General features: G+C 48.2%; 4 protein-coding genes across 14 annotated transcripts; 2 read left to right on the top strand and 2 right to left on the bottom strand.

The window, feature by feature from the left end:
* The first annotated feature begins 6,436 nt into the window (after positions 1–6,436).
* On the top strand, positions 6,437–11,147 carry ANKRD40CL (ANKRD40 C-terminal like). The gene is given in 3 exon segments (XM_030294597.1): positions 6,437–6,470; positions 9,797–9,966; positions 11,010–11,147. Coding segments are annotated over 3 exon segments (342 nt in total).
* A 2,935-nt stretch (positions 11,148–14,082) lies between these two features.
* LUC7L3 (LUC7 like 3 pre-mRNA splicing factor) lies at positions 14,083–44,597 on the bottom strand. Of its 11 annotated transcripts, none has more exons than XM_030296933.1 (13): positions 44,338–44,571; positions 33,125–33,191; positions 30,052–30,091; positions 28,944–29,088; positions 28,499–28,573; positions 27,418–27,522; positions 25,446–25,607; positions 24,771–25,054; positions 23,562–23,722; positions 20,010–20,150; positions 19,799–19,904; positions 18,384–18,452; positions 14,083–14,544 (listed from the first exon to the last, which is right to left on the bottom strand). In XM_030296933.1, exons 1-12 carry the CDS (start codon positions 44,434–44,436, stop codon positions 18,419–18,421), a joined length of 1,419 nt encoding a protein of 472 aa, XP_030152793.1. In that variant the 5' UTR covers positions 44,437–44,571; the 3' UTR covers positions 14,083–14,544; positions 18,384–18,418. The 11 variants fall into 11 exon arrangements, 8 of the variants coding, with proteins under 8 accessions (XP_030152793.1, XP_030152791.1, XP_030152790.1 ...); XM_030296931.1 differs by lacking the exon at positions 14,083–14,544 and adding an exon at positions 14,550–14,624; XR_003964901.1 differs by having other exon boundaries at positions 18,384–19,904.
* A 9,664-nt stretch (positions 44,598–54,261) lies between these two features.
* ANKRD40 (ankyrin repeat domain 40) lies at positions 54,262–67,188 on the top strand. Its single transcript, XM_030296938.1, has 5 exons — positions 54,262–54,434; positions 59,180–59,328; positions 60,483–60,968; positions 63,734–63,915; positions 64,694–67,188. Exons 1-5 carry the CDS (start codon positions 54,301–54,303, stop codon positions 64,838–64,840), a joined length of 1,098 nt encoding a protein of 365 aa, XP_030152798.1. The 5' UTR covers positions 54,262–54,300; the 3' UTR covers positions 64,841–67,188.
* A 1,733-nt stretch (positions 67,189–68,921) lies between these two features.
* On the bottom strand, positions 68,922–101,897 carry ABCC3 (ATP binding cassette subfamily C member 3). The gene is given in 29 exon segments (XM_032595706.1): positions 68,922–69,540; positions 72,285–72,479; positions 74,982–75,148; positions 75,746–75,904; positions 76,043–76,189; positions 78,919–79,020; positions 80,585–80,711; positions 80,870–81,069; positions 82,395–82,705; positions 82,995–83,069; positions 83,072–83,199; positions 83,285–83,428; positions 83,605–83,719; positions 84,771–84,963; positions 85,257–85,424; positions 90,080–90,256; positions 90,337–90,530; positions 90,907–90,994; positions 91,370–91,517; positions 91,626–91,828; positions 93,283–93,449; positions 93,625–93,875; positions 96,971–97,162; positions 98,387–98,518; positions 99,228–99,289; positions 99,489–99,613; positions 100,430–100,574; positions 100,793–100,918; positions 101,532–101,897. Coding segments are annotated over 29 exon segments (4,716 nt in total). The 3' UTR covers positions 68,922–69,431.
* Positions 101,898–113,842: the final 11,945 nt, after the last annotated feature.

Below are 113,842 nucleotides of genomic sequence, written 5' to 3' on the forward strand. Positions count from 1 at the left end.
TAAAGAAACCTGCCCTTGGCTCTGGAGAGAGACACTATCTCTAACTTCCGAGATTGTTCACTCCAGAAATGTCCTTGAAAAAGTCCAGACAAAGACAGCCAATGCCTATGCTGTGCTAACTTCAGGCCAGAGGCGCGTGAAGAATTCTCTCTAAACAATGAAAAAGGCCATTTGGCTAAATGATAAAGCCAAAACAACAGAAGAATGCAAATGTGGCAGGGTATAAAGCTCCCACGCTCTGGGCCATTCTCCACTTGCCCTAACAACCCAGGGCTGGGTACCAGACGACTAGGCTGCCTCTATACCCCAGAGCCCAGTGAAACGTTCATTCAGACCAGCCAGTCCTAAACCTGCTTAGCCATTCTTCCCATTGAAATAAAGGCTCTTGTCTACACTTCCGTCTCACTGCCTCTGCCTCCTGACCGACCTGTATGGCCCCAGGTGGCACACCATGTCCCCTTCCTCTTGGGAACTGTGAGTAACACTACCTTCCCAGTGCTAGTGGTCTCCTGATCTCTTGGCCTCATCATCCCTCAGTAATAGTAAAATCTACATTCCAACATGGCATCTCTTCTATCTGATAGGCAAACGCTTGACAACAGTCTGTTCGTGAGGCCATGGGGAGCCAAGCACTCTTGTATGTGGCTGGAGGGAACAGGAAATGGTTAAGCATTAATGGAGAGAAGTTTGGTCATGTCTAACAAAACCATGTATGCATTTACTTTGTGACCCACCAATGCTACTTCTAGGAATCTACCCAGAATATAAACCTTCAACAATAAAAAAAATACATAGGCAGATTACTAATTATGGCATTATCTGTAATTACAAAATATTGGAAATATGCTGAATACCTGTATGTAGGCAATTAATTGAATCGACTACAGAATGCCCATACAGGTAGTGGGGAGGCGATCTCTAGGAACTGATATAAAACGATTTCCAGGGGCATCTGGCTGCCTCAGTCAGTAGAGCATGAGACTCTCGATCTCAGAGTTATAAGTTCAAGACTCATGTTGGGTGTAGAGATTAGTTGAGAATAAAATCTTTAAAAATAAATTAAATACATACGTACATACAATAAAATAACTTCCAGATGGATTGTTAGTGAATAAAAAGCAAGGTAGAAAAGAATATATGTACTACTCTTTCTGTAAGAAAAGAAGAAATAACAAGAAAATAAACATCCACCTGGTTAATTCTGCAAAAAGAAATCTAGAAATGATGGCTCAAAAACTACAGAGATAGGGAGCACCTGGTGGGTTAGCCAGTTGAGCGTCAGCTTCCTGATTTCAGCTCAGGTCATGATCTCACAGTTTGTGGGATCGAGCCCCACGTTAGGCTCGGCGCTGACAGCGTGGAGCCTGCTTGAGATTCTCTTCTCTCTCCGCCTCTCCCCCCTCACGCATGCGCGTTCTCTCTAAATAAACAAATAAACTTAAAAAAGAAAAAACTACGGGGATTCGTTTCCCACAGGAAATAGATGAGAACCCAATGGAAGGGGCAGAAATGCCGAATGATATTTCTCTAAATATACATTTTTGTACAGTTTTGATTCTTAGAACCACGCCATGTTTCATATGCTTAAAAAAGTATCGACAAGGTTCGGGAAGAACTCTAAAGCACAATCACAAACAACGAACCTGTGGTTTCTTTTTTTTTTAATTTTTTTATTTTTTTTAACGTTTATTTTTGAGACAGAGAGAGACAGAGCATGAACGGGGGAGGGTCAGAGAGAGAGGGAGACACAGAATCTGAAACAGGCTCCAGGCTCCAAGCCATCAGCACAGAGCCCGACCTGGGGCTGGAACTCACAGACCGTGAGATCATGACCTGAGCCGAAGTCGGACGCTCAACCGACTGAGCCACCCACCCAGGCGCCCCGGAACCTGTCGTTTCAAACGAGCAGCACTGGAACTATTTTCTGTGGATCGTAGGATTAGTAGATGAGTAAATATATTAAAGGGGTTAGGAGCCTGATTTCCCACTGTTGAGGGAGAGAGTTGTAATATGGGACTGAAGAAAGCCAGGGAGAGCCCGATGTTGGGGGATGGAGGTGGAAGTCTCAGTAATGAACTTGGGGTCTTCCATACATAAACACAGAAATCGATATGGAAGCCCGTGCATATGTGTGTACGTGCAAGTGTATATGTGTGGTTCCAGTTCTGTCCACTGAAAGGGTCCCGATGCATTCTTCTTGGCATCTCTGTAGGAATGAGTACACCTCTTCCCCCCCCCACTAGAAGGAATCTGGCTTCTTGGAGCAGCGACGGATTCCAGGGCTGAGGTGGGGAGGCACAAGTTGAGCCCAGAACATCTTGATGTGCCAGAAATTAAGAAAGTGCTCATAAAATGATGGAGATATGTCACAGAATATGGGAAGTACATACTGTATAAATTTGGGATCATTTGAACATCAAAATAGGGACCCCTGGCCAGCTGGGTCGGTAGAGTGTGTGACTCTTGATCTCAGGGTCATGAGTTTGAGCCCCACATTGGTTGTCAAGATTAAATACATAAAATCTTTGGGGCGCCTGGGTGACTCAGTTGGTTAAGCCACCAACTCCGGCTCAGGTCATGATCTCTCGGTCTGCGAATTCGAGCCCCACGTCGGGCTCTGCGCTGACAGCTCAGAGCCTGGAGCCTGCTTCGGACTGTCTCCTCTCTCTCTGCCCCTCCCCCACTCATGTTCTGTCTCTCACACTCCCAAAAATAAATAAACATAAAAAAACTTTTTTAAATAAATAAATACATAAAATGTTTTAAAGCAGAAACCATAAAAATTTTTAAAAATTTTTAAATGATGATAGTAATGGATCATAACCCACCATATAAAATAAGAACACATGAGTCCATATTGCTGACGGATGAAGGAATGAGAAGGAAATCTCTTCCTTACAGTAGAATACCAAATATTTATATAATATCTGGTATATTATTTTTTTTTAATGTTTATTTATTTTTGAGACAGAGAGAGACAGAGCATGAACAGGGGAGGGGCAGAGAGAGAGGGAGACACAGAATCTGAAACAGGCTCCAGGCTCTGAGCTGTCAGCACAGAGCCCGACGCGGGGCTCGAACTCACGGACCGTGAGATCATGACCTGAGCCGAAGTCGGACGCTTAACCGACTGAGCCACCCAGGCGCCCCTGGTATATTATTATTTAAAGAATAATGGAATTCAAGAATCACCATTTTGCAATTATTATGTGTCACAATTGCTTCAAGCCAAAGTCTTCAATGAATTCTAAATACCAAGGGGTGAAGATCTGAAAACTCGGGTCTCACAATATCTCCCCATAAAATACACACTAATTACAAAGGGAGGAAAACAAAGCCTGCAGAGGAAAACCTGGCAGACGCCTCCTCTCCCAAGTAATTGAAGTCACCGTCCCCTCAAATGGGGCGAACCAACACGTGCCCCCTGGTGTGGACGCACTAAGAGAGACAGGACAGAACTTCTCCGGCATTGCTGCCAAAGGGCTTAATTTGAATCGAATCATGAGGAAATGTCAGACAAAGCCAACTGAGGGAAGAATGACAAAACTGTTGGCTTGGATCCTTCAAAAATGTCAATGTCATGAAAAACAAAGGCTGAAGAACTAGTCCAGATTAAAGAAATTTATGAGACTTGACTGTTAAATGCGGTGCATGATCCTGAATTGAATCCTGCACCAGGAAGAAAAAAAAAAAAAAAAAAAGCAAAAAAAGATATTGTGGGTTAATTGATAAAATTTGAGTATGGACCAAGGTTTAGGTAATGACATTATATCGATGTTAGATTTCCTGAGTTTGATCCTTGTATCCTGCCATGGAAGAGAATAGCCTTCATATTAGGAAAGACACCCTGATGTCTTTGGGCAGAAAGGAACATGAGGTCTACAACTTACTCTCACATGGTTGGGGGGGGGGGAAATGTGTATATATACACACATACATATATATACATATTTAGAAAAAATTTAAAGCAAATGTGGCAAAATGTGAACCATGGGTAAAGGGTATAAATTCTTGCAACTTTTACGTAAGTTTGAAACTGTAAAAATAAAAAGCTACGCCCCACACACACACAAAATACATAAATACATTTAAAAATGTTTTTAATATGAAATTTATTGCCCAATTGGTTTCCATACAACACCCAGTGCACATCCCAAAAGGTGCCCTCCTCTATACCCATCACCCACCCTCCCTTCCCTCCCACCCCCCATCAACCCTGTTTGTTCTCAGTTTTTAAGAGTCTCTTATGCTTTGGCTCTCTCCCTCTGTAACCTCTTTTTTTTTTTCTTCCCCTCCCCCATGGACTTCTGTTAAGTTTCTGAGGATCCACATAAGAGTGAAAACATATGGTATCTGTCTTTCTCTGTATGACTTAACTTCACTTAGCATCACACTCTCCAGTTCCATCCACGTTGCTACAAAAGGCCATATTTCATTCTCATTGCCACATAATATTTTATTGTGTATATAAACCACAATTTCTTTATCCATTCGTCAGTTGATGGACATTTAGGCTCTTTCCATAATTGGGCTATTGTTGAAAGTGCTGCTATAAACATTGGGGTACAAGTGCCCCTTAAATACATTTTTTTAACGTTTTATTTATTTTTGAGAGAGACCGAGGGCAAGAGGGGGAGGGGCAGAAAGAGGGAGACACAGAATCCCAGGCAGGGTCCAGGCTCTGAGCTATTAGCACAGAGCCCGACGCGGGGCTCGAACTCACGAACCGTGAGATCATGACCTGAGCCGAAGGTTGGACGCCTAACCGACTGAACCACCCAGGCACCCCTAAAGCTAAGACATAAATAAAAGGGGCCACGGAGTGCCCAGCATGATGAATGAAAAAGACCCACACCAAGGCCTGTGCGACTCCCTCCCCACCAGGCACTTTGCCTTCTTCCTAGCTAATGGCCCTGATTTTGAGCAACATTAGACGGTTGAAACCAGAGCATGTAATATTCTGATTGAAAACAAGTTAAATACATTAAAAGGGACCCAAAAAGAGAGCTCCGAAAATGAGAAGAAAAAGCGAGCCTTGTTGCGTGAATATGTGAATGAAGGGATCCGTGAATGGGTAGCTCGTGAGTGAATGGACAGAGCTGTGAATGGAAATGGATGGAGGTTCCCCCTCAGTCCAAGCCTTTTTATCTCCAGCCCCTCCTCATCTCTAGGCCCCCCGCCCACTCAGGTGACCGAGGCGAAGAAGGGTTCTTTTTATGGTTGACCACACCCTGGTGGCCAGACTGGCCAAAGTGCATTCTCTTCCCCATTCTCAGGCTGCTTCCTTCTCTGCTGGAGCCCCACCTTCCTCCAGTCCTGGCAGAAAGGGCACCACCGCATGCCGAGGGGAGGCAGCGTCGGGCTGGCGACCCTGCAGCCCGGAGCTGGCCCCAGGCCTGTGCCTGGCAGCCCAGGCGACCATCAGTGAGCACTTCCTCGGGTCTCCGTTACCCTCATCTGCCCCTTAAGCAGTTTGACCAAATCGGCAGTTCTCAACTGGGGCCACACATTAAAATCAGCTGGGGACCTCTTAAATATTCCAGGGCCCAGACGGCACCCCAGACCAACGATGTAGGACCCTTCAGAGGGTGGGACCCAGGCACCCACTGTTTTTAAGGCTTCCTGAGTGATGAGAACCTGTGAGCTATGATCTCCTTGGCTTCCTCCGGCCTTCTGATGCCCTGTCCCTGGAGAGTTAAATGAAATGTGAGAGTCGTTCCCGGACCTGTGGGCTCCTATCCTCAGCAGCCCTTTGAGGCAGCAGCCCTCTCTGGGACTTGGCCTAGCCCCACCCACCCTTCATCGAACGTCCTGCTCCGGTCCTTGCCTCCTCCAGTTTAATGTTTGAAATCAAGAGATCTGGGATCATGGTCGACGGCAGAGTCTCCCAGCTGTGGGCTGGGGTCTTCCCGCTTTCTTGAGTGTCCCATTGGGGTTTGGGCCGTGATTGGTCTCCCTCCCTCACAGGATGGGAGGCGAAATGGGGGAGGGAACAGGGGAGGACGAGAAGCCTGTTCGATCCAAGAACCTAAGTGTTTGGCTTTTCTTACCCCTGATGTAGTAGCTGCTAACCTTTTCCAGAGAGGAAAGGCTAACGCTGCCTGGGTCTGGCTGGGGGCTGGGGGCCGAGCCTTCCAGGGGCGCATTCCCTTGGGCGAGCACTATTAGCCTACGGGTGTTACCCGATGGACACAGCCTGAGGGAGGAGGGAGCCTCGAACTTCACTCACATCATTCCGTGCAAGTCTTACGACACCGCTGAGTCTTACTTGGCCCATCTATAACATGGCAACCCCCTGCCCCATCTCACCAGGCCAGCGACACAACACACTTGTTGCCCTGCAGACGGACGCACTGGGGCTTTTGGAGGTGCTTATGTGGTTGCGAGCTCGTGCACACATGCCAGAGGGGACACTGATCTGATGAATCGTGGCCAAATGTCCCAATCGTGGGACACGAAGAAGCTGGCAGGTGAGTCTAGAAGACCTGTTTCCCATGGAGTCCTCAGGGATCTGGGAGGGGCCGGTGGCCCTCGCCAGCTCTGCCACTGGTGAAGCCGGGAGCGAAGGAAGCAGACCAAGGGTCCTTGCAGGGGGAGGCAAGCTTCCATAGCTGTGACGAAGGGTAATAGCAGCCAGCAATCGCTGACGCTCACTTCTTCCTTGGTCCTTGCAACTTCTCAAAGGCAGAGATTACGAATCCCATCAGAAAACTAAAGTTCGGAGAGGTGAAGTAACTTGTCTCATGAGCCACTGCTGCTGCGTCAGAGGAAAACTTCAGACCCAAATCTGTGTGCCTTCGAAGGGCATGCTTTCTGACCTCCTCGAGAGACCCGGTCCAGGGTCTCTTAATCGGACAGGCTCGCCAGCGCTGAGGGGCTTCCCGAGAGAGGGGCTGGCTCCGCGGCTCAGAGTGCAGGGCAAAGACAAGACTACAGATCCCGCTGTCCTGGGAGAGGTTGGGAGGCCCTGGGCCGTGTGGAAAGAATACTTTTTGAGTCCAAAGCAAGTCTGGCTTCTTGGGCCTGTGATCCCAGCAGCCGTGCAGGGCCCCACGCTTGGGATGCAATGCTCTGTGGTCACTGGCTTGACATTTGAAATAATTTTATCTTGCAGTCCGTCTGGTAAGTGAAGTCAGCTGAGACAGTGGAGCATGTGCTGGGGGGTTGGGAGCTCGGAGCCTTGGCTCCCGGGGGTGTGAGGTCCCACTCCTTCCCCCCCACCCTCCCACCGCATAACCTCCACCAGAGTCCTGGTTCTGTTGTCATCTTCGGCCCCTGGCAGGGATTCCAGCAAGAGTTGGGAGTTGAGGCAGACAAGGCAGGGGCATGTTCTGAGGGCCACAGGCAGGCAAGAGACGGGAACCTCTCGCCCACCCCCATCCAGGTACAGATGCGTGCAGGCGGGGGGGGGGGGGGGCGGCATCGCAATTGCTTGGGGGTCGCCCATCTGGTAGGGGGTGCCGCTTTGGGGAAGCCGTTTTGCGGATCTTCCATTCGCTCTGGGCTCTGCCGATGGGGCTGGCCCTGTTCACGTCCGGGTCCTGCCATTTCCTCATGGAGCAAACTGAAGCAAGTTACTTCACCCGTTGGCCTCAAATGTCTCGTCTGAAAATGGGAATGATGTCAACACCCCACAGGATTCTTTTGAGGACAGTGAGTCTTGTTTCCTACCCCCCCCCCAACAAAATGCAAATCTGATTAGGACAACCTTGGGCTGAGAACTATCTAATGGCTGGGTGTTGTTCTAGAACAAAAACCAAAATCTTTCACCTAGACCAGTGCTGTCCAGTAAAAATATGATGTAAACCATGCATGTAATTAGAAATTTCCTAGCAGCCACATTTAAAAAAGTAAAGACAGGTGAAATTAATTTTAATATATTTACTTCACTCAGCATATCAAAATTATCATTTCAACGTAGAACCAATATTGAAAAGTAAATATTTCACTTTTCCTGTCTTTGAAGTTGTATTTTAGTTTTTTAATGTTTATGTATTTATTTTTGAGAGAGAGAGAGAGAGAGAGAACAGGGGAGGGGCAGAGAGAGGAGACAGAGAATCCCAAGCAGGCTCCAAAGCTGTCAGTGCAGAGCCCAATGCGGGGCTCGAACTCACCAACTGTGATGAGATTGTGACCTGAGCGGAAGCCAAGAGTCAGATGCTTAACTGACTGAGCCACCCAGGCGCCCCTATTTTATGTATTTTTATGAAATAAGCGTATCTCATTTCACAGGACTCACGGCTCCCGAGTTGGACGGCACAGGCTCCCCCAACCCGGCCACTGTCCCCCACGAGCTCTGCCCGGTGGCCATGTTGGATTGCCTGTCTTTCCTCAAAAACGCCACTCCATCCACACAGGTTCCTTCTGCTGTTCCCAGCCCTGGAAGGCCCTTCTTCCCTCTGGATCTGGTTAAGCCTACTCATCCCTCAGATGTCAGCTCGAAGGCCTTGCCTTCAGGGAGACCTTCCTTGACCCCTTTCCGTGCTTCCGTGCTGTGTACCTGGCCCTCACAACTGACATTTCACCTTTACCTGAGGTCACCTGATTTACCTCTCCCTCTCTCTCTCTCCTGCTCGTCTGTAAACTCTAGGGCAGAGACCACTCCGGGGTTCTGTGGCGGTGGTTCTAATCATCTCCCCAGGGTGGGGCACCGTGCATGGTGCAGACTCTCCACGTGCAGGACGGACACCGTTAAGAATGGGAAAGGCCTTGGCACCTGGAAAGGAACATTCATTCCTTTCCCTTCCCTCTGGTTGAGAAAATGCTCGAGAAAGGGACTCTTCTAGCTGTCGAGCTCTGCTGGAGAACCGGGGACACGAAGCACTCAGTGCCGAAAATATTTAAGTAGGAGCTCGAGTTGAGCACCCAGATTGTCTTTCTTCCCCAGATTACATACCACTTAAAAATAGCGTCTCGGCGCCTCTTCATGATTTGGGCCGTGATTAAGGAAAATTGCTCTTCAACTCTCAACATAATTACTGCCCTTCTCATGACTTGGCTTCTCGGTCAAGGAGGAGGCGGAACTGCGGAGCAGGAGTGGAGAGGGGGCATCATTGTCCCTGTTCAACTGGCAGATCTGGCAGAGCACCAAACACGGAGGTGCTGCTGTTCAACGCTTTCTAGTTCTTTCCCAGGTGAATAGGAACAAGGCTCCAGTCCAGATGCCAACTGACCCAGGTGATGCCACACCTGAGGACCCCTGTCTAGGTGAGGACTCAGCTCCTAGACCATGATGCAAAGCCAAACTCCATTTGGGTCCTTCCACCTTCGGTCAACTACTCCTTCTTAAGGACAGCGAAGTTTGGAGACTCCAAACCACAGTCTCCAAAAAAGATGGCGGTAGAACTACCTCAAGGCCTGTCACCCTGAAGTCCTGGGGAGGGGGGTACAGTAGGAGTCACACAGGATGATTTGCACCTCGGCACAACGGCTTCTGAAGGATACAGAACCCCAGGGCTAAACATTTCCTTCAAGCTTTCCAAATAACCAGCAAGTTCAAACACCCACCGTGGATTGCTCAAGGGTGACACATTTAAATATTCATTGCATATTTTAAATCCTAGCCAGGCTTCAAACTGCAAGCTTGTTGGGGGGTATAATGGGGCATACACCCCAGAGCTTGCCCAGCATCCCAAGAAAAGCCTCAGATAACTTCAAGTTTATATACACCAATAAAAGCTCCGTGTCTATTCATTATTTTCTTGGGATTACCTATGCTATAATCACCAACGATGTCAACTGAAAGGCTTTAAATTAGGTATTGTTTCTTTTACAAATGAATTTGGGGGTGATCTAGAGCTGGTGCTTAAAGTCAGAATTCAGAGGCCCAAAGAAAATGACTTCACTGAAGTTGAACTGAACAGAGGAGAGCTGAGTTCTCAAAATCTACTAAAAGTGAGTTGCTGTGAATGAGGGGTTAAGCCAGAGCAAGTGAAGATCAGGCCACCAAACACGCTGCTCAGAAAGGTGGGGTTTCCAAGGTTCTAAGTGGGCAAAATTAATGTTCTGTGAATCTAATCATTTACCTTCTGCATTCCTAATGTGAAAACAAGACACTGGAAATTCTGGCTACAGGATAGCCAAACACAGGAGCTAGGTCATTTTCAATCTGGTCCTTTTTACAGACTTACACCCCTAAATTCATAAACCCTTTAAAAAAAAATTTAACATTTATTTATTTTTTTGAGACAGAGAGAGACAGAGCATGAACAGGGGAGGGGCAGAGAGAGAGGGAGACACAGAATCTGAAACAGGCTCCAGGCTCTGTCAGCACAGAGCCTGACGTGGGGCTCAAACTCACGGACCGTGAGATCATGACCTGAGCCGAAGTCGGACGCTTAACCGACCGAGCCACCCAGGCGCCCCCCTAAATTCATAAACCCTTTAAAACGGCCTGAATGATAACTTAGTGCCCATATTTAAGACTCAGTTCAAAGCATATGGCCCCTTCTACCTCTGCAAACCTGGCCGGTTAACAGTAAGTAACATGATCCCTGGCAAGGAAAATACTAACTCACCCTTACCTGCTTAGCAACAGTCGGCCTTTGTAATCTCACGACACAAAATAGTTTTGCACTTTTATAGATTTATCAGATTCAAAACACAGGTCTCAATTCTTTATTTCAGAAGAAAAATCTCACTTCTCTGGGCATTATTTTTTTTAAAGCTTTAAAAATACCTTTAACAGTACTCACTGGTGTCTCGGCTAACGGTATAAAGAATTGGCAGGAAGATCATATTTTCTGGATTTTTTTTTAATGCCCTGGCCTGAAGTTTTCTCTTCAGCAATATCAATTTGAGACTATAGTCCTATTAGAAACCTACAACAGAGACCAAAGAAAGGAAAAAAAACCTTCTGAACTGCTGAGTTTACCATGAATAGACTGAGAAACCAAACAGAAACAGCCTGAGTTTAGACAAGAACCCAAGACGCTGGCCATCAAGACTTTTTCATCTTAATAATTTGACATGCTATTTATAAACTGTAAAAATCTCTTTTGCATATTAAGGACAAAGACATTTTAAGACTACAGGACTTCCAGGAAATAAAACTCGTTTCAATGAAAAATGGAAGCTCTGAATTGGTAGCACATGCACCATCCCTGACAGAGAAGCCCTGCTTAACAACAGCCACGCTGCAAACCTGAAAATCCCAGAAAATCCCAGAAATGAACGACTCGAGTCAATGTTTTATAAACAATGCAGTCTGGGGTGCATGTACTGGTTTGCTAACTTCATGTGGGTACTTTGGAAAATCGTTCCCTTGTCTTGAACTTCTCTGGACCGGGATAAAATTTCAAAGTGCTCTGACAAATAGAGCTATTAAAAAATTGTGCAGTATGGTACCTATAAACACAAGTTTATTTTGTAGAGTTGTAGGTCAATCCTGATCAGGCATAGGTATGTACTACTGAGGTTCAGTCAGGACAAACGGCCAGGGTCATGTTCATGTTCATGTTCACTACAAAAGGGTTGGGGGGAGGGTAAGCTGATAGACCTGGAAAAGCCAAGACCCCCTTGGCACACTGGTCCAACCAGTGTTGTTGCTGTTGTTGTTTAATCTTTAAATAATCTCTACACCCAACATGGAGGTTGAACTCCTAACCCCAAAATGAAGAGTCACATGCTCCAGAGCGAGCCTGTCCGGCGCCACCACCCCCCTTGATGCTCCATCTTTAAAAGCATGTCATACCATCATTTCCTACTTACACTTTTAAACTTGCCTATAAAATGGCAGGACTTGAGTAACTACCTTTGGGGCCACTTTTAACATACAACTTGTAGAACAGCCAAGGCACAGCCCACGGCCATGAACTCTTACTAAACAGATGGAAAGAACAAAGTTGGCAGGCACCCTTACCGACAACTAGCTCCAAGATAGGCTGTCATCCCATCCCACGCTGAGCTCCTTCCACCACACTATCTAGAATCCTTCTGGGTCAACCCTCCCAAACTCCTAGTTGAGAACCACCAGTACTTTGGAAGCACTCGGGTGCTGTTTGACCCCATTTACCCACGTTAACACACTGTACATGGTCACTTCTTTTCTCAGCGGTTACTCCTGGGCTACAAAGTCGCCACTAATCCCCATGGAACTGAGCTATACAATACCATAGCTCCTTCTGGGCAAGCACCAGGTCTTGTCTTCCCCAGCACATGAAATTGGCCTCATCTCCCAAATTCTCAATACTTCAGGGCTGATGGAGGGTGGGGGGCACACACTAGACACCCAACTGTCCAAAGAGCAGTCTTATTAAACCACGTGGGTACAGATGTACCATTCCATTCAGAGAAATGAGACGAGTATACGAGGCCTGAATCTGCAATTTGCTTAGTACCCATGGATCTCTTTGGTGGGAGCATCTCAGCTGGGAAGAAGTCACAGGTCTTTTTGAAAGACCACACAGCCCCTAATGTGGGCCAATTTCACGTAGCACTGTTCTAGTGCCACAGGATTCTGGAGGATGACAAGGGGTCCATCCCCAAGTGCCACCTCCCTCAGGTATTCTCAATTTATTTTGAATAATAAGGAAAATCTGTGGGGTGCCTGGGTGGCTCAGTGAGTTAAGTGTCTTTTGATCTCGGCTCAAGGCAATCACCTCCCGTCCGAGCCCTGTGTGTCAGACTCCCCACTGACAGTGCAGAACCTGCTTGGGATTCTCTCCCTCTCTCTGCCCCTTCCCAGCTTGCTCGTGCACGCATGCAAGCTCTCACAAAATAAACTTTAAAAAAATACGGAAAATTTGGGCAGGAGCTCCAGATTAGGCTGTTAATGGTCCCAAATCACCCTTTGTGGGAAACTGAGACTTTCATTTGTTTTTAGGTGAATATGGTAGAATTCGATTACAAAATGCCAGTCAGGAGGAAAGCTTACACTACGTTAACAGCAGAACCTACAGGATGCCTCATGGTTACAGTAATTCAACAAGGGCAGCAACTGAATTATCACCAGGTTGTTGAGCAAATTCAATATCCATTCCAATCAACAGTTTGCACCAAACATTATAAAAACTGACTTCCTGTAACAAACACGAATAGCCTTAAGGATGAAGATTGAGAATAAACATTTGAAGCTTCAAGAGCAATTTTCATTATAATTTATATTCGTGCAGAGATTGCAAAAACGAATTTCTGAGGAAGCTACAATTCCACCAACTTTTACGCCAACTTGATGTCATTTGAAGATTTTTAAGTTGTTGAAATGAATCCGATACTAGGATGCTATCTTAAAAAGTTCCAGAACACATTTAGGTTAAAACAAGGCAGAATGATCTAGAATTCTTAGTCGTTCACAACCTACATTCATTTACAATGAGGTGACTGGTAAATCAGCTGTACCTCCCTTCTACCCCTCAGCGCAGAAATCCTTCCTGCACAGCTCACAGGGCCTGACAGCCTCCACCCAGAGAAGGTGGTGTTCCTATTTTGCTCACAGACCTTTCCACGGTGTCAAAACAGCACCCGATGCACTAGGACTCAGGGATGCACAGAAGAAACTCAGGGCTAAGCCCTAAGCTCCCACTAGGGGATTAAAGGCTCACCTGGGGACCATGGTTGGGGGTAAGAAGTCCACTGCTGGCACAGGTGAATTTCATGTACCTGCAGGTACATTCCTACTTTCAACTACTTCCCTTTTGAAGAGCGAACATCTAACATTTCATGGGACTCCTACCAAGAGTAGAACAAGGCCGAAATGGAGTAGCCCCTCTGATTCGACAATCTAGCTTGAAGAGGGGAAGGATGTGCTGACCACAAGCCAGGAGTATGGCTCTTTTCACCCAACAAGTTCCCTTTCTGGAAGGGCATGAATGTGTAAGAAATGCACAGCTACAAAAGTAGCAGCTCCCTGGCTGACACCCAAAAGAAAATTATGGAAAGATAAAAATAAGTGATCGCAGAGAAAACATACACTTAGGCTCTGCTTCTAGCTTTTTAAAGGACTACAATTAAGACCCTAAATTTGGTGCTCAAGAAACTGTACCTTTTACATCTGCCAGTCATTAAACGAGGGTAAACTTCATTACATACAGTGTGCTTTTATTATGTTTTATTAGTCGCTACCTACACCAAGACCTTTTCCCATTCTTTCTTTAAATTTAAATTTTATTAAGAAATATCATACATACAAAAAGCACATAAACATACAGTTTAAAAAAGAAACCACCCACCCAGCTCTCGCAACAGAGCACTGTCAGCAGTTCCTCTGAAGGCTGCTCCTTGCCCTCCGTGGTCTCGTCTCCCTCCATCGTCGCAATAGGTAACAATGAATTTCATGTTAATCATTTCCTTGCTTTTCTTTCATTTACCACAGATTTAATTTAACCGCTCGGTTTTGACCTTCACAGAAGTGGAACTGTGGCGGATGTAGTCTTCTGTAACTTGTTTTCCGACCACTGAGATTCATCTGTGTTCACACGTGTAGCTGTAGTTCAGCTGGACTTCTGTGTAATCCCACAGAATTGGTAGGAATACGCCACGGTATTTATCCAGTGGACGGAAGGACATATGGGGTCTTCCCAGTTTGTTTTGGTTTTCCTTTTCTTCCTATTACAAACAATGCTGTTATGACATTTTCACATCCATGTCCTGACACACATGTGTAAGAGTTTCTCTAGGGTATGTATCTAGGAGTGGAATAGCCACAAGAGAAGTTAGGGCACGGACCCTTATGCCAAACTATTTCCCAAAGCTGTTAAAACATTCTTAAATCTGTTGACAACTGAGCTACTTGGGATGGCTGAGGGGAAGAAATAGATCAAGGACTCTCAAACTGCATTTTTAAAGTAGGAAATTAAAAAATCTGATACAACAATGAAAAGCACATTTACGTCTCTGCTTTGGTTTACTTGAAATGTACTTTGAAAAACTACATGTTTAAAACGTAAAAGGGTGGTCTCCTAGATCTCCAATGTTTCTAAATATACGAGTGAAAACAGCAAGATTCAAAACATATGGTGTACTTTCATATATAAAAAAAGGTCTATACATATATGCTTACATCCCCCACCTCCCTCCAGCAAGAGTAACTGTTTAACAGTTCCTGAAAAGGAACAGGAGGACAGGAGAAGGGGAGAGAGATCACCTAACACTTCTAATGTTGTTTTTTGAACCATGTACAAGCATTACAATTGTGATACAAAATTTTTAAAAAGTAGTCACCTGGGGTTCTTTCATAAACAACTAAAAAATCAGTCTGAACTCAAACCCGAAAATCGGCCCTAAACAAAGTTCCATCCTACAGAAAATACACAATTCTCAAGTGTTTTTCTTTTGTTTCATGCACTTTAGAATAATGTTTAAAAATATTCACACAGCCCATCTAAAATGCATTTTTAGAAGCATGGAACCGACACAAGCTCAAAAAACTCCCACCCTAAGTTGTTCCATTGCAACATCTCTAGAAACTTTAATCAGAAGGTGGCTGACAACCTGTATGTATGAGGTGTCCTCTGTGACACTAACTATATATGGAAAAAGTAGACAGACTGCCTGCAGGTGTGACGGTATAAGGAGAGGAGATAAACACTGAAGCCGAAATAGGACTAGTTTATTACAACCTCAAGAAGGCAAGAAATAGGTTTTAATCCAAAATGAAAAATACAGCTGACCCTTGAACAACACGAATTTGAACTGCATGGGTCCACTTATACAGGGATTTTTTTTACAGCATGGTAAATGCATGGTCTCCTATGATTTTCTCAACACTGTTCCTTGAGCTTACTTTATTGTAAGCACACAATATATAATACGCATACAAAATGTGTGTTCATCAACTATGTTGGAGGTAAGGCTCTGGTCAACAGGCTTTTGGCAGTTCTGGGGGAGTCAAGTATGTATGTGGATTTGACCACACAGGAGGTGGGGGTGGGGGTGGTTGGCATGCCTGATCTCCCCACATTGTTCCAGGGTCAACTGTAAACATCTTGTGATCTGAAGAAAAAATGTAACAAAAAGGGAGGTGACGCACAGTCTTTCTACATCGAACAGCAGACTCATTACATGGTCCCTTCGAGACACACAGCGGAAAGTAAGCTACCAGACCAGTTCTACAGTTGAGGACTCCGGCCAATTAAAAGTTCATCCAGTTTATTTTCATTAATGAACTTGTTTCTTAACTTTTAGAAATACATGCTGAACTATTTACAGATTAAATGGTGTGTCTGACACTTGCCTGAAAGTAATAGGAGGCAGGGGATACATACACACATGCACGAACATATAAAATTAAGACTGGCCACTGAGTCTTACTAGTGGTGAGTTTTAATAAAGGCTGATTGTACTGTTCTACTTTTATGTAGGTCTTAAGTTTTCCAAAATGAAAAGTTAAAAAACCCTGATTGCTCTCATCCAAGTCCAATCTTATCAAGTAATCTTCTGAGTAGTAAAATCTGGCTCCCCTTAAAGGCTCTTCACAGAGAAGATACACACTGACCAACTGACAACTGTTTAGCCCTAAAGGCAGAAACGTGTATTTCTTACAGTAAATTCAATTAGCACACAGCCTCTATATTTGATTATGAATTTAAGCAAGAATAGTTTCCTCTTGAGCCTGATAAATTTGGGTGTTGAGGGCAACCCAACTTCTAAATCTCCAACTAAAACCAGACCTTAGTCATGGACACCTTAAGGGGCCAGGCCTCTCCCTCAAATCCTACGTAACTCCCATCGTGATCAACACATCTAAGTGTCCATGGAATCATGAAGATGATGAAGACTTTTCATGAACTCATTTACTGTATGTACCTCATTAAAGTAATTTAGCTATGGATTCTAAAAGAGGCAAGAACAAGTCTGGCATTTTAAATCCCTTAATAATTTTAGCAGCTTAATACTTTAGTAAACTGTTTTCGGTTTTTCGGGATGGTTTTTCCAGAGACGGAGCAACAGAATATGATGAACTAGCACTCCAAAGTCCTTCGCTCTCACGATCGCAACCTTGTCCAACTCCACCAACAGTGCCTGGGAGGGGCTGACTTTGTATCAGACGGCTTCACATCTTATCTTAATCCTGACAAAGTCAGAGATATCCAACCCATTCGCCTGCTGCTGTACCTCCAAAATCAGCTAGTGAGCCAGGAGTGCTCTGTGCCCCTGGCATGATCTCACACAAAGCACCTCTGAAGTGGTAGCTTCATCATTTCCCAAAGCTTGGTGGAGGGTATTTTAGGAAACTCTGTGATACTTCACTAAGCCTATCAGAACGAATACAGTGGCAGAACAGTGAGGCACCAGACCAAAAGGCGGAGGCTAGGTTCCATGAGCTAGCTCTCCGCCAACATGGAGCCACGTGACTTTGCGTACGTCATCTAACCCAGTTACCCGGTTTCTCTACCTTATAAACTGACAACAATATTTGAAAATTATAAATCACAAAAAAACTGCTATGATATACGTAGCCGGTAATACTTTTACACAGTTGACAAAGCTGGCTATAGATAGAAACATGCTGCCGAATCAGCTGGGGTGGGGGGACCACCTGCTTAAGCCTCGGTTTTTAAGAATAAATCCTTATTATGTGTACTACACACCCCATACACAGAACTGAATACATCTGTAATCTGACAAGACCAGGTTAAAAGAAATCTTGACACAGGATTTAAAACAAAGACCAAAGCTAGTTAAAAGTTCTTGAATAGTCTTCTACATCATTATTTCATAGCTAGAAGAAGATAGTGTTCATCAGAAGGCTATTTTGAATTTTCTACTACTAAAGGAATCTCTCAGGGATGTAAAAATATATTCTAGTTCACTGTACATCTTTGCTATTAAAAGCAAAATTCAAATTTATTCATAACCACCCAAAATTGAAGCACCATTATTTAAAACATTTAAACTGCAGAAATTCTATAAAAATTAGTCTTTAACAGAACAATCAGATAAAACTGTACACCAACACTTCTAGTAACAGTGCACCTCATATTTAAAACAGGGGACTAGTTCAGAGTCAATAGCTTTATTAGAAAAGATTAATACTAAAACTTTTCAATGACAGAGACAATCAAATTTGTAACAGAAAGTCAGAGATACTTTATTTTCACTTCTAAATCCAAAGGCTAGATAGAGCAGAGTTGTAAAAATGGAATCCCACTTAATCTGATTCACACAAATACTAACGTTTAATCCTGTTTTCAAAGTCCAAGAATGAAAACTTGCAATTAAACACTGAGCAAGCCACATGTTTAGGTAATATTTCTTAAAAAGTCTTAAAGAAAACAATATGATACAGGACCTAAGTTTTCAGTGGCATATATATGCTATTAACACGTGTTCTGAAATCTGGTAGGTCACGTCAGTCCTGAATTAATTTTTAATAAAAAAACAAAACAAAACAGAACAACTAACTGAGCTTTCTACTTTTCTATGCCACTATAGTTTTCTTTCACCTCATTTTAATGTCGATCTTCATGTTATGCCGTTTTCAGGTTTCTTCCAGAAATCTTCGAACAGTTGTCCTACAATGCAAAAGTTGGGGAAAAAGGATAATTAGACAACATGTAAAAGGCAAATTTTTATGACTAAGTGTTGGCCCAGTCACTAACTGCTACTTAACATATGGACACGGAACGTCTGTATTCTTTGTAAGTTATCAAGGCATCAGCGTGGTCTTAAAGCCCTGTGCCCGCGTGTGCTGGCCTATGCGTGAATGGCTCACACACGTAACACTACACTGCTGTCCTAGAAGAAGAAAGCCATTGACAAACCAACTACTTGGTACTCCCTTTCCGTAGAAATCTTTTATCCCAAGCCACTAGCCCAAAGAATGAATAGTTTATAGGTTTTCAGAACTCATAAAACCTAACTTTTAATAGTTCTTTAAAAACCCAAATTCATTCTACATGATTCATCAACTCTTTGTATTTCACAGATTGAAGGTGTCTGCCTCTGCCATCCACTGCTGCTTGAAACGTCTCAGCCAGTGACTATTCCTAGGGATCTATGGCTGCCTGCAGATTCTCCTACACCGTAGGAAATATTAAACACATACCTCTTAAAGACTTGAGAATTGCATTGAGTGTAACAAGGCGAATAATGTGAAGTGTTTATTGTATTTAAAATTCTTTAAAGATATCTAATTCTGGGCACCACTGCATCCCTACATACAGTTGAAAAAAAATTCCATTCTGTTAACATTTGATTTATAAGTTTTCACGCAATACACAAAAAACCCCTCTGTGCGTCTTGTAAAGAACAAAAAAGATACACAACAGTTAAGCGTAAAGATCACAGGCAATAGCATTCAAACATGGATGTGGGTAGAGAAAGGAGTACCTGGCATGAGTACCTGCTTAGTTTGACTGAATCCTTGATTTTTAATTTGGCTTTTCATGGGCCGCTCACAACACCAACGCTGTGTGAGGTATGGTAGTCAGCTGCAATAATTCATAAACCCTACACTTCCATCAATCCAATGCTACTGGCTCTCGAGTTACAGAACAAACTGCATTAGAATGCAAGGCAATAAAGCAAAAAACTAGAAACATCCTTGACAAAGAAATACTAGCAGTTTAATTAAAACAAAGTAGTCCAACATGTGCCTCAGAAATATTTAAGTTGTTAAAGCATATGTCTCTGCCAATGTACCAACACAAGATGGACTTAATACCAAAAAGAAAAAAAAACAGTTCAACCTTTTTATTAAAAAAAAGAAAAAAAAAAGAAATGACAGCAAAATCCCTAAAAAAAAGGATAATTAACTTTTCAATGGCGACTACATTACAAACGTGGGCAGTAATTTCCAAAGAGGCACACTAATGGGGGCACGAGTCTGCTACAAAATAGCTGAGACAAAACAATGTACCTCAAAATGTTTTGCAGGACTACACTGTCTTTTCCTTCAGAAGATGCTTTTGTATGTCTTCTTACTCGGCTTAGCTCCGTCTTCGTCTGTGCATACTTACGCTGCACTGCCAAACAGTAACAAAAAGCCCTAATCAAAGTGAGAAACAATACACTTACCTCTGTCTGATCTGAGGTCTTATCAGATCAGTTTTAATTGGACTGAGTGTCACCTTCAGATTTAATGTCTTCACTGGTCCCATTGACCTCATTCTTAGTATCACTTTCCTTTGATTCAGTGTTTGTGTCTTCACTCTGTTTTTCTCGACTACTGGACTTCACACTACTTTTTTTATCATCAGATCCCCTCTTTTCTGCCATAAAAGAAGACATTGATCGTGGATTTTAAAGTAAAATACAATACACATATGACATTTTGAAAAGCGAAACAATTGAGAGATGAAAAGACAATTATTTCCCACAGACTGCAAGTAACAGTTTGGCGAATCTATCAAAGGGATAAAAATCGGGGAGCACCATACGGGGAATTAGAGAGCAAAAGGTAAAAGAGTATGCAAATTCTCTCAAACTGGTGAGAATCTACTAAGTACGGGCAACTCCAAATCACTGCAGGATCAAAGATGTAAGTAAATTTCATCTGGGGCGAGGAACATCAAAAAGCAATGGGAAGGGTATGAACGGTAGCACACAAGAACTGTGTTCACACAGAGTGAGTTACTAAGGTAAAAAGTAAAAACAGTTAATTTAATAGGCCTGTTTCTCCAACTGTAGATTTGGTAATGCAACAGACTACTTACATATGTATCAATCTGAACACCTAAGAGGAACAAGCCCAATGAAAGAAAGTGGACCTTAGATCTCAATCCAAGCACTGAACTTTGCTAAGAAAGTGCTTTGCTAAGAAAAGTAATATAGATGCCACCTCAGAGTTGTTTTTCCAAAAGGAGAAATTAAAATTCAACTCAGCTGCGAATGAAGAACAAAAAAAGTAAATCTCAACTTTTTCTCCTGTTTTCCTCGTAATGGTGAAACCTCAGACTAGGGGTAGAAAGTGGGATGTGGAGCAAGAATATTCCAGCTTTTTTAGTTCCAAGTATTGCCTAACAAAAGATTTCTACAGAAAATGCTAACACAAACTACAAGCCTCCTGGAAAAACTGTTTTTCCCCTTAAAACTAAGTTAAGAACAACTGGTCTAGCAGAGTAGTCCATAAGACAGAAAGATGTTTTAAGAGAAGCACAACCCTTTACAGATTCTGGACAAAGTTGTTAAGACACAACAGCAAGTAACTAGGAGAGGGATGGTAATGCAAACAAAATATGGTGGTGGCAGGGGGCGCTCATTCAAAGAATGGAAGAACTGAAGATCTTATGTGAAGGAGCGGATTCAGTCCATAAGACTTGCAAAATGCACACGAAGCAATGTCCAAGTAGCTGACGGCAGGACTTGCTCCATGTCTGTCCGTCGACTCAGGAGAACTGAGCCAGTACAGTGTGCTCTAACTGACCTTGTGGGCAAGTCCTCCCTTTGTGCCTTATGGGCTTCTCCGGTGCACGGGTAGCTTCAATGAGGAAGAGTCGTCTTGTTGCCCCGTAGAGGACTAGTCAGTCCAATAATCTTATCTTCTGCCCTATGTAGATATGGTAGATCTTAATAGTCCTAAGGACATCCACAAAGTGTGGTGGATTTCAGGGCTATGGATTAAAGAAGGAAACTCTCTGACAAAGAGAGAACCTTAAATTGGTTGGTGTTAAGAAATATAGGTCTGTGTAAGAAACCACTTTTCACTGTGGCGTTCAAGTACTTCCAATCACAGCACCTGGAGTAGTGGCCTCCCGCTTACTCATGTGCCATTATCAAGTGCTGTTCCTGCTCAGAGTTCAGGCCTTCGGTCATCTGTATACCTAGGCGTGCCTCAATGGCTACATGGCATTTTCAAAAGCCAGTAAATCATATCACTTTTAAAAGAGATCCCCAAGTTCAAGACAAATCTATAATGCATTCCCAATCTTTCAAGGTGGACCTGATGCAGAACTTTCTCCAAATCAAGTCTTCCCTCCTTCCTCTGTGAAAATCTGTCCATAATCCAAACAATGTAGCTTATTCTACTTAAGCAAAGGTTTTTATTAAATTCTATGATGTCACCATTATAATTAAGATTCTATTACAGCTATGCAATTCAGGACATCTTTTTGCTCCATCCAGAAATTATACAAACACGTCTGTTTGAAGGCAAGCCAGTTGCATCTATTGCTCATTTCTGATCCCGGACAGTTCTGAAGGCTAGCTATTGTCCCTGGGCATCAATCCAACTATTTTAAGCGACACAAAGGGAATATAGCAAAGAGCTTTAGTTCTCAAAGAGAAGTGATTAATTTGATCTCTAACGCCCATTATCTGGCTCTGGAGACTGGACCCCTCACCCAAAAAACACATTTACAAAGTCTTGCAAAAAAGGCTGGGTGAAACTTTCTAAACTAATGTAAAATCAGTTGATAACCCTTTGTAGCAACTGCCTATTGAATCACAGAAGTAATTTCTGGACTTAAATGACAAATAATAAAGCTCGTGACAGCAAGTTTAAAAAACTGTCGTTTCCTATTTAACATTTGCTCCAGGTGGTAGAAAAAATAACATATGTAAATATTTTTAAAAGAAAAGGGATACTTATTTCAGGAAAAATGAAAGCGTAAGACCGAAAATATATGTCCACTGTTTGTGTGCTGGCATTTCTCTAACTCAGTTTAACAAAAACCTGAGTCTGGCCCAAAAAACAAAAAAAACCCAACACAACAAAAAAAACCACACACAAAACAAAAACCATAGAATAGTTCCATAAAAGAAAGTAAGAAACGAGTATCACACAAAAGTCCAGTTTAACAAACTCAAACACAGCAGCACGTATGTCGGGTGATCTAACACGGACACCAACAGGCAGGACAGGATGGAACAAGCAGAGCCAAGAAAATTAGAAACAGGCCCTTGCTCTCATTCCTAAAAACCATGCAAAGCGGAACAGCCCATTCAAGACAAAATGAAAGATGCTCAAAAGATCTAAAGAAAGTACAGAAGGGAGACCCTGATTTTCAAAGAATGATCTTTCAGTTAAGACTAAGCTAAACAATGAGAATATCCATGTAAAAACATGCCAAAGACAAAATGAGAAAGTCCATTAACAGAGCAGTGACAGTGCATTCCAGCCACCAGAATGCCACAGAAAACCAAAGGGAAAGGTAGAAAGGAAAGAGCGTGTTGTTTCAATAGAAAACACAGTGAAGACGTACGTAAGATACTCAACTTCTGCAAACTTAGAAGTTAATTACGGAGGTAAATGAAGGCTGCACATGAGGACCAATGCAAAATAGCACACTTACTCTGCAAGACATATTATGGAACACGCAGCAAAGAAAAAAAATGTTGCCAATAACCAAGCTAATAAATTCTACAGCCTTATAATCCTGAAGAGTAACGCGATACTTGGAAGAATTGAGACGATAAACCTCAGGTTAACAACTGAAGGATGTGGTTTTGGCATGTTCTAAGAAAACACCAGGTCAACTGTCACTGTCACAAGTCAGAGCAGGAGGGGAAAATAATGCCTGCCTCCTACTGAATGGTGTTGGTTCTAAGTAAAAAAGAAGATAGCTTGAAATGGAACTCTGCCTATCTCCAAAGAAATGTGAGTGCAGAGAAAGGAGTGTTAAAATAATCTAATTAATGAATTAAATCTTTAATTAATGAATTAAATTCTCACATAAACTAACCTTTCTCCTTGGATTTTCTATCTTGTTCTCTGTCCCGACTTTTGCTCCTGTGCTTATAGGACTTTCGATCCCGGCTTTTTGATCTTCTTCGATCCCGACTACGAGATCTATGTTTTCTTTCTGATCGATCATGGCTTCTGCTTCTTCGTCGATCTCTGCTTCTTCACAATTTGAAATAAAAGGAAAGCAACTTCAGCTGACATGACAATGAGAAAAACCTTGCAAAAATTATGTACTATTTAATAATTAACAAGATTAAGCAAAACTTAGCTTTAAAAGGCAAATGAATAGAATCCACTACTAAAACATATGTACAGTAGAAATCTTAAGAAGTTACTGAAAATCTAACTTCAACTTTTCAAATAGTGCTAAGATAGTTATCATGGTCTTTAAGACTCCTCTTCAATCGTTAACTCCAAAACAATAAAACCGATTTCATTTTTTGTGTTTTTAAAGAATCAGTTACATAACACTTTATTTCTTTTTAACTTTTTATGTTATTTTATTTTATTTTTGAGAGAGAAAGACAGAGTGTGAGTGGTTGAGGGGCAGAGAAAGAGGGAGACACAGAATCTGAAGTAGGCTCCAGGCTGAGCTGTCAGCACAGAGCCCAATACAGGGCTCAAACTCATGAGCCGTGCCATCATGACCTGAGCCAAAGTCAGATGCTTAACCAACTGAGCCACCCACTGGCCCCTAATTTTTGTTTTAGAGGGAGAGAGAATCCCAAACAGGCTCCACAATGTCAGTGCAAAGCCCGACGTGGAGCATAAACTTACAAACTGTAAGATCATGCTGTAAACTGAAATCAAGAGTTGGGCACTTAACTGACTAAACCACCCAGGCACCCCAGTTAGGTAACACTTTAGTTCTTGTATTAAGCGTGGTGTCCTCCAAAGTAAATGTACATAATTTTACCCAAAATAACTTATAATTTAAATGTCTTCTTAGAATCAATGAGAAGAGAAACAAAGAGACCATCCAGCTGCACGGACTTCCTAGTAAGAGCACATCAAACCTCCTTTGACAGGTGAAATAGCAAAGAAGTTGCCTTGAAGATGGAGTGGCTAACTGACTCCACTCTCATAATCTATTCTAGTCTTTGACAATACTTGAGAGCTTCCCAAGGACCAAGGAAATAACATTAGTAATCACTACTGTTTATTGCACACTCGCTCTATGCTGGGCAGTCTCGTGTGCTCTATGTACCTGCTTCGCCTTCTTTCTCTACTTCGTGATCTTTTGTGGTCCCGAGACCTGCTGCATCTTCGGTCTGAGGTTCGGCTTGAATGCCGACTTCTTGAACGACTTCGTTTTCTTCTTTCTCTGTCTCTAGCCCTTTCTTTCTCTCTTTCTTCCTCTTCTCTCCGTCTTTTCCTTTCTCTTTCCTCTCTTTCTCTTTCCCGTTCTTTTTCTCTTTCTTCCCGTTCTTGCTTCTCCTTTTTTAAACGCTCATCACGATCAGGTTCTTCAGTTCTTTTTCTTAACTTTTCCTAAAAGAAATCAAGTTCAATTTTTATAAACACCCTTAAAGACTCTGTCAAACAAGGGCTGACGTGTAAAGCATGTGTAAATCAACTTATGGAATCTGATATCCTAAAAGAAAATGTAGAAATTCTGACACCATGTTTGTATGCAAGATAATGTTACTTGACAAAGTCCTCAGGGATAGGCTTTCTCCCAAATTCCTGGCACGAAAGAGTGAAGGAATTAAAATGCTTTGATAGTATTCATTAATAGCAAAATTTTATAGGGATTATTATGGTTTCAAATAATACACATCAACAAAATATCCACAAGAGGCTTATGTCTCTATGTGATCAATTTTTAGCCACACTGAAGTACAGTACTAGCTGTGGTTAAAGTGCATGCTTGAAAGCTTACTTTTAATTCTTCAACAGTAGCTTTAATTTTGGCATATCCCATGTGCTGCTTTCCCATCAAATGGTCATCTACCCGGGACTGGGCATCTCCGACTATCAAAAAGGCTCCACACACTTCACAAACTTCCATTTGTTTTTCTTGGGCAGCAAAACTTTCAATCGTCTGAAATGACAAATCAGTTATTATAAAGAGTATCTGAGTGAGAACAAACAAATCCAAAATATATACTTAAAATTTAGAACAGAGTTCTAATTTTGTGCATTTCTCCAAAGCCATTAATACTGAGTACCAACTGGCCAACTTTTAGAGCAGGGAACAAGGCAACAGCAACCAACTTTCCATTATCATTAAGGAAGTGTGGAGACCCCGTCCCTCAACAGTAACTAGTCAATTACCCACACCACCTTGAAAATGGTTAACTACCTCTCAGAAAGCTACCTATTTTAGTCTGAATTCCTTTCTTAGGTTCAACAGGCTAAAGGTGTGGCCTCCATATTAAAAGTATTTTTAAAGGGGGCTCCTGGGTAGCTCAGTCAGTTAAGCATCTGACTTTGGCTCAGGTTATGATCTCATGGTTCCTAAGTTTGAGCTCCGTCATCAGGTGAGCAGGAGCCCCACTTCTCTCTCTCTGCCCCTCCCTCACTTGCACCCTCTCTAAATAAATAAACTAAAAAAAGTATTTTGGTGGGGGGGGGGGTTTCCTGAGCTCAGCAGGTTAAGCATCCAACCCTTGATTTCGGCTCAGGTCATGATCTTACGGTTCCATGGGATCAAGCCCCACATCAATGGGGCTTGGGATTCCCTCCCTCCCTCCCCCGCTCCCAATCTCTCTCTCAAAATGAACAAACATTTAAAAAATACAAATAGGGGCGCCTGGGTGGCTCAGTCGGTTAAGATTCTGAATTAGCTCAGGTCCTTATCTCACGGCCCTGTGCTAACAGCTCGGAGCCTGGAGCCTACTTCAGATTCTGTGTCTCCCTCTCTCTCTGCCCCTCCCCCACTCATGCTGGCTTTCTCAAAAATGAATGATGTTAAAAAAAATTTTAATGAAATATATATGTGTATTTTTTCAAGAGGCGCCTAATCGGCTCAGCAGCAGAGCATGCGACCCTTGACCTTGGGGCCATGAGTTCAAGCCCATGCTAGGCACAGAGCTATGTAAAAAAAAATTTTCCAAAATGCTTAGGGAACTGAACTCACTGAGCATAATCTGTACATATCCTATTCGATATATGGGAACCAATGACCAATTATTTTCTACCATCGACACCCAAAACAGGTATATCACATTCTCTAATATAAAAAAGTAGAAGATACTTTGAGTACACTAATTTTGAGCTAAGGTAAATATATATGGAGTAATTAGGGATGCCTGGGTGGCTTAGTCAGTTAAGTGTCCAACTTCAGCTCAGGTCATGATCTTGCAGTTCGTGGGTTCGTGCCCCAGGTCGGGCTCCGTGCTGACAGCTCAGAGCTTGGAGCCTGCTTCAGACTCTGTGCCTCCCTCTCTCTCTCTGCCCCTCCCCAACTCCTGCTCTCTCTCAAAATTAAATAAGAACACACACACACACACACACACACACACACACACACACACACACACACACACAGTAATTTATCGGAACAAGAAAGCAAAACCCAGGCCCAAATGAGTAGTCCTAAGGCATGGGCTGGCATGCCAGTACCTAGAGGCTTGTTTTTGTAAATAAAAGTTTTATTGGAACACAGCCACGTCAATTTGTTTATACACTGTCCAAAGTCGCTTTCATAAAATAAAAGCCGAGCTTGGTAGCTGCCAGGGATCATCTGGCCTGCAAACCTGAAGTATTTACTGTGTGGCCTTTTAAGATACAGTTTGCAAACTCCTGATTTAGGACATTAGAAAATTGTCTACAAAGATTCTCAAGTAGCAACAGGTCGTAGTAATTCACAGTGAAGAGCCTGGATAAATCAAAATGAGGTTGCTACTCACCGAGGTCGTGGATCTAAGCAACTCTCTCTCTTCTTTTAACTGTTCAACTAATTTCATCATTCCCTGGGCTTCTTCTACTTTTCCTTCAGATCCTAATTCTTCAATCTAAGAGGGATTTAAAAAAAAAAATGCAGTCAAGACTCCTTTCTAACCAAACTACCTAAGTATTTTTCTGTTCTTTCCCAAGTTTCATTAGCATTTAGTGGTTGTTTTGGGTCTTTTGTCTAATTTTGTTTATTGAAGCCTCTTTGGGTTAAATTTACCCTTTTGATTTTTTACAGCATTAGTAAAGTGTATTTGACATGCAATAAACTGCATATTTTTAAGGTGTACAATCTGTTAAGTTTTGACAACCATGAAACTAACACCATCATCTACATAATGAACACATCCATCACCCTAAATTTGCTTTGTAGCACCTCCTCCCCAGGCAGCCACTGATCTGTTTTCTGTCACTACAGACTAGTTTGCATTTTTTAGGATTTTATGTAAATGGAATTATGTACTTCTTATTCCTTTTTTTGGCCTGGCTTCTTTCACTCAGCCTAATTATCTTAAGATTCACCCACTGTTACATTCATTTTTATTACCGAGCCATATTCCACTGCATGGATGCATCACAGCATTTATCCATTTGTCTACTGATAGACATTTGAGCAGTTTCCAGTTTAAGGGTTTTTGCCAATTACAAACAAAGCTGCTATTATACAACCCTGTGTAAACATATGCTTTCATTTCTCTTGGGTCAATATCTAGGACTGGAATGACTCATGACGCGTCTTAACTTTTTAAGAAACCTCCTCTTTCCAAAGTGGCTATACCATTTTTAGCTCCAACCAGCAGTGTATGATAGTTCCAGTTTGCCCACATCTTCATTAACACTTGGTATGGCCAGTTGTCTTAGCTTTAGCCATTCTAACAGAAGAATGAACAGTAAGTGTCTCATTGTGGTTTTAATTTGTATTTATCTAATGACTAATGACTTCGAGCATCTTTACATGTATGTATTTGCCATCCCTTTATCTTCTTTGGTTAAGGACTATTCCAAGGATTTTCTGTTATTCACATATACAATTCTTACCTGCTGCAGGAGTACATCAATTTTATCTGTTAGAACCTGAATTTTTTCTTCATTTTTGCCTGTTGGACCAGCTGCCTATTGAAAAGAAAATAAATGTATTATCAGTAAGTAAAACACAGGAATATTCAAGCTCTCACATACCATACATAACACTTGCATTCATCCGTTAAAATACTGAATCACAAGGATAACTCAATTACTATTTGAAGAAATAGTCAATTACATATTTTATCAGTTACTAATAATTAAAAGAAAAATCTTAATGATTAGCAAAATCAGTACTACTAATAAAGAATGAAAAAAAATGAATGCCTTTTAAGTTTATGTCATTCTAAAAGAACACAAATTAATGAACCTGAACACAAGTTTCAATACTACAGAGGCCTCTGGGTCTCCAGAGAAAAGGGACATGTTACAAAGACTAACAAATTAATTTCATACTCACCCCAGAAGACTGCTGGTTTTGAGATAATGCCAAACGAGCATGGCCTCGTCTAATTCTACGTTCTACTTCTGCAAGTAAGCTCTGCAGGTATCGCAAAAAATCTCTCTCATAGCCAACTTTCATAAAACGAGAACTCTTCTCATACCTGATAAGAATAAACAAGCGTTACTTTCTTTCCACATCTTTATCCATTAAAACTCACATATTCTCTTAACTATTTTTGTTAATGTTTATTTTTGAAGAGACAGAGCATGAGTGGGGAGGGGCAGAGACAGAGAGAGAGAGAGAGAGAGAGAGAGACAGACACACACACACACACACACACACACACACACACACAGACTCTGAAGCAGACTCCAGGCTCTGAGCTGCCAGCACAGAGCCCGCAGCAGGGGTCGAACTCACGAGCCATGAGATCATGACACCCAACCGAGCCACCCAAGCACCCCTTAACTAATCTTATACACTGCTGTATTTACTCTGAAGGGTAAATCAAGTGTTTAAGAAAATTTCTAGTCCCTCAGCTTGGTAAAAGGAAAGTAGTACTTAGCATTTTGTCTGGTTAAGAGCACAGATAAGGCAAATCTAGGTGCTTCGCCAGCTCTACCACAATACTGGACCTGTGACCCTCGCCCCAGGATAAGTCTCATTTATAAAATCAGGGATTTTAAGGGGCGCCTGGGTGGCTCAGTAGTTTAAGCGTCCCACTCTTGATTTCAGCTCAGGTCATGATTCCAGGATCATGAGACAGAACCCTGCCCTGGGCTCTGTGCTGAGCATGGAGCCTGCTTGGGATTCTCTCCCTCTTTCTCTGCCCCTCCCCACCTCATGTGCACACACAACTTCTCTCTCTCTCTCTCTCTCAGAATAAATATTAAAAAAAAAATCAGGGCTCTTAAAAAAAAAGATCAGGGTTTATTAGTATTTAAGCATATAGTATGCACTCATGTGGTATCATTTTTGAAGCTATGACTTTCTACCATCCCACCTATTGAATAGAACCCCAACAAGACATTCATTTTATACTAATTGCAATTATTTCTTTAATCCTTGTCCCCTTTAAACCAAATAACTGACCAAGGGGAAAGGACCTCAAAAGACAACTTACTGTTTCCGAAGATTTTCATCATGAATTTTCTCACATGGACCTGAAAAAAAAATGAGAAATGTAATGTATAAATTATTGGGGATGTTAACCTTTCCTCTTGCCAAAACAAAAGAAATTTCTTTAAAAAAAGATCCATTTGATCACTGAGTAGTCTGTACACACCTAAATTGGGCCTAATGAATCACAAAGCAATGTGCCCAAAGTAAACACATAAAAATTGTTCCCATTAATCTTCAAGATCAGTATAACAGAGAGCAACTATACAGTAAGAAGAAAGAAGAGGGAATGCATGGAAAGAGAAATCATTCCTACTGCCACCCAAGAAAAAAACTGTAATGAGGGCCAACCTGCTGATCTTTTACTAATTTGGGGCATCTGCAAACAAAGCCAAAGAGTACAAGAATACTGACCTAGTCCCACCCCCACCTACCTCCAGAAGGCAACAGATTTTAACCACGTCACCTATGCCTTCCGGAATTTATTTCCATATTTCTAAACAATTTTGCCTTTTCCTGGTTAATCTTAGACATCAAAATTTTAGGTTCAATAAACACTTTATATTTTGACTATACAAGTACTATTACTTGCTGAGTCCAACAAAAGGAGCATTATGAGGACTTATGATATACTTCGTACTTTCGCTGGAATTCTTTTCATTTGCTTAATTTTCTGTATCTCCAAATTCTTCTCACTTTAATTCAGCTACAGAAATTCCCTCAATACTAATCTCTCTCAAGATTCCAAATCTATCAGATAATCAGCTTCAATTTCATCCCTGAGCTTTCTGTTCTGTTTCAATCCAGCTGCGTATTTTCTAAACTCACTGATAAGAGTTGTCATCCTGAGTGGTTCCTTTTCTGGTCTGCATTGGATGCAGTTTACTGGATCTCTTGTTTTTCTCCTTGGTCTTACACTCATGTGTCGGTGGAATTTCCAGAGAAAAGAATCATGGGAGATAAATTTGCTGAGATCTTGCATATCTGAAAATGTCTTTTTTTCACCTGCAGGCTTTGATGTTTGGCTATATAGCTAACCCAGTAAAAAATATATTTTCACTCAGAATCCTGAGGGTGTTTCTCCAAAGTCTTCAAGCGTCCAGTGCTGTTACTGACAAATCTGAGGCCATTCGGATTCATAATCTTGTGTGCTCCTGGCCCACCCCACCATTCTGAAATTTCAGTGGTGTGCCTTGGGATGGATCTTTTTTCATCCAGTGTGCTGAGCATTTAAAGGACACGCTCAATCAAGAGACTAACGTCCTTCAGTATTGTAGAATTTTTAATTTGCTCTCTTCTGCTTTCTCTAGAATTTCTAATTAGTGTTGGACTGATACAATTTTGTCAAATTTTAGTATTTTCTGTGCGATCACCCAACATTCCAGCAAATTTCCTTGACTTTATTCTCAAACCTTTATAGTGATTTTATTCAGATTTCTCCAGTCCTAATTTCCAAGAGTTCTTTTGGTTTTTCAAAAGGTCTTTTTATATAGCATCCTATTTCTGATGTCCTCTCTTATTTCTCTGAAGATACTAAATTTAATTATGACTTTTAATATTTTAGAGTGCCTGGCTGGCTCAGTTGGTAGAGCATACAACTCAGGGTCATGAGTTCAAGCCCCACGTTGGCCACAGAGCTTACTTAAAAAAAAAAAAAAAAAAAGACTTTTAATACCTTTTCTTCTCCTTCCCCCCTTATCTCTAATTTCACTAAACTTTTTTTCCCCCTCTTATTGGTTTTGGTTAATCTTTTGTTTTGAAAGTTTTCTTCAAAGGCCTAACTTGGATTCCTTGGCTGGAGAAACACTTCCAAAATCTAACTGGAAGTTGGTATGCACAGGCAGGGTTTATCAACAAATGGGCTTTACCACAGGAAAATAAGGCAGCAAAATTCTTTTAGGAGATTCCCCAAGGGTCAGTACCTGTAGATCACTTCTCTGGAACTGTTCACTTTCTCTAAAGACTCCTCTTCTCTTCTGCCTGAGGAAAAACATCTGGCTGTATCCTTCTAGGAACAGGGCAGAGGAAGGGAATGGGAAAACCCCACTAGTAAGAATATAGACTTAACTCTCTTATAAGTCTCATTTTTACTCACGACTGCCCTGTGCTATGTCCGGAATCCCAATATCTAGATTTGTCCAGTCCTAATGTGCTTTTGATGAGCTGGGCAAGCATCGTGCTTAATGAATTAACTTCTCTTTTACATTTCTAAAATGATACTAATTATGTACCATTGTTGGGAGAAGAAGTCACTCAACTGGGTTTTTTTTTTTGTTTTTTTTTTTGCAATCTGTGGTTCAGGTGAACTACAGTCTCAGTGGTCCAATTTCTCCAGAAAATAACCCCTAGTATCTCCAGGTTGTGGGGGTAGAAGTCGAATCACCAGATGCACAGGTCTTACGAGTCTCTCCAGGGACATTTGGCAATGCCTTTTTAGTTGGAGATGTTTTTGGTTGTCACACTCAAGGGCTACCTGCATCTAGTGGGTAGAGGCCAGGAATGCTACTGAACGTCTTACAATACACAAGACAGTCCCCCCTAAAACAAAATCATCCAGCTCAAAATGTCAAATGTCAAGGTTGAGAGACCATGAGCTAGACTAATTTTTAATTTTCAGCCCCATGACTATGTTCTAGGGTACGTGGTACCTCCAAATCCTGAGCCTGTCCAAGGTTCTGCTGATCACTCACTCACTCACTTCCTTTTAATATTCCCTTCGGCAGACTTTTAGGGTACAGGGTTTCTCTGTTGAGTTTGCTGCTACTATTCCATCCACTTGTCATCTTCCAAAAATTTGTTGACATCTCTAATGTTATCTCTTCTTCTGTTTATACCTTTCTTGTTTTTAAATTTTCATTTTAGTGGAGGGATTTGGGAAGGAGTGGAAATAGACATGTATGTTCATGTAAGCTACCGTGTTTAACTAGACTGGCATTTATTAGTATAAAAGTCTAAGCCAAGAAAGAAATTATTTTATCAACAAACCTTATTTAAGAGAAAAGTTTTCAGAATTTATAAAGTACAAGTTTTTATTTTAAATCGTAATTTGATATAAGTTACATAGAAAATTCACTTACCAAGATCAGAACGAGTGTTTGTGAACAATTCCGCAGGACAAAAACCACAGAGATAATATTTACAAACCTAGTGAAGAAAAACAAAGGTACTTAAATTTTTTAAGTTGTTCAGTTTTAAAACTATATTGGAAAAGGGTACGAAATAACTATTTTCTCATTTTTTAACCTTCATCTTTCAACCAAATAAGTATAAGAACAGGTTCGTTTGTTAAACCCTGTTAGTTTTTAAATTCGTGACTTTCCAACTCCCAGATTTCACTAAAAAATGTCAGGATGGACGAAGAGTCACCAGAATTTCCTACTATCTACCTTTTTTTGTTTAATGTTTATTTATTTTTGAGAGAGAGAGAGAGAGAGAGAGAAAGAGAAAAGGGAGGAGGGGCCGAAAGAGAGGGAGACACAGAATCCGAAGCTGGCTCCAGGCTCTGAGCTGTCAGCAAGAGCCCGAAACGGAGCTCGAACCCCTGAACCAGGAGATCATGACCTGAGCCAAAGTCGGATGCTTAACGGACTCAGCCACCCAGAAGCCCCTCCTACTATCTATCTACTTTTAATCACCGCTCTCCTCACAAAGCAACAACAAATATGGGAAAGATACCCACAAGGGAAAATTTTTAACTTTACTGAAAACAAAAAAAAACCCCTACACTGTTATCATCGTTCTAACTCTGTTAAAGACCAGAACCAATTTACAGATTATAATTTGGAAATCACTGTCTAAATTACAAATAACATTCATATAAAGTAATCTGGGTGGGTATTTTCCTTTAAGAGATCCTGTAACAAGCCCTGAAACGCCCTGGGTATTTTCACACACGAGCACTTCACTAAGCGACTCCTCATGGGCTCCTACAGTATAAGCAAAGACTATTAACACGAAACTGACTTTTAATTCTCTCCATTAGTACTTACTCTTAACTCCTTCAGATATATTCCAAGACTGCCCTAGCTGATTATTTAATTCTATACACTGCAAACCCAAAACTAAAAACTGTTAAGCAAAATTCCAAAATATCTCCTTCTTTCTTATACTACTTCATTGTTATTAGGTAATTAATGTGCAACACTGAAAGGTATGAAAAGAAAAGGTATGTTAAATTTAAGAGAATTCTTTGTAAATACATAGGACTGGATGTTAAATTTGAAATCGAGGGGTGCCTGGCTGGCTCAGTCAGAACAGCATCTGACTTAGTCTCGGCTGTGAGTTGAAGCCCCACGTTGAGTATACAGATTATTTAAATAAAACTTTAAAAATCAATCAATTGGGGCACCTAGGTCGCTCAAATCAGTTAAGTGTCCAACTTCAGCTCAGGTCACCATCTCACGGTTTGTGCGCATCGGGGTCTGTGCTGATAGAGCGGAGCCAGCTTCTGTCTCCCCCTCTCTCTGCCCTTGTCCCCACTGCTCGCCCTCACTCTCAAAATAAATAAAAATAAACCTAAGCACACACACACACACACACACAAAAGGAATAAACAGCTCTATGGTCCCTCTCCTGACTCTAAAATACAAGTAAACATAAACTTTTTTCTAGACAGGAAATCATACAATTCTTTTTGGTAATGAAATATCAATATAGTACTTACTGAATCTTAGTTTTAATATTTTTCACTGAAATCAAACGGACCCAGATCTGACTTTGGGCTTTACCTGTGGCTTACCTTTTCTGTAAAACTGGTGATTACTACTAAGCTTCAATGTTTGTCATAAACTGATATATGTTGTTTTTTAAAACTAAAATATTTCTAGTTTACCATAAACCCTAAGTTTCATTTATACAAATAAGACTTTCTCAAAAATAGTAGATTCTTGGGTGCCTGGTCAGTGGAGCATGTGACTCCTGATCTTGAGACCATGAGTTCAGGCCCCTCATTAAAAAGAAATTAAAAATAATAAATAAATGTAGATTCGAAGTGGCCAAAACTCTAAGTCTAAATGTTCTATGTCAGTTTTTACATAAAACTTCAATAAAGTATTTTCAATTAAATAAACACATTCTCAAATCTAATTAAGTACTGCATGGGATTTTAATTTAAAGTGGCAGTTAGAGGGCCCTAAAGAAATTGGATCCCAAAGATTACAGGTGGGCATTTTTGAAATATGTCCACATTCAAGTGGAGATCAAAGAAGCCCAACAGAAGGAACTCCGGACAGTGAATTCGGATTGAACAAAAAAGTTCTTTTTCTAAGAGTTTTTTTTGAAGATAATGATTCTGACTTTGGAGGAACTATGGTGATCGGCAGTGGAAGGAATCACATGTAAAATTCATTAAATAAAAACTTATTGAGGGGTGCCTGGATGGCTCAGTCGGTTAAGCGTCCAACTTTAGCTCAGGTCATGATCTCATGGTTCGTGAGTTCAAGCCCCATGTGGGCTCTGTGTTGACAGCTCAGAACCTGGAGCCTGCTTCAGATTCTGTCTCCTTCTCTCTCTACCCCTTCCCCACTCGTACTCTTAAAAATAAATGAATATTAAAAAACAAAACAAAAAAACTAGGGCGCCTGGGTGGCTCAGTCAATTAAGCGCCTGACTTCAGCTCAGGTCATGATCTCACAGTCTATGAGTTCCAGCCCCGCGTCGGGCTCTGTGCTGACAGCTCAGAGCCTGGAGCCTGCTTCAGATTCTGTGTCTCCCTCTCTCCCTGCCTCTCTCCTTCTCATGCTCTGGCTCTGTCTCTCTCAAAAATAAACAAACATGGGGCGCCTGGGTGGCGCAGTCGGTTAAGCGTCCGACTTCAGCCAGGTCACGATCTCGCGGTCCGTGAGTTCAAGCCCCGCGTCAGGCTCCGGGCTGATGGCTCGGAGCCTGGAGCCTGTTTCCGATTCTGTGTCTCCCTCTCTCTCTGCCCCTCCCCCGTTCATGCTCTGTCTCTCTCTGTCCCAAAAATAAAATAAACATTGAAAAAAAAAATATTTAAAAAAAAAAAATAAACAAACATAAAAAACAAAAACAACTTACTGACTTTAAAGTTAAGTTAAATAAATAAGCAAGTAAGCAAACAAATAAAGTGCCATTTAGGGGCACTTGGCTGGCTCAGTCAATCTGTGGAACATGTGACTCTTAATCTCAGGGTTTTGAGTTTGAGCCCCACATTGAGTGTGAAGATTACCTAAAGGAATTTTTTTTAAAAACCCTTAAAAACTAAAGTCAAAGGGGCATCTCAGTGGGTTAAGCAACCGCCTTCGGTTCAGGTCATGATCTCATGGTTTGAGTTTAAGCCCCACATTGGGCTCTCTGCTCTCAGCATGGAGTCCACTTCAGATCCTCTGTCCCTCTCTCTGTCTGTCTCTCAAAAAATAAACAAAGTGGCATTTAATTTTAGATGACATTTTAATTTTAAAAAGTAGAAAGTGACACTTCAATAATAATTTAAGACTATGTGCTAAAAACAATGCTAGAAATCCAAGAATGAATTAAGACCTACTCTTCAGGAAGATCAGTCTCATAGAAGACAGTCAAAAACAAAATATAGAGTGTACTAGAATATACATGCAACACCAGACACAGAAGTGAATTTAGTCAGGACTGTCAGGTCATCACAGGTGGTGAAGCTTGAACTGGTTCTTAAGTTCAGAAGGAGAAAGACTGTAAGGCATTCTAGGCATAAGGAAAACAATATGTGAAAAAAGATTATGATAGTATGAAATGGGGAAGTGTAAACAGGTATGCTTGGAGAGACAACACAGTGCGGAGCTTGAATCTTGGGTCACACTTATCCATTGTGAACTTATAGACTAACTCTTGGTTTCCTCATCTAAAAAAAAGTAGACAACACTATTTCACAGCAAGATTATAATATTTAAATTATATGTTTGTTACATGAGGAGAGGGGACAAATTAGTCTGATTTTTACCATACTGTTTTTTTTTTAATGGTTTTAGACACTATGGACGCCAAGTAAGACATGCCTACCAGTGGGCTAACCAGGTGCTACCTAGAATTTAGTCCAATCACCCCATTTAAGAGATCAACCACATGACCTGCCCTAAAAGCACCTCGCTATTTACAAAATCCAGATTAGAAGCCACTTTCCTGGGGCACCTGGGTGGCTCAGTCGGTTGAGTGGCCGACTTCGGCTCAGGTCATGATCTCACAGTCCGTGAGTTCAAGCCCCGCGTCGGGCTCGGGGCTGACAGCTCGGAGCCTGGAGCCTGTTTCAGATTCTGTGTCTCCCTCTCTCTGACCCTCCCCCCTTCATGCTCTGTCTCTGTCTCAAAAATAAATAAACGTTAAAAAAAAAAAATTAAAAAAAAAAAAAGAAGCCACTTTCCTAATCCAGTTCTATGTGCTCTTTTCCACTCTTCAATTCTCAAGATACCACTGTAACATGACTGGTACATCAAAATATGTTACTCTAGGGGAACCTGGGTGGCTCAGTTGGTTAAGCATCGACTCTTGATTTCAGCTCTGGTCATGACTTCATGACAGCATGGAGCCTGCTTGGGATTTTCTCTCTACTCCTCCCTCCTCACTCACGGGCTTGCACGCGCTCTTGCTCTCTCAAAATAAATACACTTAAAAAATGTTATTCTACCCATTAAACTCTAGCTACTTAGACTGCTTCTTTTCTTTTCCAGGAAGAGAGTGAGAGAGAGCACACACAAGTGGGGGAGAGGGGTACAGAGGGAGAAAGAATCTCAAGCAGGCTCCAAGCACAGCACAGAGACTGCTTGGGATTCTCTCTCCCTCTCTGCCCCTCCACTGCTCTCTCTCTCTAATAAAGAAAGAAAAAAAAGTTGGACCCTCAACTGACTGAGCCACTCAGATGCCTCCAGACTGGTTCTTTTAAACTCTCCCCAGGGACTAAGGATCTTTAACTAAAAATACTAAGTCTTTTATTCAGCAAATGTTTACTAAATGTGCATCATGGAGCTAACAATCTGATAACCAAAGGTGGGACAGGGAGGCACCAAGGGAGTGGGGTGACCAGGATTCTTGTGATTTATCTTCTTGATAAATCTAAGGCAACACCACTGACCAGAAGAGTTCAATCTCAATAGCATCCTTTAGTGAATTCATCAGCAGTCAAGAGAAAGCAGAAATAATAATCAATCTTGGAAATCTGACTAGAAAATCTGAAACGCAAATTCCCATATTAAACAAAGTCAAATTGTCAAAAATTAAAACAATATCTGGCATTAGATACAGTGCTGTGACAAGGATACTCCAAACATACTAGAGGGCTGTGGGACAATTTGGCAGCGTCCATCAAAATGTAAAACGTGCATTTACTTTAGCCATCACCTTTCTAGGAACCCATCCTACAAGTGACTCAGCTATACGTACTAGAATGTTCTCTGCAGCTTAGTAATGGGAAAAGAATTAGACATAATCTACATACCCACCAGAGAACAAAAAGTTAAAAATTAAGGTAGATTTTTTTCTTAAAGATTTTTATTTTTAAGTAATCTCTACACCCAATGTGGGGCTTGAACTCACAACCCTGAGATCAAGAGTCACATGCTCTACCAACTGAGCCAGCCAGGTGCCCCAATTAAGGTAGATTTTTATGTACAAACAAAGAAAGATGCCACAATGGAAATTAAAACTGTTAAAAATATAATTAATTATATATTACATAATATTATGTTAAGCTATCTGTAACTTTCACTTACGTATGTATACACGTCTATAAACATAATTACATGTTATGTAATTTACATTAAGCTATCTGTAACTTTCACTTACATATGTGTATACATCTGTAAATTATCAGGAAAGGCACAGAAACACACACACCAATTTTTCAAGTTTTTCAGAGGGATTTGGCAATGGGGAGGGGAGGCAAGGACAGGCTTTCACTATTTCCAAGTTAAATTTTAATTTTTTATAGCAAGCATGTTTACTTTGGTAAAAAATACTTTTAATGGTGCTAAGTTCAGAGGGAAAACTTGAAATAATAAAATCAACTCCCAATTATTAATGGAATCAGTATTTAAATGAGATTCTTTAGTATCAAGAACACTTACACATGTTAGGAAACTGAAGTATAAATATCTAACTCAAACTATGCTAAGACTTACACCTTAACAAAAACAGTCCTATTTTTTTTAAGCATTCACTTCTTCAAGGCACAATCAATTCTGGTCATTTATTTAGACCACTTCTAATCACAAAAGTATGTTAAGAATACCTTATTTTTTGTCCTTCTATACCCACTTGAATCAAACAATATTAATTCTCCCTTGAGCTAATCAAATATTTTCAATGCTGTCTGCATTATTTTTGTTAAACTGCTTTCCCCAAGTCAGTTGAATCCCTAGTTGTTTCTCACCCCAACAGGCCATCTAGTTATAATTTTACAGACACTGAAGCCTTCAAATCATTAAAGCACATGTAAATGTCTTTACAGGGGCGTGTGGGTGGCTCAGTTGGTTAAGTGGCCGGTCTCTTGGTTTCCCCTCAGGTCATGATCTCACCATTCTTGGGATCCAGCAAGGACAGCATGGAGCCTGCTTAGGATTCTCTTTCTCCCTCTCTTTCTGACCCTCCCTCATTTGTGTGTGTGTTTCCTCTCAAAATAATAAAAATAAACTTTAAATGTCTTTACAGACACCTACAAACATAGGTCTCCAGCTAAAATCCTATGAATGTCTTAAAAGAGTTTCTTTGGTATTGTAAGTTATTAACAGCCTTGGACACATCTTTGGTTCCACGAGATAACAAGTTCCATTTTATAAGCAAATTCTAAAGAGAATGAATTTATTCAATTTCTATTTCTGGTCATCTAAATACTGGCATTTAAAATTCATCATGTTGGCAACAGTCAATCTGATAGTCCATCTACTGCTTAAAGCCTTTGTTCCCCAATGTAATTCAGTCCCAACTTTTAACAAGGCTTACAAAAATCATTCAAAACCAGATTTCTGCCCATCTATCCACATCCCCTTCTCCAACAAAAGCAACAAGGCCTCCAGCACTATTCACAATTTCTCAAGCCTAAGATCTTCTCCAGCTCCTAGTAACATGTCTTCTCTCCCACTCCCTGAGGCTAATTCCCAGTATTTAAGAGCCACTTTTAGATGCCTTTCCCAACCACCCCAGTCTAGGTTATTAGATGCCCCTCTGATGTGTGCTTTTCAAGACGCTATATGTGTTCTATTGTGGCACTTACCACATGTTACAAAAGCACATTTACTCTTCTATATCTGTCACCAGACTGATGGTTCTCTCAGGCCAAGTGCCCTATCTATACTATTACAGTTCTGTTCTATATTTTTGTTGAATAAATGAAAACAGAAAATATGCCCAGCTTACACCTAAGAAATGAGAAAATTAAACATATTTCATAAAACAACGAAGCACTATTATTACTAACTTAAGCTGTCTCCCCCTGTGAAGAAATCAATTCTAATGATACATACGCACATTTTCCCTGAAGCAATCAAATATTAAAGAAATACCTAACATTTTCAGTGTGATAACAGTATTGTGGTTATGTTCTCTTGAAGTCCTTACATTGCAGAGATATATAATGATGTCTTTAAAGCTTAAATGAGAGAACTGCTTCAAAATAAAAGGCAGAGAATATAGTGACCATAATACTGCCAATAATAAACGCATTAATGTGGCATTGGGCATAGGCACACAATTTATTATAGTATTTACTTCTGTATATGTTTTGGGAAACTGCAAACAACAGTTATGTACATACACAACACATAGACTGCTGCCAATTTGGAGAAGCCCAACACTTATGTACAGTAAGACAGGAAATGCCTGCATTTCTGACAAAACGAACACTTTGTAACTGAACGAAAACTATCCAGTAAAATGCTTACATTAGATGTCATGAGCTGTAATGACTAATTTTTGTTGTCAAAGTTCACAGGTAAACATGTGGACAGGATTGTTTTTCTTTTTCAAACAGCTTTCAGTGTCAATGACAATATCTGTTAACATTCTGAAGATTTTAGAAAAGAACATTTAGTTCAACTCCCTCCATAAATTATTAAACCCCCACTGAGCAGGAGGCATACTTGAATTTGATAAATGATGAAAGAAATCTCACTTTTTTTTTTGAGAGTATGCGTGTGCACAAGTGGGGGGGGAGGGGGAGAGGGAGGGAGAAGGGGAGAAAGACACTCTCAAGCAGGCTCCTCGCAGGCCTCAATGCGGGGCTCCAACTCACAAACTGAGATCATGACCTGAGTCAAAGTCAGACACTTAACTGAGTGAGCCACCCAGGCGCCCCAAGAAATCTCATTTTAGAGTTAAGCCAACAGTTAAATATTTCACTTCCGTATTGAGATCTACAATGTAAAAACCTCAATTTGAACTACAAAGTTCCTGTTATATCATATAGAAGATACTGAAAACTCTAGACCAAACCTTAACACATCCCCTACAATCTGAGCTATTCAGATAATTAGAAAGCTATTAATGCCTTCTCTGACAAACACTGAAATCTTCCCATGTGGACACCCACTGAAAGATGCTCACACTAGTTAGTTAAAATCGTATGCTTTCCTCATTACTGCAGTTGTTTAGAATTAACAGAACTGCTTAATGCAAAAATACTAATAACCTCAAGGAAATGTAAAATATTAATAAGCGAGGTAGCAGGATTATGAATGAATCCTTGGAATGGCATTAAAGCTGATTTGACTTTAGCTGAAAACTACTTTCAGACCCAGAGGTAGCAATCAACAAAGAAGGTGGAAATGCCTGTAAAACTCCAGTAAAGCACTTTCCAAGATTCAATCAGGATAGTGGTTACATAGACACCATAACAAAGGAAAGGTCGATAATTTGCATCACAGATGCATCCTTCACTTAAAAAGGAGCTTCAAGTGCTACTAAGTCACAATTAAAAACCCAGGACTAATCAAGTGGGTCAGGAAGCTGTAGTTCACAAGCTTCAGAATGCATAAAGCCATTTAAAGAAAATCCAGATTTCCAAGGTTTTCCCTCAGGGCTACAAAATCAGTATCTCTCCAGGGTGAGGTACAGAAATCTGCATTTAAAACAAATTCCACAGGTCAGTCAGATACAGACATCCAAGAACTATTTTTTTAACCACTAAGGTAAAGTTTCCATTTCAGTTGTTAAACAAAAGGACCCCACCCAGATGAAACAGCTTTTCCCATCTAGTGCAAATGTAGCAAAGAAAAATTTCCAGATAGAATGGGAATGTAAAAATATTTTGAAATATCAGGCTGCAGTATCCTGAAACCCTTACAGTATATGCTGGGGTTGTCCATTTTCACAGGATTTTACCACTAACAACCAACAGCATAAGAATATGCAAATGACCCGGAAGTGATGCCACGAGCTTCCAGAGCTTTATTATACCCCAGAGTAATTGAGTCTTATTTAGAAGAGGCCATGTGCTTTGTCCCAGGTCAACACCAACATTCTCCCTGCAGACATAAATCTGAAATACCAGTAATTGGCTTTTCAAATCCCTTGATCGAGAATAAAGTGCAACCTGTCATTAAAGGCATAAATACCTTGGTGACAAGCACTAAGAGTTTAAATCAACAAGAAGCACTAAAAGTGAAAGATCATAGCTGAGATGACAAAACCTAAGTCGCTATTCTGAGAGCCTCATTGCTAACTAAAAGCAATGCTCAATAAAATACAACAGGAAAACAAAGTTTCTTCACAACACGTGTTCAAAACCAAGGAGGCGTAGACATTAGACTGCTCTAGTTGTTGAGCAGGCAATGCAGGCAATCAAAAGCAATTTTCTCTTTAATCCAAAATAATGTCCAAAATGTCCTATTTGCACATCAGCTAAATTGTAATTTTGTTTTGTTTTGCAAAGCAAAAGATTCCCAAGTAGTAAAGAAAAAATGACTTCACTGTGACAAACAGATGCCTAGAAAGAGGGTCAAAACAATCCACAAAGTTACTCGGCTTCCTATTTTAACATGCAGAGAAAAAACCCAAATGTAAGAAAGAAAGAAGGAAAAAAAGAAAGAAAAGCTTTTAAAAAGCTTCACCTCTGCTAAGTTCAATGACAGATGCATGAATTTGACCCCACACAATAAATTCCACTGTAACACTTCCTACTACTTTGGAATCAGGCAACACCTCAATACATCTTTAGCCACTTATTTTTTAAGATCCTGAAAGGATTCATCTAGCACCAACTTGTTTTCCTGCATCACAAAAAAGAAATTTTACTAAAGCCTACATTAAAAAAAAAAAAAAAGAGTAAGCAACTTTTTAAAACAGCTTAATTGTTCAACTACACTTCATATTTTGACTAGCAACCGCCTTTAAATTACCACGTTGTTTGGTTATAACCGCGAGCTAAGTAAAGTTAAAATCTACACCTGCTCTTCAGGTTAAGACCCAACATAAAACGTTACACTGCATGTTCAAAACACTTGAAATAGACTGGTTATCTGCAGAGAGTCAGTTTCACAGAATCGTGGAAAGTGAACACAACTACAAAGATTAGGTTCAGTTTCGCCACTTAACTTGCCAAGAGACTTTGGGTAACCTCTCAAGACTCACCTGTGAAAATGGGATTATAATATTTACCCTTACTCATAAGGTTAAAATGACCAAATGAATTTTTATTCAAGTATAATTAACAGTGTTTTATTAGGTTCAGGTGTACAATATAATGATTCAACAATTCTGTTTCTCAGGGCTCATCAAGATACGTGTACTCGTATCAAACGAGTTTTACGTGAAAGAAAAAATCTTGACAACCATCTACATGAAGGGCTTACTAAAACGTACTGCTATCAAACAGTATCTGTTTATCATCATGGTAAGCCCTACCAAGTTACGACCTCTTAAAATTTTATTTCCTCATATAAGCGTCGAAATTGAACTATTACTAAAGTAATAGAGTGCCACGGTTTTTACCACTAATCCTGGCCAGAAATTTCAGTCTAAATACGACGCTCAACCCAAATAACGGAAGAATGTGCCCTTTTCCCTATCTTGTAATGAGGTGAAAACTCCGGAGCCTCTAGATGTAATAAAATCCTTTCCCGCGTTTCCCTGCCTCACTAAGGTGCTCTTCAATTCTGCCAAGGGCCCTCTTCGACTTCCTAGGTACTAAAACAACAACAAAAACAAATCATCCTTCATCCCCAGACCCGGGCGGGCTCCTCCCTCCCGCCACAGACTCACTCGTCCCTGGCGCGGCCCGCGCCCCAAATCGCGCCGCGGGCCGGACCGGCCCCGGCCCGCGCCGCTCCCCTCCCCCACGGCACCCGGGCACAGACCCAAGGCCCGCGGGACTTACGCTCTCGTGGTCCCACCGCACGTTGCTGCGCTTCTCGTCCGGGGCGAGGTTTCGGTCCCGGCCCATTAACTCATCCAACAACTGCGCGGCCGAAATCATGGTGCTTTTCTCGGGCGGCTGCTCCCACCAGCCCTGGCACCCGCTAAAGAAAACGCCGGCGACACAGTCGCCAATCCCTTCGGCCTGCTCGCAGGCCGAAAAGCCTCCTCTGAAGAGGAGCCGATAAGACAAAATGGCCGCCGTGCGGCCGCCCTCCCAGCATGCCGTGCGCACGCGTGCGCCCGCGCGGACACGCCCAGGCCTAGGGGGTGTGGACGGGCCCGCTTCCGCCTGCCGGGGGGCGGAGCCTGCCAAGGCCTGGTCCGGACTCCGCCCCTGCCCCGTGGCACCGCCCCACTTCGCGCCTGGCGGAACTGAGGGTCACGCAGCTCCACAGCGCTTCACGCCTCCTTCCCTAGGCGGTCGTCTTCGCTGAGCTCTTTCGCAAGAAGCAATGGGAGGCTACGTGTTGAAACCTGGCCTCCGCTCTGAAATGGAGAAAGGGGCAATGTCTCCCTTCGCACCACGCGGTGCGGTCTGTACCATCTTCCAGTGGAGGAAACTGAAGATCTGCACTCCGATTCCGTGTTCCGACTGCGGTGCTCCTAGTCACTGCGCTCGCTTCCTCTTCCACCTGGTGATCCTCCCACCCCGATTCCCCTGATCAGGCAGAGTGTGGAGATTCAGTCATGCACCTGATGACCTCCCAGTCGAATTTTTTAAAATTATTCATCTCTTCAACAACAGTATTTACCGTGTGCCAGGTAAGCTCTTGAAGCTTGAAGCTAAGCTCTGAACCTTTCAGACACAGTCCTTGCTCCCCCAGACCTTGAGGATTATTGAGGGAGACAGTCACTAAAGAAATAAAATGAAATCTGTCAATATAAATTGCGGTAAGTTAAGGGTATGGACTCTGAAGCCAGATCAACCTGATTTGGTAATCCCAGCTCTGCCACTCTGTGCCACCTTTTCCCCATCTGAAAAATGGGATGAATGATAGTGGTCCTGTTAAAAAAAAAAAAAAAAAAAAAAACAGGCCCCAAAATGGAGTCACTGTTGATAAACCCCACTAGGAATGTGTAACCTTTAGCCTCTTCCAGGAGTAGAATTTAAAAGAACAAATCTGGAATTTCCTGATCTGCACTCCCCACCTTACTCTACTCTAGAGGAAGGTAACCTTGCCTGAAACAATCCACTCTTGACTTCCTTTTCATATCCTCCTTCTATTTATAAAATCCTTCCATTTTGTACAGCTCAGAGCTCCTCCTGTCTGCTTGCTGGATGGGATGCTGCCCCATTCATGAATCTTTATCAAAAAAGCCAATTAGATCTTTACATTCACTTAGTTGAATATTGTTTTTTTTAAGTTACCTACCCACAGGTTGTTCTCCTGAAAATTAAATTAATTGATACAATGCAAGACATGTAGAACAGGCCCAACACATTTTAAGTTTAATTAATCATTAGTTGATATGATGAGGGAGAAAAAGCAGGGTTCTTGTAAAGAGTAAGAGAGAGGCTTCTCTGTGGAAATGACTTAAAACCTGAAAGATAAGGATCCAGCCAAGCAAAGTGAACGAAAAAGAATTCAAGGCAGTGAGAGTAGCATTATGAAGGCATGTCATGAAACAATGTTCACATTACTTCAAATATACATAAAACTGAGTCTAGGTATGCAGGGTGCCCATTAGGTGGCCTGAGGATGCCAAATATTTGAGACACTCTGCTTTTTGAAGTTTTTTTTTAAATTTTATTTTCGAGAGAGAGGGAGAGAGTGCGAGCAGGGGAGGAGCAGAGAGAGGGAGAGAGAATCTCAAGCAGGCTCAGAGCCTCCAGCAGGTAGCCCCCCCCCCACCTTGGGGCTAGAACCTGGGAGGTCATGGCCTGAGGTGAAATCAAGAGCCAGATGCTTAACTGACTGAGGCACCCAGGGGCCCTGAGCCTACTTCTAAGAAAGAAAGAAAGAGAGAGAGAGAGAGAGAGGAAGGAAGGAGGGAGGGAGGGAGGAAGGAAGGAAAGAAAAGAGGGAGGAAGAAAGAGAGGAAGAAAGAGAAAGAAGGAAGGGAGAAAGAAAAAGAAAGAAGGAAGGGAGAAAGAGAGGAAGGGAGGAAGGAAGGAAGAAAAGAAAGAGGGAAAGGAAGGAAGGAAAAGAAGAAAGAAAAAAAGGAAAGGAAAAAGAAGAGGCTCAGCCTGCTTGGGATTCTCTCGCCTCTCTCCTGCCCCACTGGAACTCTCTCCCTCTCTCTCAAAAAATTTTAAGAAAGGGGCGCCTGGGTGGCGCAGTCGGTTAAGCGTCCGACTTCAGCCAGGTCACGATCTCGCGGTCCGTGAGTTCGAGCCCCGCGTCAGGCTCTGGGCTGATGGCTCAGAGCCTGGAGCCTGCTTCCGATTCTGTGTCTCCCTCTCTCTCTGCCCCTCCCCCGTTCATGCTCTGTCTCTCTCTGTCCCAAAAATAAATAAACGTTGAAAAAAAAAATTTAAAAAAAAAAAAAATTTTAAGAAAAAGAAAAAAAAAGTACCCATTGGATCTTACAGTTGGGAGCCAGATTGGAATGGATTGAAGAATGAAAGGGAAATTAGGAAGATAAATGATTGGACAACTCATTTTAAGAAGGGAAGGAGAATGGGGCACCTGGGTGGCGCAGTCGGTTAAGCGTCCGACTTCAGCCAGGTCACGATCTCGCGGTCCGTGAGTTCGAGCCCGGCGTCGGGCTCTGGGCTGATGGCTCGGAGCCTGCAGCCTGTTTCCGATTCTGTGTCTCCCTCTCTCTCTGCCCCTCCCCCGTTCATGCTCTGTCTCTCTCTGTCCCAAAAATAAATAAACGTTGAAAAAAAAAATTAAAAAAAAAAAAAAAAAAGAAGGGAAGGAGTGAAATGGGGAGAGACCTGAAAGGAGCTATGGGCCAAGGGAGGCTTTTTTAAGATGGGAAATTAGAATATGTTTAATGTCAAAGCAAGAGGTGGAAGATAAAAGTTGTAAGTTCTTAAGAAGGTGGCGCCTGGGTGGCTCAGTCTGACTTCGGCTCAGGTCAGGATCTCACGGTTTGTGGGTTTGTGCCCTGCGTCGGGCTGTCTGCTGTCAGCACGGAGCCCTGCTTCGGATCCTCTGTTCCCCTCTCCCTCTGCCCCTCCCCACTTGAGCTCTCTCTCTGTCTCTCAAAATAAATAAATAAACTTAAAAAAAAAAAAAAAAGAACGTGGTGGTGGAGCTCATCTCTGCTAGGTGGGATGCTGCCCAACTCATGAGTCATTTAATAAAGCCAATTAGATCTTTCAATTAAAAAAAGAGAAGATAATGGTGGTATAGGCTTCAGGACATGTTTGTAGCTTATTGCCTTTGCTACAAGAAAGGACCTTTCTACACTGAAACAAGAAAAAAGACAACATCAGTTTGTAGATGTAGCAGTGAAATGAGAGAGTTCTCAGCTGCTGATGGCTACTCTTTGCTCAATGAAGCACTTTTTGAAGGTTCACCACTGCCACTACCACCAAAAGTGGGGACAGGGGGTAGTATAGATCTTGAACCACAAAGAGTTCTTCTAAAACCTGAATGCAGGGGCGCCTGGGTGGCTCAGTCGGTTAAGCAACCGACTTTGGCTCAGGTCATGATCTCGCGGTTCGTGAGTTCGAACCCCACATCTGACTCTGTGCTGAAGGCTCAGAGCCTGGAGTCTGCTTCAGATTTTGTGTCTCCCTCTCTCTCTGACTCTACCCCCGCCCCCCACTGCTTGCGCTCTGTCTCAAAAATGAATAAACGTTACAAAAATAAAATAAAACCTGAATGCAAAGTTCCAGCTTCTGCTCACTAAAACTTTTAAATCGAATTCCCTCATTCATTCCACAAGCTTTACTGAAGCATGTGCTCTCTGCCAGGAACTGGATTAATGGCTGGGAATGCTGAGACAGTTGTATAAGACCTTTTTCCCAGAAAGCTCCTGATCAGTGGAAGACCCCCCCCCAAAGGAACAATAACTTGAAATGAAATGAAAATATTAAATGCGTTTGGATTTTATCCAGTCACACCCTCAGCAAGTCTTACACTACAACCCTGCTTTCCCTAGATTCTAAGGGCGGACACTTCCATGTGTATTACAAGTACAGATAATGGTTTCATTCATCTATCCTACAATAATTCAACCAGCACCAGCATCATCTGTTTCAGACTCTGCCAGGCAGCAGGGACTCAGAAATAAAAGTAGTCTATTAACATCACAATGCCCAGTTTACCGTTGGCTTCTACAGATTGTATGAATTGGTCATTTCCTAATGATGAGAAGGGAAACCATCTTAACAGCCAGTGGTCTCCAGACCCCATTCCATACATCCTACTAATGGAAAGTATTAATGGGCTGAATTGTGTCCCTTCCCCCCCCCTTAAATTCATATGTTGAAGTTCTAATCTCCAATATCTCATAATGTGACTATGTTTGGAGATGAACCTTTAGAGAGGTGATTAAGTTAATGGGGCGCCTGGGTGGTTCAGTCGGTTAAGCGTCTGACTTTGGCTTGGGTCATGATCTCGTGGTTTGTGAGTTCGAGCCCCTCATTGGGTTCTGTGCTGATAGCTCAAAGCCTGAAGTCGTCTTCAGATTCTGTGTCTCCCTCTCTCTGCTTCTCCCCACCCCCCCCTCAAAAATAAACAAAAAATATATCAAAAAAGTAATAATAAATAAAAAATAAAGAGGTGATTGAGTTCAAATGAGACTGTTGGGGAATGGACGGGTGGGCAATCCGATATAACTAGTGTCCTTATAAGAAGAGATTTGGACACACAAAGAGACCTTAGGGAGCGCACGCACAGAGGGAAGACGGCCATCTGCACGCCAAGGACAGAGGCCTCAGGAGAAACCAAACCTGCTGACACCTTAATCTTGGACTTTTCACCTCCAGGACTATGAGAATAAATTCCTGTTGTTTAAACCACCCTAGGGGTGCCTGGGTGGCTCGGTCGGTTGAGCGACCGACTTCGGCTCAGGTCACGATCTCACGGTTTGTGAGTTCAAGCCCCGAGTCGGGCTCTGTGCTGACAGCTCAGAGCTTGGAGCCTGCTTCCGATTCTGTGTCTCCCTCTCTCTCTCTGCCCCTCCCCCACTCATGCTCTGTCTCTCTCTGTCTGAGAAATAAATAAGCATTGATAAATAAATAAACCACCCAATCTGTGGTATTTTGTGATGGCGGCCCTAGTGACCTCCTGTGGAAAGGAAACCAGTTACGACAGGTCTCCTAACTGCTTCCCAGTTTCCAGCGTGGCCCCCAGGCCCCTGTCCTCCACCTGCTTTGCTGCCTCAGTCACCTTAATAAATGTAAATCTGGTCCTGTCTCTTTCCTGTTCAAAACTCTTCAATGGCTCCCCATCACCCCCACTCAGAAAACCACAAGGTCACCCGTGATCTGACCTGCCTCTCTAACTTCATCTGCTACTGCTGGCCCACACCCTCCACACCCCAGCTTCCTACCACATTATCCTGTGTTCCACTGCTCCAGGCGTGGGATGCCCTTCCCTCCCTCCAGCAGTTACCGCCCATCTTTCTCAGGTCACAGCCCAAGCATCCCCAGCACTATGAATCCAACCTGGACCCTCATTCTTCACCTGCCACACACAACTGATCACCATCTTTTTTGTGCCACGATTTTACCGTACGTAAACCTGCACATTTTGAGGTTGGCCACACAATATGGCAAATATGAATCTCCCTATAAAATCAATGAAAGTTCTTCTCAGTGGTAACGCCATTTCTTACTTGTCCCTGTAATTCCCAGATTCCCACAGAGGATATAATCTGTAGGAAGTAGCTCCCGTTTACTTCTAACTCCATGATAGCCCAGCTGTCCTCCCTACCACTCGACTGCAAACTTCCTTCTCCCAAGCTCTCCAGCAATCTCCTCGTGGCTGAATCTATTCCACACTTCTCAGTCCTTTCTTTCTTGCCCTATCTGCAGCACTTGGCCCTGTGGGTCATTCTCTTTTCTCCAAATTTTCCCATTCCTTTGCTTTTTCCTCTTCTTCATCTCATTTGTGGATTCTCTTCTGCCCATCATTAAAATGTTGAGTGTTCTTTGGGGTTCTGTCTTTGTCTACTCACACACTCTGTTGGGGCTATCTCTTCCTTTTCAATGATTTTGGTCAGCACCTTTTACTAGTGGCTACCAAATCCAAATCACCAGCCCAGAACTCCTTTATAAAAAAAAATTTTTTTAATGTTTATTTGTTTTGAGAGAGAGAGGCAGAGACAGAGTGTGAGCAGCGGAGGGGCAGAGAGAGAGGGAGACACAGAACCTGAAACAGGCTCCAGGCTCCAAGCTGTCAGCACAGGGCCTGACACGGGGCTCAAACCCACCAGTTGTGAGATCATGCATGACCTGAGCCGAAGTCGGATATTTAGCCGACTGAGTCACCCAGGTTGCCCCTAGGACTCCTTTCTAAATGTCACACTGTCACAGCCCTATACATAACTCCTTATGGGTAACTATTTAAATGAAAGTCGGGCACCTGCGTGGCTCTGTCCGTTAAGCATCTTGATCTCAACCCAGGTCATGATCTCAAGGTTCTTGAGATTGAGCCCCGAGTCGGGCTTTGTGCTGACAGTGCAGAAGCTGCTTGGGATTCTCTCCCTCTCTGTCTGCCCCTCCCCTGCTCATGCTCTCTCTCTCTCTCTCTCTCTCTCTCTCTCTCTCTCTCAAAAGAAAAAAAGAAAATCAAAAAAGAAAGCACAGGTCCTGGAGTCAAACTGCTTGAGTTCAAAGCCTTGCCCTATCACTAAGCTGTATTATGTTGGACAAGTTACTTACCTCTCTGTGCGTCAGAGAATTGTGATGGGTCTACCTTTATGGGGTTGTTGTGAAAATTAACTGAGATAATCCACGTACAGCACTTAGGGTAGTATCTGGCAATAAGTAAATGTTGGTAGAAGCAGTAATTAAAGGTCTTCAGAAAGCTCAACTCAGGAGATTCAAAAGTGAATTCATCATACCTAAAACCCTTTCTTCCTTCTTTGACTCAAATCTCAGTAAATGGCACCATAATCTCCCCAACCAGAAACCGGGGTGTTATCCTTGTTTCCTGACCACCACTGCCCTCCCATTCTATCGGGGGCTCTTCCTTGACTCAACCTTGTCATAAGATCGACTGAGTGCTTCCAGTGTCCAGACTTCACACACTCATTCAATCCATAGAACAGTCCTGCAAAGTAGGTTCTATTATTATCAGCCCCATTTGCAGATGCAGAATTTGAGGCACAGAAAGGATAAGTAACTCATCTAAGATTATACGAGTGGCAAAAGCTCAGATGCAAATACGTGCAGGCTGGTTTTAATCTCCCCACTCACAAACTCTGCACCATATGCCATACTGTTTCTATTGTAATACCTCTCGCATTCTATTGTTTGCCTTGTCTCCCCTGCTAGACTGTTCTTTGAAACCAGGGACTCTTAATTTGTTTGCAGCAATACCTTCAGTGACTAGAATAGTTCCTGGCAAACAATGCATGCTTAGTATACCCGGTGAGTTAGAGACGAGACAAAGTATAAACAAATGGAAGTAAAAGAATAGCCATCAGGTTGCATTCAGTTGTGGCCAGGGTTAAAGGTTTTGTTTGTGGAGAAAGTTTTTTTTCTTTTTTTTTTTTTTTAAGTTTATTTATTTATTTTGAGAGAGCGCAAGAGGAGTAGAGGCAGAGAGAGGGAGAGAATCCCAGGCAGGCTCCATGCTGTCGGTGCAGAGCCCAACTCGGCGCTCGACCCCATAAACCGTGAGATCGTGACCTGAGCCGAAATCAAGAGTCGGATGCTTAAGGGGGCCTGGGTGGCCCAGTTGGTTGGACATTCGGCTTCGGCTCGGGTCATGATCTCATGGCTTGGGAGTTCAAGCCCAGCATCAAGCCTGCTTCGGATTCTGTGTCCCTCTCTCATTCTGCCCCTCCCCCACTCATGCTTTGTCTCTCTCAAAAATAAACATTAAAAAAAAGTTTTTTTTAAGAGTCAGATGCTTGACTGACTGAGCCACGCAGGCACCCCAAGTTTGTTTGTTTTTTTTAATATGTGAGGATAACAAGGAGCAGATTGGAGTCAAAGATAAGCAAAGGTTGAGTTTAAGAAGATATTATCTACTGATTTAACAGTTATTGTAGGGCACGTGCTCTAATCCTCTTAAGGAAGGATTCACAGACTTTGTCGTGCAGTCACTACCAATTTTTTAAAACTGCTTTTTAATTATTTATTTTTAAATTTACATCCAAGTTAGTTAGCATATAGTGCAACAATGATTTCAGGAGTAGATTCCTTAATGCCGCTTACCCATTTAGCTCATCCTCCCCCCCCCCACAACCCCTCCAGTAACCCTCTGTTTTAAAACTGCTTTTTAAAAAAAAAAAAAAAAAAAAGGATGCTACCTACTCCCCTGTCATTCAAATTATGTTAAAAGACCCACTTCCACTGCTGTGCACGTCAGCATCAGATGGAGCATCATGCTGGATCTGAGAATTAAAATTTAAATTGGGGGACAAATAAAAATGTAAGCTCAAGCTGAGTTCCAATTTGCCTTGGGGTCAATTTAAGTGCGCAGTCAGTTTATATTCAGCACCACCTGGTGTGCACTGAGCCCAGTGTGAATTACTGTGTCATAATAAACAAACCTGGGTCTTCCTTAAACAGCAGCAAGAAAAATGCTTGCTGTGCAGACCCTGGGCAGTCCCAAGAAAGGGAAATGAAAACTCCATGGCTAAAGTTATCCCTTCCTATTTCTCTCCTCTCTTTGTTCAGGTCTTCCTCCTTTCCATCACAGGGTTATTTCCTTAACATCCCCCGTCCGCATCTGCAAGTTTCCATCCTGTGCCACACTGGAAGATCTCTCTCTCCAAGACACCTGGGCTGGGCAAAACAATATTTTGGCTTTGTCCTACTAGGTAGTAAACCGGTGCCAAACCAGGCTCTGAGCCTCATGAGACTGATCAGGCAGGAGTCAGGCAAAACGCTGTGTATAATACACACCATAGCTCTCCCGGGAGATCCTGGCATCAGCACCAGGATAGATAACGGCCACCGTCTCTGTGGTGTTCTTCTTTGCTTTCTTTTATCCTTACATGGCTTTCATGAAGAGTAATCAGTTATGGTTTATAATCAGAAATAAATTACAGTTTATAGACTCTGGGCACAATATAAATATTTTCCCTGAAAGCCAAGTTAGAAGAAATCGGTCTAAAACGAGATGTAAAACAACAGCGACTGAAATAAATATTCCAACTGGCTGGTCCTAAGCACTGTCAAAAGAAGAAAGAACAGTGTAATCTGTCTCTGCAATTATGGGCATATAATAGTAGGATCGTTTTCAGCCCATTTCCCCATCCTGCTGGGCAAGAGTTGGCTCAGATAAGGAAAAAGAGCCAAACACACACTTGGGGGGGGGGGGGGGGGGGGCGGTGTGAAGAAACACCAATTATTTCTGATGCCTGGTAAACAGCCTGCGCCAGAGGATAAGGCTTTTCTGGCTCTCAGCTATGCTTTCTTCTCTTTCCATGTGTCTGTCCTCCTCCTCTGAAGCTGCGGGGTGGGGACGTCTAAAAATAGTCCATGAATCACGGCAGATAATGTTGTGCAGCAGTTACATAAACAGCCAGCCCGGGCGCCGGGGCCGAGGGTAGGAACGGAAAAGATCTGGGTCAGGGTTGTCACTCCGAATAGGGTCCCCCGGAGTCGGCCTGCGGGAGGCGCGGCCGGGGCGGAGGCTGGCCGGGAGCAGCCGGGGAGCGGCGGGCGGCGCGGCGGCGACGGCGGCGGCGGCGGGCGGGCGCAGCAGCCCCGGGCCGGGCGCGAGCAGGGCGGGCAAGCCCCGCGCGCTCCCCATGGCGGGGAGCGGGCCGCGGCGGCGGCGGCGCTGACGGGCCCGGGGCGGGGCGGGCGGCCGGCTGGGGCCTGGGCCCGAGGGGGAAGATGAGCGCTCTCCTAGAGCAGAAGGAGCAGCAGGAGAGGCTGCGGGAAGCCGCGGCCTTGGGGGACATTCGGGAGGTGCAGAAACTGGTGGAGAGCGGGGTGGATGTGAACTCCCAAAATGAGGTCAACGGCTGGTAAGTGGGGGAGCGGGGGAGGCCTAGGTCAGAGCAGCCGGCGGGGCCGGGGCGTGGGGGCGGGCGCCCATGACCGAGGCCCGGCGCAGGCTGCCGCCGCCCGCCAAGGCGTGGCCCAGCGTCTGGGCCTCCGAGGCCGTGCGCTCGCGAGGCCTGCCCGGGCCCCCTCCCCCCCGCCCCCAGCCCCGCGCGGCGCCGTCGGGAGCGCGGCCTGCCCCAGTCCCCGCCCACGTGGTCCTCCCGGGGCAGCGCCCACCTGAGCCCCGGCCCCCCCCTCCCCCTCCCGCCCCGCACCCCCGGGCTCGCTGGGCCAGAGTCCTGGTGGCTACGATTCGATTGATTCGCACGCTCGTACGGAGCTCACCCCACTTCGCGTGTGCGATTATTTTGCCGTAGGAGCTTCTGGAGAACACACCTGTGCAGAGCAAAAAGCATAAGCAACCGAGCGAATGTGAATCTTATAAATTAGCACCGTTTCTTTTCCCAAGACCGGAAAACAAAAACAAAAAAACCAAATCACTTTGCATCACTCTTCTGCCTCTCTGTTGCCTCACTGTAGCCTTGATATGCCGCTGCCTACAGCTGCCTGTTGAGGGAAGACTTACTCGTTTATCCCGTAGAGTGTTTTGCCTTGTTTTCTTACTCCAATTTTAAATGCAGAATTTGAATTCAAGACTCCAGATGCCGGCCCGCAAACTGAGTCCTTCCCAATTAAATAAGGAGTCACATTTTAGGATGTGCCGGTCAGATTTTTAGTGTTAAGTTACTTACTGGATGTGGTATTATTCTGCCCTCTTCACATTTAAATTTAAATTTTTATTTGATCCAAGTCATGCCTAAGCAGCCTGTTTTTGCTAGCTTAGAGTTACAGTGAGTTTGGAAATATTTTATTTTTTCAAGTGGCATCCGACATTTTGGAACTGAGAGGGACATTGGAGATGGGTCCAAGGGCAGAGAATAACCACACAGCTGTGACCCCAACCATGGTTTCCATGACTCCCTTGCAAAGTTATCTGCCTCTTCTAGAAAACAGCTTGGATAGCTGTGCAGAAGGCCAGGAAACAGACACTACTGCCTTTTGTTTTCTTTAAAAGTGTTTGCAAACAAGCTTGCCCTTTGGTGTGTACCTTCTCTGAGCATGGCTCTGTGGTTCACAAGCTGTGACTCACTGTTTTGGCAGTGGGAGGCGGTGTTGTATAGAGGAAGGAGCCTGGTCTTTCCCCGCAGACTCTCCCCATTCCTGCTTAGCTAATGCAACCTTCCTGAGTCACTTCATTTTCCAGTTATGTGAGAAGAGTGTTGTGACCATTGAAGGAGATGAAGCATTGTATAAATAGCTCCCATTCCTGGAGTTTGCTCTGTGACACAAGCCAGGCTCTCTCGTTCACAACTACTCAAGAACAGAGTTGTTGTTATTCTCCCCATTTTACAGATGAGGAAACTGAGGCCCAGAAAGATTAAGTAATTTCCCCAAGGTCATAGAATTTACTAGGAAGGAGCCCAGTATCTGATTCTAGACCCTGCTTTCCTAACCATGACGCCTGCCACGTAGTAGGTGCTCAGTAAATGTAGGCTGAATCTGAAGCAACCTGAACAGGCTTCTCATAGATTTATCGGGGAAGATTGTCTATTAAGGCACCTCATGTCGGAGGTTCAAGGTTGAATTCCCGATCTCCCCTCATCCCCCGGACTACCCCGAGCCTGTTCCTCTGAGTCCTCCTCAGCTCAGCGTCTGACATGTTCAGCCCAGAACCCTTGCTGCCCTCCTTGCCTCCTGTCTTTCCCTCACATTCCACATCCAGTGTGTCAGCTAATCCTGCCAGCTTCACCTACAGCTATAGTCAGAATCTGACCACTTCTCACTAACTCTGCCTCAACGCTTCTGGTTACACAGCCACCATTCTGGTGCCTGGATTCTTGCTGTAGCCACCACCACCACTCCCCCCCCCCCCCCCCCCGCAACTAGTCTTGCTTCCCTCATACGCTGTAGTCGTTTCTCAGCACAGCGGAGGGATCCTGACCTAAAACAAGTCACAAGTCGCATCATTTCACTCTGTTCAAAACCCTCTAATGACCCCCATCACACTCTGAGTAAAAGCTCAGAGGGTCCTCGAATTTCTGCTTCCAGTCCCCATCGTCCTCCCTCTCTACCTCAAGGCCTCATCCCTGGATTTGCCCCCTCACTCCCTTCATTCTGCTCCCCTGACCTCCTCCCTTTTCCTGAAATACCAGGCACAGTCCTGATTCAAGGCCTTTATGTTTTTTCTTCCAAGTCTGAAATGCTTTTCCTCCCTCACCTCTGTCAGGTCTTAGGTTAGATGTCACCTTGGTGAGCTTTCCTTTGCCCTCGATTTAAAATGGCACCAGGCCCCTCCCCTGCCTCTGGCGTTCCCTGGTCCCTTCCCTTGTTTTATTGTCCCTGTAACGTTTAATCACCAAAGCATACTGTTTGTTCTGCCTATTGCTGACTGCTTCTGTTTCCACTTCTGTAAAATGAAGGGAATGTCGATAATAGCACTTAACTCAAGGGTTGTTCAGAAGATTGACTCAGTTAATATATATGAAGCCTTTAGAACAGCATCCCCCATGTAAAAAGCACTATATCTTTGTTAACTATTATTTTCTTATTATTAAGCAGCATGCTGGCATAGAACACTTAATCTCTAGCATAGAAAAGCCAAATGGTTACTGCTTTCACTTTGTAGTTGGTCAGTAACCACAATTTCAGCACTGATGAAGGATACCCAGCCCCTCCGGTCTGAAATACTTCCCAGGACTAACCAGATATTCTGACTGCAAATTTAAAGCTTGAAGAGTTAAATTTCAAAGACCGAGTTCCCATATCAGTTGTAATTCAAGGGTCGTGCGTACCCCTTGGCTTTAAGCAACAAGCATAATGGCTCATGAAAAAGCTGAAAATATTGCCTGGCTGCGATGGCTCTGAGTTATGGCTGCCCAGAGCCACACAGGTCTGGACTGTAAGTGATGGCCACTCAGGGCACGTGGTTGTGGGGATCATGCTGTGTTGCCTTAACACCACTTTACATGGTGATGCTTTAGCTAGTTGGTTTTCCCAGAGTGTCTCAGACCCACTGGCAGTAAATTACCTTCTTCAGTCTCAAGCTTGTCATGAACAAGTGATTTACTACCAGCGAGTGAGCACTTTATTTCCAAAAGGGAACATATTTTTCTCATCATGCTCCATTCATTTTTGAATGCTCACTTATTATAATTATTCACTTTTCAAGCCCATGCCACAGAGATCCACAGACAAACACTCTCAGCTGCAGTTTGCCCACAATCAAGGATGTACTGGATCCTTCTGCCCGGACCAGTGTCCACCTTGTTCTTGGTTCCCTTGTTGAGCAATTAAGTACCTGTACGTCCAAGCAGACACTTCCTTATCTCCATGAGCTCATTTCAGAAGCATAAGCAGCCTCTTCCCTTATTTTTCCCAAATTGGCAATCTTTTCTTTATAGAGTACACCTTAAAGGTACCTGGATAATCTAATTCTAATCAATAATAGTATGGAATATCCCTCTGAAACATTGATGGAGTCCCAGCCAGCCGGACAAGCTAGCTTTCTGCAAGCCTGAAATGTTGAGGAGGCCAGGGCACATCACCTTCTCCCCGGAACCAAATGAACTTTATGGATAGTTGTACTTTGCAGGTTAGTGACCTAGCTTAATCCTCACTACCGATCATTATTGTTCTGTTCTTTATCTTATCTGTACTTGGCTGGCAGCTCTGAAGAAATTTTCTCCATTCAATTAGAGAATTGGTGAGGACGTTTCAGAACAGAGGGGAGAAAGGATTTTCCTTCCACAATATCATTCAGCTTTGGCAACCAGGGATGAATTTAGCAACTCCGAATCCCTTCATTTCTGTTTAAGATGGAGTTTTTACCAGCATGCTAATTATATTTCTACGCGGTGTTAAAATAATAGCCCTTCAGAGTGTGCATAATCCCTTCCTGTGTGTACAATAATAAATAATTAGTTTTACTTAAATGAGGCTAATATGTTAGAAGAGTTTGTTCTTGAAAATTTCGGTCGTTGGTGTACATTTTTCAAGTGCCTTAGGAATTAAAGCCTGTGCACAGTGCCTTACATGTAAGCAGATGAAGGTATGTTTGTAGCCTTCTGGAGAGAACTAGAGGATCCAAGTATTTTAAAAATGGAAATTTAAAGTGTGTGTGTGTGTGTGTGTCTAGGAAAGAAAAGGAAAAAGAATGAGCAACTGATGTTCAGCCGGGAATGTCTATGTAGCAATAATAATTTCAGTGGCAGAGCAAGCTGTAGATGATTATTACCCTGATAATATTTAATTTTCATGTGTCATTTGATGCATACGAAGCAAGTTTCCATTGTCCCTAAAAAGGAAAAGTGACACCATAAAAACATTTAAAGAGACTGGGACAACCTAACGAGCGTTAGTGCTAGAAGACCTCTCAGCAATACCATTAGAGTTAACCAGCCAGCCTCCTGGAACTCCTCGAAATGAAAGCTCCTGGGATAAATTAGTTTTTCCCAAGGGTCAGAAATGAAAATAAAAATAAGTTTTAAGCATGCTAAATATTTTGATCATCTGCTTTCCGAAAAGAAAAGTTGAGGTTACCTGCCCGGTTTCCTGGTTCTAGCTGAGCTCTTAACAGGCTTGCATACATTTATTGACTAGCACCTGGAATTTGAAATCCCACCTCACCTCTTCTGTTTTTAACTCTTTTCTCCTTTTCTTCGGACAGGACCTGTTTACACTGGGCATGTAAACGCAATCATGGTCAGGTGGTCTCTTACTTATTAAAATCAGGAGCTGACAAAGAGATTCTTACGACAAAAGGAGAAATGCCAGTCCAATTGACGTCAAGGAGAGAAATCAGGAAGATCATGGGGGGTGAGTCTGTGTTGGGGGGCAACTTTCGATTTTGTCAAACTCATTTAAGACTTGTGGTCTCATTGGCTGTGTTCTTGATGCCAGTCGAACCACAAATCTGTTTTTATTTTTATTTATTTAAAAAAATTTTTTTAACGCTTATTTATTATCAAGAGACAGAGACAGAGCATGAGCAGGGGAGGGGTAAGAGAGAGGGGGAGACACAGAATCCGAGGCAGGCTCCAGGCTCTGAGCTGTCAGCACAGAGCCACACGCGGGGATCAAACTCACGAACTGTGAGATCATGGCCTGAGCCGAAGTCGGACGCTTAACCGACTGAGACACCCAGGCGCCCCACAAATCTGTTTGTTTGTTTTTTTTTATTTTTATTATTATTTTTTAACCTTTATTTTTGAGACACAGAGAGACAAAGCATGAACGGGGGAAGGTCAGAGAGAGGGAGACACAGAATCTAAAACAGGCCCCAGGCTCTGAGCTGTCAGCACAGAGCCCGACGCGGGGCTCGAACTCACGGACCGCGAAATCATGACCTGAGCCGAAGTCGGCCGCTTAACCGACTGAGCCACCCAGGTGTCCCTTTTTTTTTTTAATATATTTTTTTCACAAATCTGTTTGTAAAAGCAAAGGTAAGGGGTGCCTGGGTGGCTCAGTCGGTTGGGCATCCGACTTCAGCTCAGGTCATGATCTCACAGTTCATGAGTTTGAGCCCCACGTCGGGCTCTGTGCTGACAGCTGACAGCTCGGAGCCTGGAGCCTGCTTCGGGTTCTGTGTCTCCTGTCTCTGCCCCTCCCCAACTTGTGCTCTGTCTCTCAAAAAATAAATAAATGTAAAAAAAAAAAAAAATTTTTTAAAAAAAAAAGCCAAGGTAATACTACTACTGTGCCATGATAGTAATTCCATGTCATTTCCAGATAGGTAGGCATTATAAGGTGTTTTTTTTTTTGTTTTTTTTTTTTTTAGTCTATTAAATTTAAGGCAATTAAAACGGTGATCATAAACCTAATGAAACACTCTTTTGTCTTCTGATTTGAAGAGGCAGTAAACACGGAACAAAATATGCCATATACCAAAGGACACTAGCTTTCACAAGACACTCTCTTCCTGGTAATTTTTAAAGGGCTATGTAAATGTTATGCGTTTTCTTCTTTGTAAGTGGAAGAAGATGATGGTGACGACAGCCTCCCCCAGCTGAAGAAGGAGTCAGAACTGCCCTTTGTTCCCAACTATTTGGCCAACCCAGCCTTCCCTTTTCTCTACACCCCTGCGGCGGCAGAGGATGCGGCCCAGCTCCAGAACGGGGGCCCCTCCACACCTCCTGCGTCACCCCCTGCGGAAAGCACTCCTCCGCTGCTGCCTGCCGGGGAGCCTCCCCTGGTCGGGGCCTTTCCACGGGACCACGCCTCGTTGGCCCTGGTTCAGAACCGAGATGTGTCTGCCCCTTCTGCCATACTCCGAACACCAGAAAGCACAAAACCGGGTCCTGTCTGTCAGCCACCAGTGAGTCAGAGCCGCTCACTGTTCTCTTCTGTCCCGTCCAAGCCACCAGTGTCTCTGGAGCCTCAAAATGGGACATACGCAGGGCCAGCGCCAGCCTTCCAGCCATTTTTCTTCACGGGGGCATTTCCATTTAACATGCAAGGTAACCCTCCTCAGGAGACAGCCTCTGTGGGATGGGGTGGGGAGGGCGCCCAGAGATCTAGCGTTTCACTCCTGGTTTTTTTTTTGGGGGGGGGGGGTTGGGAGGATGGGATTTATGTCTGTATTTATTTATGTGTTTAGAGCCTAATTGTAAACTTGTAGAAGTTTTGCAAGACCACTATAAGGAGCTCCCTTTAGCCAGACTCCTATATTATTTACGTTTTGCCCTTTTACCTGCAGTGGTTAAGTGTGTATTTCCTAAGAGCAAGGAGAGTCTGTTACATAACCACAGTCCAGTGACCACATTTAGGAAATGTAACCTTGCTATAATACCATTCTCTAAGCCATCTGTGTTCTCTAATTCAGGCCATGTTTCAGTGTTGGTGTCCTCTGCAGCTCTCTGTGCTCCTTCCACCCCTGTCCTCTGCCCAGGGTCACCTGTCGCCTTTGGTTATCATACTGTTCCATTCTCCCTTCACCTGGAAGCTTCCTCAGCCCTTCTCTATCATTTTGGACCTCAGTATTTTTTGAAGAGTCCAGGCCAGGTACTGTGTAGAATAGGATCTCCTATCTGGGCGTCTGGGCGGCTCAGTCAGTTAAGCCCGGCTCCTGATTTCTGCTCAGGTCACCATCTCACAGTTCGTGGGATCGAGCCCCACATCAGGCTTTGTGCTAACAGTGCAGAGCCTGCTTGGGATTCTCACTCTCTGTCCCTCCCCAGCTCACGTGGGCACTCTCTCTCTCTCAAAAATAAATAAATGAACTTAAAACAAAAGAATACGATCTCCTATTACCTTTCTCTAGGGACTATTTGATATTCTGTTGTAAAGAAGGTCCTTCCCTTCTCCTCCATTTAGATCAGTATGAACTCGTAGATTCTTTATTATTAGGTTATAATTTTGTTACTATCATCATCTTGATGTTCACATTATACCAGATCTGTCGAGAAGGAGCCCCTTGGAGCCAGTTCTCACATCGCTTGGACACATGCCATCATTCTTGGAGCATTTCCTTACTTTTTCGTGCAGCAAGAGGGCTCCAGGCTCCTAGTGTCACTTTCCCTGCTCCCGCCCCGGAGGCAGCCATTTCTCTGAGGAGCCCTTGTTCTTTCTGGCAGAGAATGGTGTTCAGAAACTAGGATGTGGACACCAGGTGCCCTTATGCTCCAGGGGTGTCATGTCTTCCAGGCCTACACAGAGGACAGAGCCAGGAAAGAAAGAGAAAGAAAGAAAGAAAGAGAGAAAGAGAGAAAGAGAGAAAGGGAGAAAGGGAGAAAGGGAGAAAGGGAGGAAGGGAGAAAGGGAGGGAGGGAGGAAGGAAGGAAGGAAGGAGCAAACAAATACCCGTATACAGTCATAGTTACATTTCTTCCTATGTTTCTGTATCTATTTCTCTTTATAAAAATATTAAAAACAAGTTCATCCTGATCCCTCCCATTCCCGACAGACACCCCAGGGCACAGTCTAGTCTTACCTTTACTTTTTCTTTTTTTTTTCTTTTTTTTTTTTTTATTGTTTTCTTTATTTTTGAGAGAGAGAGAGAGAGACAGAGTGCGAGCGGGGGAAGGGCAGAGAGAGAGGGAGACACAGAATCTGAAGCGGGCTCCAGGCTCCGAGCTGACAGCACAGAGCCCGACGCGGGGCTGGAACTCACGAACCCTGAGATCATGACCTGAACCGAAGTCAATGCTTAACCGACTGAGCCACTCAGGCACCCCCCCTTTTACTTTTTCTGTGTAAGTAACTCCCTCACTTTCTGGTTTTGAGGACCTGCTGTTATATGTGCTGATAACAGTGACCTGGGGGTGCTCTGAGAGATTCCTATAGAAGGAGCAAAACAGAACCACCAAACCCACGTAGGTATTTGACTTGGGCCATCTTGGCAGCCAGACTCAGAATTTAAGGGCAGACCGCTTAGATCCCCGACCCTAAAGTAATAGTGCTTATTTACTCCCCACCCAGACCCCTTCCTTGTTGAGGCATGCTGCATTCAAATCATAGACTGTCATTTTTATTAATAGCTTGTCTTTTTGCTCTTTTACTGTTTATCGCAAGGAATTTCATATTTCTTTCTTTTTTTTTTTTTAATTTTTAAAATGTGTATCTTAGAGAGAGAGAGAGCATGAGCAGGGGAGGGACAGAGGGAGAGGGAGACACAGAATCAAAACAGGCTCTAGGCTCTGAGCTGCCAGCACAGAGCCCGGCACAGGTCTCGAACCCACAAACTGTAAGACCATGACCTGAGCCAAAGTCGGACGCTCAACCGACTGAGCCACCCAGGCGCCCCAGGAATTTCATATTCCATAAATACCTTTAGATTCGCAATTATTAAATCCTTTTAGAGTAACTCGTATCCCATCTCTTGCCTGTGCCTTCTTTCCACTCCTCTTCCCCTGCTTATGTGTGGTTCGATACCCACACCCGTTCGTAAGCCTTTACCTACTCAGCACCAGCAGCAGAAGTTGATTATCCTTCAACACACTGGATGGTTGTCTCCCCCCGAACACACACCCCTTTTACTTTGTGAACCACAGTTCTCGATGTAGGGAAGACAGTGCAGAAAACTGCCACCAGAGCCAGAACTGGGGCTGAGCAAAACCCTGCTGACGGTGCTTAGTTTTCTCATTGGGTGGCGCGGGCCTCCGGCACAGGGCATGATTATGTATAACCAGCTTCTGGAAAAGATCTTAAATTACATCGACTGACTATGCAGGAACCATTCATTAACATTTCTCCCTGTTTCCCGCCCCCCCCCCCCCCACCCTAGAGCTGGTACTCAAGGTGAGGATTCAGAACCCATCTCTTCGAGAAAATGATTTCATTGAAATTGAACTGGACCGACAGGAGCTCACCTATCAAGAGTTGCTCAGAGTGAGTTGCTGTGAGCTGGGTGTTAATCCAGATCAAGTGGAGAAGATCAGAAAGTTACCCAATACCCTGGTAAGAAAGGTAAGAGAGGTCTGAGCAGTTGCTTGCTTTTTGCATTTGGAAAATACCCAGCTTCCTCCTTGGCTGGATGAGTCATAGTTGAGAACTGAGAAGAGAATAGAAAAGGGGCAAAGGGTGGTTTTCCAGATGAGCTTTCTTTCCCTCTCCTGGTCGACAGGGACATGACATTTTTGAAGGCGGTAGCATAGCAGAGAGAATTTTCTGAATTACCGTTCCGTGTACCTGGTTTTGGTTGTTTGTGTAGTGACACGTGAGGATTACACTATCGCATCTCGGAGCACCTGGGGAAAACTGGTCTGAATGGCCTCTCCCTCCAAGTCCAAGGTGCGCTCATCCTGCAGTAGCTGCCGTTCAGGGCTGCCACCTTCCCATCCTCCAGGCAGCCCAACTCACGCCCCCGGGGACTTCCCCGCACAGTCACCAATGGGCACAGTCACCAATGGCCTGCCACAGGGATTTTCTTTTTTTTTTTTAATGTTTGTTTATTTTTGAGACAGAGACAAAGACAGAGTGTGAGCAGAGGAGGGGCAGAGAGAGAAAGAGAGAGAGAGAGAGAGAGAGAGAGAGAGGATATGAGTGGGGGAGCGGCAAAGGGACAGGGAGAGGGAAGACCCCAAGCAGGCTCCATGCCCAGTGCAGAGCCCGACACGGGGCTCTCCCCCACGAACGTGAGATCATGACCTGAGCCAAAATCAAGAGTGGGACGCTCGACCGACTGAGCCACCCAGGCGCCCCGACAAGTGGCTCCTCTTAATGGGCTTAACCCATTTTGTTTTAGGACAAAGACGTTGCTCGACTCCAAGATTTCCAGGAGCTGGAACTGGTTTTAATGATAAGCGAAAACAATTTCCTGTTCCGAAATGCTGCGTCCACACTGACTGAAAGACCTTGCTACAACAGGAGAGCTTCTAAACTGACGTACTAAGTTCAGCAGGGACTTTTATCGCTGAGTATTGTGACAGTGCGTGTCACCTCCGGGCCAAGGACGAGCCATGGATCTAAACGTCTTGGGCGCCCAGGAGGGCCCCGGTGCCACTGCGTCGTCTACACTAACATCATTCTGCCATGGTAGGGAGCCCCTGACCCCCCGCAGCGGTGCCACTCTTCCACGCCTCTTGGTGCACAATAAACCTCCTGCTTGAAGCGGTGAACAGCGGAGAAGCTGGAGAGGCCGAAGCCGGCGCTTCTGAGCCCCTGTTTCCCGTGCCCAAGCTAAGTGAGCCGTCTCAGCAGAAGCGGAGAGGGAGCGGAGCGCGGCTGTCGCCCCTCCTGCGGACAGTGCACCTGCAGGGCTTTCTTGGGACTTGCACGCTCCCCGCTCTCCTAAGTGTGAACTGGCTAGAGGGGAAATTGGGGAAAGCACACTGGACAGATGATTTCTAGCGCGACTTGGGGCTGTGAGGTTTCACATAACATATTTACCAATGTTACTCAGGTTTAAAGTATTTAAGACTACAGTTACCTAGTTGTAAATATGCTGTTAACCAAAAGAGCTGCCCCTCCCCCTCTTTGCCCTTTGTGAACACTCAAGACTGCTTCTCTGTCTCCCGTGTCCGCCTTTGCCTGGACAGTCGTCTCTGCATTGACTCTGTGGTCACTAGAGGGCTCTCTGATGCTTTCCAAAAGAGCAGCCGCTTTTTTTTTTTCTTTTTCTTTTTCTTTTCTTTTTTTCTTTTCTTTTCTTTTCTTTAAACCTCTGAAGTGATTCCTGGCCTCTCCGTGTTTAACCGCACTGTCCGAGAAGAGCACGAACATTGCCGGCCTGTGTTCCCCACTTGCGTTCCCCACTAGGCACAAAAAGCAATTTTTGAAACCGAATCTGTTGCTGTTTTCCAGGTGATTGTGGGAAACTGAGCTAAAGGAGTTAGCGTCTTTATTTTTGTATCAAAGATAAAGGTTATTTTGAAATTCCTAGGGTTTTTACACAACTCCGAAATCTGTTGCTTTTGTAAACAAATTGTTTGCCCTTAGGCCTCCCCCACCACCACCCACCCATCTGCTTCACAGAGGCGGTTTGTGAGCCTGCCAGGCTTTGTTCTGGAAAACACCTGATTACACTCTTGAGCACGGCCTAGGCCTATGAGAAATTTTTCGTAAGGAACGCCTTCAAGAGTTCCCTTCCTTTCTTTCGGTGTCATTAACGTTAAAAGAGCCACTGTCTTGTCGAAACCAACAGCTTCACTTTAGAAATAAGAATGAGCACACTCAGAGGAACAGGAGGGCAGGGGTTCGAAGCCAGCTGTCGAAGAGCATCCCTGCTGTCTTAAGAAGCTTTTTCCCCATAGTGCCTAAATAGTTTCCAAAGAAACTTAACTTCCTAACTGTGTTAATTTTATTGGAACGCTGCGATTGATTGCTGACGGAAGCGAGAGCATGCAGACGGCGTCAATGGAGGAGAATGTTGGGCCGAGATAATGGCCTCCTGTTGCTGCCTCAGTGCTGAGCTGAGGTCGAGGCCGTCCTCAAGGCCAGCTTTGTGGAATCACTCCGTTCAGTGAGTACACCTTAGTCCACCGATTCCTGATGGTGACTCACCCTTGTACGGTGTTCGCACAGCAGAGTCAGACTCCGCAGGGAAGTTACTTACTACCCCTTCCCTGAAGTGCTTTAAAGAAGAAACCGCCCTGGTGGTTCAACCAATCGGAAGCTAGTTTACCGAGACATACTAACCTTCTTTCCTTCCCTTTGGAAAAAGTGACAGTTTACTGATAACACTAAGGCTAGCTCTATCCTGGCAGAAATAAATCCGGTATTAATTCATGTCTAAATCACTGGGGTTAAAACTTGTCTAACCATTTAGATCAATTAGAGATTCAGAAGCAGTGGAGGTCCCGGCCGGGAGGTGGCCTACCGAGTGGCTACAGGGCATTCCCCCCCCCCCCACCCCGTTCAGAAACTGGCAAGGGCGAGGGAGAGGCTTGGCATCTCAGGTGAGGGATGAGCCCGACACTGTCCTCCCTTCTCCCTTGTAAAGCCCTCTGTGGTCACCTGACTCCCGCCTAAGGCGGTTGGATGAGACTGACAGTTGCCGGTAGGTGAGTTTAAAGTCTTAATCTATGCATTCAGAGAAATATTTTTATATGCTTTGTGTAATTTATAACAAAGATTTTTTTTTTTTAGCTTTGTTAACTGTGAATTCACCCCCCCTCCACTGCATATTTAAAGCATGTGTTCACACCGTGTGTAAACATTCACCGAAGATTGTTTTCTTTGTGCATTGCCGACTGTTCAAACATAACCGGTATTATTAAAATTAAAATATTAACGAACCGAGCCCATATTCTTTCATTTGGGCCTCCTAAGCAGCACTGTACTCCTAATCACCGGGGGTTCGAGTTGTTGGACAGTCCCGGGGACACGGTGCTCTAGGGGAAAAATCGGAGGGACCGTTCGCCCAGCTGAGGCTCCTCCGTCTTGCTGCCACCAAGGGGCTCGTACCCGTCAGTGGCACCCGCAGACACTTTGTGCAGCGCCTTTCCTCCCGGCTCTCAGCGGCCAGCTTCCTTTCCCCGGAGGAGGTGAGCCGGCTAGATGGAGGTCATCCTCTAGTGACCACATTTTTCGATTAGCCTATTTACTTTACGCAACCGAGCCTCTCCTTTGGGCTGCCGGCACCTGTCAGGGCCTCCATGAGCTCAGAAACAGACTCCCAAGGCAGGAGAGGAAGTAACAGCCTCCCACCTTCAGATCTTTAGCTGAGCGTGATGCCGAATGAATCTGCGTTTCTGTTGGGTTAGGGCAGCTAGAACCTCACAAAGCAGACGTCATGCCAAATTGGCCTAATAAATCAGGGAGCATAGCAGAGACCTTTTCTTAGCACCAAGGAGAGGCAGAATAATTTGGGCATTTGGGCTTTCATACTCGCTTTATCACAAGGATGGAAGTCTTCTTCTCTACACTCATAAACATCCTGGGCAGAAACAGGCTGCCAAAAAAAATGTGATTAACCTTTAACAAATGGTCCTGCAGCACAAGCTGACCCAATACATACAGGAAAACCAGATCAAAGGAGCCATCTCCGCACCTACTGCAAACCATTTAGGGAAGAAAGACAAACTATCCCCTACAACCCGTCACATCATACCAAGCAGAAAGGTCGAGGAAACGAGAGGGTCAGACACCGGAAAACTCAGTAAGGTAACAAAGAGAAGAGATCCGTTCCAAATTTCCAAATACGCCTTGTGCCAGGTGGACTCTGACCCACAGGAAATGAGCACTCTGTCGGTTTGCTCAAAACCAAATTTAATTCGGCCCCTCATCTTGCTTATTGGCCCGAGACTGTCAGGGCCAGGGGCGCCTCTGGGCTGTTCTGTGCTCTCACGTGCAGCTTTGGCCACATTGAGGAAGACGAATGGCCCTGAGGCCTCGCTGGTTACGAGGACCTGTCTGGAATAGACTTGTTTTTTTGTTTTTTTTTTTTTTCAGTTTATTTATTGGCAGATGAAGAGAGTGAGCGGGGAGGGGCAGGGAGACAGGGAGAGACAGAATCCCAAGCAGGCTCCGCGCCGTTGCCACAAAGCTTGATGCGGGGCTTGAACTCACAAACCAGGAGATGATGGCCTGAGTGGAGATCAAGAGTCAGACAATTAACCGACTGAGCCACCCAGGCGCCCCTGGCATAGACTACTAAAGGAGCAAGGGAGTAAAAGGCACTACGCACATCCCAGCCCCTAGAGAAGCAGGCTTGGAGGTCTGAGGGATGGCATGAGGGAGGCGTTCACAGCAGCCTTCCCAAGAGGCCTCGGGTCCGATTTCAGGGGCTTTATTTCTCGCCTTTGCACAGTATCTGCACAGCAGAGCAGGAACTATTGGCAATTACCCAGTGACTTTTGGCTGTAAAGACAATATTTCTAGCCAAAAGCTCTGGAGACTGAAGTTTTCAGATAATCCCAGCCATGTAGATGTACATAAAGTCTGCCTCCACCTCTCTCCCTCCCTCCCTGCCCCCTGCAAAGGCCCTAACCCCCAAACCTTATGAACAGGCAGAGAAAGGCTGCATCGGGGTATACGTATTGTTGACCACGTCGCTTTATTTCATCAGTGCTCCATTTTTAATGGATTCAGGCCAGCACCCCAGAGTACAGGACTCAGTTCCTAAGGACACCCTGACCCGGCAGTCTGCTGTTCCAAGAGGAAAAAGCTTTACTTTAAAAAAAAAAAAAATCCTTCTGAGTAGAAAATACAAAAAATCAGACAGAGTGGAGAGGTCATTCCATGAAATGACTGAAAACAGCACAGCGTGGCAAGAACACTAGGTTGGGAATCAGGAGACCCCGGGCACCAGTCTGGGCTCTGCCTCAAACTAGCTGTGGCCTCGGGCCCGTAGTTCACCTCTTGGGCCCCACTTCCTCATCTAAAGCATTTAGCACAATTATTCTGTGAGGCACTTTGCAGGGCAAGAATCTAGCAAATGCCTCCAGTGTTTGCCATCAAGTCCATCCTGCAGACGTGCTTGGTGTCTTTTTCTCTCCTGATGAAAACCAGCAATGGCCAGGAGCAAGTCCCAGGAATATATTTTAGACAAGTCCAGCGTCTCTGGCCATCCCGTAGAAGATGCCTCTGGCTGCGATGAGGTTGGCTGGAGAATCAAATTCAGCTACTGTCCCTCTGTCCAGGACAAGGACCCTAGCCAAAGAAAAGAAGTGGTCAGGTCTCCATCAGTTTCGACCTGGCCCTTACCGTCCAACTCTGCCCTTCTGGGTCCTGCTCAGGCCCTGCGGGGACATGCCAACCCTCCTGCTTCGGGAGACCCACCCAACACAGCCACTAGGCCACATGTGCATGCTCGCAAGGCTGGTTATTTTAGCCGCTCCGTTTGCTCTCCTAGCAGATGAGACCGTTTCTGGGATCAAACACAAGGTTCCTATTCATCTCTGGTCTTCGGGCCTCTGAAAACCTTCCCTAATGAGCCCTTCCCTCAACCGGGGTCACAGGACTGTGCGCAGGGAGCCACGGGCCTGTGCGCTGGGCCCTGTGCGCTCCTACCTGCTTTGTGCCAACTCACAAAGGCACACGGCAGGAAACTGGGCTGCACGGAGGCCTGACACTGGAATCTGGGACTTTGGCTGCATATCTGGTTGCTGCTGATGGAGGGATCTACACACACACACACACACACAGTCAGGTCTGGACCTGGGATTAGAATCCCCTGCCAATCAAGCACGGGGTGCACCTGGTGCAGGGCTAACAGCCTGACTCCCGGGGTGAGGCAGGAGCGGAAAGGGCTCCCCTGAGCCCGGCGAGATCCTCCGGGATGGGAAGAGATGGGCCTCACTCTGTTCCCTTACCTACAGGGCTCCCGGAAACACTTCCTGGGAAGGAGTGTGTCTGTGCACATCTCTGCCTGGTCACTGCCCGAACGAGCCCGGGAGATGCCCCTCCTCCTTTCAGTGGTTTCTCACTGTTCCCTAGGGTAACGACTGCTTCCCCAGGGTCCTCAAAGTGCAGCATAGTGGGGCCTGTCCCTCTCTCCTCCTCATCTTGCCTCCACTGCCCCCTTCCCCCTCTGCACTCCGGCCTCATGTGCCCTCCTACCTTTGCCTGAAATTTGTATCTGTACCCCATCTCCTCGCCCACTCGCCAACTCTTATCCTGTAGGGCCTGGCTGGTGCTTCCTTTCCTTAGGAAAGATAGTGTCCTGGCTGCCCTGTGTGGATTGGCTTTCTCTTCCCTACATACACGTACATACCCCTGCTTCCTTCCCCAGGCTCTCCTTACACGTTTCTTTTTTTAATTTTTTTTTTCAACGTTTATTTATTTTTGGGACAGAGAGAGACAGAGCATGAACGGGGGAGGGGCAGAGAGAGAGGGAGACACAGAATCGGAAACAGGCTCCAGGCTCTGAGCCATCAGCCCAGAGCCTGACGCGGGGCTCGAACTCACGGACCGCGAAATCGTGGCCTGGCTGAAGTCGGACGCTTAACCAACTGCGCCACCCAGGCGCCCCTCTCCTTACACGTTTGATAGCAGGAGTATTTGATTAATTTCTGCCAGTCCCACTAGAATGAATGAACTCCCAACCTCCAAGGTTGGTTTGAGCCTTCTATCCTCAGGGCTACCAGTGACCGCCGTCTTCAGTTAGGCCTGAGAACAGATCCTCTCAGCCCACCCCTGTCCCTTGTCTGGACCCAAGGCCTGGCACCTCTGTCTGTCCTCTCTTCTCTCAGTGGGGGCCTGGATAGGGGTGGGGTAGGGATGGAACAGACAGACGGTAGCGTTGGGCATTCTCGGCTTGGTTCCCAAGCCCCTGGGGGCTGTATGGGGACACTTCTGAGGCAGGGACAAGGTCTGCCCATTGCCCTATCCATGGCATCCTCCCTACCTCCCCGTGCCTGGAGATGTTTATTTTGTGAATAAAGCCTTATTGATGTACTCCCACCACACTCCTTCGACACAGATTTATCTCAGCTTCCTCCTCTTCCTCCTTCTGAGCTCCCACATCTCCAAGGGGGCCAGTCTGCCAGGCCACTGCCACGTCACTTCCGTGAGGCTTCTGATCCCCCTGCCCCTGACCTTGTCTTCCAGCATCACACCTTAACGTTGGACACAGTGAGGGAATAGGTCCCAGATTTTTCTTTTGGCTGAGTGGCTGCCTCCCCAGGGAAGGCATGAGATTCCCCAGGGCAAGGCCCTTGCCCTAATCCTTAGAGGAGGTTATGGTAAGAGGCTGGGGGAGAAACTAACACTTTCCAGGGTCACCTGCATTTGAAACGCTTCATTTCGTTGACTCCTTACAGCAACCCCAAGAGAGAGGTTCTGCACCTTGCCCAAGGTCACACAGCAGTCAGCAGCTGCTGGGGCTGGGGCTCAGCCCTCCGCTCTCTCACCACAGGGTGTCTGCTCCTGAGGGTCCAGGCTGTCAGGGTCCAGCCCTCTGAGGCAGGGACTCTAGCATCATGCACTTCTCTTAGCGGCTTCCCCACCTGTACACCCAGCTCGGATTGTGGGAGCGACGTACAAACAAAGGGATGGCCACGCGGGCCCTCTAAAGATGCAGGGTGCTCAGGGAGTGAGGGTTTTGTCATGAAGGACCCGGTTCCACCTCACAGCATTAACAGAAGGCGGCAGGGAGGCAGCGTGGGCACAATTCACGATGCCTAGGGAGCCCCAGTGTGCCCCTTCCCTGCACGTTGGCGACCTCAAAGTATCCCGTATGTCTCAGAAAACATCACTGTGCCCACCGTGGGTAGATGACTCCACTCTGTCCTGCCCCTTATCTATAACTTGGGAAGCCCTGCTCTGTCCCTCATGCCCTAGACAATCCCATGAGCTCTCCCGTGCCCAGGTAATCTGCATGCCCCTTCCTGGTGACCTAGATAACCTCACCAGGTTCCCCCCACCGCCCCCCGCGCTGGGTTCTGGCGCCCCACCTGGTGTAGTCTATGATGGTGTCGAGCCAGTGTGGGATGGTCAGCACCGTGCAGTTCTCAAACTGGGTGCGGACGGTAGCCCAGATGAGGTCGTCAGTCTCCAGGTCCATGGCAGCCGTGGCCTCGTCTAAAACCAGGATGCAGCTCCTGCGGAGCACGGCTCGGGCCAGGCACACGAGCTGGCGCTGGCCCACGCTGGGAACGGGCAAGGCAGGCATCTCGAGCTGGGTGCCCCCACCTGCCCCCAGGCAGGACTCCCTGAACTGCTTCTGTCTGCATTCCTTCCCAAAGGCCCAGGACTGGCTTTCTGTCTAACTTCTCCCATTTCTGCCTCAGCCCAGTCCTCCTGGAACACGGAGTCACGGAGATCTGGATCCCACAGGGCTGATGAGGGGTCTGGGGTAGAGCAGTGCTCAACAACACTGTGAAATCCCGGTCTGTCTCTGGCACCCCCGGCTTCCCCCTTCTGTGTCTTTTTCCCTGTCCTCGCTCCTCAGCTAGTGCCATGATGCTTCTCTGCTTCTATCAGTCATTTACACTCTAGAAAGAACACACCTAAATGGCTCTTCCCGGATATCTGCACGCATTGTCATCTTGCCGAGCCTAATGTCACACAATCCAGACAGTCATCTCCCAGCCCCATGGGGGAATACAGGCGGGGCTCTGTTGTGAGGACAAGAAGGGTCAGGGACACGGGGACTCCCGAGTCTGGTCACTGGGGAGGTGGAGGAGAGGTGGGGCGCATACCTTCAACCTCTTGCCTTGGAAGCCAGAGCTAGTGAACAAAGCGAGGCTGTGTTCCCAACCACAGAGGCTGCTATAACCCCACACCCAAGGACAAATACCTCAGCCTTTCCCAAAGGGGTGAGTCACCGCAGCCCAAGTGAAGGCCAGGCTCTCTCGCTGGCCCATTCCCGCAGCTAATGAAGGTTCTGGCATCAGAGTGAGCCTCCAGCTAGAACTCAGGGCTGATTTATGGTAGGACTGGCACAGGATGCAAGTTCTGCTTATTAAAGCGGCTACAAGCTCAGTGAGGGTGGAGGGGGGAGCCGACCTGTCTCAGACCCTGGCAGACGGGGGGGATGGAGGGGAAGCTCCAGGAGAGGTGCTGACAGCAAGCAGAGGTAGGAAAATGGAGCAAAGCCAGCTCTGGGTGCAGGGTCTGGAAGCCTGTGCTTATCCACCAGCCACCCCAACACGGCTGCGTAAATGAAATCCCGTTGAAGGGCATATTCAGTCTCCCGGGACTAGCAGGGGAAGTGGGGGGCGGGGGGCAGGGCCATCCCACACATGGCTGTGACACAGCGATGAAGGGTTTGGGGCAAAAGCCCTGGCTTCCCTGAGTCCCTGCCCCCCCTTCTTGCTAGCTGAGACGCTTTGGGCAATCATTTTATGCATTGGAGCCTCATTCCTGGCCCACAGGACTGCAGCAAAGATTAAACAAGATAGCGGATGCCAACGTTCTTTGAACGCTATTAAGTGCTGAGCAAATGTAAAGGTTTTTGTTTTTGTTTTTGAGGTCTGGAGAGAGTCCATGGGTGTGGACCCAGCAGACTAATACGAAGAAGAATAAAATAGCTAAATATCTCAGGAGTGTATCCAGGCTAAGTGCTTTCTATTTCATCCCAATGACCTCAAGACTGCTCTGTCCAAACGATAGCCACTGGCCACGTGTGGCCCTGGAGCACTTGAAATGCGGCTGGTCTAAATTGGGATGTACCGTAAAGGTAAAAGTCCACACGGCGGGGGGGGGGGGGGGGGGGTTCAAACTTAGTATGAAAAAAATGTAAAATATCCCTAATAATTTTTATATCAATTACTTGTTGAAATGGCAACATTTTAGATAGACTGGGATAAATGAAGTACACTTTTCAAATGTATTCCATCTATTTCTTTTCTTTTCTACCTGCTCCTTTTTCTTTTTTTAATTGTGGCTACTGGAAAAAAATTTAATTACACATATGTGGCTCACATTATATTTTTTTAGTGGGCAGCACGGTGCAAAAAGGTATGGGACTGCTATTATCCCCATTTTAAAGGGAAGGAAGAGGTAGAACAGAGAGGTTAAGCAACTTGCCCCCAAATCACACAGCTAACACAGGTGTGGGAATCAATCGCAAGCCTTTAGACTTAGTGAGAAGTGACTCCCGGCCCTCCCTGCTGCACAGCCCAGGGGCTGTGGATACAACAGTGGTAAGAAAGCAAAGAAGGGCGTGGAGAGCTCACTTCGCTCACTCGGAAACTTCAGAAGGACTTGCAGAGCCATCTTGGGAAATATCTGTGAGCTACCTAATGCACTGTAGGTTTTTCTCTTACCTGATCCAAGGGCTCAATACAGACCCCCACCCCAGGCCAAGCACAGCATTGACAACCTCGCAGGACAGGACTGACTATGGTTTTGGAATCTCCCGGTTCCAATCCCAGGCATGCCTTCACCCAGCTAGGTGACTTTGGCTCCACCTCAGTTTTCTCATCTGCAAAGGGGGACCATCACCACCTCGGGAGCTTGTGTGAGGCGTCAGTGAGATCCCACAGAATATGTTCAATACGAAACAACAGCCCCGTCCCCCTCCCCCGAGCGCCCCCAGACTGAGACGGGAGTAGGGAGGGGGCTGTGGCCTGGACTCTGTGTCATTTGATACGAAGTCTTCTACCCCTCGGGTTGCTGTTTCTGACCCACCCAACCCCAGCCGTTACCTGAGATTCTCCCCTCCCTCGGAGCACTGGAAGTCCAGGCCCTCCGGCTGCGAGCCCACAAAGGTGTGCAGGTGGGAAAGCTCCAAGGCTCGCCATAGATCTGCCTCCGAGTAATACCCAAAGGGGTCCAGGTTCGTACGTAGGGACGCGGAGAACAGGATGGGGTCCTGGCGACACAACAAGGTCTCGGAAGAGGGCCGTTCAGGCCCCCTCAGGAGCCATGGGTCCCAGGGCCAGAGAAAAAGAAAGGAATTTGGGGCAGCATTTCCTATTCTGTCCCCAGCCCTCCAGGAGGGAGGCAAAGGGCAGATAAATGCCTGTGGGGAAGCGATAAACCCCAGCTTTGCCAATCAAAGTTGTCCACCAAAGCAGACAGAGGAACCGCTAATCTGACTCCAAAATGTCCAGTCAGCAGAAAAAAACACCCCAGAGGAGCTAGAAAAAGTGACATGCAATTCCGAGTGGGGAAACAGGCAGACCAGGACAGAGCGTCTCAGGGGGATGGGGTACTTGAAGGGTCCTGCGATCCTGGTCTCAACTGGTAGCCCGGGTGGCCGGAGGGCAGCGTCTGATGGGGCCAGGATAGTCTGACCCCTTTCAGATCCATGACAGGTGGCTGCTCTGTGGCTCTGCTCCTGCTGTCAGGCTCTCCAGCCTCTCAGACGGAGGTCCGGGGCCTGGACCTCAAGCTACAAAGCAGGGTGGGGCCTGCCCCCCCAACCCCCAGGGCTGCCCAGTGCGGCCAGTCCGTGGCAGGCTTGTACCTGGGGGATGACGGTCAGCTGAGGACGCAGGTCGTGGAGTCCCATATCTGCCACGTTGAGGCCGTCGATGCGGATTTCACCTTCCGCGGCCTCCAGGATGCGGAACGGGCAGAGGGTCATGGACGATTTGCCGGCCCTGGTGCGGCCCACGATCCCCACCTGGAGGGAGTGAGGGGGGCTTTCAGGGGGCGGGAGGAGTCAGCGGGCATCTCCAGAGCCGCCGGACTTGTGGGCTGCGGCACCTGCTCTCCCAAACGCTGTGGCCGCGTCCCCGGCACAGACCCACCCCTCGCGTACCTTCTCGCCACCGTGCACGCGCAGACTCAGGTTCCTCAGCACCAGCTCCAGGCCCGGCCGGTAGCGCACAGAGAAGTTCCAGAACTCCACTTCGCCCCGCAGGGACCAGCCCGCGGGAGGATGGCCGCCCTCCACCACCCAGGGGGCCTGGCCCAGCGGGGAGGATGGGTCTGCATCAGGGTGGCCCCTCTTCTGCAGCCGGGCCCTCTCCCACTCTCTCCTCGGAGCCTGAGCTCCTCTCCCTGCCTGCCCTAGCTCCCTGAGTGGCCACTCTGTGACAGCTACCGGGGTCACAAGTCACAAGGTACCGCACAATGGAGGGGCACACCATCAACAAATAAGCACATCTGCATAATGTAGCAAAGTGCCGAGTGCTGAGAAGTGCTTGGTGTTGTAGAAGTACAGGGTGGTCATGGAAGGCTTCCTGGAGGAGGTGATATTCAAATAAAGACCCAAAGCAGGGTGGGGGAGGTGACAAGCCAAGTAAATATCTGGGGAAAGGGCATGCCAGGCAGAGGGCACAGAAAGCGTGAATACCTCCCCAGATGTGTTCTGGAGCCTAGTGACAAAGTGAGAGGTAGGAGACAGATAGTGGGTGGCCCCCTCATGAAGGGCTTTGCAGGCCATTTTAAGAACCATGGTTATTATTATTATTTTTTTTCACTCCAAGATGCAGAGCCATCAGGGGCCATGTGCAGAGCAATGGCACGATTTGATGTGTTTTTAAAGGATCCCTCTGGCTGCTATGAGGGGAAGGAGAGGGGATGATGGAAAACAGGGAAGCTAGTTAGGAGGTTCTTAAAATAAATTGGGCATAAGATGATGGTGGCTTTGAGACAGGACCAGCAACAACTTGGGAGGCTCAGTGCAAAATGCAAATGTGGGGTCTCTTGTTCGATAGTTATTAAGAATGTCCACGTGGTGACAGCACAGAGCATTAAAGCAGATGTAAGACCCTTCCTTCTAAGCGCGGGGACCCGTGTGACTCTGCAGGTCACGTAAAGCCACCCTGCTTTGAGACAGGAGAAGCCAGACTGTCACCGGTCAAAAAGCAAAGCAGCCAGTATAGACCATTCTCCCGAGGAGTTGTCAAAAGATTGGGCAACAGGGTTGGGGGCAAAGATTTTTAGGCTATGGAGACAGATCGTGTCTATGGACAGGGGGAAATGGGAACGTTAGACATGAAGAGGGAGAATTTAAAGATCCCTGCCAGCAGAGGATTGAGGGGGGTGATAGGAGATGTCTGGGGGAAGGCAGCGGGGAGGCCGGGGTGGGGGGGGGCTACGGGGGCAAGAGAGACCAGGCTGGGAGGAACAGGTGGGGTGGGGGCTCAAAGGAGACTGACAGGGCAAGAGCTTGGGTCACAGACGCTATGAGGGAGGGCCTTCCAAGAAGAAGGCAGGGGTCATTTTGTCTGAACGTCACTGAGAGATTGAATTAGATGAGAACAAGAAAGTGTCCCCTAGGTTTGGAACCAGGCGGGTCATTGGTGGAGTGACAGGGCCAGAAACCAGACCGCGGGAGGCAGATGTGTTACAGGGTGACGGGGTTCCCCACTTCCCCGTGTGTGCTTTAAAACAAGCTTCGTGACAAAGGAGAGCAGAGAGACGGGGCCGTGAGATGTAAGGGGGAGGGGAGGTGGGTATGTGTGTGCAGGACGGATGCTATGATAGCTCATGTTTGCCAGTGAATGGGAATCACCCAACAGAGGGAGCAGGCTGTAGGAAGCAGAGGGTGTAATGAGGGGGGTGAAGTCTGCAGGGGTGGACTTTGGTAGCGGGAGGGACACTTCCTGCTAAAAGAGGAAGGAAGAGGTGAAGGGACCACAGGCAGCTGGAAAGTCTGGAGGCGAGAAGGTTGAGGGAGTTCACATCTCATACCCTACTTTTCTCACGGGCGAGTAAGTCACACAAGGTCCGTGGCTGAGCAAAGGGGAGGAAAATATGCGGGTTTGAGGAAAGAAGGTTCAAATGGCTCTTTCTGGAAGTGGGATCACATGCTTTTGGGGGAAGCAAAACAGAAATACCCAGCAGTGATGTGTGGTCACAAACTGGAAGTAAAATCAGTGATTTTCTCCAGCGATGTCTTAGCTGCTGAGTGTCAGCATGTAGAAGGTAGACAGAGGGGCTCGGCTGGGGAGGGGTTTTGTAGGCGAGGACCACTGACAGAAAGGAGGGCAAGGGAGTTGGGAGCATTGGCACCGGTGGGGCACAGAACCCAGGCTAGATGACCTGGGGGACAGAGGGACAAAGGTAGGCCACAGGGTTGGGGGTCCTAACGACGACAAAGTTCTGGGACAGCAGAGGGTTTGGGGCACGTGAGCTGGGAGGACTGGGAAGGGTGGTTTAAAAGCTTGACTTGAGATCTCAGAGATGGTGCAGCTGCTGGGTGTGAAGAGGTCTGGAGTGTGACCACAGGAAGAAGTAAGTGGAGAAGAGTCTGCATCTCCCCACCACCGTTAGGGGACAACTCCCTTTCCCCAACAAAGGCCATGCTGCCCCACCCCTGCTCCTTCCACCGGCTAATCTCTGGCTGGAGTCCTTACCCTCCTGAATACCCCAGCTGAATGACCTTCCTCTTGTCCGCCCTCTTTGGGTGCATCACTCCAGGGCTCTTATCAGAGCCCTGTCTTCCCTCTCCCACAACATCAGAATCTGCTTGAAGAGAGACCCACCATGCTCAACTCTGGACCCTCTTCACCTCCTAGCATAGACCTCTGGCTGATGCTTGATAAGGGTTGAGTGGATGAATGAATGAATGAATGAAGAATCCCCCAAATGAAGAGCTGGTCTTGGGATGTAGGGACGATGGGCCACCAAGCACCCTTCCCCAGCTATTCCAGAATCGCCCTGCCCAAGGCTCATCCGAGTACCCACCTCAGCCTCTATCTTGGAGTACTCCTTGACTCTCTCCACGGCCACGATGTTAGACTCCAAGTCTGACATCATTTGGATCATCCACGTCAGACTAATTGTTATCTGGCCAAAGGGACTGGGTCATGGATACGGTGATCTCCCCTCCCCCCAACAGCTATGTATGGGAGGAGTTCCGACTCCCTGATTATGCTCCTTGCCTCTACGCCCCAGGTGGGCTTGGGCAAGCCCATAGGTGTGCCACCTGGGGCTCTATCACACCTGTATCTCAGGCAGTGACCTTGCAGACTTAACCAAGGACTACCTAGCCCAATGTTTCTCAAACTTTAATGTGTATAAGAAAGGTTCCCCAGAGAATCTTGTTAAAACGTCGCTTATGATTCAGTAGGTCTGTGGTGGGACTTGAGATTTTGTATTTTTTTTAATTATATTTTGAGAGAGAGAGAAACAGAGAGAGAGAGAATCCCAAGCAGGCTCTGTGCTGTCAGCACAGAGCCCATCATGGGGCTCGATCTCCCAGTTCATGAGATCATGACCTGAGCTGAAACCAAGAGTCAGATGGTGATGTTGATGTAACCAGTCCCCGGACCACACTGCGTGCCAAGGAGTCTTGATAGGCATGCAGAATCCTGAGACTCACCCTGGGCCTGCTGTATCAGAACCCACATTCCAGGTGATTCATAACACAGGAAAGCTTGAGAAGACTCATTTGTCTAGATTGTCCTTTGTTTACCAAAGCATTCAAGGCTTGAGCCCTCTGAGGCATTGAAAATGTGATCTAAGTCACAAAAATGCCATTTGCAGTCATTTAAGATTTTATTTTTTAAGTGATCTCTACACCCAACGTGGGGCTTGAACTCATGACCCCGAGGGGCGCCTGGGTGGCGCAGTCGGTTAGGCGTTCGACTTCAGCCAGGTCACGATCTCGCGGTCTGTGAGTTCGAGCCCCGCGTCGGGCTCTGGGCTGATGGCTCAGAGCCTGGAGCCTGTTTCCGATTCTGTGTCTCCCTCTCTCTCTGCCCCTCCCCCGTTCATGCTCTGTCTCTCTCTGTCCCAAAAATAAATAAACGTTGAAAAAAAAAAATTAAAAAAAATAAAAAAAGAACTCACGACCCCGAGATCAAGAGTCGCACGTTCCACCGACTGAGCCAGCCAGGCGCCCCACCATTTGTAGTTATTTAAGCCTTTGATAACACAGGCTGATGTCAGGTGACCAGCCCGCCCTCTACTCCAGGCTCCAGTCACCTTCTCTGTGTACATTCTCTGCAGGCCTGTGAAATGAGGTATATTCCAGCCCTCTGCTTCCCTGCCCCAGGACTGCTGTCAGGGTTGTTGACCTTCTAAATCTCATGCACAGGCCGGACAAGCTCTGTTTGTCCTTTGGCGCCAAGATAATTTCTCCAACGCCAGCACCCAAGGTAGAGAATCTCCTCCGGGGTCTTACCACATTTTGTTCCTTCCTCCACAAAGACCTGTTCACCCGGTATTACAATCCCCTGTTGGTTGAGAGTGTCTCTCCATGCCTGACTGTGGGCTCACGGTCCTGGTGAGCAGAACCCGTGGCTGGTCCCCATACTGGGCAGAGTGAAAGCTCGGGAGATGCTTGTGACACCTGTGTTGTCTCTGCCCCAGTTGTGGCCCCCGCCCCGGGGCCCGGACCCCTGCGTACCTGTAGGGTGTAGGACACAGAAAGGCCCACCAGCCCCGGACTCGGGCTGTTTCTGCCAATCACAGCAGAGAGTGCAGCAAAGAACACAACACAGTTCCCCACGGACTCCACGTGGACCCACAGCCACCTGTGGGAACAAGACAAGGAGGAAGTGGGGCAGGTACAGGAAGGGGGCAGTTTCCTGTGTAGGGGGGAGAGCCGGAACCCAGAACTCCAGGGTCTGTCCTGCAGAGACCCTGGTGGGAACTCTTGGAGGAACAGGGGGTGAGGGAAGAGGCTTGTGACCTGTTGGAGGCAACGAAGGGGTAGGAGCTCCTCATGTTGGTGTCCACCTTAGCATCACTGATGGCCTTGAAGTCCTGGCTGCGGCCATAGGCCCGAATGACGCTGGTGCCAGTCACCGTCTCTGAAAAGTGGGAGTATATGGGCGAGCAGCTGACGGAGTCCAGCCGCTTCAGGTGCCGTGACGTAGCCACATAGAAGCGCTGGCAGAGGACGGAGAAAGAGCTTGGGGTCAGCACCGTAGGGCCCCTGACTCAGTCCGGGATGCCCTCTGAACCCATGTGGGCCTTCTTCCAGCCAGCCCCCTTACCCATAAGACTTGGCTACCTTTCCCTACTTGTGGCTCCATGAACTCATTCCACCCTTTCCCTTTGGTCGGCTCTGCTCAATCTTCCAGGCCACTTCCTCCACGAAGCCCTTCCTGAATCCCTCTCAGCTGCTGACCCCTTACCCCCCTGTAGGGGCCTGGATTGCAGTACGGACCTTGCGTGGCCTCCTAAATCAGTGAACGTGCCTGTCTCCACTGAGGGGTCCCAGCAAGGTGGTCACACAAAATATCACAAGATTTGCAAAAATAAGATCATTTTGTATTCTTTTGCATAAAGAATTTTTCCCCACCCCAACTCCAGTTTTTTAAAACTTCAGCCCCACAAAAACATGTTTCTGCCTCCAGTTTCCATCCTGTGGGCCCCAAGATGGCCAGGGCCTTACAGGATGGGTATCTGAGAGTCTCCTGTCCCTGCACAGAACACAGCCCAGATCAGGGACTCCCCACAAGGGCCTGAGCTTCCAGCCACCTTGTGGGTTACCTTCATCAACTGATTAAACTCATGGCAGGACAGGGGCTCAGAAACGCAAAGGACTTCTACAATCACCTGTAACCACATGTTACCAAATCATCTATGTTAAACACATATATGCACATATATGTTTAGATATGTCTAAAAGAAGGGAAGGATAATGTGTCTCGCACGGTTAACAATATTTTATTTAAAAATAGGCAGCGGCGGGGCGGGGTGGGGGCGTCGCCTGGGTGGCTCAGCCTAATAAGCGTCCTATGCTTTATTTCAGCTCAGCTCGTGATCTCACGGTTCATGAGTTGGAGCCCTGAATCGGGCTCCACCCTGACAGTGTGAGGCCTGCTTGGGATGCTCTCTCTCCCTCTCTCTCTGCCTCTCCCCCGCTCGCTCTCCCTGTCTCAAAACTTCAGAAGAAAAAATAGGCAGCAGGAAGGAGTTTCAGGGTCAGTCACAATTTACAAAGATTTCATTTTACCCTAACAACAACCCTATGTAGGTTCCAGGATTCTATTTTACAGGTGAGGAAAATGAATTTCAAAGAAGTAAAGTAACTGACTACAGTCCCTAACCAAATCCAACTGCAAGGTCCCTGGGTCCCAACCCTGGTGGCCAGTCCATACGAGAGCCCCGCCCACACCAGCGCCCCGCCCACAGAGAGCCCCGCCCACACCACCGCCTCCGGAGAGCCACGCCTACACAAAAACCACGCCCCCTCGCTGGCTGCGGACCTGCACCGTGATGTACAGGACAGCCAGAGGCAGGGTGACCACAGTGAAGAGCGGCGTGCTGGCTATGGTGACCACGAAGGCAGAGATGGAGTTGTGGAAGGAATTCAGCGGCATGAGGATGGTGGGGGCCAGAACCTCATCGGTGACGTAGATGTCCTTAGAGAACCGGTTGAGGATCCGGCCTGAGGGCGTCGTATGGAAGAAGGACTGTGGCGAGCGCATCCTGTTGTGCAGCAGCACCCGGTGAAGCGAGCGTGCAGCCTGGACACTCCCCACCATCAGCGTGATGGCTGATACCATCACCAGGAGCCCTGCTGGAGGAGGCGGAGGGGTGCTTATTCACTGGCCAGGTGGCAGGCATGCAGGGCAAGGTTAGGAGGTAGGGGGTGGCCACGGTGGCTGGCAGGCTCAGAGACAGAGCACTGCTGGGATGAGCTGGAGAGGCCCAGAGGCAGGTGGACTGCTAGGGTGGATTAGGGAGGCACTGGGGCCAGGCAATGGCTGGGATGATGGAAGAAAACACAGAGTCAAGGGCATCGTTTGAGGGATCCAGCACCTCCGATGTGAGGAAAATACCTCCGGCTGTCTCTGCACGCTCACCTTGCAAAACAGTCAAGGCAGCATAGACACCCAGCCTCACGGAGGTGTTATTCTGTCGGCCATCCACCATAGCCTCCAGGCACTGAGCCACACGCTGGCCCCGATGGCAGCCGCACTATGACCCAGGTACAGAAGACAGATGGCCACTATGGTATAGAGCCCCATGCCCTTGGCGTAATCCCAGAACACACTCAACTTCACCTGCAGGCCATGGCGGTCAAGGACAGAGGACTCTCGTGAGCCCCGGGACTGCTGGGGGCCTGCCCGCCCTCTCCAGCCTTCCTCTCCAGCCTATCTCCACCTTCTCCTCCTGGATCAGTGCCCCGCTCGCCTTCACCTCTGCTGCCTGCACTACCTTCTCTGTTGAACCTGGGCGTCTCTGGGGCACAGGCCGGCCCTGGCCCTCACCTTCCGAGGACATGACACTCAGCTGTCTGTGAAGGCAGCTGGTCAGGCCCAGAGAGGCGATCTCCAACAAACCCACAGGACAGAGCCCCAGGGGGTTCAGGCTGTAGCCGGAGACCCAGGTGTGGCCGTCAGGGAGAGAACGCCCACCTGTGCCCCATCTGGCCGGGCATAGGGAGGGCGCTGAGAGCTCTCAGGAGCTCACCTCATAAACTGCTTCTGGACCTCATTCATGACTGGCTCGTTATCCGTCAGGCCTGTGTGATTGCTCAGCGTGTCCTCAATCAGCAGCACCTCCTCCTCGTCTGTGTCCTCCAAGGCTGCAGCAGGGTGGGAGAAAGGAGAAGCGGCTGGCTAGCTCGCCCTGCAAGCCACTAGTGCTCCCCGATCCCCACGCCAGAGAAGAGACCCGAATGGACCAGCATGAGAGAACACGAGAAGCACGAGAGGACACGAAAGGGCAGCCAAGAACAAGAACGGAAGTAAACGATCAGTTTTGGGCTGGGGGAGGGGGAGGGAAAGGCAGCAAGAAAGACTTAGGTTAGATACGGAGAAAAACTTCCCTGCAGGGGCTATGGAGAAGGGGCCTCAAATATAAGGGTCGGGGGCTTGGGCTCTGGAGGCAGACTGGCTGAGCTTAAATGTCACTTCCTCCCTGCCTGACTTTAGGCAGGCAAGTAAAATGGGGATAATAATAGTACCCACTTGATCGTGTCATTGTGACTGGGAGGATTAAAGGGAAGATATGTGTGTCAAGTGCTTAGCAAGGGGCCCAGCACTTAGTAAATGTTCAAGTCATGTTAGCTGTCTATACAGCAGTAGGCAAGAAAACTCAGGAAAAGATCTGTGGGCCAGCCCAGGGTTTGGCATTGGGGAGCCAGGACTGGACAACAAAGGGGGTGGGGGGTTTCTGGGCTCAGAGACTTCAAAACGCTCCACGAGGACAGGGAATTTTCCATTTGGCCACGGCCATCTCTCAGTGCCGAGAGTAGTGCTAGGACATAGTAATTACTCAGTCCATCTTTGCTGGTAACTAACTGACTTCTCCAAGCACTTGCAGATTTATCAAATGACTTCTCTGTGAGATAGCCTTGACGTTCAGGCTGGGCCCGGGCCCTTATGCCCTTCGGACACAAGGGAAAAGTAGGGCTCTGAGGCCTGAGCTGCTGATAAGGTCACACAGGCAAGAGAAGGGAGAGGCACTCGACCACGTCCAGTTCGGTTTTCCTCTTGGTGACGTCTGATTGTCACGCAGATGGCCGGAGTTCCTCGGAACCTCCCTTGTGTGACACTGGGCCCATCCAGCGACAGACACCCCAAGAGGGGAGATGCCGGGAAGGCACAGGAATGTGGAGGGTCAGGGATGGTTACCGGTCCTGCTGCCTTCCTTCAGGTTCTTCTCGGGCTTGTCAGGTGCGTAGTTGCAGAGGAAGTTGGCAAAGGAGCCGCTGTGCTGCAGCAGGGCTGGGTAGGGGCCCGCCTCAGACACCTGCCCATCAGCCAGCACTATGATGAAGTCCATCTGGGGCAGGAAGTTGATGCTGTGTGTCACCAGCACCCGTGTCTGGGGAGAAGACAGCAGGCCATCATTTCCACTGACCTCAGCACACACTCCCCTGGCGTCGGCACAGGGGTGAAAGTCATCTCACACCCCTCACCCCAGACTCACTGCAGCCGGCTCGGTGCCCCTGGGGTGTGTCCCCACTCCCCAGGCTTCCCCTGCCACCCAACAGACGTTCCTGCTTCTCAGGCCTCCCATATCTCCAGGTCTCCTCCAAACCCCTTGGCCTCCCACTGGTTCTCTCCTAAGGCCCTAGATCTCTCCGTGCCTCCCCCACAACATCCTGGAGGCCTCACCTTGCCTGCCAGCACGCCTTCGGGCCCTATGACTTGGTCAAAGAGATGCTTGGCCACATGGGAGTCCACAGCTGACAGTGGGTCATCCAACATAAAAAGGTCAGCTTCCCTGTAAACAGCTCGGGCCAGACTCACCCGCTGTCGCTGGCCCCCAGACAGGTGAATGCCCTGGATGGAGGAGAGAGGTGGGAGGTGTGTACTGGGGAGAAGAGAGTCAGACAGGCACAAGGGGACAAGGGCCCTGTCACCGTCATTCAACAAAGCAGACCTCTCAATTCTCATTTGATATGCCTGGTCTTGTCCCTGTGAAGCTCTGAGGCCATAGGAGAAGAGGTGGTGGCCCTCAAGCGTCCCCCCGGGGCAGGTGAGGATATCTGCTCCCTCTGCTTCACCACCCTGCCCAGCTGGTTTCCCTGGCTGCTGCCTGTATACTCTGAAAGGCTGGAAATCCCCCAGGAGGTCCTTAATAGACCTTTTAATCTGCCATCACCCATACAGTTTGCAGATGGCTTTCATAACAGGGATCCCATTTGATCCTCCTATCAGTCCTTTCAGGGAGGTGTCATCAGCCCCACCTTCTAGATGAAGAAATTAGAGCCCAAGATGTTAATGACTTTGTCCAAGGTCCTGAACTCTCAAGAGCAGAAGCAAGAATGGAAACCTGGTTCCGGCCCCCGAATTCATTAACCCTGGGATTGTCCAGGAGTCAGAGGAGAGGTAAGATCTCTCTTTAAACCCATGATGTGGAAACCGAGGCACATAGCAGTAGGGCTGGGCCCCGAAAGCAGACCCCAGAGGTGTGGTATGTTTTCCCACCTCCAGCTTCCTTCATTCCCTCTGGAACAGGACCCAGCTTTTTCAGATACCCTGAGAAATGGACCCAGAATGGGTTGGGTAGTGGCAAATGTGGGATGGGAGCTCGAGCTGCGGGGAGAAGCAGGGGGTGGGCACACAGCTGAAGTGACTGAGGCATGTGAGCATGTCTGCATTCAACGAACCAGTCTTTTTTGAGTGCCTACTAAGTGCTGGGCACTAAATTAGGTTTGTGTGTGCGCAAGGTTAGTGCGGCTCCAGGAGAGATGGGAAGGAGGGGTTGTATCATAGATGAGGAGGTCTCCTTTGGCTTCCTATAACCTCAGACTCCCATCCCCACTGCCCGGCTCAGGTCCTCATTGCTTCCCCCAGACCACCATGAGAGTCTCTCACTGGTTCCTGTGCCTTTGGGCCCCTCACACTGCAGTCAGGGCAGCTTTACAAAATGCAGGTCATGTTCCTACTTAAAACCCTCCATGGACAAGTTGAACATCAAGATAAGTAATGATGGTAGGGGATTATAATCCATTGAGTCAAATAAGAATTCCTGAGCTCGTATTGGTATAAAGAGATTAATAAGTAAAAAAGGGGAAGGAGGGGAAAGCCCTTTTTAATTTTTTTATATTTTTTTTTATTTGAGAGAGAGACAGAGACAGAGCACAGGCAGGGGAGGAACAGAGACAGAGGGGGACACAGAATCTGAAGCAGGCTCCGGGCTCTGAGCTGTCAGCACAGAGCCCAACGCCAGGCTCGAACCCACGGGCAGCGAGATCGTGACCTGAACCGAAGTCGGACGCCCAACCGGCTGAGCCACCCAGGCACCCTGGGAAGGCTCTTTTTTAGACTAGAATGGCAGCTAATAACCGTAGAAGGAATGGGGTTAGGGAATCACCATTTGGCAAACACGACAGCAAACGCTGACTCAGGCAAGAATCATCAGTGAACGTCGTAAATGAAATCACCGATGAAAGACACCACCTCAATCAAGCGATCAAAGTTAGCATTGTCAATAAGGTACGAACTGACATGTGTCTCCTGCTATGATGCACCAGTAAGGACATAATATTACTTCTTTGACACTTCCCCCCCAAACATACAATCTAACCCAATTGTGTTCAAATTGAGAGACATTCTACAAGATAGCCGGCCTGCAGTCTTCAAAACTGTCAAGGTCCTGAAAGACAAAGCCTGAGGAATTCTCCAGATTGACAGAGAATAAAGAAATGTGACAACTAACTACAGCTCGTGATCCTGGACTGGATCCTCGCCCAGGAAAGAAAACAGCTAAAAAAGACATTTACGGGGACAAGTGAGAACATGTGAATACAGACAGTAAATTAAATAATAGTCTCATATCAATTTAAGTTTCTTGATTTTGATAATTCAAGTATAGTTATGTTAGGGAATGTCTGTTTTGAGGGAATACATACCAAAATTGTCAGTGTGAAAAACCTCCCGGGCGGAAACTATAAAACTCTTAGAAGAAAGCATAGGAGGAAAGTTTCATCAGGTTTGGCAATGATTTTTTTTGGATCTGACACTAAAAGCACAGGCAGTAACAGTAAAACAAGATATATCGGATCACATTAAAATTGAAAACTTTTGCGCATCAAAGGACACGATCCACAGAGTGAAAAGGCAACTTTCAGAAGAGGAGAAAATATTTGCGACTCGTAAACCTGATAAGGGGTTAATATCCAGTCTACATAAGGAACTCCTGCACATCAACAACAGAAAGCCAAACAACTGGATTAAAAATGAGCAAAGGACTTGGGGCAGATGCCTGGGTGGCTCAGACAGTTAAGCGTCTGACTTCGGCTCAGGTCATGATCTCATGGTGCATGGGTCTGAGCCCCGCGTCGGGCTCTGTGCCGACAGCTCAGAGCCTGGAGCCTGCTTGGGATTCTGTGTCTCCCTCTCTCTCTCTGCCCCTCCCTTGCTTTGTCTCTGTCTCTCTCTCTCAAAAAAATAAATAAACATTAAAAAAAATTTTTTTTTAAATGAGCAAAGGACTTGAATAGCTAGTCCTCCAAAGAAAAATCTTCAAATGGCAAGAAACACAAGATGCTCAGCATCACTAATCACTAGGGAAACGCGAGTCCGAACCACAATGAAATACCATCTCGCAGCCATGAGAATGGCCGCTGTCAAAAACCAAACACCCGCTCCCCCCAAGAAAACGACAGCGTTGGCCAGGATGTGCGGAAGGTGAAATCCTCCTGCACGGTTAGTGGGAATATAAAAGGGTGCAGCCGTGACGGAGAACGGCATGGCATTTGCTCAAAAAATAGAATTACCTCGTGACTTAGCAATCCCACTTCTGGGTACATACTCAGAAGAATTGGAAGTAGGGTCTCCAAAAGATATTTGCATGCCCGTGTTCAGAGTAGTATTATTCACCATAGCTAACAGGTGGAAGCAATCCAAGTGTCCCCTGACAGGTGAATGGATAAGCAAAATGTGACCCATATGAATAATAAAATATTGACCTTAAAAAGGAAAGAGATTCTGACACATGTAACAACATGAATGAACCTTGAGGATAGTATGCAAAGTGAAATAAGCCAGTCACACACACACACACACACAAAAGCAGGTATCATGCTGTAGGATTCCATTTATATGATGTACCTGGAGTAGTCAACTTCCTAGGGACAGGAAGTAGAATGACAGTTGCCAAGGGCTGAGGGGAGCGGAGTGCATGGGGAATTGTTTACATGGGCACAGGGCAAGATGAAAAGAGGTTTGCACTTGGCTATACGACAATGTGAATATACTTACGGCGACTGACCTGCACAATTAAAAATGGCTAAGATGGTAAATTTTATGGTGTGTAAATTTGGCAACAATTAAAAGTAAATGAATCTTAAAAATTTCACTGGTGCCCTGTGGTTTTTAGGGTATAGGCCAAAACCTTCACTAAGGTTTTTAAGGTTCTGCCTTGCCCTGTACCCTCCCCACCTCTTCCAAACCTCTACTCGCACCAAACTGCCCCGGAATGCCGGTCCCATCACTGTTCCTTGGCTCACACCTTCGAAGACTTTCCATCACTCCTGATAAAAGCCCACAAGGCCTTACATGACCTGGCTGCCTGGATACCTCAGTGGCTTCACCTAATCCTCCTCACCCCAGCTCACTCCACTCCAGCCACACCGGCCTCCTTGTGGATCCTGACTGCTTCAACACAAAGGCCTCAGGGCCTTTGCACTTACTGATCTCTCTGCCTCAAATGTCCCCAGATGGGGCTCCACGTCCCCAGATACGGACTACTTCCTCACTTGTTCTCAGTGAGGCTTTCCCAAGGCATCCTAACAATACAGCCCTGTACATATTCCTATATCCCTTTCCTGTTTCATTCTTTCCCCTTAACATTTATCTAATATATATTTTATAAATAATACTACATTATATTATAATAATATAGGACTTAATATTAATTACTATAAGTCCGACTTAATTTAATATAATATTAATATAATACAATATTATATAATATTATATTAATATTATAATAAATAATATATATTTATCTTGCTTGTCCTCTCTTTCCCTCACTAGAATATAAGTGATATAAAGGGCAGAGATTTTAGTCTGGTATTCGTTGCCATGTAAGACAGTCTGGCATGCAGTAGGTATGTAATAAAATCCGATAATGAATGAATGGACGATGAGCTCTTTTTCCTCAGCTGTTAAGATTCAGCTCAAAAGTGACGCCCTTCCTTATGCAGCTCTGCCCACCCTCACTTCCCTCCTTGTCCCCTGCGCCGGCTTCCGGCCTGGTCCCCAGGGCATTCTACACCCCCTACCTGTTCATAAGTCAGCCTATCCCAGTCGTAGACCCGTTCCCCCATTGCCAAGCACAGAGCTGGGTGATTTACGTGAAGGAAGGAAGGAAGGAAGGAAGGAAGGAAGGAAGGAAGGGAGGATTGAATGCATTTATGGACCTGAGCTGGGCTAAGGTGGGCAGCTGTATGTGCTGACTCCCTAGAGGATGGGAGGGGACCCTGTACCTTCTCTCCAATCTCCGTCTGGTCCCCGGCAGGCAGCATCTCCAGGTCAGCTAGCAAGGCACAGGCTTCCAGAGCCTGTTGGTACCGCCTGGGGTCCAGGGCTCGGCCAAAGAGTATGTCTTCCTGAAGAGTGCAATTCTGGATCCATGCCTGCTGGGGCACGTAGGCCACAGAGCCCTGGCCAGAGGAGAAGCTGCCTCAGGGTGTACCCCGGGCCTGGCCAAGCGGCCCTTCCCGGGAGTTGTACCCTCTCTCACCTTCACACACACCGTGCCTTCCAGTTTCTCCATCTCTCCCAGCAGGGCAGACACCAGGGAGGACTTCCCACAGCCCACAGGCCCCGCCACAGCCACCAGTGCCCCTTTCGGCACCTGGATGTCTAGACTGAGGGCAAGGAGTCCAGGAACCCAGTCAGAGGTAGGGATTGGGATTTCCTTCCCCAACCTCTCACCTAGAGACTCAAGCCCTCCTCCCTTTCAGATACCACCTTGACAAGTTGAGGCTCTTTCTGGTTTCCAGGCCAAAGATGGGAGTGGAAGGAGTTGGGGGTGGGGGTGGGGTGAGGGGAGGGAGAGGTGACGGGAGCCTTGGGGGGAGGGGCCAATGTGAGAAGGCAGGGAAGCTTGGCGGGGGGGGGGGGGGGGCAGGGAGGCCTAAGAAAGGAAAAAAAAGTGGGGGAGGCCCGGGGAGGGACTGCACAAAGGGAGGGAGAAGGCAGGGCCGGTGGGAAGACAGGAAGAAGAAACGGATAAGTTAAAAGCTTGGAACAGAAGATTTTCTGGAGCAGGGTCTGGGGCAAGGGCAGCCCAGGTAGAGGGTGTCTGGACCTGGGGTGATGGTCTTTCTTTCCACACAGTGGGGGTCAAGTTCATCTTGGCTCAGGAAATGCTGGATCCGTTTCAGAGACAAACTGATCTGCCGGAGAGTGAGTCAGCCCAGGAAGCTCTCCCTTCCCCCACCCGCTCCCACACTTGCCTGGCCCGGACTTCCTGGGAGAGGCAGGGCCCCCTAAAGACCCAGACGGGGTGCTGGACACCCCCCACCCTACGACTGAGTCTTCTCTGGCACCCACTGCCAAGAATAGGGTCTAGGTTGGTACGAGGAGGTTGTCTTCAGAATCCATGTTTCCAGGGACCTTTCCTCTCTTCCTCTGTCTCCAAATGACCCCTGGTTCTAATGACCTCATGCCAACTGCCCGCCCCCTCAATTCCAATAATTCTCCTGGATTGTCCCCTGACCCTTACAGCCTGCCCTACCTCCCGCAGAACCCCCAGCCCTACCCGGGGTTACCTGGACCAGGCCGCTGATTATCTGGGGCAGCAGGTTCTGGGGGGTCTTTAAAATATTGAACAGGGACACAGACACAAAGGCCTTCTTGGCATCAGGCACGTTGTTCTGGTCCACGGACACATAGACCCCAAGGGTAATCAGGGTCACCGGGGCAGGGGTGGAGGGCGAGTGTCAGAATGGAATCTGTTGAGTCCAGAGGCCTGGGCTGGCCAGGTGGGAGGTGGGGGGCCAGCCCCGGTCGGGGGGGAGCCACACCAGGAAGGGGGTGCAGACCCAGGTGAACGTGGATATGGCTTGGAGGTAGGCAGACTGGCGTAGTATCCGGAGCTCGTCCTCCCGGATGCCCTCCACCTTCCCCAAGAAAACGGGTTCCCGGGCATACAGCTTCAGCACCTTGAAGCCACCCAGGATCTCACTCATCAGCTTGGTGCGCGAGTCCTTGAACTTCATTTGCTCCGCCTATGGGAAGAGTGGCAGTGACATGCCCTGCTCTCCTCCCCAGACCTCTCCCCACTGGGGCTCCTACCTTCTGTACCCTGGCACGCACCGCAGCCATTCAGACGGCTCCCATTCCCCCCTCGTCCTGCCGCATGGCCCGTGCTGCCCCTCAGCCCAGCTGCGCCCTCTCCTCCGCCCACAGAGTCCAACTCCAACCTCAGTGCTTCCATCACTGACCCTCCCAGGCAGCATCCTCCGCCCCCTTTGCTGGGTTCCTAAGTCACGTTGTTCTTCTCTTTTGTTCCCGTGGAAATCCCGCGTGCGCAGGACTCCACAGTCAGACTGGGGGCCTCCTGAGGGTGCAGATCGCTTAACTTTCTCTTCGTTTCCCCAGGCCCTAACCCAGGGCACGGCAGCCCGACTTGATTTATCCATTCAGCCCTATTCGTTGCATGCCTACTCTGTGCCAGGCCACGTGTTAGACATGCGGCACATAATGATGAACAACTCAAGCGAGGCCCCGGCCATCATGAAGCTGACAGTCTGATGGGGGAGGCAAACAGGAAGCAAACATTAACTAAGTAAATGCTTAGTAAATCAGTACGTGGGACTCTGTGGGAGAGTAATGGGGTGGGGACTGGGAACTCAGAGTTTATGCTGGGGAACAATGGGGAGGAGTGAGCAAGCAAGGAAGGGATGAGACGCATGGCAGGGAACAGTGGGTGGGGGGGCCCAGAGGTACGCGTAGCTTGGTGCTTTGGAGAAAAGAAAGAAGGCCAGAGTGGCTGCCACTTGGCCATGCCCTGGGGGGTGAGGACTTGCAGGTGGGCAGGGGCCTGGTGGGTGGTCATGGGGAGTTTGTCATTTATTCTACGCACAGTGGGAGGCTACTGAAGACTTCAATAAACATTTGAAAATGAAGGCTTGGACGACTGGCTATTTACACTGAGCACAGTGTGGTGGGAGAAGGCTCTCATTAGACCGGAAGATGCAGGGGTGCCTGGGTGGCTCAGTCGGTTAAGCGTCCGACTTCCGCTCAGGTCGTGATCTCGCGCTCTGTGAGTTCAAGCCCCGCGTCGGGCTCTGCGCTGACAGCTCAGAGCCTGGAGCCTGCTTCTGATTCTGTGTCTCCCTCTCTCTCTGACCCTCCCCCCATTCATGCTCTGTCTCTCTCTGTCTCAAAAATAAATAAACGTTAAAAAAAAAAATTAAAAAAAAGACCGGAAGACACAGGTTTGAGGCCCGGCTCGCCCTGATTCTGGGCTTTGATTTCTCAGCTGCTACACGAGAATGTGGCTAGAGCCCTCTCAGGGCTGTCATGAGGTTGGAGTGAGCTAAGGTTTGTGGAAGCGGCTTATAGCCATCCTTCCTCAGTAAGCAAGGCAACTGAGGGGCCCCAGGTTAGGGAAGGCCCTCCCCCAGGCACCTTGGCCGGGTGTTCCAGGCAGGAGGAGCAGACCCGTGATAGCGCCTACCTGTAAGGCACGCATCTTCATGGCCACAGGTCCGTTGAGTGGGACCAGCAAGACGATTAAAGCCACCCCAGCCAAGATGGAAGGACCCAGGTTCTGAGGAGGCATGGATGGATCGATAAGACAAATACCTAAAGAATGTGCACAGACCCCCACAGACGGACAGAAGCCTATGGATCAGAAACGTGGAGCTGGGCAGGAAGCAAGAAATGGTAGTCAGCCAAACAGATAGAAACAAACATACGGAAAAAGGCCAAATACGAAAACAGGCGCAGAAGCCCCCGGCCATCAGACAATGTCAAAAGCTAGGAACAAAGAGGCAAACAGAGGAAGGAGTCCAGACACACAGGAAGGCGACTACAGCCGGCCAGCCAAGGAGAGTCAGACTCACACCCAGGCCCCCCGGCACCCTGTTCCAGCAGACCTTCCTATAGATGACACCTGTGATCGCCGAACGAAGCCTCAACACCATCACATAGATACAGTGGAGATACTGTTGTGAGAGCGGAGTCACAGAGCATGCAAACATCGGCCGGGCCACCGGGAAACCCCACCAGGTGGAGGCCACGGGGTTTGAAATAAACCTGATCAGGATGCTGCAAGGAGAGGAGAGAGGCATGAGAGCGGGGAGGGGTCCCCCAGGCCACTCCTTCTACTGCCGCCCTCCCCTCCCACCCTTAGCCTCCACTCTCCCAGGCAGGGGCTGCTGGTCCTCCACACCCTCACCCAGACCACCCCCACACCCCGGCTCAGCCCTATGCCACCTTAAGACCATGACCCCCCCATCTTCCGTCCCTTCTGCCCTCACCTCTTTTCCCACCTGCCGTGGCCCTGCGGCCCACTGCTTCTATCACTCTCTCCCTGCGAGCCTGCCTGCCTGCCTTTCTTGCCTCTTGGACCACGTGGCAGGAAGAGATGCCACAGGTCCATAGCTTAGACTTTCCTGCACCTTCTCCTTGGCTGCTGAAGGCTCTAGAACCTACCACACGACCCCACAGACGCTCCCCCTCAAATCCAGCCTTTCCAACATCAGTGGCCCCCGGTGCTGCTGGTGACCTTCTCCAGGGTGCTAATCTACCTCTTGTCCCCTGGCCCTCTGCACCTTTTGTCTCTAACCTTCTCACTGCCCCCACTCCCCACCCCACCCCACTCAGTAGCCGCCCCACTCGTGTCTTACCACTTACCCACCCATTGAGAACTCCCTGACAACCACGGACTTCCCTCCAAACACTTGCTCTCTTCTTTTTCTTCTGGCTTTCTGAGTCTGATCCTGCCCCGCTGAGCCCTGACTCCCATCCATCTGCTCAGCAACATGCTCCCTCATTGCCACCTTTTCTGGACCATCAACATCTTCATCCCTGCTGGTGGCTCTGTACCTTCACCCACCGGCATGACCAAGTCTCTTCCATGTTGGGACAAACCTCCCCTCGACCTCATGGAGCTACCTCCCGAGGTGTAGACAGGCCTCTCCTTTTGCTGCGTGTTGACTGTGTCTCCCCCCCAAAAAGACGTTCCAGTCCTAACCTCCGGTACCTGCGAATTTGACCTTATTCAAAAATAGGGTCTCTACGGATGTAATCAAGTTAGAATGAGGTCATACTGGAGTCGGGTGGGCTCTAATCCAGGGACCGGTGTCTTTATAAGAGAAGGAGAAGGGGATTTGCACACAGAGACCTACAGATGTGAGTGCGCACACAGATATGTGCCCATGGACGTGGACACACACACACACACACACACACACACACACACACTGGGGAGAATGCTGGAGGCCGACATGGGGGTGATGTGTCTACAAGCGGAGGCCAAGGATTGCCAGCAACCACAAGAAGCTAGGAGGCACAGTACAGATTCTCATTCAGAACCTCTAGAAGGGGCCAACCCCGCCAACATCTTGATTTCAGACTTCTGGCCTCCAGAACTGTGAGACGGTAAGTTCCTGTCGTTTTAAGGCCCCTCCCCACCTAGTTTGTGGCAATTTGTCCCAGCAGCCATAGGAAATGAATGCGTTTTCCTTATGGGAACTTTCTAGACCTCCCTAGCCCCTGCTCTCCAAGGCAGACCCACTGCTCTAGGTCCTTCCCCTCCGTCTCAGCCTCTATTCTCGGCACTAACAAACCCCACGTTGTCCCCCTCAGGCTCTATTTCACCGGCCAACCTGCTGCACTGGAGGCCATGCTTTCTGCCAGAAGTATTCTCTGTGCTCTGCTCCACGACTGGCTCTTTCCCCAGCTTTCGCCCTTCCAAGCCAGCCTTCTGCTCACCCCTTACCTGTCACAGTTCCCTAGGGCTCTGTCTGGGGCCACCGACATGAGTTCTCTGGGAGAGCCCAGCCACAGACACCGGACCCTGGGCCTCTACCTGATGGCTCTGAAACTGTGGTCTCCAGCTAGCTGGGAACGTCCCCTTGGGGGCACCTTGACTCCAACGTAGCCAAGACTCAACTCACCACCTTGCCTGGTGCCCAGCTCCCTCCTCCTGCTGCATTCATCATCTCAGAGAAAGATCCGACAGCCAGGTGGCCCACGACCCCTCCCTCTCCCTGGCAATTCCCCAGCAGCTCCTGAATCGTATCTCATTCCTGGCCTGGACTCTCCTCTGATCTGGTTGGCCCACCTCCATCCCGCCACCCGGCCCTACATCCCCTGACAGAGGGGTCCTTCTGAAATGCAAACCAGATGCCCCTCCCCTGGCTTCAAATCTTCCAAGGATCTCCTTAGCTCTCCCTCTCTCTCCCTCCCTAGGGTCACCCTTTCCTCCGGAAATACCCGGAGTTCTTGAGTCATGTCGGCTGAGGCCTTTGTGACTCTGCATGCGCTGAACTTTCTCCTCCTTCCTCACCTAGTTGACCAACACCTGACTGTCCTTCCCACCTTGCTGACCTCTCCTGGAAGCAAGTGCACCTGCTGTTGCTCCTTCCCAGCCTGGCCTCCTTGTCCCTCCTAGGGATTTCCAGACACCCGAGTCTACCTCTGTCTGCACAGTGCTCTAATGGATTCCCACATTGGTCTTCCACCGTGTCTTCTAGATCTCTGCATCCCTAGTATCTAGCGTCATTCTGGTACACTGGGGGCTCAACAGCTGTTTTTTGAATGAGAATACACCGATGCACACGTGGAGGGACAAGGTGTTGGGGGGCTCAGCGGCGAGGTAGCCCTCCTTCTTACCCCCCAATTTGAGAGCTTTCCCTGGTCCAGGCCACTCATGGGACAGACGACAGAGCCTATCAACTGGCAAGGACCCCCTGGCTGGAGTTCAGAGCCCTGGACTCCAATCCATCTTTACCAGCTGTGTGTGCCCTCGGGCAATTTCACCTCTCTGAGTTCCTGCTTCCTCGTTCGTTTTGCGTTTAGTTTTTCCACTTCCTCTCTCTAGTAAGATGGGATTAGGGGCACCTCTCTGTAGGATTGTTGGGGGTGGGGGTGGGATTTGAAGAGAGGACGTTTGTTCATCCGCCCGCCAGGGTGCCTGGCATACAGCACGTACCCGATGAAGATGAGCTGGATGGGAATTGGGGAAACTCTGGCACAGGGGTATTGTCACTTGCCAAAGGCCACACAGCAAGTGGGGAGAGCCCCTTCGGTCCCGGTCTGGGATCTTTCCCATGGTGTCCCTCTGCGCTCAGACCTCAGGGACGCCAGCCGGCGCCCCTTACCCAGGAGGGTAGCAGCAAGAGTGAGTGTGGTCAGACCTGAGCAGCTGCGGATTGACGAAGGAGAGCAGGTCCTGGGTCAACTTGAAGCAGATGCTCGTGAAGATGCCGGAACCACAGGTGGCCAGCACGGCCCGCGGGAAGGATGGCTCCCGGGGCCGGGGCCGGCCCCCGAGCAGCACCACATCCTCACCGGACACACTCTTCCCAGATGCCACCGCGGCCTTGTGTCTGGTCCAGGGAGGAAGGAGCAGTGGGTAGGAAGGGTCACATGCGCCCCACGAGACAAGCACCAGTGGGGCCTGACGAGGAGCAGGGGGTGCAGGGACCTGCTTTCTCGGCTCTTAGGACTGGCGGAGGGATAGACAACATGACCTTCCGGGTGAGAACTCCCCAAGTGACTCTGTCTGCAGGCGTATGAGGCTATCTCACGGGCCTTAACCACTACCCCCAAGAACTACAACTCAAGCAATTTCCAGCCCTCTCCCTGCCTCCACAGCATGGCTCCAGGGAGGATGCCGACAGGAAAGGGAGACAAGGGCAGAGATGGCGAGTGACCTGGTCACTGAAGAGCTGGGCAGGGAGAGGGTAAAGGTGGCATGGAAGGGAAGAGAGGGGGTGCCGCATGCAGACTGGGGGGCCCGTATGTCTTCTCCGAGGCCCCGAACTAAGGAAGCCGAGACACCACAGACTAAGTCCAAGTCCCTGGCTCCTCCACCAGCCAGCTGCCCATCAGGGGCTCTGGGCTGAAAAAGCACGGAGGTCCTGGGTCCCCAATTATGGGTGGGAGGGAAGGGGGTTCAGTCCTGGGGTCAGAAATGGGTAGGGAAGGAGGACTCGGAGCTCTAGCTCTCTTGGTTGGGCAGTTGGCCAGACAGGTCCCTGGGTCTTTGATGGGAAATTGCCAGTGGGAAGGCCCTTCAGTCCAAGGATCATCTTCTTCGGTCCCTTCCTCCAGACAGGAGGAGGCGGGATTGAGAAGAGGGGCTGGCCTCAACCTTCTTCCCCTGACCCTTCCCCTTCTGAGGAAAGTCCCTGGAAAACACCTTTCAGGACGGGCACGATAGCACAGTGGTGAGAGCAGTGGGTCCGGACACCAGTGGGTTCCAGCCCCGCCACCACCAGCTCGGGGACCTTGCAGGCCCTGTTAAGCCCTCGCTCCTCAGCGTCCACTTGTAACACGGAAACAATAGAACCCACACGGCAGGGCTGTTAGAGATTGAGTGAATCTACGTGTTTAGGGCCACGTAGCGACAGACTAAGTGCTACACAAGTGTCAGCTAGTCCCTGGAATTAGAAGAGCTGGGGAGAGCTGGCCCCACTCAGGCCCGGGCGTCCCCCCTCAGGACCGCCCGCACCTGCTTTTCTCCCCACCCCCACCCCTGCGATCGGCCTCAGGGCTACCTGCCTCCCCCGCAGGAGACTTGGGATGTGGGAACCCAGGGAGGGCCTCACCGCGCTGCCTGCTTCTGCTGCTTCTTCCAAGCCTCTGTCAGCCTGTCCACCACCACCTGCGAGCGGTCCTCCTCGGTCAGGGACCAGAGGTCCTGCTCCTCCAGGGGGCGCCAGTAGCCAAGGATGGCCATCCTGGGGCGGGCAGCAAGCCCACGCAGGGTCAGAGCTCAGCAGCCTAGAGCTAGGGACCAGGGTCTCCAGAGCCCCCAGAGTCTCCCTGAAGGGCTGTGGCCACGGGCAGGATCTCCTTTATTGCCCCAGTGAACAGCCTGGAGGTCACTGCCTCCCATCCCGAGTTCCTATCCCTACCCACCCCGTCTCCACCTCTTCCCCAGATGCCATGTTGACCCTCGCGCCTTGGTGATGAAATTCACACCGACTGTGGCCCCGGGGAGAGGACAAGTGCGGGTGGATGGAGTCCCAGACCCAGGTGCCTCCTCAGTGTGGTGTGGTTAATGAGCTGTCACCCAGGTCACAGACACAATTATCCTGCTCAAGCCACACTGAGGGGCCGCCAAGGAAATGACAAGCTGTAAGCTTATCCCAGATGGAAGAGCTCGGAAGTAATTACAGTTTCCCTCTAGCTCCCGGGGCCTGTTCCTGTGAACAGGCCCAGATGCAGGGCTGGGATGGGAGCTGGGCCAGCCGGGCCTCTACACTCAGCCCCCAGTCCAAATGGTCCAAATGGACAGGTTTCCTCACCCTCGCCTGCCCCGAATGCCCTCTGGGGTCAGGGTTTGGGGCAGGGAAACAAGCCGGCTCAACTTCTGCCCGCTCCCCTTCCTCCCCACCTCCCCTCTCCTCCTCCCTCTGGCCCAGCACGGAGGGAGAGCTGACTCACTTTGTGAACCACCAGAAAGACAGGCGGGAGAAGAAGCCAGCGCTGACCTCTGGGGAGGGGTTCTAGAAGATGAGAGGGTAGGAGAGGAAGACTCTGGCTCCCGAAGCGGAGCAGAGGGAGCAGGGGCCCTCGTTCCTTCCTGGAGGGAAGGACGACATGGGGATGGAAGGAACTGGAAGGGACGGGAGCTGCTGGTAAGGGCTGGGCTGAGGAGTGGGCTGTGGAAACCCCACGGCCACCCGGCCTCCATGGCAGACTCACAGGGTCGACATTCTTTGGGGAGAAAAATGGCGGCTGCTCCCTGAAGCAGGACAGGATGAGAGCGAAAAGCACCAGGGCGAAGTAGATGTAGAAGGTGGCGAAGCGGAAGGGTCTGAGGTCTTGCCCTGCAGGGGAGAGTGGGGAGGGACGTCAGACACAGGTAACCCTGGACCTGCAGTCCTGCCCCCCCACGGGGTCCTTTGGGGTACCAGGCTCCCTCGGGGTGGGATGCAGGACCCAGAAGGTTCTGAGAGATGGGGCGAGGTCACGAGGCGGCCGCTGTTCGGTGAGGGCTAGCCAAGCACCCCACCGAAGTCACCTTGTCTAACCCTCCCCACAGGGTAGGAAATCTCGGGATATCCAGTTTGCAATCGAGGAAATGATCGCGAAGCAACTGGCCCAGGATCACAGAGAGGGCGACTAGAATGTTCTGAGCCTGCACTTTTACTACCACGTTCGACTGCCCCCCACCCTGGAAACGGAGGAATCTTGCACCCCACCATCGCAGGAAAGGTCAAGACGAAGACCAGAGAAGTGAGGGGGATGGGAAGAAAAGGGGAGAGCAGGACAACAGGACTTCCTGGTAGGACAGACTACTCGTGCCCGTCCTCACACACGTGTCCAATACGCAGACGCTGGCAGACCCCTGGCAGACCCTGCACGTGGCGGTGCCCTTGGTGGCGGCAGAAGGCCCCTTGTATCCGGTGAACGCCCCACAATGGCCGTGTCCCGCCTCATTCCCTTGTGTGACACCAGCCCTCACCCCCGGCTCCCCGGTCTGCTTCCCAGCACAGATACAGCAAGTAGGGGACAACGTAGAAAGGACTGAATAGCAGGGGAGGTCCTGGGAGCAGGGGAGGGGCAGCTTGGGACCCAGGGGTGACCTTGAGCCCCGAGGCCATCCCCTAGATGGGGCTGCACCTGGCAGGTTCCCCTTTTGCCCCTTACCTTTGCCACGGCTGACAGGATCTTGGAGCGGAAGGGGACAATGGCACAGACCACACACGGGAACCAGAAGATGATGAGGACTCCTGGGGACTGTACCCCTTGCAGCCACTCATGCTGGATTAGCAGAGTGGCCAGCCGCTGTGCCGAGAGGGCAAGGAAGGCTGGGCCGGAGTACAGAGATATCTGAACCTTCTCTGTCCTCCCCACCCCACATGGCCAGATGTTTTCGGGGTCACTCCTTCCTCTTCCCACTGCTAAGGTGTCCGGCCCTCTCCAAGGAGCCCATGGCTCCCCTATCACGGTCCCACAACTCACTGGAGACCCTCCCCCATCAACTTCCAGGGCCCCGCACTGACCACGGTGACCTCCACCAGCAACGGGGTGACAAAGAAGATGGGGGCGGGGGCCCAGCCGTGGACCAGGCCATGGAAGGCGTAGAAGAGGTCAGCCCAGGAGATGCACCACAGCAGGACGCCCAAGGCCTACAAACAGGGCGCAGGGTGGAAACCCCACCTCCAAAAGTAGGGAGGGTTCCCACTGGAGGATGTCCTTTTTTTTTAATCTTTTTTTTATGTTTATTTTTTATTTTTGAGAGGGAGACAGAGACAGAGGCAGAGAGCACACACAAGCAGAGCACACACAAGAGAGTGAGAAAGGGAGACACGGAACCTGAAGCAGGCTCCAGGCTCTGAGCTGTCAGCCTAGAGCCCGATGCAGGGCTCGAACCCACGGACTGTGAGTTCATGACCTGAGCCAAAGTCTGGCACTTAACAGGCTAAGCCACCCAGGCGCCCCTGGAGGATGTCCTTTTATCCTACCCAGGGTCTGGCCCCGGAGGCTAGGTGGTGCACTGGCCAGAAGCGCCCCGGGGGCGGGGAGAGTGTTGCCAGAGAACTTTCTTGAACTTTCGCAAGCAGGGACTATCTCGTTTGACCGCAGACTCAGCTGGCAGGCTGTCGTGGCCTGAGCTGTGGGGCAGGTGTAGCTGGGAAAGCGTTCAGCCACCGAGGGTGGGGGATGGGAGGGGGGAGAATCATGATGAGGAGAACCTTCCGGGTCCCAGCCCCACCCGCGAGAGATCCCTGACCCCCTGACCGTCTTGAGCCTGGAGAGGTGGGAGAGGATAACGTAGCCTCGGTGATGGTGCCGCAGATGGAAGAGGTAGCAGGGCAGGGCGGCCCCCAGGTAGATGCAGGGGACCCAGGCCAGCAGGGAGTTCTGGAAACAGGGAGTGAGGTCCGGGTCGTCGCTGTACACCGACAGATTGGCATCCTGGGGGCAGAGGGAACAATTCGGTGCTGTGGCAGCCTGCCGCAGAACGGGGCTCCCCCTCGAGGAAGGTGGCTGGGCCAGATAGGCGCTCCACCTGCTCCGGGCGTCAGAAGGCACGTGGAGACCACACGAGGTGGGTGTGCAAGCGAGCAAGCCCCGGGAGGAGTGTGCGCTCTCCCAGGAGGCCATGGTCGCCCCTCTTTTCTCATTTCCCTCTGTCTCGAATTGAGGTATCGTTAAAGCACGATAAAGTGTGCCCATGTAAAGTGCACAACCCAGTGGGCTTGGAAGTCATACACACCAGCAAAACCACTGCCGCGGGAAAGATACAGGGTATTTCCATCATTCCACAACCTCCCTTGGGCCCCTCTGCAGCCCATCCCTCACAGGCAACCACTGCCCTGCTTTCCACCATTCTAGATTTCTACTCTTTAAAAAAAAAAAAAAAATCAGTGTTTTATTTTTTATTCATTTTTGAGAGACAGAGAGACAGAGCGGGAGCGGGAGAGGGGCAGAGAGCAAGGGAGACACAGAATCTGAAGCAGGCTCCAGGCTCTGAGCTGTCAGCACAGAGCCCGAGGCGGGGCTCGAACTCACGAACCGTGAGATCATGACCTGAGCCACTGAGTCACCCAGGCGTTCCATGTGTTTTATTTTATCAACGCGATACATGCGCATGGTTGAAGAGCCCACTTCCTCTCCATGCCTCTCCCAGGGAAGGGACTGGGAGCTTCTCTGAGATTAATTTGCTTCTCCTTTGCATTCAGGAAAGTGATCCATCACCCCACCTACCTCACTGACTGGGTAGGCTCAAAGGAGCAAGGGAATGAAGAGAGAGCTTTGTACGTTACAAAGCCTGGGTGACCAACCATCCCCATTTGGGACTGCCCCTGTCCTAGCACTAGAAGTCTGGTATTGGTGGGGAGCCACTGAGTCACGACAAGACCGGGTCCAGTCTTTGAATACAACTCCACCCACCAAGCTTTTTGGAAAGAGGTGGGGGAATACATTCAAACACGTATTTTAGTGAGGTTGTTTCTTCCAAGGTCACAAATGAACTGATCTTCCAACCTCCACAAAGCATTAGATGTTCTTTCCAGAAAGCTCAGAAAATATAAGCAGGTAACAAAAAAACCAAAAAACCAAAAACCAAAAAACCCATCCACAATCTCATCCATCTAGAGACAACGGCTAACACCAGAGGATATAAAACTCCTTACTTCCCAACTGCCCATTTAAATAATGATCATTTTTAATTCTGTCCAAGTTATACTTTCACATAACTTTTTTTTTAAAGAGCTGTCAACACAGAGCCCAACGGCGGGGCTTGAACTCATGAACTTCGAGATCATGACCTGAGCGCAAGTTGGATGCTTAATGGACTGAGCCACACAAGTGCCCCCCTAGTTCCATTTTCTAGGGGCAAATACGTTCAAATATGCTAACTTCTATCTACTTCTACATGTTAAAGCAATTTGTTCTTACCTTTATTGTTCGATTTATTATTTGATAACGAGGCTGCACCTGTCTTGTCCTTCCCATTTGAGTGTCCTCACCCTTCCAGTATAGAATGGCTTTTGTCATCTAAATATTCAGAGTTTACACTTACTTGACTCTGTCAAGGTCCACTACAGTGGGCTCTATGTTTTTCAAGCTGTGTGATGTTGAGCAACATGCTTAACCTTTGCCTCTCTGGGCCTTGGTTTCTTTGAAGGTAATGTTGGGGATGACATCTCCCCAACCCCCTCCCCTCTGGCTCCTCAGCTGTCATACTAGTCCAGGCCCTCACTTCCCCCCTGAGTAATTTCCATAAGGTTCTGATCTTTTCCCTTGCATCCCCTAGGTGCCCAGATCCCTGCCCAGACAGACCTCTCCCTTCCTCCCTGGTCTTTCTTTCTAAGTCTCCTGGCCGGTTCCCTCTCTTGGCATGGCAGTATCCCGGGGGCCCATCCAGCTCCTTCTACACACCAGTGACTCTCCTTACCTTCTCCTTGCCTTCTCTGCTCTTTTTTTTTTTTTTTTTTTTTCAACGTTTTTTTATTTATTTTTGGGACAGAGAGAGACAGAGCATGAACGGGGGAGGGGCAGAGAGAGAGGGAGACACAGAATCGGAAACAGGCTCCAGGCTCCGAGCCATCCGCCCAGAGCCTGACGCGGGGCTCGAACTCACGGACCGCGAGATCGTGACCTGGCTGAAGTCGGACGCTTAACCGACTGTGCCACCCAGGCGCCCCCTCTTTTTTTTTTTTTTTTTAATGTTTATTTTTGAGCGCAAGCGGGGAAGGGGCAGAGAGAGAGAGGAAGACACAGAATCCAAAGCAGGATCCTCACTCTGAGCTGTCAGCACAGAGCCCAATGCGGGGTTCGAACCCATGAACTGCGAGATCATGACCTGAGCCAAAGTCAGTCGCTTAACCGCCTGAGCCACCCAGGCGCCCCATCTTTCTTTTCTTTATAGCACCTGTCACCTTCTAACATGCTATATAAGTCACTGGCTTATTGTGTTTTCTCTCATCTTTTCCCGCTGGGGTGCCATTTTTATTTCATTTATTGATGTGTTTTAAGTACTTAGAACAATGCCAAGCACATAGCGGGGGTGGCGGGGAATGTGGTTACCTAACTTAAATGAAACATTTGTTGAATAAATGAATGAATAAAATAATAATTTTATACTTTCCCCTTAAACCTTCAGCGGTGCCCTAAAGCCTAGAAGACAAAGTCCAAGCATATTACTACGGCATTCGAAATTTCCAGCTGGTCCTGAATCATCTGATCCTGGGAACTACGGAACTATCCACATGCTTGAGTTCTCCCATCTTTTTAAAAAAATTTATTTAAATGTTTATTTTTGAGAAAGAGAGAGAGAGAGACACAGTGCGAGCGGGGGGAGGGGCAGAGAGAGAGGGAGACCCAGAATCCAAAGCAGGCTCCAGGCTCCGAGCTGTCAACCCAGAGCCCGACGCGGGGCTCGAACTCACGAACCGCGAGATCATGACGTTTAACCAGTGGAGCCACCGAGGCGCCCAATTGCATTCTCGCATCTTAAAATACTCACGGAGTGGTCTGCACACCCTGCCTCCCTTTCCTCACCTTCTACTCTTTACTTCCATCTGGGTCAGCCCTCTGCCCTCTGATGCCCCTGCCCCAGAGCTCTTCCTGAAATGCAGCTTTGTGCCCCCTTGCTTCAGGGCCATGAACCTACATTGCCTCCTGCTGCTCATGGGGCACCCACGCACCCTGCAGCCCTCTCTTCCCCGCTGCCCCTTTCCCCTGCTGCCAGCTCACTTCGTTCTAAATGTGCTCTGAGGGTCCCACCGCTACGCTTTTGCTCAACCTGCTTTCTGTCTCTTCCACCCTCCATCTGGTGGGCCTGGCTTGGGAGCCACGTCTCCCACCGTGAATACCCCCCCGCCTCTGAAGTCAGCACCTCATGAGGGATCCGCCTTTCTAGAGCATCCGTTTTCTCGCTTGATGATGCCGTGTTGAGGGTATGCTCTGAGTCGCACCCTGGGCTGGGCGCACCCGTGGCAGACGTGTCCCTGCCTTTGGGGAGCATGAGGTCCAGGGGCATGCTGCTTTGGGGTATTAGATTCACGCCCCGGTGGGCAAAGTGTATACCACGCACAGCTTGTAGTCTAGGGCGCTGCATTCAGTAGTCTCTCAGGCAAAGTGAGCTCAGGACCCACAAGGACTAAGGACTCCTGCTGAGCACCTGGCATTCTGGCCCAGGGCTCGGTGCCGCGTCAGAGCTGGGTACACCCCTAGGCCTAGTCAAGACACCCCAGGGGGAGGGCAAGCAGACACAATTAATCCAGCCCTTTGCCCTTTTTAAAACACTTCTTATGGGGCGCCTGGGTGGCTCGGTCAGCTAAGTGTCCGACTTCGGCTCAGGTCATGATCTCACGGCTCGTGGGTTTGAGCCCCGCGTCGGGCTCTGTGCTGGCAGCTCGGAGCCTGGAGCCTGCTTCGGATTCTGTGTCTCCCTCTGTCTCTGCCCCTTTCCCGCTCGTTCTCTCTCTCCCCCCTCTCAAAAATAAATACATATAAAAATAAATAAACAAAACGCTTCCTGTTCAACTTCCAGAACGCTGGCTATTATAAACTTACAGAAAAGCGCACACATTTTAAGCGTACTCTTCAGTGAATTCTCACACACTGAACATACTTGTGTAACCAGCACCCGAATCGTTGCTGGGAGCAACGAGACATTGCTGGGACCTAGACACCCCCTCCTCGTGCCCCCTCCCAGCCACTACTCACCGCAGAGGAACGCTATCCTGACTTCTAACCTTGTGGATTACCTTTTGCCCATCTGGCGTCTTCCCCTAAAGGAAATTATACAAGTATGTGTCTTTCACGTCTGGCTTCTTTCACACACCTCTGTGTTTGTGGGGGTCATCCTCGGGGTTGAGTGTGAGTAGGGATTCTCCCTCCTCATTTCTAAGTGGTGGCCCTTGTACCAAGGGACCTTCTGGGTGGTGGCGCATCGCATGAATGGACCCATGTATGTATCCATTCTATTGTCAGTGGCAGCCCCACCCTATTTTAAACGTAGCAAGCCCATGAAACCCACCCACTTCCTCATGATCCGGCTGGCCTGCCCAAGGCCATCCATAACTCAGACCTTCAGGTCTCCAGACCTCACTGGGCCCAGCCTGAGCCTCACCTCCTGCAGGAAGCCTTCCTGGGACACCCCAGCCTCTGCCAGGGCTTTCTTTTGCTTTATCCTGGGTGGTTTTGGCAGCCAGGTGAGTGACTGTCACCTGAGAGTGATAAAGGCCCCCTCTGTGGCATTTTGTTACAGCACCTACATGGTCATTACCTGGCCATCATTTCAGAACAACTTCCAGAAGTAGAGAAGTGGAACGGTATTAGGTCCAGCTCACGAAAGAGAAAGCAGGCTCCACCCAGTCGGGCAACAGGTCAGAGGACCTGGCCGCAGAGAGCTGGGACAGGCACCCAGGCCTCGTCACAGCAAGCCTGGGTTTCTCCTGACCCCCGCCACCTGCACCTGCACACATATCCCATCTCCTGCAGCAACGTGCGCCCTGGAGGGCAGACGCCCGGCCCCCGCCCCTCCAGCCCCCTGCACGGGGCTGGGTACACAGGAGCAGCCCGGATACGGTGTGGGTGCTGATGACAAGGGAGTGTGTATGTAGCAGGGATGGAGCCCGAGTTCGAAGGCCATGATGGGGAATCACTGCCTGAACGTGCAAGTCGGGGGCATGGCTTTTTAAGGCAGGTGGGGAGTGGCCACAAAGCCTGATGCAGAAGGCCCAGTACGAGTCGCCACTCCCGAGCCACGGAAGTGGGGACGAGTTCCTTCACCTTCCGAAGCTCCGTCTCCAACGTGAGTACTGGGGTGGGGGTGGGGGTGGGGTGGGGATGCCTGCATCTCAGGCAGCTCCCCACAGGGAGAGAATGAACAACAGGTCACCCCGCGTCTCACAGGACAGCACTCAGGGAGACAGGTGCCAAGCAAGAGGCTGCTGGGACTTTGTTTTGGTTTCACACACAGGCTGCACTGTGGCAACAATCAAGAGATCTTGGGGGCGTGAAGCCTCAGATGGCTGCTTGGACCGACGGGGAGATCCAGCCTAGGCTCCTTTACCTTGGCCACCTTGGCAGAGCCTTCTGCAGGGGCGGTGGGCACCCGCCCATGCCTGTGCCCCTAGATGATTCACCCCAGAGCCCTTGCTGGGACATCGAGGGGACAGATCATCCACAATGCGTCCAGAACCGAACTCCTGCCCACCCCCACCTCCCTTGGCCCGTCCCATTTTCCCCAGCCACTGGAACACACGCTCCATGAGGACCGGGGTGTTCACCACAGGGCCCCAGAACAGTGGTCGGCACAGGAGAGGACACTCATAATGCATTTGGTGAACAAAAGAACGAATGAATGGAGAAAGGAATGAATGGAGAAAGGAAAGGAATGAACCGGGCTGAAGCCCGGTTTCTGCAGCTGAGTGCCCAGGGGTACAGTATGCTCTCTCTCTGACAGCAAGACCACAGCCCTTGGCACCCAAGGGGGGTCTCTGATCCAAACAGAGTGCAAAGGACAGGGTTGGTGCAGGTCATTCCTCGACCCCATGAAGCTCCCTACAATTCTGCTGGGCAGGGTGAATGATCCCCTCTGAAACCACGAGCATTCAAAAGAGAAGAGCTGGGTTGGGCTGGACTGGCAACCCGGCCCACAGCCCGCCCCCCCACCCCCACCCCCATACAGTTTCCACAGGCGACAACAGCTTCCTTAATAATGCGATTCGACAGCTGCACGGGGCTGATAAGGTCTGGCGCCCAGTGGGCCGCACGGAGGAGGGCCCCTCCTAGGGCTGAAATCCCTAGAGACTCAAGCAGGAGCCAGGTGGGTGGGAGGATGGCCCTGGCTGGGTCACAGTTCTGTCAGGGACTTCCCAGCACCCTCCCAACCCCCCCTACCCTTCCCACCCCCCCTACCATCCAGCCCCATCTCCCCCCCCCCCCCGCCCTCCCCCCGGGGCCCCAGGCTTGTGGACAGCCTCTGCTCGGTGAGAAGAGTAATTACTTCCTTAATCCTGTGCAGGAGGGAGAAGGGAGGAGAAGCGATCAACTGACAAGTTCATTTATCTCAGCAGAAATGGAGGTGCCGAAAGGGCAAGGGCCTGCTCTGATCCCTGATCCCCGATCCCCATTCAAGCTCACTGCCCTACTGTGGCTGCAACAGCAGCCTTTGCAAGGGCCTGGGGGTGGGGACAAAGCCCTCTGTGCTGGGCAGCCTGTGGCTCATGGGCCCGCTGGCCCAGATGCTGAAGGGGGGCCTGCCAACCACCAAGGACTCTGGTTATTTGAGCACCTCTGTGCTCTAGGATTATCATCTCACGTTCACAATAGCTGAGACCCATGGCTGGCTGGGCAGTGAATGCCCCAGATCCCATGGGTTAGCACCAGGACTGGGACCCCGGGCAGTCTAGCTCCAGAGACCCCGTCCCTGTTATACTGCACTTCCTCTAGGACTCCAGCATGACCTCCCACAGGCGTCGAGATCACCTGAACTGTTAAAAATCTCCTTTCGGCCAACACAGCCCCCTCTCGAATCTAGTCTAGCGGTTCTGGGAGCCGCTAGACTAGAAACCTGAATACCCAGTAAGAAGGAGAGATCTCACCCAAGGGTACCACCCCCAGTACGACCTCCTGCACCTACCATGGGAAACAGAAACAGCTCCAGGCGGGGAGGGGAGAGGAGTGGCATACCTGAGTGCCCCCCCACTCTGAGGGATCCCTAATGTTTAGAGGGCTCTAATCATGGCCATGGCCCTGAGCCTGAGAATTAGCCTCCCGGAATCGGTGTGGGGAAACTGTACCTGAAGGGGGCCCCCCCGGAGTCCACCTAAGCTCAGCTGGAGCCCAGAGAGGGTGAGCGGTTTGCCAAAAGTCACACAGCTAGTGAGTGACTGAATGGAACTAGCTGGATGGGAGAAGACACAGGGAGCCAAGCCTCCGCAGGATGAGGGCTTTGCCGACAGCCAAGGGAACACAAAGGTGCTGGTGCCTGACCAGTGGCAGACCCGTGGGTCTCTACCAAGAGCCGCTGCTAGGTAAGCTCCGTGTCCGAAGTGGAGAGAGAGCCAGGGAAAGAGAGGTCTGGACGTGTCAGAGGAGGAACCCGTGAATCTTCCACTGGCCACATCTTCCTTCTTCCTAGTTGGTCACAGAATTTCAGAGTAGGACTCCTTCCTTGACTTGAATCCTCTCTTCAGCATCCATACCAAGTGGTCACTAACCATATGCTTGCACACCCTCAGTGACGGGGAGCTCACTACTTCTCAGGCAATCAGTGCCATCTTTGGACAGTCCTCATGGTCAGGACCTTCTGATATCTGAGCCAACATCAGCCTCCCAAGAGCTTATTGGGGCCCCAGATAGAGACTAATTCTGCTAACCGGTCAAGATCTCCTGGGGCACCGTGTACTTTGTTCACACTTGAGGGCTCCCCTGACTCCGTTGTTCATAACAGAAAACAATCCTCCAGGTGGTAGGCAATGGGGCAGCAAAGGAACACTACCACCTCTTTATTCTAGAAGCATCTTTGGCCTCATTAGTGCTGGGCACTTTGGTCATGGTTCGCTCATTTGGAAATTTATGTCCATAACAATTCCCAAGGAACCCTCGGAGATGCTAGTGATGCACTCTGTGCATTCTGTGTGCGAGCGCCCGGGTGTGTGTGCACAAGTCCAGGGGCTCATGGATGCCCTCTGGCTTGTCTGGGGCTGAGGCAGACAGATTTAAGCCACAAAACCCCCAGCAAAGAGCTGACATAGGGGCCCCTGGCCCAGTGGCCCCGTCAGCCCCTCTCTCATAGGTCTTCCCAGACCTGCCTCCCTCTTCGAACCTCATTTCTCACTTCCCTCTCTTTTCCAGGACTATCAGGACCCTGTCACCCACAGAAAGTTTTGTGGTTCTTGGAATGGTTTCCCATTCCCTGCTCATGTGATCACACCAGTCTTGTGAGGTGGTTAGGAGATGAGTTATTCTATGTCACAGATGAGTAAGGGAGGCTGTGCGGGTAAGCTATGAGAAGGCACAGAGATTAAGTGGGCGGACAGGCCTGAACCATGGCGGGGGGGCCCAACCCCCACCTTTTCAGTCCTGGCTCGGGCCCTTCCCATGCTGCCCTGAACTACTTCCCACAAGGTGGGTCACCCGCAGGCCCCTGAGATAAAAGCTTCTGGGCAGCCTACCCGAATAACGCGCAATACACATGAGATGCAAACTAGCCCACCTTGAAGGTCACCCACAACTCCCGGGCCTCTGGGGTAACTGAACTGGCCCTGGGGATATAGCTCCAGCCTCCTGCCTCGGGTCCTCCCTTGTCTCAGCTCAGAGGAGGAGCCGGAAGGCCCCCTGCTTTCTCCCCACCCCGCCCCGTCACCAACCACACTGGGTCCAGCCTGGGACAACTTCAGGAGCGAGGAGGTGATGTGGAAGACGGTAGCCATTTAGACTGGAATGAGGAAAAGGAGTGAGTTCCCTGTCCTCTGAGGGACCCAAGCAGAGACTGCCACAAGGGATTCATCCCTTGGACCTAATACAGATAAGCTGACTCCCGTGGATCCTGAGGTCTCAGAGGAAGTACACTGAGTTCACGAGCAGCAAGAAGGCCAGGGACAAGGAGCCTAGAAGCCCAAGGATGCACAGTCAGGCGGTGGCAAGGCTGGACCCATGTCTCAGGGGCCCTGCTTCCCAGTCCAGCGCTCTGCAACTTACTGTTGTGTGACCTTGACAAGTCCATTGCCTCCCTGGCCCTCAGTTTCCCAAGCTCTGCGATAAGGCGCTGGGCTAGCTGCTTCAAGCCCCCGAGGTCTGTCTGTGCAACATCTGGGATTCTACAATGTCACAGAAAGGTGCAAGTCAAAGGATCTCTAAGCTTCGAGGAAGAAGGGAGTCGTGAGTTCCTCACCTCCACGTCCTCAGTCTGACTCTGTCCAGTCCCAACCTTCTGTCTGCCGTTAACAGTCTGCCCGGGCACGGGGAGCCCTTGCACTTGAGGCGTGGGTACGTCTGCCCCTTTGATTTGTGCAAGTCCCCTGCGCGGCCATCTCAGCCACCGTGATCCTGCCATGGCCATGCCAGCTGAGTCAAACAAAGTATGCTCATCAACCAAAGGGACAACCTCTGGACTTGGGGACAAATGAGTAGTCCAAGCTGGACGACGGATGTGGGTCCCTATGCGGGTGGGCAAGAAAGTTGTACCACCTTTGATTAATGACCCTTTAGTGATCCAGAGGGAGAAAGAGATCTCCAAAGATACGCTTTTATAGGTACTCCATCGTATAGGTCCCTAGTTTCAAAAATCCATGCACCACCCCTCAGCGCATGCCAAACAGAGTTTGAACAGCCCAAGAACAGAGTTCTTCACCATATACACACTGTATGTACAACACATGCCCACGCACCCACACAAGAACACATCCGCGGATAACACTCACTGGGCACGCGCACATCAGGCATATAGGTACAAACACCTGACGTGGGGAAGAGATTTAGAGATCGAAAATCAGGGGCCTTGGATTCGAGGCCAGCCTACACTGGGCATGCCTGCGTAACCATGGACAAGACCCTCGAACCTGAGACTGTCTGTAAAACGGAGCAACACCACCACCTGCCCCCAGAGCTGCGGTGAAGACCAAAGGAGCTGGTGTGGGTAGGTCTTGAAAGCTGTAAAAAAAAGCTCCTGGGCTGTCTACACTTAAACCTGAACTATGCTAGGGAACTAGAATCAGCAGCCCGAAAAGCACCTGATGTTTTAGAAAAGGATTTGGCATATGAGTCAAAAGGCTTGCTTTTCTAACCCAGCTCTGTTTTCTTGTAACCGGGGGACTTTGAGCAAGTCCCTCCCTCTCTCCCAGCCTCCCTTCCCCCCCCCCACCTCCCTTCTGTAAAAGGAGAGGGTTGGAGAGGGACTCCCTACTTCCTAGTGGCTCTCAACACCAGAGAAAAGAAGGTGGCAGGAGCCCTTTCCAAGAAGAGCAAAGCCAGCTTCCCTAAAGCACCTGGTTGAACAGGTGTTCTGGATGCCCCCGCGGCCGCTGGAAGGGGTCGGGGCAGGCGTAGAGTTGGGCAACTGAGCCCTAGTTCGCGTGGGGGCACCTTCTGATTCGTGCCTCGCTTTCCCGGGCTCTTCCGTGCGTCCCGGGACAGCTGGGCAGGTCCCCATGCATCCCGGGCAGGGATCCGGCGGGGGGGGCGGGGGGGCACGGCCAGACCCCCTCCCGGCGACGCCCCCTCCCCAGGGCCCTCTCAGGAGCTCGCGGATGCGCGCCCTCAGTCCCGGGACACCTCCTTACCCAGAACTTGGAGCCGCACAGGGCGTCCATGGGGTCGAGGCTCCGCGGCCAGGAGGCGAAGGTGGGTAGCCTGCCCAAGTGGGACCTCCGCAGCGCCCCGGAGCCGCCTCCGCCACCGCCCCTCCCCGCGCTCCGCCCCCTCCCGACCCTATCCTCAGCCCTTCGGGTCGAATCTCCTAGTGGCCGAGAACTGCGACAGAGCCTCCCTGAGACTGCGGCTTCTGGAGGAACTTTGAGACAGGGGTGGCGGGCCACTGACACAGCGACAACTCCTTCAAGTGGCCGGTGGGCCGTGCTGGAGAGATGCCCCTCCAGGTACTGAGGCTGAGAGGGCTGGCGCAGGGGTCTGTTTCCAAGGGGCGCACCCCTGCTTCCACCCGGCACAAGTCTGCCGGCCCAGGAGTCGTGGAGACGTGGAAAGTGACTTAGCAAGACTCCCTCCGTGAATACATCCTCGATGAGGTCGCCTTCAACTGTGGGTCTCAGTCTTCTTATCCGTGAAATGGGAATGCTTAGTACTCAGCCAATCAGGAAGTTGACCTCTCCGCCCACAGGTTACCTGGGAACCGGCAGAAACCGGTGGTGCTCCCGGGTGCGGTGTACCCAAGGAGAGGGGGTGGGGAGGGGTCCTAGCGTCATCCAGATGGTGGCTTCCCATGGCCCTCTTAAATGGCTGCCTTGCTGAGGTTCTGTGGCTCCCGGATCTGGTGCCTGCTGCCTCCACTTTTGCTTCTGAGAAACAGGGATAATCCTAGCTGGGAGGGTTACTCTGAGGGTTAGATGGCATCAGCAGGTAAAGCATCAAGCGCCTTGCCTGGCGCACTTGGTGGGCACCCAATAGGTGTTGATTTCCTCCGCTCCAGCCTGGGCAGGGTGGGAGATGGGCAGGTGAAGCCCCAAAAGGAGCCCCCACATGCCCACACTCCCGAGGCTGCGTCTTCACGTTCCCCAACTGTAAAACCCGTTTGGGCTCAGTGGCCTTCTCCTGCTTGCCCAGTTTGGCCACGTTAGGTTCCCTCCGGCCTTCTATCGCTCACTCCCCCAGCAGGATCACAGAAGCCACTTCTCCACTCCTTCTTGGGGCTGAGAAGGAATCCCTCCACCCGCCCCCGCGCCACCTCTCCCCTGCCTTCACCTCCCCAACCCTGTGGTCTTGGCCCCTCTCTGCGGGGTCTGCCCGGGGTTCACCCTGGTGATCCCTTTCCTGGTGCTTGTTCTTAAGTGGTGTTTTCCTCCTTGGGTGCCTAGCTGCAGGCGTGGGGTAGGGGGCGGCAAGATAACACAGGGGCAGCCAGCCACCGCCTGTCC

The sequence above is a fragment of the Lynx canadensis genome, chromosome E1, assembly GCF_007474595.2.
Source record: "Lynx canadensis isolate LIC74 chromosome E1, mLynCan4.pri.v2, whole genome shotgun sequence".
In the NCBI taxonomy this organism is placed as follows: Eukaryota; Metazoa; Chordata; class Mammalia; order Carnivora; family Felidae; genus Lynx; species Lynx canadensis.

Coding starts and splice junctions, on each gene's coding strand:
- ANKRD40 (XM_030296938.1), top strand. CDS start 54,301: ATGAGCGCTCTCCTAGAGCAGAAGGAGCAGCAGGAGAGGCTGCGGGAA. Junction 54,435..59,179: donor CAAAATGAGGTCAACGGCTG/GTAAGTGGGGGA, acceptor TTCTTCGGACAG/GACCTGTTTACACTGGGCAT. Junction 63,916..64,693: donor CCAATACCCTGGTAAGAAAG/GTAAGAGAGGTC, acceptor ATTTTGTTTTAG/GACAAAGACGTTGCTCGACT.
- LUC7L3 (XM_030296929.1), bottom strand. CDS start 44,436: ATGATTTCGGCCGCGCAGTTGTTGGATGAGTTAATGGGCCGGGACCGA. Junction 29,089..30,051: donor GATGAAAATCTTCGGAAACA/GTAAGTTGTCTT, acceptor TATTCTTATCAG/GTATGAGAAGAGTTCTCGTT. Junction 23,723..24,770: donor AGAGAAAGAAGGCGAAGCAG/GTACATAGAGCA, acceptor CAAATTGTGAAG/AAGCAGAGATCGACGAAGAA.